Source organism: Dryas octopetala, chromosome 9 (assembly GCF_963921425.1).
Source record: "Dryas octopetala chromosome 9, drDryOcto1.1, whole genome shotgun sequence".
Lineage (NCBI taxonomy): Eukaryota > Viridiplantae > Streptophyta > Magnoliopsida > Rosales > Rosaceae > Dryas > Dryas octopetala.
Window position 1 is genome coordinate 9,551,348 of NC_141374.1, and position 142,286 is coordinate 9,693,633.

General features: G+C 37.0%; 13 protein-coding genes, 1 non-coding gene and 1 pseudogene across 18 annotated transcripts; 9 read left to right on the forward strand and 6 right to left on the reverse strand.

The window, feature by feature from the left end:
• The first annotated feature begins 15,768 nt into the window (after positions 1 to 15,768).
• Positions 15,769 to 17,066, forward strand: LOC147273815 (sulfated surface-like glycoprotein). The gene has a single exon (XM_086227409.1). The coding sequence runs from the start codon at positions 15,947 to 15,949 to the stop codon at positions 16,865 to 16,867; it is 921 nt and encodes a 306-aa protein (XP_086083535.1). The 5' UTR covers positions 15,769 to 15,946; the 3' UTR covers positions 16,868 to 17,066.
• Positions 17,067 to 20,039: 2,973 nt separating this feature from the next.
• Positions 20,040 to 25,083, reverse strand: APT3 (adenine phosphoribosyl transferase 3). The gene is made up of 6 exons (XM_086256368.1): positions 24,856 to 25,083; positions 24,483 to 24,593; positions 21,931 to 22,023; positions 20,985 to 21,134; positions 20,584 to 20,642; positions 20,040 to 20,450 (listed from the first exon to the last, which is right to left on the reverse strand). The coding sequence occupies exons 1-6, from the start codon at positions 24,935 to 24,937 to the stop codon at positions 20,397 to 20,399; spliced, it is 549 nt and encodes a 182-aa protein (XP_086112494.1). The 5' UTR covers positions 24,938 to 25,083; the 3' UTR covers positions 20,040 to 20,396.
• Positions 25,084 to 40,461: 15,378 nt separating this feature from the next.
• TRNAK-CUU (transfer RNA lysine (anticodon CUU)) lies at positions 40,462 to 40,534 on the reverse strand. The gene has a single exon. It is a non-coding gene; the product is annotated as a tRNA-Lys (tRNA).
• A 2,373-nt stretch (positions 40,535 to 42,907) lies between these two features.
• Positions 42,908 to 45,620, reverse strand: LOC147273818 (putative WRKY transcription factor 15). 2 transcript variants are annotated; one of them, XM_086227722.1, is made up of 3 exons: positions 44,537 to 45,620; positions 44,251 to 44,376; positions 42,908 to 43,165 (listed from the first exon to the last, which is right to left on the reverse strand). In XM_086227722.1, the coding sequence occupies exons 1-3, from the start codon at positions 45,277 to 45,279 to the stop codon at positions 43,036 to 43,038; spliced, it is 999 nt and encodes a 332-aa protein (XP_086083848.1). In that variant the 5' UTR covers positions 45,280 to 45,620; the 3' UTR covers positions 42,908 to 43,035. The 2 variants fall into 2 exon arrangements, with proteins under 2 accessions (XP_086083848.1, XP_086083847.1); XM_086227721.1 differs by having other exon boundaries at positions 42,908 to 43,186.
• A 3,208-nt stretch (positions 45,621 to 48,828) lies between these two features.
• On the reverse strand, positions 48,829 to 53,701 carry LOC147273819 (uncharacterized). The gene is made up of 6 exons (XM_086257046.1): positions 53,382 to 53,701; positions 52,082 to 52,202; positions 51,521 to 51,667; positions 51,059 to 51,152; positions 50,637 to 50,969; positions 48,829 to 50,527 (listed from the first exon to the last, which is right to left on the reverse strand). The coding sequence occupies exons 2-6, from the start codon at positions 52,190 to 52,192 to the stop codon at positions 49,206 to 49,208; spliced, it is 2,007 nt and encodes a 668-aa protein (XP_086113172.1). The 5' UTR covers positions 52,193 to 52,202; positions 53,382 to 53,701; the 3' UTR covers positions 48,829 to 49,205.
• Positions 53,702 to 56,571: 2,870 nt separating this feature from the next.
• Positions 56,572 to 59,286, forward strand: LOC147273820 (flavin-containing monooxygenase FMO GS-OX-like 3; annotated as a pseudogene).
• A 973-nt stretch (positions 59,287 to 60,259) lies between these two features.
• Positions 60,260 to 63,648, forward strand: LOC147273821 (flavin-containing monooxygenase FMO GS-OX-like 4). Of its 2 annotated transcripts, none has more exons than XM_086256343.1 (7): positions 60,260 to 60,896; positions 61,353 to 61,423; positions 61,718 to 61,870; positions 61,970 to 62,052; positions 62,182 to 62,317; positions 62,415 to 62,588; positions 63,179 to 63,648. In XM_086256343.1, exons 1-7 carry the CDS (start codon positions 60,350 to 60,352, stop codon positions 63,377 to 63,379), a joined length of 1,365 nt encoding a protein of 454 aa, XP_086112469.1. In that variant the 5' UTR covers positions 60,260 to 60,349; the 3' UTR covers positions 63,380 to 63,648. The 2 variants fall into 2 exon arrangements, with proteins under 2 accessions (XP_086112469.1, XP_086112470.1); XM_086256344.1 differs by having other exon boundaries at positions 62,445 to 62,588.
• Positions 63,649 to 64,519: 871 nt separating this feature from the next.
• On the forward strand, positions 64,520 to 67,962 carry LOC147273822 (flavin-containing monooxygenase FMO GS-OX-like 4). Of its 2 annotated transcripts, none has more exons than XM_086256798.1 (7): positions 64,520 to 65,190; positions 65,595 to 65,665; positions 65,857 to 66,009; positions 66,114 to 66,196; positions 66,316 to 66,451; positions 66,547 to 66,720; positions 67,531 to 67,962. In XM_086256798.1, exons 1-7 carry the CDS (start codon positions 64,641 to 64,643, stop codon positions 67,645 to 67,647), a joined length of 1,284 nt encoding a protein of 427 aa, XP_086112924.1. In that variant the 5' UTR covers positions 64,520 to 64,640; the 3' UTR covers positions 67,648 to 67,962. The 2 variants fall into 2 exon arrangements, with proteins under 2 accessions (XP_086112924.1, XP_086112923.1); XM_086256797.1 differs by having other exon boundaries at positions 64,532 to 65,190; positions 67,506 to 67,962.
• A 143-nt stretch (positions 67,963 to 68,105) lies between these two features.
• On the reverse strand, positions 68,106 to 72,063 carry LOC147273823 (PPR containing-like protein). 2 transcript variants are annotated; one of them, XM_086256800.1, is made up of 6 exons: positions 71,876 to 72,063; positions 70,885 to 71,004; positions 70,220 to 70,318; positions 69,450 to 69,593; positions 68,695 to 68,907; positions 68,106 to 68,543 (listed from the first exon to the last, which is right to left on the reverse strand). In XM_086256800.1, exons 1-6 carry the CDS (start codon positions 71,903 to 71,905, stop codon positions 68,319 to 68,321), a joined length of 831 nt encoding a protein of 276 aa, XP_086112926.1. In that variant the 5' UTR covers positions 71,906 to 72,063; the 3' UTR covers positions 68,106 to 68,318. The 2 variants fall into 2 exon arrangements, with proteins under 2 accessions (XP_086112926.1, XP_086112925.1); XM_086256799.1 differs by having other exon boundaries at positions 70,199 to 70,318.
• A 2,051-nt stretch (positions 72,064 to 74,114) lies between these two features.
• On the forward strand, positions 74,115 to 80,281 carry LOC147273824 (3-ketoacyl-acyl carrier protein synthase III). The gene is made up of 8 exons (XM_086256927.1): positions 74,115 to 74,743; positions 76,055 to 76,203; positions 76,842 to 76,978; positions 78,455 to 78,560; positions 78,644 to 78,762; positions 79,021 to 79,085; positions 79,240 to 79,462; positions 79,851 to 80,281. Exons 1-8 carry the CDS (start codon positions 74,565 to 74,567, stop codon positions 80,070 to 80,072), a joined length of 1,200 nt encoding a protein of 399 aa, XP_086113053.1. The 5' UTR covers positions 74,115 to 74,564; the 3' UTR covers positions 80,073 to 80,281.
• Positions 80,282 to 80,379: 98 nt separating this feature from the next.
• Positions 80,380 to 81,883, reverse strand: LOC147273825 (Exostosin family protein). Its single transcript, XM_086256925.1, has one exon. The coding sequence runs from the start codon at positions 81,859 to 81,861 to the stop codon at positions 80,509 to 80,511; it is 1,353 nt and encodes a 450-aa protein (XP_086113051.1). The 5' UTR covers positions 81,862 to 81,883; the 3' UTR covers positions 80,380 to 80,508.
• A 2,952-nt stretch (positions 81,884 to 84,835) lies between these two features.
• On the forward strand, positions 84,836 to 86,084 carry INP1 (transcription factor). The gene is made up of 3 exons (XM_086228150.1): positions 84,836 to 84,894; positions 85,004 to 85,874; positions 86,010 to 86,084. Exons 1-2 carry the CDS (start codon positions 84,879 to 84,881, stop codon positions 85,852 to 85,854), a joined length of 867 nt encoding a protein of 288 aa, XP_086084276.1. The 5' UTR covers positions 84,836 to 84,878; the 3' UTR covers positions 85,855 to 85,874; positions 86,010 to 86,084.
• Positions 86,085 to 122,706: 36,622 nt separating this feature from the next.
• On the forward strand, positions 122,707 to 128,661 carry TPPG (Haloacid dehalogenase-like hydrolase (HAD) superfamily protein). Its single transcript, XM_086255936.1, has 13 exons — positions 122,707 to 123,009; positions 125,842 to 125,967; positions 126,066 to 126,585; positions 126,693 to 126,833; positions 126,916 to 126,987; positions 127,116 to 127,238; positions 127,377 to 127,433; positions 127,533 to 127,634; positions 127,737 to 127,814; positions 127,915 to 127,984; positions 128,086 to 128,156; positions 128,271 to 128,363; positions 128,465 to 128,661. The coding sequence occupies exons 3-13, from the start codon at positions 126,286 to 126,288 to the stop codon at positions 128,519 to 128,521; spliced, it is 1,164 nt and encodes a 387-aa protein (XP_086112062.1). The 5' UTR covers positions 122,707 to 123,009; positions 125,842 to 125,967; positions 126,066 to 126,285; the 3' UTR covers positions 128,522 to 128,661.
• A 1,888-nt stretch (positions 128,662 to 130,549) lies between these two features.
• Positions 130,550 to 135,251, forward strand: LOC147273828 (Aldolase superfamily protein). Its single transcript, XM_086257480.1, has 13 exons — positions 130,550 to 130,676; positions 130,767 to 130,866; positions 130,967 to 131,045; positions 131,250 to 131,325; positions 131,472 to 131,555; positions 131,633 to 131,737; positions 132,218 to 132,298; positions 132,423 to 132,487; positions 132,801 to 132,870; positions 132,958 to 133,035; positions 133,363 to 133,460; positions 133,563 to 133,698; positions 134,923 to 135,251. The coding sequence occupies exons 1-13, from the start codon at positions 130,623 to 130,625 to the stop codon at positions 135,067 to 135,069; spliced, it is 1,173 nt and encodes a 390-aa protein (XP_086113606.1). The 5' UTR covers positions 130,550 to 130,622; the 3' UTR covers positions 135,070 to 135,251.
• Positions 135,252 to 138,852: 3,601 nt separating this feature from the next.
• LOC147273829 (Tetratricopeptide repeat (TPR)-like superfamily protein) lies at positions 138,853 to 141,258 on the forward strand. Its single transcript, XM_086257462.1, has one exon. It carries the CDS (start codon positions 138,972 to 138,974, stop codon positions 140,664 to 140,666), a length of 1,695 nt encoding a protein of 564 aa, XP_086113588.1. The 5' UTR covers positions 138,853 to 138,971; the 3' UTR covers positions 140,667 to 141,258.
• The last annotated feature ends 1,028 nt before the right edge of the window (positions 141,259 to 142,286 follow it).

Here is a 142,286-nt window from a genome sequence, read left to right on the forward strand (position 1 = left end):
ACATCCCTAGATGATATAGTACAAAAAAGCCTAAAAAAATAAAAAACATTTTTCCTATTTGAGAGCATTCAGATGCAGTGTTTATATTAAAAGTTCTTATACAATTTAAGAAAATGCTTCCCTTATTATACTTAATGTCAAATAATCACCTTTTTTTTTTATGAGAGAGAATCACTTATTTGATATATGACAATTATATTTTTTTGGTCAATATATGACAATTGTATTTAATCCAAAATTTTTAATACGACCATAAATTTTATAGAAAATTAGGATTAAATACTAAATATCAATATTTTTTTAATAAAGCAGTAAGACACTAATTTTTTTTAGTTTAGGTATTAACCTAGAGTAAAACATTTTGGATTAGGTCACAAATCAGTTTGTTATACAGTTGTGACTATTTAAAATTTATAAAAAATCAAAATTTTTAAGGATTTCATACTTTTGATTTATGTTTGGGGAATGAAGTCCTATAACCAAAAGACTAAATATTAAAGTTTAAGTCTTGCAAATATTGAAAAAACAGTAAATCAATAAAAAAGTTATGACTGTTAGACAGTTACAGTTCGATATAACCATGTTTTTAAAAGTTGGTACCTAAACTGAAATTTAGTACCTAAAGTGAAATAACATAAATGTTTTAGTAGTTGAAATGAAAAAACATTATAATTTGGTACCTAAAGTCAATGGACCTTAAATTTTATAGTACCCATTCGAGAAGCATGAAAAGTAAGAAAATTAAACGGCAACGTTAATACTTTTGCTTTCCTACGACACTCTTCTCCTCTCCAACACAAATAATATTGAGGAATGTTATTCACCTTCTTCAATCTACCTTCTCTATCGACCTTCTATTTTATTATTCTCATTCTGCAATGTAAATTTATAATTGGAACCGTTCATTTATTAGATCATTCTATGAATATCATCTCTACAAAAAAATCAATAAAATCGAACATCATTTGCTTATGTAACTATGATCAAATGAACAGACAGTTTTGATAACAGTTTGATTCACCGTTTGTTTATTGAATGACAATTATATGACCAAACGATTTCTGATTTAATTGTTTTTTTGCATGAATGATCTTTAATAAATGATCCAAAAAATAAACGGTTTCAATAATAAAAATATACTACGAAATAAAAATAATTAAAAAAAATCGGTGAAGAATGTAAATTAGAGAAAGTGAGTTACATTCCCCTATAATATTTGTCATTACAAATAACTTTATATTAATTGCAATGTACTTATTGCATTTTTTTTTTTTTTTTTTTCAAAAAATGTAATGTCGGGGCTATGTGACTCGATGTAATCAAGTCATGTAGGAAATGATAATAGTCCCACATCAAATGGAAGATATTATGATACTGTCAAATTTAGGTAATTAAGTATTGAAGTCATAGGCAATGTCGATGTCAATCGACATCAAAGTCTCTATAGAGAGTGCAAAATCACATTCTCAAAACCTAAAAAATTAGCACTAATTATAAAAACTTGAGCACGGCAATAGAATATCCCAAGTCAAAGGTCACAAATGAAACATTAAAAGTGATAGCTCCGAGTCAGTAAGCTGAGGCCCTTTTCAAGACTCACGGGCAAAGTCTAGACCATAGATCTTACAATCATCATAAAAATCCAACACCATTGCAATGGAGCAGATCAGAGGTGAAGATCAAAGAAGTTAAACCTCTCAACAGCAGGGCTGGCCTACCAGGACCACGAAATTCTGGGGTCCAACCTGCCCTCCTTTTAATTACAATGAATGCAATATGATCATGATCCATTGCATTCTCTATCAATCTCTTGCTTGCTCAATTGGGACAGTCCAAGCCAAGTGACAAGTGTTATATTTGTTTCATTCAATAATGATCCGAGAATCACTCTCCACCTGATTGATTATTGTGATCCTAAATCATCATTTGGCCCCACCCATTGTCCTCATTAGTCATTATTGTCCATCTTATTATTTTATTTTTATTTTGGATTCCAATAAACTTCTGGGTTTTTTTTTTTTTTATGCTAATTGCAATTATAACCTGCACCATAACACTATAAGGTCAAAAGTTTATGATTTAAGAGATGAGATGATTATGAATTTGTGAGTGGGATCGGTTCAATGCTAATGCTTTAAGGGTCTATTTAAATGGAATGATTTGAAATATTAGTTATATAAACGCTATGTATTCAAAATCATAAGACATATATATATAATGCGTGAATTTAAAATGTTTAAATACTATGAATTATTATTGTAAAATTTATGTTGTTCGAACGTAAAAGTACGTGTTATGGAAGTTAGAAAACTAATCCCTTATTTTTTTGAGTACATTTGAAGGTTGAGAGGCCTTATAAGTAAAGGATCTGTTTGTGGATAAATCCACATGGATTCAATGACCAAACACAGACCAACACGTGGCACACCAGGTCCCATTTTTGCTCAGACTCTTTGATGGTCAACTTGGTCAGACCCAGCCATCTGTGTCATCATCTTAGCTCAGCAAATGCCAACATGTACATCTGAGATCGGCTCTTACCTCCGGGTTACCCATATCCGATCCGAACCGACATTGGGATCCACTAGGAATTCGAGAGATCATCTTTTTCGGCACCATCAGTTCGGCTCGGATCTGGAGATCATTTTTCTCCAGTCACACCTCAACCATTGGTTCGGCTCGGCCCGGCCCAATGACCGATCACGATCAGACGTGCTTCGACAATCTTGTCACCACCTGATCATCTCAACCATTGGTTCGGCTCAGCCCGGCCCAATGACCGATCACGATCAGACGTGCTTCGACAATCTTGTCACCACCTGATCATCTCAACCATTGGTTCGGCTCGGCCCGGCCCAATGACCGATCACGATCAGACGTGCTTCGACAATCTTGTCACCACCTGATCATCTCAACCATTGGTTCGGCTCGGCCCGGACCAATGACCGATCACGATCAGACGTGCTTTGACAATCTTGTCACCCCCTGATCATCTCAACCATTGGTTCGGCTCGGCCCGGACCAATGACCGATCACGATCAGACATGGATCTCCACATCACCACATCAACTCAGTCCATTCCATTCCCAGTTCGGATCGGCTCAGCTTTGGTGATCATCATCTCAAATCCTAGTTGCGGCTGGATTTCACTTGAGGGGATCACTGCACTACCTACCTGATCGGCTTGGCCGACTTGTCTAAATCCGATCCGATCCGATCACACATGGGTTTCACGTCTACACGTGAGGACATGTGTTCGGATCGGCTCGGCCTCCCACCGCCATCCTAAAGAAGATCACGTTGGGACGAACCGCCATACTCAAGTGCACCTGACGTGACTCTCTGACAGATAAGACATTCCAGCTCACAGCCATGACTATTGGGGCATTCCACCTGATCTTCCATCCTTGCATTCAATGCAGCATTGAATGCAAATGAGGTGAGTAGCTGTGCATGCTACTAGTTATGACCGAACGCGTGGATCTCTCTCAGCCACTCAATCACATGCAGGTAACTTACTCTCCACACCTTCCCTTGTCTATATAAACCAACTTATATGCACAAAGGAAAGGGTTGGCAATTGGCTCACAGAAGTCCACACAAATACACCCAACTTGCTGAGAAAACCCAGAACATTTGCCTTGTTCTTCCCATTCTCCCAAGTTCATCCCCTGTTGTTCCTCACTTTTATTCAAACACCACCAAACACATATCACTGACTTCATCATCGGAGCGTGTTTGGCTGGTACCACACCGGTCCATCTCCTTTGATCTTGTGTTTGTCTACAGGAAGATCTCAATCGACATACACGTCATCATCCAGCAAGGCTTCGGATCAGCCAAGTCATCACCCCTAAGTTGTTGTAACTTTCTTACGGAAATTTGCATCAACAGATTGGCGCCGTCTGTGGGAACTGACTTCAGCCGTTGTGTTCATCACCGCAAGTGCTAAGCTCTTCCTTCACACGAGTCATCATGACTACCATCTTTCGGGACAGCAGTTCTTCTTCAGGGGCATCTCAGAATGATGAACAACATCAGCCTGAGACACCTGAGAAGAGGAGGGGAGCACAACTCCCCAGGACATCCAAGTCCAAAGGTCCCTCAAAAATCCGAGCTGCTCACAAGCTCCTTAAGGAAAGCCAACGGCACCTGGCCGCCGAGAATGCGCTTCTCAAGCAGAATAATGAGCTGCTTGCGAAACAGGCCGAGCTGGCCGGGGAACTTGCACGCCATCGTGCTCGGCTCGAGAACAGTGGAGGATCGGGCTTTCGATCGCGCCAGACCCGAGCCGAGCAGGAGGTCCTTTCGCAGTCTCCTTCTCGGCAAAGTACTCCTGCCGAGCCGAACGACCGGACCAATCGGCAGGATGCTGATTACGCCTTCCCGGGCTTCGAGGACATGCCCCCGGCCGAACAGGCCGAGTTCCTAAACGGCCACCGTCTCCTTCAGCAAAAGCAGGCGGTCTTCGGAAAACGTTTCCCCGGGAGTCCGAGGGGAGACCGTGCCGATCCGAATACAAATCAGCGACTGCCGGCCCAATCCAGGTTGGGGGTCAACAGTCCGGCCGATTCGGCCGAAACCAGGGTCCCGATTGGGGATAGGCTCGGCCCCATCGCCAGCCAAGATCCTTCCCCATCAGGAGCTCACTCAGGGAGACGATCTGTGAGCGATCGACTGGGATCTACTATGATCATGTCGGATCGACGACCGGTGAGCGAGAGGATCACTCGTCAGCCGGTGAGTGAGAGACTCGGTAACCGGGCCGAGTGCTCAGGGGAAAATGCGGCCGAGCCGACCCCGCCCAATGTGGAAAATCTTATCCGGACTTTGGTCCAGGACCAAATCCGGAGCGTCCACGATCGGCTCGGCCAAGTCGAGGTCTCCAGGGGGTACACCGGTAGAGCCGACCACGGAGAGGAACTCCCCCTTCCGTACACCAGCAGAATCATGGATGCTGAGGTCTCCCGCGACACCAAGCCCCCCAAGATGGATCAGTACGATGGGACCAAGGATCCCTACGACCATCTTGACAGCTTCAGATACGCCATGGAGGCCCGTCAGGCATCTGAAGCTACTAAATGCCGAATCTTCCCTTCAACCTTGAAGGGATCGGCTCGGGGTTGGTTCCGAACCCTCCAGCCCAACTCAATCGACTCCTTCTCCGACCTCCGAAGGGCCTTCCTGGCGAGATATCGGGTTGTATCCGAACGACTCTACAACTTGAACGATATGTCACTCATCAAACAGCAGGAAGGGGAGAGCCTTAAGACCTATCTGATCCGCTTCAACATCGAATACACGAAGTGTGATGATTGCGACGACAGATCGGCTAAGAACGCTCTTATGCAAGGTCTGCTCGCCGGGGGACTCCGCTCCCATCTGATGAGGAACCCTCCATCCACCTACGACGAGCTCTCCGCTGAAGCCACCAAATGGGCTCGAGCTGAAGAGTGGAATGCTCAAGTGGAAGCACTGAAAACCAACCAGTCAACTCCCAAGCGGAAGGAGGAAGAAACCTCATACCCTAATCGCCTGTCTCAGGGGAAGAAGACCAAAATTGCGGAGTCAAGCCAACTCCTAAGCGGGGAGCCTCGTTACGTCCAGTACCTTGAGTTCACCCCGTTGAACACAAGCTTGGAGGATATCTTTTCCAAAATCAAGGATCTGCTCCCGGTCCCTAAGGAGATTCGAGGTCCACCTCAGGACAAAATCAAGGAAGATATCTATTGTAAGTACCATTCCAACCATGGTCACGTCACGAACAACTGCTACTCTCTTCGCGACGCAATAGAGACTCTCGCCCGAGCTGGCAAGATTAATCAATTCCTGACCGGAGCCCCAAGGGTGAAGATCACTGACCCAAGGAGGACCACCAACACCGTTGAAACCAGAGATGCTCATATTGGTTGAGGGCTGAGACCTTCGACTTCGCCTCTGGCCCTTCAGATCGGGTTGGATCATCCCGGCGGATCCCCCACATCCAATCCGACCCGATCTGAGGATCTTCTAAGAATTGAGTGTTCATCTTTTCTTGGTTATCCTAGCTCGGCTTGGCTCGGCTTTGGTGATCATCATTTCAAATCCTAGTTGTGGCCGGATTTCACTTGAAAGGATTACTGCATTATCTGCCCGATCGGTTCGGCCTCTCCCTATTAGGGATTGGGAGGAAGTCCCGGTTTTTTCGAGGAGAAATCGGACCAACCTGTTCGGATCGGCTCAAGACTCAAATCAGCTCGGCTCAGTGCTCAAACGCACTTGCATACCTACGCACAAATACTGAAGTGTTCGCCTGGTTCTACAATGGTGTTCTAAACATTTCCTCTGACTTGATCAAGATCGGGGACTGTCCGATCTGATCTTCTTTCGACAAATATAGATGAACACATCTAGATCCACTTTGATTCTCAGATTTTGAAGCTAAAAACACCTGGTCCAAGCCGGAGCGACTGGCCACAGTCCCGGCGCCCAACAGGAAAAGACTCATCAGGTCTATAAAAACACCTGGTCTAAGCCGGAGCGACTGGCCACAGTCCCGGCGCCCAACAGGAAAAGACTCATCAGGTCTATAAAAACACCTGGTCCAAGCCGGAGCGACTGGTCACAGTCCCGGCGCCCAACAGGAAAAGACTCATCAGGTCTATAAAAACCTCTGTCCGAGCCGAAGTGACTTTCTACAGTCCTAACGTTCGACATGATATTTCCAAAAAGAAAAATATACCCTCAAACTCAAACTTTCATCGTACATACCGAGCCGATCTGAAAGTAAGTTTGAATATTTTTTCTCAAAAACAAAATTCCTAATATCTCAATGGACACATCAAACCCATCCGAGATCATCAGGGATTTATAGTTTCTTCTTATTTTCGTCATGCTCATCAGACTGATCCGAAAATAAATTGAGAATTATCATTGCATTTTATCATAATGGCCAAGTCAGGCCGAATGTCACTTCTTACAGGTCATCACCTTTTTTCAACTTCCAATCCATCACAAGTCTGCTCGGACCGGAAGTTGGGGGACTCCTGTTTGTGGATAAATCCACATGGATTCAATGACCAAACACAGACCAACACGTGGCACACCATGTCCCATTTTTGCTCAGACTCTTTGATGGTCAACTTGGTCAGACCCAGCCATCTGTGTCATCATCTTAGCTCAGCAAATGCCAACATGTACATCTGAGATCGGCTCTTACCTCCGGGTTACCCATATCCGATCCGAACCGACATTGGGATCCACTAGGAATTCGAGAGATCATCTTTTTCGGCACCATCAGTTCGGCTCGGATCTGGAGATCATTTTTCTCCAGTCACACCTCAACCATTGGTTCGGCTCGGCCCGGCCCAATGACCGATCACGATCAGACGTGCTTCGACAATCTTGTCACCACCTGATCATCTCAACCATTGGTTCGGCTCGGCCCGGCCCAATGACCGATCACGATCAGACGTGCTTCGACAATCTTGTCACCACCTGATCATCTCAACCATTGGTTCGGCTCGGACCGGACCAATGACCGATCACGATCAGACGTGCTTTGACAATCTTGTCACCCCCTGATCATCTCAACCATTGGTTCGGCTCGGCCCGGACCAATGACCGATCACGATCAGACATGGATCTCCACATCACCACATCAACTCAGTCCATTCCATTCCCAGTTCGGATCGGCTCGGCTTTGGTGATCATCATCTCAAATCCTAGTTGCGGCCGGATTTCACTTGAGGGGATCACTGCACTACCTACCTGATCAGCTTGGCCGACTTGTCTAAATCCGATCCGATCCGATCACACATGGGTTTCACGTCTACACGTGAGGACATGTGTTCGGATCGGCTCGGCCTCCCACCGCCATCCTAAAGAAGATCACGTTGGGACGAACCGCCATACTCAAGTGCACCTGACGTGACTCTCTGACAGATAAGACATTCCAGCTCACAGCCATAACTATTGGGGCATTCCACCTGATCTTCCATCCTTGCATTCAATGCAGCATTGAATGCAAAGGAGGTGAGTAGCTGTGCATGCTACTAGTTATGACCGAACGCGTGGATCTCTCTCAGCCACTCAATCACATGCAGGTAACTTACTCTCCACACCTTCCCTTGTCTATATAAACCAACTTATATGCACAAAGGAAAGGGTTGGCAATTGGCTCACAGAAGTCCACACAAATACACCCAACTTGCTGAGAAAACCCAGAACATTTGCCTTGTTCTTCCCATTCTCCCAAGTTCATCCCCTGTTCTTCCTCACTTTTATTCAAACACCACCAAACACATATCACTGACTTCATCATCGGAGCGTGTTTGGCTGGTACCACACCGGTCCATCTCCTTTGATCTTGTGTTTGTCTACAGGAAGATCTCAATCGACATACACGTCATCATCCAGCAAGGCTTCGGATCAGCCAAGTCATCACCCCTAAGTTGTTGTAACTTTCTTACGGAAATTTGCATCAACAGGACCCTTCTTTTATTTCTTCATGTACAAATACAAATTTTATGTGCTATTATCATTATATTTAAGTGATATGACTATAAATTTATATTAAAAGATCTAGATTCGAAACCTCACATTTCGAATGGAGCCTAAGATAATTTATCATGAGTAATGGATTTATACTACATATTTTATGGATGATGTACAAGCATGAATTCATCACAAGTGGAAATCTTGGTTAGGTCCTAGATAAAAGACAATCGAAAGTTAAATGGGACATCGGTGTAATGTCTATAAAAAAACTCTTTGTCATGAGCAAGGGTTTAAATTTCGAAGTTTTCGGCGAAATTTCGCCGAAAATTTCGTTTTTTAGGGGTTCCGAAATTTTAACACGGATTCGACTAAATTTCGGAAAATTTCGGCGAAATATTCGAAATTTCGCCGAAATTTCAAGCGAAATTTCGCCGAAATTTCAAGCGAAATTTCGAAACAACCAGAAACCCAGCCGCCACATCAATTAAGATCAAAACACAAACCGAAGATTCAAAGATCGCTAATTGGAAACGCAGCAAGCCAAATCTAAGAGATCAAATTCCCAACGAATCGAATCCAAAAGGGGATTGGTTGACTTACAACATTGCCGAGAGCGACAACGTTAAGGAAAGTGGAAGTCCTACGAGAGGAGCTTGAGTTTTCGTCAACATCTTCGTCTGCGAGAAGAGCCGAGCCTTGGAGCATCGATTCTGAAAGTTGCAGCAACTCCTCGATCGCCTCCATGGCAGCAGAGTATTGACGGTCAAAGATCTGAGGGAGAGATCGATGGATCTGATGTGATGGAAACCCTAGAGATTGGGAATTTGAAAATCAGAGATCTTTCTCTGTTGCTATCGAGAGGTAATTGGGGATTCAGAGAAATCAAGTGAAGACTGAAGAGAGAGAGAGAGAGAGAGAGAGAGAGAGAGAGAGAGAGAGAGAGAGAGAAAAGAAAAACAGTGGAAAAGTTGTGCTGGAGAGTGGAGCCTCGGGGGAAAGAAAGAAAAGGGAAGGAAGGAAAGAAAAGGGAGAAAAAAAAAAGAAAGGAAAAAAAGAAAAAAAGAAAAGAAAAAAAGAAAAGAAAAAAAGAAAAAGAAGAAGAAAAAAAGAAAAAGAAGAAGAAAAAAAGAGAAAAAAAAAAGTAAGAAAGAGAAAAAAAATTAAAAGGTTTAGGGTAGATTGGAGTTTGGGGCCTTTGGTCAATTATAAAGAAAATAAAATAGTTTGGGTTTTTATTTGGCTTTTTTGGAGTTTTATGTAGTTGTTTTTAAACCCTAAATTTGTAAACTCTAATATATTTTAATATAAAAAATAATTTAAAATACTCTAAAGAGCCTAAACCCTAATATCATATACCATATCCTAGTTTGAGGTTTTTGGGCAATTGAAAAAAAAAAATGATTTGAGATTTCGTTTGGCCGTGTTGAAGTTTCGTTTAATTGTTTTTAAACCCTAAACCAATAAACTCTAATACCTTTTTATATAAAAAATAATTAAAAATATCCTAAATGACCTAAACCCTAATATTCTATACGATATCTTAAATAATATAGAGTATAGATTATAAAGTATATAGAATTTAGTGTATATATTATAGAGTATAAATAATATATTAATTTTATTTATTCATTATACTAATTTTATTTTATAGTATTTGCCTCCAGCGCGCATTATATTCATCACATATCACATGAAACCTACCATATAATTTGGTTTTTTTCAATGTTTTTTATCAATGTAGTAGATAATATGTTAAATAAACATATTGTGAAGTTTCATTCAAAATTTCCGTATTTTGATAATAATTTCCATCGTTTCCGTCGAATTTTTGTCGAAATTTAAAAATCTTCGAAATTTCCGTCGAAATTTCTATCGAAATTTCCATCGAAATTTCCATCGAAATTTCCTCGAAACCCGAAATTTTATTCCTTGGTCATGAGTATGGTAGGAAATAAAGATATGCTACAGATGTATGGAATTAGAATGAGGTTGAAATGCTTATTAAATTTATGAAATCAAAATGAGAATGAAGGCCATTCCCATTAAAATGTGTTTATGAATTGGAAGTAAAACCAATCTATTACTAAAATACCATGATGCATGACAAGTTCCTATCAGGGAATGAATTAAATTAATCAAAAGAGTGAGGGTCATTTTGGTAAAAAGAAAATTGTTGATCCATGATTGCTTATTCTCTCATTCCCAAGTACCCTTTCAGAAATTTCATTCTGCCAAGGTCTCTCCATTTCTATTCCAGGTAAATAAACATGTCATGAGCTAAATGAAACTGTAATCCACAAGTTACCACTTACCAGAAAGTTTTTGGCAGTCAATGTATAATGCTTGAGAAATATGCTGCCAATTAATTGTGCAAGTCCCATTCCCAAGTTACATTGATGGCAGTTTTAAATTATGCTCAAGATCAAGGTGTATTTGAATTTGTGCATTATTAAATAAAGGCAGTAGAGATGCAGAAGAGTTGAATTCTTTATAGCCAACAACGCATTGATGTTTCCATGACCCAAAGTTGGTCAAAAGATATGCCATTAAACCCCTAAATTAGGGTAAGAGAAAGGCACATCTCCCTTTGAAAAGCCAAGCTCTTCTTTTTTATTTTCTTTTTCTCTCCTCATTGCTCCTTTTCCATAGAAGTTTCTTGCTTGCTCTTGACTCTCAATTAATTGTGTCACCTACCTCAGTACCTTTAGTTTGTGTATTGGAATTAAGAGCTTTTCTGTCTTTCTAAAGTACAAATTTGGTCCCTAAAAAAAATAAATAAAAATTGGTCCCTATAGTTTGCTAAAGTTTCTATTTTGTCCACATAATTCTAATTTTGGCAATAAATACTCACATACTTACCTGATATTACAATTCCAAGACCATTTTAGGGTTTCTTTTATTTTTTGGTTTTCTTGACTAGGGGTGGGCATCTTTATCCGACAAACCGGGAAACCAACCGAACTAGACTTACTGAATCGGTTTGGTGTGATTTTCTTTTTTATTTTTGCCTTTAGAAATCAACATGAATTAGCTTGAACCAGTCTGATTTTCAATTTAAAAATCCATAAATCATGGCAAACCAAACCAATCTACCTTATTTAAAAAAGAAAAAAACAAACATGACATGTCACTTACCAATTGGTTGGAACATATGCTTGCCGTGGTGCTCCCCACACTAAATCTTCTGTCTTGTAACCCTAAGGGTCTTTTACGTAATTCTAATTCTCTATACAAGGATCCTAACAAAGGCGTTTATTATATAATTCTCTATACAAGGATTACTTTTGCAATTTTTATAGATTGGAAACCATAGACAATTAACTGTGATTGAATAAATAGACGAATATAGTGATTTCAGTAAACAATTGAAATAATGACAATTTACTCAAATAGTTAAATGATTTCTGATTTGTTTAATTTTTTTAGGGATGAGTCTTTAATTGAGACTTAGAAAATAGACGACTTCAATCATTGAACTACAATGCAGAATGAGTCTCACAAGTAATACTTTATTATGCCTAAAATAAAGAATACATCAACGAAAGAACTATACCTAAAATTATCCTCGAATTGCTACACCAAGTAAGTGCAAAGGTATTTTTGTCAAAATTGAAACCATAAGGACGGAGGTTAAAACCCTAGCAAACTATAGGGGACCAAATTTTTCGATTGACCTATTGAATATACAATTGGACATGTTATGTTACCATGTCAATTCGAATAATAAGTAAAATGTACTCTTATTTGAATATATACTTATTTAGATTGATAATTTAAAAATTAAATATGTCAAATGTTTGATAAAAGAACTTTACCCAACAAACTCGTCCAAAGAAAAATGTGTAAATTTTAATTTGAAAATAAGAATCCGACCAAAAAAAAAAACAATTTGAAAATAAGAAGGGAAAGGAAGGAACAAAAGGTAGAAAGTTTGGATGTTCAAACCAAATATGTCACGCTTGGAATATAACGCAATTCCCGGGGATGGCTCCAATAGATTCTGCAGGCGTGAGAGCAAAGGCTGGCAAAACTCCACCGGCATCCCCAAACCCCCAAGTCCTCCATCCACCACATTAAATGTTGCTTTTTGCACTCCTAAACCATGCACTTCTTTTAACTAATACCATACAGAATCTCATAATCACCCTATTATAAAACCACATTAGGCATTGGTTTCATTTGAATTTTGGCCATTTTGCCATAATGGGTTGTCCTTGCCTTTCACAGTTTCACCAAATCTCAAGGTTTGGACCATTTGGTGGGTTTGGTATGCTATAGTATAATCATGTTTTGTTGATTAAGCTTTGATTATCTCAGTAAAATTGTCTCCTTGTGTAGCTACAAAACCCACTATCCCAATGACCACCAAACTCTGTGCAAAACCCACTAATTAATTAGTGCCTAAAATTGCCTGTGGGGTTTAGCAAGAGAACAAGAAGATAAAACTAGTAGAGGCCTTGTCGTTTTACTAGTTTAAATTTCAGAGCTTTTTTAGATGCATTCTCGATCTGCCAGTATCCATTGTCTCTTTCTTCTATTCTTCTATCCTTCTATTCTATTCCCACTCACTTCAAACTCCTATGAAAGATTCCACCTCATTCTATCCCCTTACTTTTAAGAATATGGAATTCAGAAAATATAAAATATAAAATACAATCTCTAAGTTGCATGAAAAATACACATTACTATGATATACAAATACATTTTTAACATTTAAGTTTTGACAAATTTATTTTCTCACACTACTTGTATTTGCATAGCATATGACATCCATAGATACCATAAATGAACTCTTTCAAATAGTAAAATTGAGGGCTAATTACAAAGTACCTCTCTCAAATTTGCTGTAATTACAAAGTACCCCTCCCAAATTTACTGGCTAATTACAAAATACCTCTCCCAAATAGCAGTATTTTCTATTATTCTACTCTGACCATTGGTGCATGCATGCAAAGGGTCTCATGTGCAAACCTCACTTGTGAGTATTGTACCAGCTATATGCAAACCATGATTGTCCTTAATCTTGCTAAACATTTAATTACAAAACATTTAACCATATATGGCATAAGTTTTTTTTTTTTTTTTGGCCATGGAAACTGTGTATGGCATAAGTTAAGCCTTCACTTAAGAGTCAAAAAGAAAGTGTACTAAATTTTCGAAAAGGAAATAAGAAAAATTGGGTTCAGAACTTCAGATGGTTTCCTGCTTCATTGAAACTTAGAGTTCACCAAGAAATGAAAGAGTTATTAATTGTTTCTTTGATGTCAAGATGCAACAAAGTCATAAAGAATTCAGGGTTAGATGTCAGAGGCAAGCCTTTATTTGAAAATGACTTGACTAGTTAGGCACTTACCGACTGATCATGTATACTTTCAAATGAATGCAAATAAAGGCCCTGTTTGGGGAGATCTCAGTTGATTCATCGATACTAATTAAGTAATTAAGTTGATTAATTGCTACTTCATTATCAGCCACTTTTATGGTGATTGAGACTTGAGAGCAATTAAAATTCAAATTTGAAGAGAGAAAAAAAAATTGGCATTCCCTTCAATATAAAAAAAAGGTTATTCAAACTAGAGCTGCCTAGATAATGGTATCCACATTTGACCTATATTTTGCTTTACATGAGGTTTTGAAGCTTTGAGTCTCAATTTCTATCCACATGCATCATTGTAGTCTAGCAGTGTAGACCGTGTAGTGGGCTGTATTTCAATTTTCAAAGTCATAAAGAGTCCATCAAAGGAGAGAAAAAAAAAAAAAAACCATAGAGAAGGCCAGAAAATGGGAAAAAAGAGAGGAACGAAGTTAACGAACACATTCCATCAGAAAATTAATATACACATAAAATAGAATAGTTTTGGATGTTTTTTCTTGACTTCTCATTTTCTACCCTTTTTATTTTTTTGTGGATCTGGGATTTTCTGGCATTTTAACTTTCTCTATGAATTTAAGTATCAATAGATTTTTGGCCCCAAAGAATCTTTTGTTTCTTTGTTGTTGTAGGGCTTTTCTATCATTCTATGAAAACAACACAGCAACACAAAGAAATCTTCCTTCAATTGTGTCAGGCTCATAACCTTACTGATACGGACCTTCACAAACCCGCACGCACCACACATGTTAATATTTCTCCAATTAAGCCACTTGCAGCACGAAACGGGTATAAAGTTTTAGCAAAAGGTTTAGACATTACGGTGCGTGGTCTAATTCTTTATATAACAATTAATGACTTTTCATTTTTTTAATGTTGAATTACGCCAATGCTTTAATCAACGTTTCTCCAATACTTACAAAATAAATCTAATATCAATAATGAGTTACCAAAATTATTTTCCAAATAATGTCTTGACAACATCTTACTTGTTAATAAGAAATGAAATTCAGAAGGAGTTTAGATTTAAACAAAATAAAATGATAATGCATTATTTGGTGAACATAATTTGATAAATAAATATTGGTGAATGTAATGTAACAGTGTGAAATTAGAAAGAAACAAGCATCGCATTGAATATTTTGAAACCGCAAATCAAATCTGTTAAATTAGCTCGTTCTTGTAATCGGGTAACGCATACTCTTACTAAACATATGCCATTGTTCTCGGAAATAACTTATCTATCACGGTTGTATATATTTTTTGTATCTACCTTTCTCATAATGTGATTTAGTACGTGATGAAAGAGATAAACACAATAGTGTATACATCTGTTACATGAAAGTCTTGCTCACTGTTTTGAGGTTTTCAGGTGTGGATTGAAGGACTCGGATTGGTTGTCTTCTGCATTATCTTTGAATGTATTGCAACTTTAATTACGTAAATAAAGCCTCTTTATTACATAAAAATTCCCTTAATTTGGTTTAAAACCTCCTCCTTCCACAATCATAATCAATAATGTTATTTGGCAAAAAAAAGAAAAAGAAATGATGGACAAAGTTATAAATCATGATTTCTTTTTTGGTCGATAAATCATGATAGAGAATCGAAATGATGAACAGATCTAACCCCAACAAAAAAACAAGCTAATCAATCATATACAACCAACTGCAACTTGTATCATATAAAATCCTACCAGAGTAACCAGACAATCTCTCTCTACCCCATTGTCCATTGACGAAATTTGTTTTCTTTGAGCAGCATGCTTCATGCTTCTCAACCATGAAGAGAAAGAAAGAGACAGATAAAAAAATCCACGTGGGTATTCCAAAATCTTCAGAAGGGCATTCCTGTAATTTCACCCCCTGACGTATAGGTTGAAAGTTGAAAAACCCATTTAATGAACGCGCCATATCTCTCTCCTCCAATTCATTCTGTCTTTTCTCCCAAGACTGAAACCAGAAGAGAGAAGAAGATGAGAGCTCGTCCGACCCAACAAACCCATTGAAAAAAAGCTTCAACCCAGAAAGAGAGAGAGTGAGAGAGAGAGAGAGAGAGAGAGAGAGAGGGGAAACGGTGTCGTTTTGAGGTCCTTTAATGGCGAGTGGGTGGGTCAAGTCGTTGCAATGCAAATCAAGAGCATTCGAAGACGTTTACCACCCGAACCCGAAAAACCTCATGCACAGTGTGAGTTGCAGAAAGAGCGTCCAAAACATCAATGACGTCATCGACACCACCAAACACAGCAACAAGCCCAGAAAACCCAAGCTGCCACCGCCGATTCCGCAGCCGTCTCCACCACCACGCAAACGATCCAACAACCCCAAATGCCTACGACCCGCCAAATCCGAACCCGCTTCGAGCCCCACCCAACGCTCCGGCATAACCTCTTCGATCCGACCCGCCCGAGCCCGCGACCCGTTTCTTCCGGCCTTGACCGAACTCCCCGAGGGACACCCTTCGCGCAACGTCGTCGAGATTATTTTTCACACCAGCTGGAGCCCGAAAGCGTTTTCGGGTCGGATCGAGATGATATTCAAGGTCCAGAACGGGTCGAAGACGGTGGCCCGGTTCGAGGAGTACCGCGAGGTCGTGAAGGCTCGAGCTCGGGCCGGGTCGGAGGGTCCGAAAGTGGGGTCCGAGTGCGAGGAGGAGGAGAATGCGCGGTGCGTCGCGGACGGAAACGAGGTCATGCGGTTCCACTGCCTGGGCCCACCATCCGGCAGTGGGGTCTACGACGCGTTTGGTGGCGCGTGGGGGCTCCACGGCGGCAAGAGCTCCGCGATATGCACGTTTTCGGGTAGCGGTGTGGCCCACGAGAATGCGGGTGGGGCCAGGGGGAGGAGGGCCATGTTGGTTTGTCGGGTCGTTGCGGGTCGGGTCTCGAAGCAACTGGAGCTCGAATCGTTGCTGGGTGGCCGGGTCGGGTTCGACTCGGTGAGTGGGGACAATGGCGAGTTGCTTGTGTTTGATCCACGTGCGGTGTTGCCTTGCTTTCTTATCATCTATAAACTGTAAAATACAATGTTCCTTTTTCTTTTTTAACTTTTGTCATTTTTATATTATATATGTTTGTGGGGGTTTGATCTTCTTCTTCTTCTTGCATTTATCAACTCAATTTTTTTTTTCTTGTTTTTTGGATTTTGATATTTTGTGTGATTATGGAAAAATTGAGTTGATAAATGCTTAATTAACGAATTTGCCGTTTTTATTCTTCTGTGATTAATGCTAATTAGTGTCATAATCACTGTTTGACCAATGTAATTAATGGGTTTTATTACATGGTTTTAATTTCTTTTATTTTGCTATAACTCAATTCATAGACTACTTTACCTCCAAGAGTCCTCACCCTCCCTTAAATTCAAAAAATTTGTTGTGTTATTCAAGATTTCATTGAACCTCCACATGTTGGTCACAAAGTCAATTATTTTGATAAGTTGATGTCGGTTATGGTGGCTCATGTTTTTCATGGGAACTATGATGCTAGTGCCTTGAAATAATTTTAATTGTTTTGGTGAGAAAGTTTGAAATCTAAGTAATCTACATGTCTTCTAACAGTCACCAAGAAACATAATGATGATAATTATGGTATGGAGAGTATTGTTTACACTCTTAGCAGCAGTGGAGGAGTTAACTGATAACAATATAAACATTTGAGTGAACTCATAACAATATAAGAAATGTCTAACCTATGGTCCTATGCAAAGGCTTCATGAAATATATATATATATATATATAAATTCAATTACAACTTCACAGCTAAATAATAATTCTGAGCAATTAAAATCGCATATACTATTTCAACCACTAAGTATTAATTCGACACCAAATTAATTCCATATATTAACACTTACAAATTAAGTATTGCTCAATAATGTTTCATTCCATATTTTTACAATCTTGTAGTGTAATATCTTTTTGGTTAATTTGGAGGGAACATCCTACTCTTAACTTATTATTCCACTCACCCTTACCACTTGAGCTAACTCAAAAAACTTGTTATAATGTAATATTCGAACTTAGAAGGAATGATAAATTTTTGTTATGCAACCAATGAAAATACCATCTGAAAAAGAGGGTGCAATTTATTCGTGAGGGCATGTTGTGTTATTAATGAGTTTGTGTCTATTAATGGTTAACCGAAACACAATGATTTCATATTGAATTATCGCGTCATATACAAATTGTCGCCCTAGTGTACTGTAGGGTTTCTATGATTACTGTGCTCCCTTCTTCAAGCAATAGGTTTTTATTCACATTTAGTGCTAGCTTCAAAGGATGGGGATGTAAGAAAGAGTACTGAGAAATCTAAAAGAATACATGAAAAAATGGTTGCACCTGGTTGGATATGGGCCATATGGCCTATGAGAGCTCTCAATCTCTCAGAAAAACAATAAAAATAACATAAAACACCAAACTGATTTATGCAAATTAGAAAGAGAGAAAGTACACATATATATGTTCATGGAGAAATTATTGTGTGTATGAGTGTATCACATGCTAATATGGTTTACGAATTCACTTAAATTATAACACGTGTACGATTATAAAAAAATAAAAGCTTACCAACTAATGATATTTCTCTCCCCAGTAACGAAAGAGGTTTCAAAATTGAATTCTTCCTCTCCAAATAAAAAAAGGTAAGAGTTCAGAATTTAAGTTTCGAACATAAAAATCCAAATAAACAACAGTAAATGACACTATCCAACATTAAATGACAGTATCCAGTTTGGCAGATTTGATTTAAAGGATTGAGAATGGAAAGACAAGCGAATGAAAAGCAAAGTTGTGCCTTTTCTACAAGTAGTAAGTGCTGTTGTTAGCTAGATTTTACAAATTCTGTTGTTGTTGAAGAGCCAAGAGAAATGCGATAAAAGAAATTTGGAATGGCTTGGGTCCAGACCAGTACCTCTCAATTGCTCAAAGCCTCAGGGGGAGGCCTTAATTGGTTAATTTGGCAAAGTACAGCGCAAGTCACGCAATTGCTGCCAAAACCTTTACTTGTCTTTGGAGAAAAATGAAAGACAGGAGATGGTGTATGGTCACAATCTTTGATGGAAACCTTATGCCCTATAAATTTAATCCTACTTACCAAAACTCTTACCATATCCACACATTACTTATATATAATACATATATCTATATGTTTTCAAAGCCAAGCAAAATAAAATATTCCATCTGCTAAAACATTCATTCTGCATGTGCCAAAAGAATTGAAAATTCTCCATGAAAGAAAAAAGAAAGTTTGTCTTCGTGGAATTGGATTTGGACCAGGACCAAGAAGAAAGAATAATGTGGCAGGCCCAATAAATGTCCAGTGGCATTGGGCCATGGTGACCACGCGTTTTAGAAGGCCCAAGAAGCAATGTGCTCAGCTCGGTCAGCTCCTCTCTCGTGAAAAAGTATATATATGATCATTGTGACTCTGCGCATAAACTAGTTATTGGTTTAGTAATATTTATCTCTGCAAGGTTGACTGCAAGTATTGTCCACATCGCCTCTCTCTCTCTCTCTTCTCCGTCACACTAGACGACCAGGGTAGCAACCAAGGTTGTCGGTTAAGATCGGTGATAAACAATTAAAAATTCTTTGTTAACATAAAATTTGAGATCCTAACAATACTCAAACCATAAACATAGTATTAATCTTACATGATCAACGTTCATAAACTATTGGGTGATAAGTGAGGAACATAGCTAAATAAGAAATACAATTTGGTTATGAATTTGGATTAGATTATGAGAAGATATACCATTCGCCTCACTTAAGAAACCTTTTTTTTTTTGGCCGGGGCCTCACTTAAGAAACTTAACATGTGAAACTTAACTTGTAAATTTATTTCAATGAATTATTTAATTTCACAAGTATGTTAAATCCAAACATTAAATAAGTTCTCTCACTTAATGCTCATGTTAAGTCCCTTAGATAAGCTGGATTGTAAGACATAGTATCAAAAGTATGACTCAGGCATGTCCAAATCAACATGAAGTTCTCCATACCCTCAACTCGAATTTGATTGAAATGAAAATTTCTCATCACAAGCTCAAACTCCCTCTTAACTTATCCATACATACACACACAAGATTGCATTCAACATGCACCGTGGTTAACTTCCATTGAGAAGACATAAATTTGCCATAAAACTGTGTAAGCAAAATTGCAAATAATCATCCTTGACTGTTGATACGGCTCTGAAGTCTGAACCCAAGGAAACAAAGATGCGTTGCATAAATTCAGTTCTCATAAAAAAAAAAAAAAAGAAAAAAAAAAAAAAGAGTCCCTACAGCATTTCTAAAATCAAGAGCTTCACATAATTCAATGCTCTATGCTGCTACTACTACTACTACTACTACTAGGTAAAATGAAGGGTCTCAATAACCAAAGTTGATCAAAATTCATTAATCATAGAAACAGGGGAAGGGGATGGATGGGGTGAATCAAATCGAATTCCAGAGATGAGAGTAGTCCATAATGTGCCTCTAATGTACATTTCTGTCATGCAGCATCGTTGTCGCTCCAGGTGATGAATCATATAGTCCTGCCGGGATCAGTGGTATTCCACTAGTACATACAATGGCTTCCCATTCAATCGCTCACGACCCTGCAACAGCCAGAAACATGAAGTCACTGACACTGGTGGCCCAAAACTTGACAATGCAAAAGGAGCCAAAGAGTGCTTTCTTTTGTTTTCTTAGTCATATGACTGAGAAATGCCAAGGTTCAAAACAACACACCTGTAAATCTGGCAATTCAATAACACATGCACATTCAACCACTTCTGCTCCCACGCGTTCTGAGAGAACACATTTAGTTTAAGAAAAGTGAAGAGCAAATCAGCACTGAGATCTTACTAGCATCCACAAACTTAAATTATGATGCAAAGGAGCAAAGCAAGCAAATCAGAAGTACACAGATTCTGCCACCAAGGTTAGCAGAACAATTAACTGATCAAGAAAATTTAGATGGTGCACCAATTCTAACTAAACAAATTATCAATCAACCAACAAATTCTAAACTGAAACATGAATCATGACACAGATCACCAATGGATGCACTAGTGACTAGTCCCATAGAGAAAATATATGTTGTTTCAATATTTAAACAACAGCTTGTTTAGAATATGAAAAGTGATTACCCAATAAATTCATTGCTGCACAGAGTGTGCCTCCTGTGGCTATTAAATCATCAACCACCAGAGCACGCTCACCACGTTCTACTGCTCCAACATGCATCTCAAGACGGTCCCTTCCATATTCCAAAGTGTACTCTTCAAAAATAACATCACCTGTCATCATGGCAAAGTTTTACAACAATCCCATAAAAATCTCAAGAGGAAAAAGAGATGCAAAAGTATACGTAAGACAGCCCTCCTAAATGTAGTTCCCAAGCTACATAACTGCATGTCAGATGCTCATATTAGAACATTGAAAATATATAAATTCATAATTATCAAGAACATCGTGAACCATCTAGGTGGTATACAACAAAAAAATAAGCTCTATAGTTCATTAGAGCAAGAATGCCTACATGATCCTTAACCTTTTAAGACAAATTAAGAGAAGCATTTTAGCTAAAACATTATATACATGGCACAATGGAAGACAGGCAAGGACTGAAGAGGACAGGAATACATATATTTTAATGCAAGAATTAGACAACAAAATTCGAATACAAGCATAAGTTATCAAGCATTCTGAGTTGCTCAATATCAGGGCAGCTCCAAGCATTTTCTTTATGCCATTACACATCAAAGGCCCAATTCATCGACATTATAGTTACATCCACTTATACACTCTGTAACAAAGGTTAAACTTGAAGAATCCAAAATATTCCCTTAAATGCAAATCTAAAATATGTCAACCAACCGTCTTGCACTTGATCACAAAACGCTAAGATCTATATATCAGTAAGTAGCATCTGAATGTCATACAAGATTGCTGTTTGAAGACAAGTTCTATCGCAGAGCATCAACAACCTTTGCTATACTTATCATATGAACATGCTATACATAATTGGACAAACAACATCATAGAGTCAATACCAAGAGATGTAGGCAAAATATCTAATAGGATAAAAATTACCAGGCAACTTCCTTGGTTTTCTCAGTGGGACAAATTTTGCTCCTATTGCTAATGCAATGGGAGGACCAAAAATAAAACCTCGAGCCTCAATTCCTGGAATAAGCAAGAAAGAAACCTCATATTTCAGAACACTACATAAAACTTGAGACTTCAAACAACACTAAGAAATAATTGATACATCATGCATGAAGAGCATTTAAAACCTGCCAAGCACCAACATAAATAAATCATGAAAGAACTTATAAATATAGATAGATGGAAGGGGGGGGGGGGGGGGGGGGGAAAGACATTGCTTGCCTGTTGTTACTAATAAATTTTGAATTTCCAAAAATTTGATAAAAAGAAAGACACTTGACCTATAAAGTCAACATCATCACTGAATGAATTTAGCACAGGGATAGCAAAGGCCAATTCAAAAAACCCATACCATGTGATAAACAGGTAAAAAGTAAAATTTCATACAAGGTAATCACTATAACTTATGAAAGGCCCCAGCAAGCACAATTTCTGTGTAAATCATAATTAGAGCAATAAAAGTGTGCTAGCACAAATAATTGAAGATGTACCATCCACCTACAGAATGCTGACAAGGGATGCGAACAACGGCACTTTTAACGTGCAAATGAGTTAAAATCCGTTTGACTGCATCTTTATTGTCAGGTTTTTAAGTTTTCACTGGGATAGAATGATCTCTAGACACTGGTCCAGCCATATTCAGGTCCCCATCAAAACAGAAACAGTAAAAGACAGGTTTTAAAGTTTCCACTAAAAAATGATCTCTAGTCCCTGGCTCAACACAAACAGTAAAAAACAGGTTAAGTTTCCACTAGGGTACAAATACTCTCTAGACAATGGTCCAACCATGTTCAGGTGAATCAGGTCCCTGGCTCAACAGAATGGCGTTGTGAGGGCGTAAAAAAGGAAAGAAAAGATTTTGCTAAACAATTTATTATAGAAACAAAAGAAATGTAAACTGAAAGAAAGGCATTTTGAACATAATTCTCAGTGCATAGACAAAATGGAATCAATTGTTCTGCTACAAAGTTACAAACACACAAATGGGAATGACAAAAAAAGTCAACAAAATAAAAGTTCTAATATGGCATAAGACTACTACAACTATGGCAAATCATAGTATTTTCATGTCAAATTTAAAAGTTTAATCTTCAAGGGCTAATATTTGGATTCCATGGTAATTGAGGACAACATAAAACTACGTACCAGTTCTAGTAGCAAAAATAAAGCACAGACAATAATCCGACTAGGTAACATCAATTAAAATGACAATAGATAAGAACATGCTAATCCTCATCTTTTCAAGAGGAAACACCACATGGCACATTTTATCCATTTCAGGGTATAATTTGCTGGAAGATTCCAAAATAGGTTTAAAGGTTAACACAAGAAGACAGCTTAAGTCCACAGATAAGCGCACAAACAGATAGATCCTAGTGTACACACATCAGGACAAAACATACATAAACAAATTTGAACCAACTCATTTGGGAAATGAATATAATAACTGGGAATCAAGGCCCATCAATAATGAGATCACATTAGATTATCAGCTCCGTGGGACCTATAGTAGTATATTTGGATACCTGCTATAATCTATGAATGCAATGCAAAGCAAGTGTATACATAATCAAATGTGACATTACAAGCTCTAGATTCCTTGATTCCACAATGTAATACTTCCAAAATTTATAGATGTCACAGACGAAGCACAACAATATAGTTTTCAATGGTTCTTTTTATCAACTTTGAAGAGTCAAACAAAAGGGGTCGGATAAAAGTAATCTACAGAAACAAGCCAAGACAGCGCATATTCAAAACCTTAGTTTAGTAAACTGATTTAAGTCATAATATTGAACTCCAACAGTGCACAGCAACTCAAGGAGACAAAGAAGGGCAGCATAGATAGATAGATATATATATGTAGAGAGAGAGAGAGAGAGAATAAACAAGGGTCATCTAACAGTAAAGTTGGAAACCCACATTATAATGAAGCCAAAAAATTCGGCCCAATTGAAAACGGGGTCCACTTTTAACAAGGTGGGCATCGATCACCAACCACCATATACGCAAATTGGATCCAAGCACATGCCCTCAAGAGAGAGGGAGAGGGAGAGAGAGAGAGAGAGAGAGAGAGAGAGAGAGAGAGCAAATGTGAGGTGCTGAAGGAAAAAAAAATAAAAAAGGAGAATAAAGAAAAGAACTTCACAGAGAGCTATCAGTGGCACAACCCACTAACAAAGCTTATAGTCAAACAAAAAATCACTCCCAAAACCCAGAGTGACTTCCATTTCCATGATGTCCCTTAGAAGCATTCAAAAGGACAACGAGAAGCTTATGCAATATAGAGCATTTCTGCATCACTCAGACCTACTTTTCTCGTAAGCATGGTCCCACCACCTTCAAGCTAATCACTGTTGTAAAAAGGTCTTTAAAAGCATTGGCTCAAATCTTTAACCCCCAGTTCTCTAACTCTTCTTCTACCCCCAAAACAAAACAAAAAAATAAAAAATCTTCCTTCTTTTTATCTTTTTTACCTGCAACCACTGAAATGTTTTTGCCTTTGTATCTCTCAACGAACAAATCGATTGTGTCCTTGAAAGCTTTTGGGTCCAGTAATAAAGTTGTGATATCCTGGAACATAATACCTGCACGGTATGGTAGTTGATGAACCAAAAATAAAAGAAGAAAATTTAGGCAAAGAAGAGCAGAACATACACAAACACAGCAAATACAGAAAGATGAACAACCCTTTTCTTTAGTATGCAAGAAAAGGGGAAAACAGAAATTGCAGAAACCAAAAATGAACTTTTTCAGCATAAAAACAGCACGTTGGGAAAAGAAAATAAATAAATACAAGCAAAAATTGGAAATAGAGAAAAAAAAAACAGATAGAAAAGAAGAACAAACCAGGTTTGGGGAAATTTGGGACGACCCGAATCTTGGTTTTGATACCATGGATGCGAGGGTCTTCGTCTTTGAAAGCCGACATTGTGTTGTGTATGCAAGAGACCCACTAGAACTCCCCTCTCAGTTTCTTCAGGTTTCCCTCACTTAAAAACCAGTTCCTTTTGTTTGTTTGTTTTTGTTTTGTGTACTGCAACAGTGACAAAACGAGAGAGAGAGAGAGAGAGAGAGAGAGAGAGAGAGAGAGAGAGAGGGGCAAAGGCACATAGACAAGAGAGAAGTAAGTATTTATAGAGAGAGAGAAGAGAGAGTGTGCAGCGTGTTTTCACTTTTCACTTTTCGAGAGAGAGTGTGTGCGCGCTTCGATAAGTAGGAAGACAGTAACAAGAGAGAGAGAGAGAGAAGGGATGACAGTTAAAGGATAAAAAGGTAACTAAGCATATATATATATATATATGGTTTCTGTTTTTCTTATCACGTGAGTGCTATACTGCTGCGTTTGAGAAATGCTAGTTGTCTTTTTTGTGCCTTTTATTTTCTTTATTTTTCTATCCATTGCACAGTATAATTTTATAATTGGAAATGTTCATTTTCTTAATCACCCTTTAACTAAATTAGCCAAATCAAAAAAGTCATTTAACTATTATTAAATCTATATATATAAAGCAAACTCTTCCCTTAGTGAAATTTTCATAAATTTCAAAAATACTCTTCTTCTAAAAAAAATGTTACAACAAGATAATTTAATAAATTAAGGGCCAAACAGATATCTCGTGTTCAGAATCGAGTAATATGCATCATTGTTAATATGTTTGATAGTATATATGTGAAGATTATAGCTAATTACATCTACCCTTTCACTCACCCTTTCTCTTACCAATTGGGCTAAAGCTCAAATCGTCTAAATGCAAACTGTGTAGCACTAGCCATGGAGAACTTGAATAAGCTAACTGCCAAATAAAATATATATATATATATATTTTTTTTGACAATCAATTGCATAAATGCTTTGAATTATTATTCAATATTTAATGATACTCAACGTCTATTTGATTGTTCATTATTCAAAAACAATATAATTAAATGATTAATGATGTGAGAAAAGAAGATAAGAATATTCTCATATTTATGGAGTTTAGATCGTTGTAGAAAGTGAGTGAGTAGAAAATGGTTGGGTAGAATAAATTTATTTATTTATTTTTTAGTTAAGTCCTTAAAGATCATTGTACAAAAGGATAAATTTGTCCTTATCATTTTCACAAGAATGTGAGTTGGGAAATAACACAAATGAGTGGAAATACAACCACTCAAAAACTGTTAAACCAATAATTTAAGTTAAAAGAATAAAATATAATTGTGACTTTGTGAGTTGGAGTTAACGTTAAACAAAAAAGTTACAATTTTACTGTATGCGCGTGTGAAGGCTAGTAAATAGACTATGAATCTTATCAAGCCATCTACTTATTAAATAATAATTAAATAACTAAATAATTTTTAATTTAATTTATTTTTTCAAAAAGTGATCTTGAAAAGAAATAATTTTAATCATAAAATTACACTACAAAATAAATAAAGAAAAGATAAGGTACATAAGAGAATTTTCTTAGTTAAGTTTTTCTCCCAAGTCCTAACCAATATAGAGATTTTTTATTATGGCCCGGTGAAAATCAATTGCATTAAACAAAAGCAACAATATAGAGAGTTAACTATTAGGCGCGGCTTGCTTCAGGCTGATTTCGCGCGCTATTTGAGTTACTGACTTACTGATTTGAGTGATTTCTATCATTCTATGGAAAGGACATCCAGCTCCTCTTCTTTTTTAATTCCCAGATTGTCCCTTTATTGCTTTGTATAGCCAAAAACCTTTATTTTTCATTATTTATATTTCTATCTCAACCATAAATAGAAAAATCTCTCTTGTTTTTATCACCTTAATACCTTATACAATCTTAATAACAATTTTCAAAATTAATGATAATATAGTAATTACTTATAGAGTAAATTTCACTTTGCACTTATGAGGTTTGCTCAGATTGTCAAGTTGCTCCCTTAGTTTTCAATTTTGACAATTTGAATTCAAAGACAATGTGGCTCCTCAATAAGTCTGGATAGTTAAACGTTAAATGCTTTAAATGTGACATATGTGGGACTCATATAATTAATTGTTGATGGTTAATTGCTTCAAATAAATTCAATTTTGCTTTTTATCACAAATTATCTCTCAATTTTCACCCAAATATAAATTTGGTCTTTAAAATGCATTTTCACTTAATGTGGTTCTCCATCTCTACTACCGTACATCAATATTGCCCTTCTTAAGTTGCAATAAAAGTTATTTGTTTTCTTTAAAAAAAAAAAAATTTAGGGAGAGAAATTTAAATTAGGGACATCTTTTTTTTAATCAATCAATTAATTAGGAACATATTTCAATAATATAGAGAAAAATACCACTACATCAATAACAAGTTGGTAAAGACATCCACTTTTGAAAAAAAATGATTATATAACTTCAATATATTTGTAATGTCACTACACCGTTACCTAATTTATCAATTCCTTTTCTTTTTTTTCTTTTCTTTTTTCCATATATATGCACAAGTACTCTAAGCAGCTTGATCAATCATATATGGCTACAAATCAATTCCTCACATTCCTTTTTAGAGAGGAGCCCCAATCCTCTACTGATTTTTGGTGTCATCTTTAGGAGGAATAGCTATCAAAGTTTTTCAGAGGTGAGCCAAAGAAAAAGATGTTTCTCAATATCATCAACCATAATTTTAATTTGATCGTCATAATTAGATACTACAATATCATTTAGTAATTGGGACCGTTTACTTAATTGGTCCAAATCGATCAGTCCATTTAATTGAATGTTATTTCAACATCCAACAATAATTCGCATTTGTTACAACCATAACTACAATGGCCAATTCGATCTGTCATAGCTATTATGGGGACAAACCTAGCTAGCCACTTGAAATCTAAGATACCGTATCGATAAGAACTGTAAAAAGAAGTAGATATATGTGTTAGCCAATAACAATCATCCACACTCTTAGTGGCATGTGAATATGTCTTTGAATTGTCCTCTGGAAGCTTTGAAGATATCATATATCAACTTAAAAAGAACACATATTCTATAAATACATAACCTCCTATTCATCTATGCTGCTAAGGGAAGCCTTTGACGATATGCTAAGGGAAGCTAGGTAGTTTGGTTCAACACGGTTTCTCCCTTGTTACTTTCCATTTGCCAAAGTAAATCCCAATAATTAAACTGAACTTCTTTTTCGTTTTAACTATAAACATATTTGGGGAAATTTTACTTAATTTAACTCGATTATCTATGGTAGACGGGGGAGGATTATAGTTTCAATATTATAATACACTCACATTTATTGGGTTTGTGTAACTCGATATACAAACCATGAGTATGGATGAAATGTCATCCCACATCAGAAGGTGGCTCAACAATATATATTGTACAATATATAAGTTGAGTAATCTACTATGTACTAATAATACCAAAGCCTTTTGAGATAAAACTCACATTTGTTGGTTGGGACCTCTCTCAAAGTTAGAGAGAGAAATATTACTAAACTATTAACTAGTTGATTCTTTTATCTTATTTAAATACCTTATATTTCTCACGATTCATGGGTATCACAACCTCCCTTAGCTTTATTTATAACTAAACTTCTGCATTCTTGCCAAAAAAAAAATCATACTTGTCCATTGCACGATCCTTTTTAATGTGGGACACAATCATTTACATGCCTAAAAATCGACATTACCTCGTAGCACAGGGTGGAAAGTTTGTGACTGTCTACCCTAATTAATTTGCAACAAGACTTTACATCTATTGATCTGATCCAAAAAAAAAAAAAAAAAAGCAAAACCCTATCTCTATTTATTCTTCAAATTGTTAAATTGGAGATAACGGTGCAAAATATAGGTAGGAAAGATGTAAACCCCAAATACATAGATGAGAGATTGACTTTAACTGTCTCCAAATTCAAGTACTGAAACTATGATACCACTTGGACAACATGTAAGTCCCCCTCAACCCCACCATGACACCATCGATCCCTTATAATATTCCCCCAAAAGAAATACTTTGTTCCATTGTACCAACCACCAAAAGATATGCAAAGGACATGGTTGATCGACCAAAATTACATCGTCTGATCAATGACCCTGTGGAGCTGGCATCCACAGTAGTACTTGCAAGTAATGTTGAAGTCAGAACAGAACCAAACCCTTTTCTAATTACAGCTCCCTGACAATATTTTTGCCCCATCTCTATCTCTGTGTATCAGGTACTGTTGCTTTCAAATCTGCTTACTAATATTTTGTGGCCACCTCTCAAGTCTCATCCCTTTCACATTAACCCAAATTTCTTTTTCTCACTGCATGCAAACATCAAATTAATAGCAGCTAGCACAGCACCTGCCTAGCTAACTGTAAACTTAATTGTAAAGCCGAGTCATACGTGACAAATAATAAGATACACTAGATTTTGGAACTTTAAGTACATACCTTCCTTGGCCAAAAAAAAAGTACATACCTTAAAAATTCAGGACAGTGACTTGGCTATTGTACCCAAATCGAATAAATTGGCTCATGCCAGAGCTTAACTTCTAACCCTAACCTTAAAGGGTACTGCTCAAAGCCCAAATCACATTCTCACAGATACTTTTCTGAGAAGATCTTACTTGGGGTTTGTAATTAAGGCAAAAATAATTAAGATTTCACAACCATGCATAATTATCGAATCTTGGGGATACTCTTTTAAGTTTTAACCGTTAAAAGTATTATATGCAGCCTGCAGAGAAGATTCTTTGTCAAATAGCATGGTACTTAAACTATTAATTTTTGTCTTATTACATTAAACAAAGTTAACGAACAGTCTTAATAATTTATTTAAAAAATTAAAGTTGGTATGCTAAATTGCTAATTAATATTAGTCAACTTTTAAGAGTATGATATTTGCACACCAATTTTTCTCTCACTACACACTTCTTTTTCTTTTTTTAATTTTTCAAAATACACCCCAAAAATATTTAAAATACTCTCATTTACACAAAAAAAAAAAAAAAAAAAAACTAAAACCTAGCCAGCCCACCCTCATCCCCACCCCCGACGCCGATCTCGGCGACTATTGCCGACGGTTGAACCCGCCGACCTCGCTGTCTTTCTCCTTCCCTCTTTCTCTCTTTCCCTCTCTTTCTCCTTCCATCTCTCTCATCTCTTTTTCTCTGTCTAGTTTCTCTCTCCTTTCTCCTCTATGTCTCTCTCCGGTTGGTTGTAGGGTAGCCAGCCTCAAGATCGGTGGTCGACATCCGCCGATCTGGAGGGAGACAAGGTCACCAGCCCCTGCAATCGACCAGAGAGAGATAGAGAGGAGAGAGAAGCTAGACAAAGAAAGGAAGAGAGGAGAGAGATGGAAGGAGAGAGAGAGAGAGAGAGAGAGAGAGAGAGAGAGAGAGAGAGAGAGATGGATGTTGGCGGGTTGAACCGCCGGTGACTGTGGCGGTGCGCGGCGGAGTCAAGGTCGGGTTGGGGTCTAGACTTAGGTGGCAGGGTTGAGGTGTGTGTCCTTTTTGGTAATTTAGGTTTGGGTTAAAATGATAATTTACTAAATAAATGGGGAGAGATGTGTAATGAGAGAAAATAGAATGTGCAAAGAGCAGCCCTCACTTTTAATCCCCTCAATTTTTCCCTCATACAGTAGCAGATATTTTGTATTTTGTATTTTTTTTTTTTTGCAACAGCAGATATTTTGTATCTTAACCATTGCAAAAGACCATCTTAGGAAACAGGTACACAAACAGAAAAATCTGCCTCAAAAAAAGGGTTTGGAAATCTCTATCAAAAGGAACGAAAAAGTAAAACAAACAGAGGTTCTTGTGACTTGTAAGTAAATAATACTGCAGAAAGCTGCACAGTGTCTGCCTTAAAAGCAAAAGGGTTTTAAGACAATGGACCCTAGACCAGTAGACCACACATAAATTCCCCTAGCTAGCCAATTATCCACAATTAGGTGTAAGTTGTTGGGTAACCACCATTTATATATCATCAACAAAGCGATATAATCACTTTATGGATAAAGTGGATAAAATGATTAAATTTTTGGGTTCCTATGATGATTGTTGCAAGCTATATATTTACATTTTATTTCTTCCAAAAAGCTAATCTTGCCCACTTAGCAAGGTTAGATTTGCTTGCTGTTAAAAATATATATTTTAAATTAAATTAGAGTTACGTGTATAACCCTACATACAATACCAATTAGTTATTGAATAAAAAATCTCACAAGTTATGGTAAAGAGTCATCCATTATATATAAGAATTAAATCATACCATAATGTCCAAGTCTTTTGACAAAATCTCATCCGTCTGTTGCCACGAAAATTTGTGTGAATCCGTGAAAGTGTGTAATCCAACACATCAATAGAAGGTCAACAAAATAAGACCAATATGAAATAAAATTATAGGAGATTTAAAGTTCAGTCTATTTTATGAGTTTTTTTTTAAATTAAAATCGGTAGTGATTTAGAATTTTTAATCAAGTCTTTTTATTTTTTTTCTTTGACGGCTTTATGTTAGATTTTAATTTTGAGATTTTGCCCAAAATTCTGGAGTTAAAACCTAACATGCAGCCTCTACAAAATCTACTTTATACCCTAAAAAGGGAAATACCCTTCAAATCAAAGGAGAGCTTTATTATAAATTAAAAGGATTTTTTAATAAATTAAAAGGACTTTATTATAAATTAAAATAATTTTTTTATAAATTAAAATGACTTTATTATGAATTAAAATGATTTTCTTATAAATTTTAAAATACCCCCGATCTAAAAACTGTTTTTCTAAAGAACTCAAGCTTAATTATCTCTAAAATCAATCACTACCTTTAAGGAAAAAATAATATTGACTATCAATTATTTTTGTTTATATTTAATTAGAGGAAATTATAAATTTGGTCTACTTATTTTATACCTAGTTTAATTTTGGTTTACGATATTTCTTAAGTTCAATTTTGGTCCACTTATTTTATACATTATTCAATTTCGGTCCACGATCTTTTTTAAGTTATAATTTTAAATCTTTTTTGTTGTATTTTTTTCAATTATAATTAAAATATAAGTTATATTTCATCATTTCTTAGTCATATGAACCAATTTGGAGTACTAGAATCAAAGAGAATTGAAGTTTGGTGAAATTTGAAAAATTTGAAAAGTTTTCTAGAAAAAATTGGTAATTTTGGGTACTCTGCTTTGGGGCCAATTATCTTGAGTTTTAGAACTCCGATTTGAATGATCTATATGGTTGTAAAGAGGAGATGCATAACTTTAAAATAAGTAATGTTTGATGAATTTGGCTAAGATTTGATAGGGTAAAAGGCGAGACACATTTAAGAAAACAAAGCTAGACCTTTATTGAACAAGTAGAACAATTAGTAGACCAAAACAAAACTTAAAAAAGATTGTGGACCAAAATTAAATTAGGTATAAAATAAGTGGACCAAATATGTAATTTTCTCATTTAATTAATTCAGTGATAATTGAAGTGTTTTAATCATATTAGCTATGTAAATAACTAATCCCCACAATGCTAAATAATTATTTTTCATTTTTTATTTCTTAATCATATACATTTCAAAAGAATGTTATAATTATGTTTTATGAGTCAAGCTAATATGGGGGACTAATTATGAGAGATTGTTTTATAAGAGCCCTTAGATTAATAAAATGACACTTGGTTTGTCGACGTTATATTAGGTTTTTATTATAGGATTCCAAAATCTCATAGTCAAAATCTAACATGCAGTCTTTACAAGCCTCATTTTACACTCTAGAAGGGTATAGAGTGAACTTGTCGGCAGATGAGGTAAAAAACGAGACAAGGAATAAAATGAGTTTGGGAAAAGGTTTTTTTTTGTTATTTTTTTTTTTTTGGTTAGTAATTTAAAACAGGTTATTGAGTAATAAAATAGATATGAGTGACGTTAAATATGTGTCATTAGATTAATTTAAGAGCTCTTATAAAACAGTCTCTCACAGTCCCTCATAATTAGTTCCGCATACTAGCCATTCTATATGTTTTATTAGAATCACTAAACTCATTCTTGTGCTAGTCGATATTTGTGCTTTCGCATACGTCTATGGAGTAATTATCTTGTATGACTGTAATACAGTCAAGTAGTGTAACCAATTCATGTGTTTTAATATGGATAAATATTATTAATACTATATCATATAAGCATAAACTCGCCGTCTACCACTATTATAACATATAGATTGTTACACCACATAACCATATTATAGTTATACATACTTTTTACGTTTCTATGCGAGTATCTACGAATAAGATCCCACGCACATGAAGAATGTGATAAGAAACATAAATGTTGAGCAATAATTCAATAGAAATTATAAGAATCACCACATTTAATAACCACACTATTAATTAATAGTGCATTTTATACAGTTAATAAGACTTGTTGATACATGTGGGGTTCATTGAGAGATCAGAGAGTAATGCTGTTGTACTACATTTTTTTACCATATGTATGGTCCAATGCCACATACCAAACCCTAGCCCTGTAAACCCAATACTACAAGTATCATATTATTAATAGTAAATTAGGATAAACTACCCGGAATATATTTTTTCGAGTTAATTACACTTACACCCCTTGAGGTTTATCGTTTTTTTACATACACCCCCTGAGATTTCAATAATTACATATACACCCCTTAAAGTTTAAAAACTATTGCATAGAACCCCCTATATGAGATGAAAAATGATAAGAAATTATGCAAAAAAATATGCTAAGCGGTGAAATGGCCTAATAAGATTACTCAAGGTGTAAGGTCCAACCTCAATACAAATATTTCTTTTTTTGTTTATTTAATTTTTTCTCTTGTAGGGGGTTATATGCAATAGTTTTTAAACCTCATGGGATGTATGCGTAATTTTTAAAACCTCAGGGGATATATATGAAAAGATGATAAACCTCAGGGGGTGTAAGTATAGTTAACTCATATTTTTTCCTAACTGTAATCCGGCCAACATAGTTTTTTTTTTTTGTGGAGGTTTAACCCTTTGACTAGTGTCCACATAAGCAACTTTCCTTATATTGTTGGATTAGTTAGCTTAATTTAAAACTAAAAGTTTGTTGTTTCCCTATTTAGATAATATTAGGAGTAGTTAATGCTATTTATCTCCAATAATTAATAATATTTCTATTTTTTTTTATTGAAATGATATTATTGTTACTAGTAATAACAATAATACGAAACTACCCAAAAAATAATATAAGATTAACTAAAATACTTGTTTTGTACACCTACTAGCTTTTCTTCGTGTTTATTCTGTGCACCTACTGATTTTTTCATGTTTATTTTGTGCACCTACTGGTTTTTTCCGTGTTTATTTTGTGCACCTATTATTTTTTTCGTGTTAATTTTATGCATCTACTGTTTTTTTTTTTTTGTGTAAATTTTATATACCTTCAATGATTTTATGTACATACATAATTTTTTTTATAAATCTTAGAAAACTTTAAATTATAAAAGAAGATACAAAAAGATAAATAAAATATTATGTTTCTTCGATCTTTAGAGTTCAGATCCACCATAACCACCATCCACCATTTCATCATAACTGTACGTTATCCACCATTTTTCCTCTTTCCCCACCATCACCATCACCATTCCTTCCTCAACTCACACCCAACTTCTTCCCTGTAAGCCCAACTTAAAGCAACCCCAAAACCGATGATGATCCTACTAATCTTTCTCAGTAGTATTTGTTTCGTACGTCTAAGAATGAATTAGAGAAACATAAAACATAGAGATTGGAATTGTTCAAGATATGTATTAATTCAACCTTCTTTGAAATTTTATATTTTTGGTCATTTTGTATTATCTGCAAGCTAGGTTGATTTTTTTTTATTTTTTATTTATGATCTGAACGTACTCCCATCATACCATTAGAACCATGTTGTTTATCTCTGCTAGCAATCATTTTCCAACAGCCAATATCACTTTGACAAGCCCATCGATCATATGGCTCAAAGGGCCTTGGTTGATAGAGTTAACGCAAGACATGATCACCAAAAGAGTATACAGAAAACCAGGGAATCAAAAATGGGGAAGCCACAGTATCCCTAGTAAGCTGTGATATGTGTTGTCCACTAAACTGGAATTCAGTAAGAAAAAATAAAAAAATAAAACAGGCTCTAGTTTGTCCTCAATATAATCTAAACTATCCTAGGCCTTTTGCCTCTGTCTTATTATTGCTGAATTTTAAGCACCAGAAAGGCAAATGTTGAAATTAATATTCAACACCCAAAACCAATCTCCAACAATCACACCTAAAACCCCAATTTCTCTCTCACTTCCTCACATTCTCCTTCGATTTCAACCCTTCATATGATTGAAAGAGGATATAAAAGAATATAAAATTTCAACCTTTTAGATATAAAATTTTACATTTATCATAAAAAAAATTAAAACCTAAAGAATTGAAAGAGGAGATGAAAGATGAATTAGGAATATAGGATTGGAAGGTCTTCGAGAAGAAATTGAATGAGAAAAATGGGTTAGATGAATTAGGGTTATTAGATTTCAGAGAATAAGATGGTCTTTTAATAAAAATTATTTCAATTTGATATTGTGATGTGTATAATTATCAAAAAATTAAATTGTGATGTGTACCAATTAATTTTGCCACATAGGATTGAGCACAAATTAAGGCACAAACATTGAAGCATCATTTGGAGGATGGAACATTATAAGACTAAGCAATTAAAAGGGAGAAGAGTCTATTGTCCTATTTGGTGAGCTTATTAAGAATTTGAGACTATATTTCTAAATAACTAAAGATTTTTATCCCTTACTCAAAAGGTGGTCCACGATTCCATGATAAGACTAGCTTCTCTCTCTCTCTCTTTCTCTCTCTCCTTTCTGGCTTCCCTTGTCTATAAGATATTGTCTTATCCCATGCAGTCCTACCTTATTCAAAGGTGGTCCACGATAAGACTAGCCTCTTTCTCTCTCCTTCCTGGCTTCTCATGTCTTGTCTAGGATATTGTCCTATCCTATACAGTCCTATTCTGCATCCCAAACAAGGCACGAGACCCCAAATCTTTTCCCTATCTGTCAACCTTGTACTTGTTACACTCATGAGTACGTCGTGACCCTATAGCCAGCTTCCCGTTACTAGAATTTAATATTTAATTAAACTGAAATATGGATAATGAGTTAATGACTCACAGTTTTGCAGTTAATTATATTTTAATCTAGAAGACATCATGTGTATTGCATGACTACTTGTTTGTTAGCAAAGTTCGATCTTGTCCAACAACTAATCAAGAGACATTCTCACACCACCAGTTTGCGTATAGATAATATATTGCTGGATTTCCGTTCCCATTAGGAAACAAAGACTGATCGATCTAGATCTTTTTCTTTCCTTAAAAAAAAAAAAAAAAAACACCTTGAATCGATCTTCTCATGTTTTGCATGAGTTAACTGAGGAGAATTAATGGCTAACAAAAAAAAACTGTGGAGAATTGTGTACAATTGCTTAACACGAAAGGAAAAACTCTCAAGAATTGAGGTTTTCTGGAAAATGAATGCATGGAATTATACATATAGGAAGTTCATATATAAAGAAAAACATTTTAAAGGATATATTGTTAGGAATCTTGCAAGGTGGTCCAAATATGATACAAGCCGCCTATATATATATATAATTTTTTTTTCTTCATATTTTTCATGCGTGCAAAACGTAAATGTTGAGAGTGTTAGTTCAATATTCAGTGTTGGCATACATGCATGCACATTTCTTGACAGGTCAACTTTTAGGATTGGTTGTCAAATATAGTTGTGGGAGGTCCTAAGTTAGAAACTTTTCAATTCTCGTTTCCTATTTTTTTATTAGTTGTCATTGGTCTAGTGGATATATGACACCTAGTCTTCATTTGTCGAAGTAGGTCTTGAGTTTGAAACTCATGGAAGCCGGCCAATTAATTAAAAAAAAAAAAAAAAACTTTCATCAAAGTCTTTTGATTTTACATTTTACAGACTAAAATTTTATGGCTTTAAATTCTAATTAAATTCCAATATTAATGGTCCATTAGACTTCTATCAAAGTCCTTTAATCATTCTACGTCACATAATATTGAGTCGATTTTTTTTATTTTTTTAGGCGTACTAGGCGTCGAGCACTCGGCGGCCATTGCCGAGTGTTCAGCAGTGCATTTTTGCTTCTTCCTCGAGCACTCGGTAATAGTTTGTCTGCTTTATGTTCTGTTTTAAATCTTGAATTTTGGACTCCACCCAAAATCTCAAAGTTAAAACCTAACATGCAACCTCCACAAACCTCATTCTACACCCTAGAAGGGTATAAGGTGAACCCGTACTTTATACTCTCAAAAAATAAAAAAATGATGACATATTTCTTATTGTTTAACGTGGCAGTGGTTAAAAGACTTCATTTAGAAAAAAACACAAATCCATAAAATTTCAGTCTAAAGAAGAAATGTAATAATGACTAAACTCTAATTTTCTGAGAAAAAAAAAAACTTATTTATTGGTTTGTAAGGCGTAGGGTAATCGATGCTATATGTTTTTCTCACTCGACATTTTTGTGACCCTCCATGTGATCGATGATAAGGGAGAGTATTAGCATGATATACATTATTATTGGCCTCTTATTTGATGTATAATACTTATTCGTGTTAATGAAAGTTTTGACTTGCGATAATAAGAATACGTGCTATGGTTGTATCAAGTATTTATATCCTCGTTATGTTAAATTTAGAAACTAAGAATAATATAATCTCATTCATGAAAAAAGAAAAAGTTATTTAAATGTAGTCTAGTATTGATTTTCTTGATTGAGTTTTTTTTTTTGACTTGGGGAGGAAATAATTGGATTTAGAACTCTCCAATATTGTGGAGAAAAATATCATTACAGCAATAGTTAGTTGGTTTGATTACAAGTGCATTTGATATCCTTTTGGGAAACTACTTTTGTTTTCATCTTTGATATAAATTTATAGATGAAATAAAGAATAAAATATTTGAAAACTGTTTTTGTCTAGTGAATTTTCTAATTTTGATTTTCCCTGGGTTTTATGAGTTTTAATGTTCCCCCTTTTAAGTAATCCATCTCTCACATTCTATCTTCTTACTTTAATTTCTATCACATTTTGCATGCTATCACATGCACGTACGTGATCCTTTTTAGCTAATAATAAAATCATGTTTTGTATCATAATTTTAGTTTGATTTGAAAGAATCTACTAGGTCCAGAAATTCCAAAAAAGAGAAAAAAAGGAAAAGAAGTAAAATGCTAGCAAAGAAAACTAGTTACTCAACTTAACAAAGGTCTGACTCAAAATTATTACTAACTTCATTTATTAATTTATTAATATTAACTATAATTAATATGTTAATACTATATTTGATTTCGTTTCATGCAAATATCATACTTTCAATAAGGAAGACATAGTCACTAAATCTATAAAAGAAAAGGACAAGAGTCAAAGTTTGTGAGGATAAATAATTTACAATTTTAAAGAACAATTAACTATAGGGCTAATTACAAATAAATCAATAAATCTTTTCACCATCCAAAATTAAGGAACATGTTGTTTACCCAACTATTTTTTTCCAGTATTAACTATTAACTTTAACCATACAATATTACACAAATCCTAAGCCTCATAGTGACCCAATGGGATAGGATAGAGAGGCATATATAGATTATAGAGGTTGTAGATGTTGGAAAACCACTTTTGCAAAAACGGTTTTCAAATGAATGACAAAATTGCTTTCAAAAGAGCATAATTGAAATATGTTTTTTGGTGTTAAATTGTTGCACTTTTTCCGATTATGACTTACAAATGTTTAAACTGAAAGAATGTGTCTGTTCGTTCAAATAGACACCACCTATAAGAAGATTGTCTATTCAAATAGACACTGCATTTCAATAGTATGTCTATTGCAAATTGACACTAGCCTTGCCTATAAATTGGATTTAAATTTGGCCAATTTGATTAATTCTAATCTTTCAAAAAAACATAAAACATACTTGCTCTCTTTCTGTTGAAGAAATTTTTTTATTTTAAGTTCGTCAAGACTTTATTTTTTTAAGTGCAGATTAACAAAGTGAAAGACTGTTGTATCTTGGGAGACTTATACCCATTCACTGTATGCACCAAAGCAAAGGTAGAAATATTGTCTTAAGAAAATTGCATCGGCAAGCCTGAATCTAATTTCCTTTCAAGTATTGTAAGTACATATTTAATTTTCATTGATTTATTTGAACAAATTTATTTTATATATCTTTATTGCAATTGTGAATTTATTTTTGAAATTATTTGAGTCCACACAATTATATCCAACTGTAGATGAGCATAGGGCAGTAGGGTGGGGAGGGGGTTGTAGGGTAGGGTTAACCTATAAGCCGAAAAGCAGTAAACAAGAGGGTTTGTGTTTGGTAGGTACATAAATGGGAGATCTGGTTGGAAGATAGCCCAAAGATCTTGTTGTCCCCACTTTCCCCATCTATTTCTCCCCACACACCCATCAATGCAAGTCCATGCGCAGCACCAGTTGTAACTTTTGGCAATGTTTTGGGGAAAAAAAAAACATGAGCAGATGCTGCCATGCAGCAGCATTGGCTGTTGTTGTTGTTGTACACTTGTACATTAAATTAAAATTGGACATAATACTGTGATATGTATCAAGATCCTTAGCCTAGGGCCACTTTAGATATACAATGTACACTACAAACTATACACTATATAAAAAGCTGGGGTTTCTGTTTCTCCCATTTGCATCAAATTAAGCAAATGCAACCCTGAACCCTGTTTTTTTTTTTTTTTAATCCCTGAACCCTGTTGAAAGGGCTAAAAACTCAGTCTCTTTGGCTGTATAGTGCAACAAGCTAAAATGTAAGTGGCCAATATTAGCATCAACATTACTACTCTTAAAAGAAAAAAAGAAAAAAGAAAAAAAAACTCAAAATCAACAACTGGTGAGATTTATATATGCATGTTTCTACATTTCATGCTGTGAAAGTCTTACAGTCGAACTTCAAATGGTTGACATATCTCTGCAATGCACTTGGAGCTAGCTATGCCATTTATTAGTTAGAGTTAATTACATTTTATCGTCTTTTCACATACACTCCTTAGGGTTTCAATAATTACACATACACTCTCTGAGATTTCAAAGCTGTTGCATATGGCCCTACGAGAGAAAAAAATAAATAAATAAAAAAGAAAATATTTGTATTGAGTTTGAATCTTACACCTTGAATAATCTTATTAGGTCATTGAACCTCTTAGCATGTTTTTTTTGCATAATTTCTCATCTTTTTTTGTCTCACTATAGGGTATAGAGTGTGTAAATGTAATTAACTCTTAGTTATGTATGTCCCACTGTTTCAATTTCTGTACTGAGTTACAATAATTGAAAGTGGTCCTGAGGATTGGAATGAGGGTAATTTTCAAAAGTCAGCGTGTAAAATTGAAATTGCATCATTAATGAGATAGTCTCTATGCACAAGGCATAAAAGACAATATCGCCCACCGTGGGGCTCGAACCCACGACCACAAGGTTAAGAGCCTTGCGCTCTACCAACTGAGCTAGACGGGCTGTTATTGTTAGTTTACCATAGGTCCATACCATTATATTTCTTCATATATTTTAACTCTAAACATGTAAAAGGAAAGTCTCTTGTGGATTAGTAAGTTTTCGTTTTCCTCCCTCTCTTTAATCTTAAATCTTTTTTTCCCAAATCATAGAGTTTATACATGTAAACATACACTTCCGATTTAATAAGTTGTTAGGTTAAATAACTAATTTAACTAATAACATGCCAACTTTTAAATAAAATATAGATAATCACATTGTAAATGAGTCTCTTTTTCAATCTTCCATATTGATTTGCAATAATGCTAATTGTCCCACATTTTTTTTTTCTCACATTTGTATCTCATATGATGTGTCACTACTTTACTGAAAATGTATTTTCTTTTTCTTTTTTAAGTTTTATTTTTTAATTTTTAGTGTCCAATGTATGAATGTCATGTAAGATGGTATGAAATTATGGTATAAAAATGTGATAAGTATAGCATTACTGATTGATTTGGCATATACACTGCATGAGAAACGAATCAATAAAGTATTTAATTTTCACCAACTACCTAGTGGTATTCTTTTCTCAATGTCGGAAGATATTGTAAGTTCAAATCTCCCCAGATAAAAAAAAGGTGTCTGTTTCCTGTTTTCATTATTACTCTTTGCAAATGAATGGTTTTTGATGGTTCAGTGTATGATGTAGTTGAAGTTATAACTTATGTCTCTTGTCTATGATATAGAGGTGAAAGGAACCGGATTGGCTATAAGGAGAAATAATTATGGTGGCAAATGTGCTTCCTTTTGGACAAAAACATTTGGGGGACATGATACTATTCAATTTTATAATTAAGGAAAAGTTTCCTACCAAAATGATGGAACATTGAACACAATGACCATAAAGACCCTTTTCATGTCTATTGAGAAATCATTATTTGTAGGAGGTAAGAACAGATATGGTTTAATTTTCTCATAAACAAATTAATGTAGGAGTAGTACTTGATCAAGACAATAAGGTTGACCCCATGACTCACTTTTACCTTTCTGCAAGACTGCAATAACCTGGAAATGTCTTTCTTTTCTCTTTCCATAAAACCATAATTGGAGCTTCATTCGGCCCAAATTATAATTCCATTATATGATATTGGGCCTACCATGAACCTTAGCAAGCATCACTAGTACTGGTTGAGAGTAAATAACGAAGGATGGTGCCCAACTTTACATTACACCTTCTACTGCTAGACTAGTGCTATTAGCCTATTACTCATCAGTCATCACCCACTCATGTATCCATCTCAATAGGCATTGGAGCACACTCCAACCAAATCATAGTTCTTAAAGGACCTTAATGATTCACTGTAGGATATGATGATGTATGAAAGGATCTTAAACAATACCAATGGAAGATTTAAATCATAGATTCTTGAAAAGAAGATGAAGAAGAAAAAAGGAGTATCCAATGTCTAGAAAGTGTAATTAATCAAATGCAACTTGTAGCAAAGAAAAAAGCCTGAATAAGAAAGGAGACTAATTAATTAAACACACTCTTCTCTAGTGGATTAATCCCAATTATCAACCCTTTTGGAGCCTTGAAAATTAAGAAGATGGGCAGCCCAATATTAAACTGATACAGATCAGGCCCAAATTATAATTAAATTTTGGTAATGATGGTTATGAACGTGTTTGGCCATAAGACAAGAGGACTGATACAGTACGTTATGGCATCAATAAAGTGAGAGTCTGAGGCATAATAAGGCCAGAGAGGGATAATTTCTTGAAAACATTGTGCCTCTCTTTCTTCATAAAACTTGGTTTCTTCACAACCTTTCATGCTTTATTTGTTTTTAATGTTAAACTTTTCAATGTTCATGTTAGTTTTAGAAAGGATAGAAGACTTATGTTAGTGGGAGAGGGGTTATAGAGGTGTTGGTTTAGAGATATAGGACACGCGTAGATAGTGTATTAAGTATATAGTAGCAGAGTATGACTTGAAAGAGTAGCTTATATTGATGAACAGAAGAAGATACAAGGTTTTAGTGGATGTCTAGGACACTAAGGACTTACTGATAGGTGTTTAGCTTGTATATGTGACATTGTAATAAGCCCATCAAGCCTATTTATAGAATGCCCAAACCAACATACATATTGGTATGGGCTTATCCTAGCCACATGTTTTAAGTACTCTAGAATATTTTTTTAATATTACATATTAGTACTTTCTAGGACAATCTTATAATAGCGTTCTAAAGCCTTTTCTTTTAACTAGAATTATTTAGACTTCCCTAGTATATTCGGATTAGAATTCTCTAGAATTTTCCACAATGTGCATTAACTTTTAACAGTACAAACAAGTAGCATAGTCCAGAACACAAACTAAAAAATCATTAGAGAGGAAGATTAGATCACTTACAAATTACAATTTTAACAGTTTTCAATATTGAGCAGCAGCCTTACAATGCAAAACCAGTTCAAGCTGTGAAATTGGACTATCATTTGGATTGATTCAACTGTTGGAGTACTTAAATTGCAATTGTGGGTGCTTGAAATGTAAGCCTGGGGTGTTGATGGTCTCCTTCATATGTCACAACCAGCATGGTAGGATCCTCCAAACATCGTTCCACATGTTTTCTTGCAGGACATCCCGTCACACTGCTGCATTTGTAATAACTTCTTTTGAAGACAGAGCAGGACAGATAGACTTATCAGCTAAACTGTTGGCAATGGCCAAACATAACATTGAGAAGGAGGACAGACAAAAGCTCATGGTCAATCATGCAATATATAATTGCAAATTATGTACTTCTTTATCTCTGTTTTTGCAATATATGACATACTTTTACTAACTGGACAATGACAAGTGTGTCCTCTATGGATTGAATCTCTTCATTATTAAATGTCCGAATTGTTGGACTAATTAACTTTATCTCTGCCATAAGTAATGGATTGTGTGTATGGATGATGCCAAAATATATGATTAACAAAAGATAACACATACATACATAAGAATACATGTAGAATTGTAACATATATATAGGGCTAATTACAAAGACCATCCCAAACTATCCCTTGTTTGACACTTTGTCCCGCAAACTAAAATTTTTGAAACTTTACCCCCATACTCACTTCCGTTAAACACTTTACCCCTAAACAGCTAAAAATCAATTTATCTATTAATTTGGCACATGTGGCGCCACCTTGGCACCAATGGCCTCTTGCCTGAGGCCCTTCTCGTTTCTCATTTTCAGCTTCAATTGGTGATTGACACAAAAATGCCAAAGCCACATCATGCAATACATCATTGCAAATTATATATGTACTTCTTTATCTCTGTTTTTGCAATACATAACAAAATCTATACTTCTACTAGCTGGACAATGAGAAGTGTATCTTCTTTGGATTGAACCTCTTCATTACTAAATGTCCAAATTGTTGGACTAATTAACTTTCATCTCTGCCATAACTAATGGACTTTGTATATGGATGATACCAAAATATATGACTAAAAGAAGAGAACATATACATACATAAGTATACATGTAGAATTGTAAACATACAGTCAACATATATGTACATAATGAGAAACATATACATAAATAAATATGGACCTTAAGATTTGGAACCCAGAACAAGTGCAGCTTATTGGTTATGAATTCTTCTGCAGCTTAGGAAATTTTAATTTTTTTTTTTTAATATCATGGAAAAGAGAAGAAAAAAAGGAATTAATATTGACATACCTAGGATATGGAGATCCTTTAATAGGCTTCTGCCCATACTTCCTCCAAGAATAGTCATCAGGAGGTATATCTGCTAGTTTATTGCTTACAGCCGGAACTCGGATTCTTCTCTTTATTCTCAGTTTCCTGTAAGGAAATGCACAAACACAAGAAATTATTAACCCTTTGCAGGCCACAAGAAAATAGCAAATCAGAAATATTCTGTAGAAAAAGAAACAATAAATGCAGTCACATAAAGTAACAAATGAGGTCTACTAAAACACTTTTTGATTAGGATTTTCAGTACCTTCTCTTTGAGCAATGACATCCACCAGTAGAGGCTACACAACTTGTACTGGCTTCTTCACTTTCCACCCCACTCTTCCTCTTGGAAGAAATTATAGAGGTACTACTATCTCGAGATGCCAAGACTTCGGACAACGAGTAGTGAATGATCTGTGTGTTAATGTTACTTCCATCCATGCTGATCAAAGAAGTGCTACTAGGCTTTTGTGAGAATTGGTTCAACTTCAACCCCATGATTAAATTATTAGGAAGAACCACACTGGCTTCAGATTTTGAGTGACCTTGCTGCAATGCCTGGTTCTGTTTCTCTCTGCCCATGCAGCTAAAGCTATTACTGTGGATCACATTAGCAGTTGCTTGTTGATGACTCTGAAGAGCACAAAGCTGTGTAACCAAGCAAGGCTGCTGAGCCCAGTTGTATGTTTTAGCTAGGGATGAAGAAGAAATATTAGGACTGTCCATCAGTTCAAGCTGGTTTATGTCATGGGATTTAGGCAGAGGACCCTTTCTGATCCTCCTCTGATTTGATGACATTGACCCATCAAGGAGAGTAAGAAGTTTTCTAAATCCTTTTACTGCATCTTGAGCAATCAGGCTTACTTCTTGAACACTTCTCTTTTGCTTACTGTCAGAGATACAAGTGAACAGTTGATGGGCATGTTTCAAACTAGTTTGAGCAACCTCATGGATTTTGAAATCCAGTCCAGGGTTCATGGAAACACAGCCACCTAAACCCTTTTCCATGATTCAATCTAAAATCTCTGCTACTGTTGAAGTGTTTATGCTTGCTTAAAGGCTTCAACTGCTGACCAAGAAACCCAAAGTGCCAAAAACCACCAATGAATCAAAACTGTGGTCCTTCAGTGGTTCAGTGGGCAAAATATTCATCACCCACTTCATGAAAGGCTTGCTATATTTTGAAATAAACAACTGGGTCTGTGTATCATATATTCATTTCTACCTAGCTTGCTTCCCAGATAGTCAACGGTGGCTTGAGTTTCAACCCACTAACCAATACAATGTCTGAAAAATCTTAAAGAGTTTCAGATGTGTATAGCATTGCTCTAATACAAGACTCCAGACCTACCAATAGGTAACCTCTAGATGATTGAAAAATAATATTTGGAATCTCCATATATAATGATGAAATTGATGAGAAATTTGTAATAATATTGCTGCCAAGGACAGTACGTGTACGACACCCGAAAGTGCACAACTTTGAGCTGTAGTCTATAAACTAAAAGCTTTATTACATATAAGCTAGCTCAACTTTAGTATCCGTCTCACTTTAGCATCTAAAAAATAAATTGTGCTAATTACCATATAAATTAAAAATTCTCTAGCTTATTTTGTTTAAACTTTTATTAAAAATAAAGGTATTTTGATCTTTTTAAATTAGTTTTCTATTGTGTCAAAACAGATAAAATATAAAAAAGTCCATTTTTTTTCTAACCATGAGAATTTGAAAAAGACCAAAATACTCTTATTTTTAACAAAAGTTTAGACAAAATGAGACATAGATAGTATATTGCAACAAATTTTTAATTGAAGTAGTAAATTAACACAATTTTTTTAGGTGATAAAGTGAGATTGACCCTAAAATTCAGGTGGGCAAAATGTAAAAAAACCAACTAAAAATTGAGGAAGACAATAAATGAATTAGAGAATTTAAATAAAAATTAATGTTAATAAATAAGTTTGTATGATGAAATTGATTTGTAACACTTTTTCATTACAATTGAAGAAATTTAGACATCTATCTCAAAACCAATTAATAATGGAAGGAGTAGTCCAACACCCTTATAAACTATTATGCAAAATTTCACATTTTCGAAGTGGGATCTTGCTTTCCACAGAATTCCTCCTCCCCCTTGACCTCCTTTGTAAAAAAAAAAAAAATAATAATAATAAATAAAAACCATTATACATGCCTTATGAACTATATATAACTTGTAAGTGCATGAGCACTCCTCGAATTAAAATGCATATGTATATAAAAAATAAAACAAAAAAGTCCTCTATACAAGGAGTTTATAATAGGTACATTAGAGTTGACAAAAAAAAAATTAAAATTAATAGGTACATTTGCTGATTAGCGTGTTAAAATAAAAGATATATCTATTTAGTGATTTATTGCAGAAATCTCTATGTGGGTTGTGATAATTACTATACTTCAATAATTCAATAATAAATTATTCATAAAACTAGTTTTTGAAAGATTTTTAACTGAAAATTTAGCCAAATAAAAAATTAAGTTTCAGTCCAATCTATTCATGTCCTCGGGCGGAGGCTGGGAAAATACACTCTCGAGCACTCTACATGGTACTGAGCGCTTGATGCTTGCAAATGGAGGAAGATTTGTTTGTTTGCTGATGCATCTTTTTTGCTTGCAGATGCATATTTTTTTACTTGCAAATGCATTTTTTTTTCTTGTAGATACATTTTTTTTGTTTGCAGATTCAGGATTTTGCTTGCAGATGTAGGGATTTACTTGCAGATGCAGGGTTTTTGCTAGCGCTGAGTGCTTGGCATATATTTTTATTAAGTGTTCGGTGGACAGTTTGGGCTATAACTTAATTTTTAGGTTGGACGGGAGTTTGGATTAAAAATCTTTCTCATTTTGAATTTCTAATTAAAGCACCCAAAATTTAATCCTCATTAAAGAAAGAGTATATGTATGACAGTATGAGTTGGTTTCAAATAAAATAAAATAAATCAAATGAGACATAGGGGAGAAACATTACAAACTTTTTCTCTTATTTTTTTATTTAAAAAAAAAAAAGAATATAATTCAATGCCATTATCTCATAATTATTAAGTCGATTGTGGAGCTTGAACGAGTAAAATATATAAGAAGAAGACACATAAAGATTGAAGGACTTAGGTGAAGACCGAAGAGTTTTTGGTTTTTTTAGCATTATTCCACTCGCCTATATATGAATCTAATCCACTAACCAGCCAACCAACCAACATCGATCGCTAGCAGTCTCTCTCACTCAGAGCCTTGCTTGGACCATTGCCACTTATCTTTCTGGGTTCATCATTGAAGCATGCTTGTTCCCAAAGGGTGGTTTTTAGTGCCTTTGCTTCCACTCATCACTTTCTTGCATTGTTTATTAATTTCCTGGTTTATCATGCTAACAATATAGTACGGATAACATAACAGTTGTTTCATAAATAATGAAATGGACAATCTAGACAGAGAATGATCTAATTTCATTGTTATTTTTATTTGAGTTGTGTGGCTCGGTTCAAGTTATTGAATGTGAAAATGATCTCTATCTCGAAAAAAGTAATATAGCAATTAACAATATATAATTAAATGGTCCAATACTAATACTATCGAGGCGTTTTGAGATATATAAACCCCATTCAGGTGCTTAAATTGGGGTAGTCGACAGTATGAATAGGATCATCATCCTTGTTGAACATATGGATCTGGAAATCTTTTTCATGTATAAAATAATGTGGAGAATCCCAATTGGGTTTTAGAAGTAGGTATTGCAGAAAAACAAAAGGCAGCACATTTTTAGTTATAGATCAGCTGATGGTTGGAAGAAGAATATAAAAGAATTTTCCTTGAATTATAAATTGCAAAAAAACAAAAGGCAGAAATTGATTTTATGCATTGCTTTCTTAAGCTGCCTCAGGCCCTCAGCAATTGAGGGAGAGCTAACCGTAGAAAAGAATCAATATTTCAAGATAATATAGTATTCATTCTCTCTTGATTTGATTTGTGTTTGAGATTTTGGAAGTTGGAAGTGAATTCAAGAAAGAAAAGACTACAATTAAGCATGAATTACATATCTTTTGAACATGTAAGTTTCATGTCTACCTACTCCCTGTCTAGTCAGGTTTAGCAAAAGACAGGCTTAGCATTCATATTATCACTTGTTAACTATACAGATCTAATGGAGTTTGGATAAGCCCAATAAACCTCTAAGTACATTGGTGATATTACTAGTTGATCACTCATCTTATATGTTATAGAGACATCAAACCTTAACATACTATCCTAAGATGTCAGAACATTTGTTTTAAAAAGCTCTGCACTATATATGTGTAGGATTGGACTAAGGAGACATGCAAACTACAAGTTTACCAACCTAGCCAGAAGGCCCAGAACCTAGGTATTTTACATTGATACAAGAAGAAGGTTCAGCACACTTCATCCTTAGAAGGTTATAATTAAGTGAACTCATCAGGCACAAAATCCTTTCTAATAATTGCATTCCAGATTGCAGGATCCTGACACTGCTCACAGTGTTATTGACAAAATAAACAAACTATGCATAAGAAAAAAGAAATGTTGAGTGTTATAATCTTGCATTGGATCTGACCTTAACAGGAAGAATTGGTATATATTTTGTTAACTCTTTACCACAGATAAAAGAAATTAAGGTGAACAATTCACATGATTCACCAGAAAAAGAAGAAGAAAAAACTTCTCATAGAGCTTAAAACCACAAAGAAACTCTAATGACATGCAAGCCCACCTTCTCAATCATCATTTTTGGATCCAATTAACAGTACTAATACTAAGATCAGAACGCGTCTCAGAAGGTAACTAAACGGTTCTAAAGCCAGAAAACTATCTTAAGGTTACATGCACTAAATGGTTGCAATGTAGATACTTGTTCTAATCCATGTCATTCCCAACCTAAAATTTCTCATAAAATACTTTTCCTTCTCCCAACATGATTGAGTCGAGAACGCTTGTTTCTGACAGGAGCACACCAGCTGTGACCACCAGCCATCCTGTTTAATTTTTTGTACTCTCTTGATCTTAAAACTCCTTCCAGAATGTTTATATCTTCACGAATTTCATGTCTGGAAAGAGATGCCAGACCAGGAAGTATGTCTTTCTGAAAATCTTTCATTCTTCTCCCCCTTCTCAACTTAAAACCAAAATCCTTATTCTCCGTGTAATTTAATTCAGAAGGCTTTGACGACAGAGAATGGTCATCCACACTGCTCTCTGTTAACTTTAGTGTCATTAACTCAAAAAAATCAGAGTACTGTGGTTGCTCACTCTCCTTCTCTTTCATCTTATTTGATCCCCCTACTTTGTAAGCACAATCTTGACGACAAGATGAGCTCTCCAACGAAATTCGGAAAAGTGCTTCAGCTGCCTCTCTGATCAAAATATCCATTTCATCTGATTCTTCCTCCTTGTTGAGGTATTTGTGTTTTGATTCACTGCTGTCCGAAAATCTTTGGTCCTGCACACCCATTAAGCTTTCTGAAACTTGGGACCCTACATGTGTTCCTGAAGCCTGATCGGAAGAAAAGGGATCTGAATTACTGAACTCAAACTCAGATTGCATCGTTTTTACACTGCTGGAATCATTATCACCAATACTGCAGGGCTTACATGCAGCAGAAGATATAGTGCCATGTGCATCTTGATCTGTTTTTTGACTATGGTCAGAATATGAAAACACAGGGTCTTCTACTCTGTTGTTCCCATGGTTTACTTGTTCAGCAGCTGCACCCAAATGAATTTGACTGTTTGGAAGTTCCAGGATGAACCCATCATTTCCATCACTGGGGTCACTATTGTGGCAGCCAACTGCTTCAGACACAGCCTCCAAACCTACATTGCCCATTTCACTTATACTCAATTCATCAACTTTGGAAATCCTAGCCAAATATTCTTTCCTCTCATTTGTTCTGTTGGAACTTCTGAAAACAAAATTTCCAGAATCATCTTTTTGACACATGTCAGAAGTTTCATTTGAGTAATTCTTGTTTTCCTCTTTCCCAGTTGCAAAACAAAGAATTCCCTCCTCTACCTTGCCAATTAATCCACAGAACGCATGTAATGAGCTGGCTGTTGAAGGATGGGCTACTGTAGGATCATTTGAGAGACAAGATGAATCATCATGCTGAATTTTGTTAAGGTCCAGAAACCCTACTTTATATGAACTGAATTGTTGCCTCCTGGTGGACAAATTGTCAATTGAGAAACTACCAGAACTTTTTTTTAATCCTGAAAAAGGGACCACCACAAAATCTAAGATGCACAAGACTAGAAGTTCAAAAATACAACTGATGCCCATCATGCTATACATAGTCTTTCACAGATAAATGAACAATACCTTGATTGAAAGGATTCCACTCACTGTCATCTGAAAAAGGGTTACTCTCTGCAGCACCAGACAATAGATTTTTCTTCACACTACTTGAGATGATCGGATCAAAAAGGACAGAAACTTCTGAATCATGCTTGCCTCTGAAGTTTGTTATTGGAGCACTGCTGAAAGAAGGTGACTGTTCCAAACCCTCATGTGACATCCTCTCAGTCAATTCTTCTAAATCAATCACATTTTGCGAGCAGGAATGAGCTTTTACATCAAACCAAGTTCGCTTAGTGCCTCCCTTTCTCCTATTGTCCTCTCGAATGCTCAAGGAAAGCGTCAGCTCCCCTGGATCTGTGACATTACAACAACAAAGAGAATTCCTGAGTTCCACATTTCCTCTCAGGTGATCCCCAGTATTTTATTCTTCAGGAGATTCTTACCAATATGGCTAACGCACTGGTCTGAGGGAAGTTGAAGATCAGGAGGGTTCGGCTGAATCTTATCGTATATACCCTTCCACCCTTCTAACAAGTCCTGGCAGTAGGTTGTGTTAAGACAACTTGAAACACAAGTTCATCATGTTAACACTATAAAATTACAAATTATTTGATTTAAAACTAGGTCAGCCATCAATAGAGGCTAGATATAACAGTTATATCTGCCTCAAACTACAACAAATGGAGATAGATCTTAAAATCAAATTAGTTGGTAGGTCAATTAAAATGACAAAACCCAATTTATCCAAATATGTCTAATTTCTTCATTAGACCTGCTGTTTACATCCCAAAAGACCTATTTTGGTAAAAAAACAGCCAAATGGGGGTAGGAAGAGTGGTCGCTTCCACCCTCCTTTATTAAAGAACCACTCTTCATAACATTTAGGAAGCTAATGCTTGACTAACCATAGGTTCATCTCTGGTAGAACTTGCGCAAGGTAACAGAGTTGATTGAGTACTTGCTTTCCTGAAGTTGTATTTACCAAACTCCTTCCAGCCAAGGTTCTGCATCAGTGTCTTCTGTATCCTATATAGATGATGGAGTTCATGAACCTGGTGGGCAATCAGTAGCAAGAAAATTAAGTAAAACCATATATAGAGAAGATAAGACATACTTTTTCTACATATGCATCCTAAACACGTGTATGGCTTAATGATTGACTGTACAGTAGAGCCAGTTTTTAGAGTAAAACCCAAAGTTTCCAGATATCTGCCCAATTTAAGCAGGCAGAAAAAGGCATGTGCAATTGATACAAATTCCGTCTTTCAAACCTTATATAACATCAATCAACATCAAGGATTTACATTTACCCAACACAAAGCTCATTTATATGATAACAAAATCATGCCTGACCAATAAAAAATAAAAACAAAAAACAAAATCATGCACATGAACACAATCTGTGGTCCTAAATTATGTCAGCTTATGACTCAAATTTTATCCTGTAATTTATAGTATCCAAATACCTGATTTTTAAATATAACCTCCTGGTTGAGCATAGTCTTCTTCAAAACTTCTTCCAGAGAACCAGTATATGCTTGCATTGCATTCAGATCAAGATCTCCTCGCACAAACATTTTATTTTTTCTGAAACCACATCAAATGCATCTTTAAACATAATAAAGTTTATAAAGGATTTCCACATGTACTTCATGCCCAGTCCCTGCAAAGCTCTCTTTAAGAATAGAAAGTAATGATTCAGTACTAACAACCAATTGATGAGAGGGATCAGTCTTTTGTCTGAAAAATAAGAAATGGTATCTACAGAAATCACTATATGGCAACTGTAAGCATTGAAACTGTTAATGCACATAACCTATACTGTTCTCTCACTATTTTCTTTTTGCTATGATCTTTCCCCCACTGTCTTACTTTTGCTTGTCATTATCTATTTTGCGACAGGTTCTTTTTATGGGGTTTTCATGCAATTTACTTCTATACCTGATGGCTGAAAATGCGTATTCAACCCATATAAAGCATGATATTAATCTTGGTTCTTCACTCTAACAGGGCTACATTGATTGAATTTGGCACAACCCAAATAAAGTTACCCTCATCCCTCCCTCTCCTCCATACTTTGACCAACAACTAAATTATTGCAATTAAGAATTAAAATGATGTGATAAACACAGAAGCAATTCTTCACGACTGCACCAATTAAAATTGAAGGTTGAAGTCAGTTGCATATAATGGATCAAAATAGGTAAAAAGAATGTATAGAAAAAGAAAGGCTTATGCACATCCATTGAACCAGAGTAACCAATGCAACCTCTATATCCTAGTTGCATTGTGCAATAAATGGCTACACTTGATATCCTAGTTGTAACACAAGTCGGAATTATTTCTTGATTTCTGCAACTTGGGGAAACCCAGCAAAAGGTGTTGTGGATAAACATGGCCCATGAAAATGGTTTTGTACAAAAATTAGTACTTCCAAGGTACAGGGTACTATTCCTATTACTGAATCAACTGTTGATTTCCATTCATCAAAACAAAAAAAGAAAGACAAAGAAAACAAGAAAAACTAAAAGAAGATTACTTGGTGGTAACAACTTAAAGAACAAAGAACCTGGTTCTCAGAAACTACACAATACATTCAACACCCAATTATTGTCTTATAAAAACCCAGAAAAACTTAAGTAGATTACAAATTTACAATCCAAATTCCGAAAACACTTCAGCGCTAAATCACACGTACACATATATAAATACATCTGTAAAATTTGGAAATGCAGAGAGAGAGAGAGAGAGAGAGAGAGAGAGTACCAATATGTGAAAAACCCAGAAGCAGAGAGTTTTAACATCAGAATATCTGCTGCTGCTTCATCTTCTTCTTGTTGCTCCACTCAATTCTCTTTCTCCACAACATATCAACTCGAAGAGAGAGAAAGAGAAAGAGAGAGAATCGGATCACACAGGGGCCATGAGATGACTGATGGAAAATATAATTGTGTCCAGAGATTGAAAGAGAGAGAGAGAGAGAGAGAGAGAGAGACAGACAGACAGAGACAGAGCAACAAGCGCAGGGGGTGCGCGTGTGGGACAACTTCCCACAACCCGAATCCTGCTGCCTTTCTCTTTCTGCCGATATATTTAATTTTCTGTCTCTTTCTCTCTTATCAGTCGTTAGGATTCCTTTTTTTTAATTTTAATTTTTAATTTTTCTCTTTCTGCACTTAGATTTCTGGTTTGAGGAGGACCAGTCAGAAGTGGCAGGGGTGCTGCTGCATGGTACAGGTTCAACTGCCAAAGTAATTAAATATGTGTTTGTTTACCAAATGACACTTTTCTCCTCATACCATGATATTTTAGATAATAATTTTTTTTTTTTGAGAAAGATATTTTAGATAATAATTAATGGATAAAAACTTCCATGGTATATTTTGGATAATAATTAATGGATAAAAACTTCCATGGTATATTGGTATACAATAATGCTAGTTGTCTTATATTTTTTCTCCCACATTTGTATCTTATTTGATGTGTCATTACTTTACTAGAAGGGTATTTTCTTTTTCTTTTTAGGTTGTATTTTTTAATTTTTAGTGTCCAATGTATGAATGCCATGTAAAATGTTATGAAATTGTGGTATAAAAATGTGGTAAGTGTAGCATTATTGATTAGTATATACACTTAGTTGTTTATAAAGTTTAAGCCATTTCATCAAGTAATTTTATTTTAGGAAGGATAGTATTTGGGTCACTACTTGGGTTACCCAAGGTCATCCATCTCCTCAAATTTTAATTTCGGCAATGTCGATACATGATCGAAACTGTTCATTTTTTAGATAACCTATTAAAGATTATTTTTGTAAAAAATCAAATCAATTGAAAATTGTTTGGCTATATAACTGTTGTCAATTAAGTATAAAAAATCGATGATTTTCAATAAAAAATCGATGATTTTCAATTAAAAAGTGATTTTTAAACCAAAATGTTGATTTTTTCTATTTAAACGACAACAGTTATATAACTAAACGATTTCCAATTGAGTTGATTTTTTTTTAGAGATGATCTATAATCAAGGAATAAAATTTCGAGTTTCGAGGAAATTTCAAAAATTTTTAAATTTCGACAAAAATTAGAAGGAAACGACGGAAATTGTTATCAAAATACGAAAATTTTGAATGAAACTTTACTATATGTTTATTTAACATATTTGTACTACATTGATAAAAGAACATTGAAAAAACCAAATTATATGGTAAATTTCATGTGATATGTGATAAATATAATGCACGATGCACTGTTAAAAAAATGTTTCGCTAATTAATAATTACATAATGAAATTACACGAATAAATCACCAATGTGGTAATAGAAACTAGCAAGCTTATTCAAAGGGACTTGGAAATGGTTTTCGATAGTCAAATTGAGCCGAATTGGGTTAAAGGAGAACCAAATCGGTGGCAGCAGCGGCAATAGCGGTTTACCTAAAATTTCAATTTCACAAATTCTCCAAATTGGAAAACCAAACATTAAGGGAATGAAACCCCATGGTGAGGGAATAAATTTTTTTTTTTCATAATTTATATTTACAACTAAACAAAACACCAAAATGGCCAAATCAAACCTCAAATAAAATTCCAAACTTTTATTTTTCTTTCCAATTGCCTAAAGACTCCAAATCCCAATCAACCCTAAAAAAAAAATTTTTCTTTTTTTTTCTCCTTTTTTTTTTTTTTTCTTTTCTTTCCTTTTCTCTTCTTTCTTTTTTCTTTCATTTTCCTCTTCTTCCCCCGTGACTTTGGTCTTTGTTTTCCAATGGCCAGTCTTCCTCATTTTTCTTTCCTTTTTCTTTTTTTCCCCCTTCACTTCCAGTTTTTATTCTCTTTGTTTATCTCTCCTAGTCCCTCACTCCCTCCTCCTTCCTAATCTCTCTCTTCCCTCTCCCACGCCCAATCTCTCTTCCTCATCTCCCCTCCCCGGATCTCTTCTCTCCCTCCAACGACGGCGCGCCGCTGCAGCTTCTTCTCTGATCTCATCTCCCCCTCTGGCGATGGTGCTCTGTCCCTGCCTCCCCTCTCCCTCCGGTCTCTACCTCCCCTCTCACCCTCCGGTCTCTGCATCGAAATTCGCCGAAATTTCGAGGATTTTGGAAAATTTCGGCGAAATTTTTTGAAATCCTTTTGATATGGTGTTAAAATTTTCTTACCTCTAAAAAACGAAATTTTCGACGAAATTTCGCCGAAAATTTTGAAATTTTACTCCTTGTCTATATAGATTATCTAAAAGGTGAACGGTTTCGATTATGCGCTGGTATTACCGAAATTGCAATTTTTGAAGGTGTGGTGACCTTGGGGTACCTCTAGGTGGTGACCCAAGTACTGTCCTTTTAGGAATTCCTCGTGGATTCATTCTATATTGTATTTCAACAATCTTATTCGTCTATTTTATAGGTCTCTATTATAATATTATCTATGCAAAAAATTAGATAAATTGAAAATCATTAAAACATCTAATTATGGTCAAATAAATAAACGAAAAGAATATTTTTAATAATCACTTGAAATGATGACCATTTAATCAACAATCAAATGGTTTTCGATTTATATATTTTTTGCAGAGATGATCCTTCAATGGAGACTGAGAAAATACATGGTTCCGATCATCAAAATAAAATGTGGAGTGAACCTCACAATAGATCCCTTAAATAATCTTATTTAAGAGATACCTTAATGGGAGTGGCCCGTTATAAAGTTAATCAAAAGGACAATTTGTGTGTGTTATATGCATCCATTAATGTAACTTAGACCGCCGAATGCTTTGCGGCTACATTTGCAGTTGAGTTGCATTTACATATGCTTCTACTGTCACCGCTCAATTTTCTTTCTTGATTTTTAACTTGAATTTTAATATTTGTGGAGTTGATTAGGTTATTTTTTAGTGTGTTTAAGTATGTTTTAGGAGATTTATTGGTTGAAGATTTAAACTTAGTGTTTTTATTGAGAATACATAATGTATAATGTTGTAATTGCAAATGCAAATGCCATTGATTATGTACTATTGGGTTTACAGTTTGCACAAAGTTTGTACCTTTTATATTGGTTTAACCTTTTAGGTAGCTGATTGATTATGTGTCTTGAGTATATCGCAAACCGGAATGTAAAGTCCTGCAGTATAATATATAATATCTTGTGCCCTCTTTATTCATTATTAATTAGTTTTAGGTTGCATTTCAATATATAATGCCTTGCATTAGTTTTAGGTTACATTCTGGGTGATTATATATGGTATTAATGGATGGAAGAAATTACTTTTGGTAGAGTGACATCTTCATGCAAAAGGAGCTTTTGAGAGAGAGAGAGAGCACTTCTAGGACTAATTTATGAAACTTACACTGGACGTTTGTTTTAATGCCGAGTCCAGGCTTATGTAATGCATTTCCAATTTTGCAGGATATAACAAAATAAAATTATGAATCATACCTTTTCTCCTTCCCCCTAATGCCATATGAATTCTTTTCAGGCATCAATACATGGAAAGGGAAGCAAATGCACAGCCATAATTATCGTACCCCTGAGCCATTTCGAGGTCAGGTCTGTATCACTTTCTGCATTTTTTTAGAAACTTCTTGTGTTCTCGGGGTTTGCCGATGTGATCATAGATGTGAAACAAAGCAATTTCTAGTGGAACTGTGGAAGTAGATCAAAATTAATATAGTAAATTATTTAGGAAATCCTAAAATACTTGGGTTTTTGGTTTCTTTCACCTCTATATAGTGTTTAGCTCCTCTTATCCATTTCCTGCTTTGCAAAGGTTGTAATTTTGATAGGGAGCGCTGCTAGTGCTGTTGATATTCCTCGGGACATAGCAGGAGTAGCCAAAGAAGTCCACATTGTATCTAGATCTATTACTGATGAAGCCATTGAAAAGCAGCCTGGCTATGACAACATGTGGCTTCATTCTATGGTAAAAGAGTTCACCCATGGTAAGAAGTGGGTGGCTATGATAAGTTCATCAAGGCAATTTTCATTATTTTTAGGGTTTATTTTATATTTAGTACCTAAATTTTGACTTTTGTTTTAATGTGATACATAAATTTTTATTTATTCCAATTGAGTACCTAAACTTTTATTTTGTGTCTAATTAAGTACTAAAATGAATTTCTGTTAAAATTGTCAACAAAAGTTAGGGGCAATATAAAATTGTCAAATAAAAGTTTAGGTACCACATTAAAACAATGATCAAAATTTAGGTACTAAATATGAAAAAAAAAACTCATTAAAGTCTGATGCTGGAAGATAGGTAGATCCAAAGTGTTGGAAATAATTGGGTTTAATTGCTATATTTATTTAATAATAAAATAGTACACATTAAATATAAAATTTAATGCAAACTTAAGACCACAATCGAAATAAAATAAAAGAAGAAAAAAGGTTAGAAGAACCTCCAAATCTAGTCGAGGCTAGTGTTTGACACTATGTCCTCAAGACGAATTACGCCCGCCCACTAATGCTCCAGTCAATCAGCGCTCGCCTCCCAGGATACAACGACCACGTTCTTGTGATAGTAGCACTTCAAATCACAAAACTCCAGCGAATCAAGATAGTGTTTGAACTCTCATTAGAAATTGACTCTATAATAAACATGAAAAGTGTACTAGAAACACTCTTAACATGGAGGAGGGTACAAGACTCAATATATAATGACAATGACCTTGTGGCCTTTATATAAAAGACAAAGTGTCACTTAAGAAAAGTTACACCTATTAAATTGTACCTTTTAAATTCAACAGACACAACATTTACAAACAATACATTTCTCATACATGTGGATTGGGTATGCAATGATATTTCTTCACCAAGTGATGCAATTGGCATCTTTTAGGTATGTTATTCAAAAGAAACATACCCTTTCCTTTGAAATGAGATCATTGCAATTTTCTTATTCATATTAAATTTCATATATTAATATAAAATTTCCAACACAAAGTTCCCATATAATTTAAACCAATGCAGATCAAAAGTGCCCATGAAGATGGTAGTGTTGTTTTCAAAGATGGGAGTGCTGTCCGTGCTGATGTCATTCTTCATTGCACAGGGTATACTTTCTTTGGCTTGTTTTAGGAATTGAAAATAATGGAAAGTGCAACAAAAGTGAAAGAGTGAATGGTAATCCACTGATTTTTTTTTTTCTTCAAGGTACAAATATCACTTCCCTTTTCTTGAAAGTAATGGCATTGTGACTGTGGATGACAACCGTGCGGGGCCACTGTACAAGCATGTCTTCCCACCAGTTTTGGCTCCTTCAGTTGCCTTTGTTGGGGTACCATGGAAGGTATTTCGGTACAATAATTTATAATTATATGCCATATTTTTGTTGGATCAATCTTTTGGTTCATTCTTTCGATGGTCAAAGTAAATCTTTAAGTATCATGGTGCCAGATTTTTCCTTTCCTCATGTTTGAATATCAAAGCAAGTGGATAGCAGGTGTTTTGTCTAATCGAATTGCACTTCCACCCCAAGAGGAGATGATGGAGGATGTCAAAGCTTTGTACTCTTTGCCTTGAAGCTTCTGGTGCACCCAGGCGATACACTCATAACATTGCTGATTACCAGGTAAATTTAGTCTCTTTGGTTGCCTGTCTATGTTGTAGTAGTCTCAACGCATATGATCTTTACCAGAAGTTCATTCATCTTCAGTGGTTGAGAGCACTGGCTTCAGAGTAATTTCTAAATGGGATCTTGTTTCTCAGACACTATTCAATACTCTTTTCCTTGTAATTTTACTACCCTCTATACTAAAAGTTTTGGATGTAAAACTGAATGAAATTCAGTGCTTTATCAACCCTAACTTATGTTGCAAGTAATCTCATCCAGGGTTTGGATGATGACACGTGTCAAGATCAGTTAACATGGGTGTTTCATTGGCAGTAATTCAGTAACTGGGTGGCTTTTTTCCTATACTGGTACGTATGAATAGAATAAATATTTCAGGTTTTTTTTTTTTTTTTTTTTTTGCAGCTTGGATTGCTCAGTGTGGGTGTCCAGTCTTTGAAGAATGGAGAAAGCAAATGTACTTTTCTGGTTTAGAGGACGTACGTGTCCGGCCAGAGACAGACCGGGATGAGTGTGAACACCACCATTTAGTATTGCAAGCTCATGAGGACTTCAGGAAATACACCTTAAATTGAGTTTGTAATGGATAAGTGATATCACATGATGTCTTGCTCAGATGAAAGACACTCTCATTTTCTTTCCTTTCCTCTCTTCAAAACTCAAATCTTACCCACTTCATTTAGACAAAATCCATCGTTTCATTTTTCCATTAACAAAAATAAGAAAGACTATGAATCATAATTGGGCTGTTTTTGTATCTACTTAACTTGAAAAAGTTTATTCTCGTATTTCAGTTCTTTGTTTGCCCATAAATGAGTTTTTTTTACCAAGCCCATAAATGAGTTCAATGGATGAGAAATGATAAAAAATAAAAAAAAATGAGAGGATCAAACTTTAGTTGGGATTATGCTTGCTAAAACCAAGTGTAGGTGTCACGTTGCAGTATAACTTGGAAGTTGAGTGTCAAATTCAAGAGAGTAATGAAAAAGTTCACAAAATTTATTAAGAGGATTACTTTCTTTTGTTAAGAGAATTATAGAAAGTGACAGAAAAATTAAACAAGTTTTGAGAGAGAGAGAGAGTTACTGTTCCACAGTTTTCGCAGCCTGCCGTGTTCTCGATCTCTAGCGACAGTGTTAACGCTGGTTGCTAGCTGAGCTCTGCAAATTCGACAATGCAACCCGCACTACACCACCTGGAATCCCGCCACGTGGCGGTGATCGGAGCCGGCGCCGGCGGCCTGGTTGCCGCACGTGAGCTCCAGCGAGAAGGTCACAAGGTGGTAGTCTTCGAGCGAGAAGAGCAAATCGGTGGCACCTGGGTCTACACTCCAAAGGTGGAGTCCGATCCACTTGGGCTGAACCCAAATAGAACCGCTGTCCACTCGAGCATGTACAAGTCCCTCAGGACCAACCTCCCAAGAGAGGCGATGGGGTTCCGGGACTACCCATTTGTGGCCAAGGAAGGAGATAAAGAGAGAGACCCAAGAAGGTTTCCGGGTCACAGAGAGGTGCTGATGTACTTGAAGGACTTTGCGAGCGAGTTTGGGATCTCTGAGATGGTGAGGTTCGAGACTGAGGTGGTGTTGGTGGGTTTGGTGGAGGGAGGCAAGTGGAAGGTGAAGTCCAAGAGTAAGAGAGGTGAGGTTGTGGATGAGATTTACGATGCTGTGGTTGTGTGTAATGGGCATTTTACTGAACCTCGTGTTGCCCAAATTCCAGGTATCAATACCATTTCTGATTATCATTTTTAGTTGATGAAGATTCATTTTGAGATTATTTGGTTTGTGTAGTTCACGTTTTGGATTTGAATATCTAAAGCTCTGAAATTTAAATCGGTTTTGAGATTTGTTCATGAGGAATCTGAATTGTATTGGGTTGGGGGTACTCCTTGATCTATGGAAGAGGAGGAGTTTTATTTTTTAATTTGCAGTGTTAACTCCTTGGAGGGAAATCGTGGAAAACTTGTAATAAGGTTAAGTTATACGGGAAGGAATACCATATATAATTCCTGCCCCGATAGGTGGAGGACTAATTTATGAAACTTATATGAGACTTTTTATCTAATGCTGAGTCCATGCTTATGTAATGCATTTGCAGGATCTAACAAAAATTAAATTTTGGTTCTTATTTCTTCTTCTTTCCCTTATGCTATATGACTATATACATTGTTTTCAGGCATCAATGCATGGAAAGGGAAGCAAATTCACAGCCACAATTATCGTACCCCTGAGCCATTTCAAGATCAGGTATGTGATCACTTTCTGCATCCTGTAGAAACAATGCAACTTCTAATGGAAACAGGTAAAGGGGTAATTATTTAGGAAATCATAAAAGACTTGTTTTTTTGTGCGCATGAGCCTTAATTCAAATAGCTTGGGATGAGTGGGGTGACCATTTATGCAAACAAAGCAACTTCTAGTAGGAGCAGTTCAAAGTTAATAGGGAGAATTATTTAGGAACTCGTAAAATACTTAGGTTTTTGTTTTCTTTCACCTCTATATAGTGATTTGCTTCTCTTATCCATTTCCTGCTTTGTAAAGGTTGTAATTTTGATAGGGAGCGCCTCTAGTGCTATTGACATTTCTCGGGACATAGCTGGAGTTGCCAAAGAAGTCCACATTGCATCTAGATCTGTTGCTAATGAAACCATTGAAAAGCAGCCTGGCTATGATAACATGTGGCTTCATTCTATGGTAAAGAACTCACCCATAGTAAGAATTGGGTGGCTTTGATGAGTGTGATACTGGAAGATAGGTAGATCCAAAATGCTGATATTATTTAAACCGATGCAGATCAAAAGAGTCCATGAAGATGGGAGTGTTGTTTTCCAGGATGGGAGTGTTGTCCTAGCTGACTTCATTCTTCACTGCACAGGGTATACTTGATTTGGCTTGTTTTAGGACCTCATGCCATTATTTAATTTTCCACAGTGAATGTGAAGTAATGGAAAGGGCAATGAAAATGGAACAGCAAATAGTAATATACTTTTTTTTTTTTTTTCAAGGTACAAATATCATTTCCCTTTTCTTGAAACCAATGGCATTGTGACTGTGGATGACAACTGCGTGGAGCCACTGTACAAGCATGTCTTCCCACCAGTCTTGGCTCCATCGCTTTCCTTTGTTGGCCTACCATGGAAGGTGTTTCTCTACTTGAAATTATATGCCATATTTTGGTTGGATATTTTGGTTTATTCCTTTTATGGTCCAAGTAAATCTTTGAATATTATGGTGACAGGTTACTCCTTTCATCATGTTTGAACTTCAGAGCAAGTGGATAGCAGGTCTTTTGTCTAATAGAATTGCATTTCCATCCCAAGAGGAGATGATGGAGGATGTCAAAGCTTTCTACTCTTTACTTGAAGCTTCTGGCACACCTAAGAGATACACTCATAACATTGCTGATTATCAGGTAAATTCAGTCTCTTTGGTTGCCTGTCTATGTTGTTAGTTAGTCTCAACCCATATGACCTACCCAAAATTCATTTATCATCAGTATTTGAGAGTGCCGGCTCCAGAGTATTTGCTAAATGAATTCTGGTTTAGATTGGCGTGACGGGATCAAAACACTGATGCAAATAAAATAACTTAAAGTATATCTATCTTGTCTAAACATCAAAATTTAGTTCCTTTAAGAACCAATTGATATGGTACTTGACCTTGGGCTGAATGCAGTTTCATAAAAAACCTAATGGGATATCTATGTTGCTGCCGGTTTCCTTTATGCTATTACCATTATCTACTTCCTCTCGTTAATCAAACATCAAGATGTTCATTGACACTTGTTTCCCAAATCATGAATTTTCTGTTGTTTAGTACGTCTCATACACATCCAATCTTGATTTTCCCTTATCAAACGACTGCTTTATGTGTTGTTACCCAAAGCTACTAGTCTTTCCCAGACACTATTCAATACTTTTTTTCCTTTAATTTTGACTGGTCTCTTCATGCGGTATCTTTATATCATGAACAGCATAAATATTTCCGTGTTGTTTTCTGCAGTTTGGATATGACGATTGGCTTGCAGCCCAGTGTGGGTATCCAGTCTCTGAAGAATGGAGAAATCAAATGTACTTTGCAGCTTTAGAGGACTATTATTCCCGACCAGACACATACCGGGATGAACGGGAAGATCACCATTTAGTATTGCAAGCTCATGAGGACTTCAGGAAATACACATTAAATGGAGTTGGGAATGGATAAGTGAGTGATATCAAATGATGTCTTGTTCAGATGAAGGTGAAATAAGCGACCACCTTAATTCTTTTTGAACTTTGGCATTAGTGTCCTATATAATCTTGATGTATATTGGGGTATACCCTAGTGGTTAGGAAATGAGGTTTCACCCCTAACAGGCCAGGGTTTGGATTCAAGTCACAAATGTTGTGTTATGAAATTTGGCAAGTTAGAAAAATAAAAAAGTGATGTGTTCGTTTTGTGAGATGTTGATTGATGAGTTAAAAATGGATGAATACAATGTAAGCTAATTTCTTTATTTGCTTTATGCAACACTTGGAGTTGAAATTTAACGAAACTTGGGTTACACAAAAGGGAGATTATATTCATAACTTGCACATTATATCCCATTTTTCAAACTTTCCCATTTCACCTCTATTCCAAAAATTCAAAAAACAAACATAAATTAAAAATAAAAACCAAAATCCCACCCCAATGGCAACCCCCCTCCCTGCACCATCGGCTTCACCGGCGGTCACCTCCCCTCTCTCTTTCTACCACCAGAACCCCTTCCCTCCCTCTCTTTCTATATCCTGACCACTCTTTTAATCTCGATCTCTTCCTCTCTTTTGGTTCTATACAAAATTCATAAATATTTTTTAGTATTGTTAAAAGTTGTCAAAACTTTTGAAACATTCACCATTTTCCTTTTTGCTGAAGATCTAATTTCTTTTTTGCACATGATGACTTATCTAAATCAAAACAATTCAACTTATTCTTTTGCATTACAAAAACTTGTCTATCACGTATATATATATTCTTAGAGAAGAACTTACCTGCAACGGGGGGTGCGCCAGCTGTTATCCCTCCCCCCCTTCTCTTTCTCTCATTTTCTTTCTCTCTCTCACTTTTTCTCTTCCTCTCTCTCTCTAATGGGGATAACACCTGTCCCTATTATAGGGACAGGTAAGTTATTTTCTATATTCTTATTATCTAATATTATCCACGTTACTACAACATAGGTTGAAAATAATAAAACCTAACAAAACAAAAACTTACAAACAAATTTTTTCCTCAAATTTCATGCATTGTCTTTCATTTGTTGTTTCACGTTTCACCTTTCTAATGGTTGATGGTTCATCTTTTTTATTCTTCCACATCTTTCTTTTCTATTTTTTTCTTTTAACTAAAAAAAGGTTACGGGCCCAAGATAACGCCGCTGTCACTCGCCTTGTCATTAACGCCAACGCGCCGTGCTCTGTCCAACTCTGTTATCCACAATTGGACAATGCTGCAACCCGCACTCCACCAACTCTCCTCCCGCCACGTGGCAGTCATCGGCGCAGGCTCCGGCGGCCTCATCGCCGCACGTGAGCTCTGTAGAGAAGGTCACAGGGCCGTGGTCTTCGAGCGAGGAGACGAAGTCGGCGGCACGTGGGTGTACACCCCGAGAGTGGAGTCCGACCCACTTGGGCTCGACCCGAATAGAGCCGCTGTCCACGCGAGCATGTACAAGTCCCTCAGGACCAACCTCCCAAGAGAGGTGATGGGGTTCCGGGACTACCCATTTGTGGCCAAAGAAGAAGATAAAGAGAGAGACCCAAGAAGGTTTCCGGGTCACAGAGAGGTGCTGATGTACTTGAAGGACTTCGCGAGCGAGTTTGGGGTCTGTGAGATGGTGAGGTTCGAGACTGAGGTGGTGTTGGTGGGTTTGGTGGAGGGTGGGAAGTGGAAGGTGAAGTCCAAGAGTAAGAGAGGTGAAGTTGTGGATGAGTTTTACGATGCTGTGGTTGTCTGTAATGGTCATTATACTGAGCCTCGGATTGCCCAAATTCCAGGTATCAATTAATATCAGTTCTATTGAGTATTAATTTTTGGTTGATGAAGATAATTGGATTTCGGGTATCTAAAGTTTTGAACTTTATATTGGCTTTGAGATTATTGTTCATGGGGAATTCGAATCGTATTGGGTTTGGGATCCTTGGGTTGTATGGAAGAGTGGTTTATTATAATTTGCACAAATTAAGTTTTACCTTTTCTATTGGTTTAGCCTGTTTAGGTACCTAAATGATTCTGCTTGTGTGAGTATAATTGTATTCTTTGAGGGAAAATAATTTACTTTTGGTAGAGTGAACTTCGAGAAGATCTTTATGAAAGGAACTTTTGAGGTTGCAAATATGAATTTCAGAGGAATGCTAGGTACCTTCTCCTTAATGCCATATACATTCTTTTCATTTTTCAGGCATCAATACATGGAAACGGAAGCAACTTCACAGCCATAATTATCGTACTCCTGAACCCTTTCGAGATCAGGTGTGTCACTTTCTGCATTCAGTAGAAACTTCTAAATTGTGTTATCCTGTGTTGCCAATGCGATCATATTTGTGAAACAAAGCAACTTCTAATGAAGCAGATCACAGTTAAATAGGGTAATTCTTGGGTTTTTTGTTTTCTTTCACCTCTACACAGTGATTAGCTTCTCTTACATTTGCTGCTTTTCTTAGGTTGTAATTTTGATTGGGAGCTCTGCTAGTGCTGTTGATATTTCTCGGGACATGGCTGGAGTTGCCAAGGAAGTCCACATTGCTTCTAGATCTGTTGCTGATGAAACCACTGAAAAGCTGCCTGGCTATGATAACATGTGGCTTCATTCTATGGTAAAAGAACTCACCCATGGTAAGAATGGGGTGGGTATGATGAGACTGATACTGGAAGATATATAGGTTGGTCCAAAGTTCTGATATTATTTAAACCAATGCAGATTAAAAGTGCCCATGAAGATGGTAGTGTTGTTTTTCAAGATGGGAATGTTGTCCTTGCTGACATCATTCTTCATTGCACAGGGTATATTGCTTTGGCTTGTTTTAGGACTTGATACTATTGTGTAATGTATTGAATGTGAAGCAGTGGAAAGGGCAACAAAAATCAAAGAGCAAATGGTAATCTACCTTTTTTTTTTCAAGGTACAAATATCATTTCCCATTTCTTGAAACCAATGGCATTGTGACTGTGGATGACAACTGTGTGGGGCCACTGTACAAGCATATCTTCCCGCCAATCTTGGCTCCGTCGCTCTCCTTTGTTGGCCTACCATGGAAGGTGTTTCTCTACTTTAAATTTGTGCCATATTTGGTTGGATCTATTGCTTCATTCTTTTGATGGTCGAAGTAAATCTTCAAATATCCTGGTGCTAGGTTGTTCCTTTCCCCATGTTTGAATATCAAAGCAAGTGGATAGCTGGTGTTTTGTCTAATCGAATTGCACTTCCATCCAAAGAGGAGATGACTGAGGATGTCAAAGCTTTCTACTCTTTACTTGAAGCTTCTGGCACACCTAAACGATACACTCATAACATCTCTAACTGTCAGGTAAATTCAGTCTCTTTGGTTTCCTGCCTATGTTGTTAGTCTCAACTCTCAACCCATATGACCTTACTAGAAGTTCATCCATCACCATTGGTTGAGAGCACTGGGTTTGGAATAATTGCTAAATGAAATCTTGTTTCCAACAGTATGATTCTAAAGGTGTAACACTCATTGAGTTGACTGGATCAACAGTCAACACATGATAGGCTTATGCAAATTAACTTGTTTAAGCGCATCATCTTGTCGATCTGAACATCATTCTTTGTCCTCTAAGAACCAATTAATGTGGTTCTTGGCCTTTGGCAGAATGCAGTTTCATGATCTTCATGATCATCTCCTCTACCTATTGGAGCCTTCAATTTTGTTGCACTATCTAAATCTGCATGTTATACTCACTAGTAAGATAAATGAAATAACAAATGGGGAAAACTATATAATCTGTGATGCCACTAGCTCCTTTCATGTTTATTATGATTATCTGCTTCCTCTCAGTATGGTTTCTTAATAAAACATATAGATGTTCATTGCCACTTTTTTCCAAAATTATATATCTTTCATTGTTTGGTATGCCTCATCTTTCACACTCAATCTTGACAATCTGAGGTTCTCTTTTGAAAATTGAAACGTCTGATTTATGTATGTTGTAGATGAACAATAACTTCTTAGCTAAAGCTACTAGTCTTTTCAGACACATTTCAATAATATTTCCCTTTAATTTTACTAGTTTCTGTACTGGCATCTTTATATATGTCATGAACAGAATAAATATTTCAGTGTTGTTCTTGCAGTTTGAATATGATGATTGGCTTGCAGCTCAGTGTGGATGTCCAGTCTCTGAAGAATGGAGAAAGCAAATGTACATGGAAGCTTCTAAGAATAGGCGTGCCCGACCAGAGACATACCGGGACATGTGGGAAGATGACCATTTAGTATTGCAAGCTCATGAGGACTTCAGGAAATATACCGTAAATGGAGTCAGTAATGGATAAGTGATATCAAATGGTGTCTTGCCCAGATCACCATTTTGGAATTTGGCACAAATATCTCATATGATCTAGACACCTTCTTAGGAAATTTGGGTTCAAGTAAATGTTGCGTTGTGTTCCTTTTTTATAAGATGCTGAATAATAGAGTCAGTGGATAAATAAAATTTGCTCTACAAGATACTTGGATATGAAATCCAATCCAGTGTATTTTGAATTGAATTTTATAAGATACCCAAAGATGATATCGATTAAGTGGAGACTTATAGTTCTAGTAGCTAAAAGCATTTATCCCTACGCTTGAGGTTCTGCACTCGAATCCCCTTCTCCCAATATCATTTGATAAAAGGAAAAAAAAAAAAATGGCGACAATGAAAAGGCAAGAACTGTACAAATCATATTGGTTTTCACAAAATTTCATATGAAGGCAAACTGGATACAATAAAAATGAGACCAAACGAACTAAAATTAGCTACATATACCAACAGAGGCTTAACCGCCTTAATTCCCAACAGAGCATTGCATTTAACAATCTATACAGATACAAGTTGTTTGCCTTTTCCATTCGATACTAAAACGCAGATACAGTAGTATTCATTTGTCATAGAGATTGACCAACTAGTTTAAATCATTAGTCATTTCTTGATCTAGTTCCTTCTTTTTCTTAGTTAAGGACTTTCTAGATTTCTTGAGTGATATATTTTTGGTGAAAAGATAGTTGTACTTCTGCAACACCCTCTCTTTTCCTTCAAGCCTGCCCAACATCTCATATGCATCTGCCGCTCTCTGGACAATTGATTTCTCTGGAGGTTTACGATCAAAAGCTTCCAGGCCCTCAAAAAGCTTTTGAATGCAAGCATGATTATGATAGGTTAGTCCAGTATAATCTATAAAGTGGTTCAAGCAAAAAAAAAAAATTGGAAACTGAAAGGGCCTAACATCAACCTATCATAGCAAACGGCATAACTAAAAGTTTGAACAACATAAAACATACCTTCACGAGATTCTCTAACATGTTGTTTCGATAGTATATAGCTATCATACTTTTGCATAACTGCCAAGGAACTGAATGCAGATCCATGCCAATCTTCTTCTCCCAAAACTTGTGTGCTTCTTCTGCTCTATGGTCCATATCTAAAGCTCGTATTAGTTGCCCATATGTTCCCATTGTGGTTCCCTGTCCCTTGCTTAGCATCCATTTAATTACCTGGAGGAAATAAAGAGAACCGCGTTTTACAAACCACAAAATAAAATGGACTGGCCTCACTCATTCTTTTCAGTGGCATGCAAAGTACAAATACTTGATGACGTACTAAAATTTTCCGAGTCCCTACAAATTTTGAAGGATTATTATGTTCTCAAATTTCTCCAGATGTGAAAAAGAAGTTTCCAGATATCCTTGTGCATGCACTCCAAAAATAATGCAAACACTGAGACAGGAGGTTCAGATATCCATGACTAAGAATAACAAGCTAGCCTTAATGCATTATGCTCTTCCCATAGTTGGTTCTGACCAACAATATCTTCTGTCCAAAATTTTGACATATGGTAAGAGAATCACCCAAAACAGAAATAAGTGGGCAAACTAAAGCTCCTCCAAGATTATTATATCGTATTCTTTTGCTTGAAATTAATTAATTGCTTTCTATTTTTTTTATTTTTTTTTAAAAAGCATTCCCAAATCGAATACTTACTTTATGAAGCATCCTCAAGTTGTCAAGCAATGGAGGAAGACAGAATTGATCATACCTGAACAATCCTATGCCACTGTTGTTCTTTCTCGAGAGCAATCAACGCCCTCCTAACTTTTCCAATAGGAAAGTATGGCTCCCATGCAATCCATCCATCAAGAGCACTGTAAACAGATTGCTTACTGTCATCGAGATCAAGAAGCTGCAAAAGTGGGGTTATTTAACAACTTTCCCTAGTAGGCCTTGAAAGAAGAATCCTCAAAAAAAGATAAAAAGAAACAGAATAGTCAACCTTTTGGACGACAAATAGAAAATTAAATTAGCATATCATTGTGCAAAAGTAGAGGATGGTTGGTAAATACCCATTGAGAAAGTTCCAATCCAAACCTAATGAACAAGCCACTAGAAACGTATAATTATAGAGATTATAATAGAATATTAATAATGCAGAGATTTATTGTATAAATAAGGCATTTTCTCATTATTTCTCCAGAGAACATCAATCACATCAGATGTATAATGACAAACTTATCACAGACAAAGGTGGTAGTTGTGTATAGAGATGCATGAAAATAAACAAAAATGATAATACACACGCAAACACATTTGCAGAGATGAACGTTACATATTTATAGGTTTTGAATAAGGACAAATATGGCCTGAGCTTTTAAGCTTTTAATTAAATTCATTATCATTATCAGTCTGCTACTACAGATAACATCCAAAACATTTTCACTCCATATATAAAATTCAATTAAGATATAAAATGTAAAAACAAAAAAGCAATCTTCAGATATGTATACTTACTGTTCTTACAAGAAAGTTGACCTTATCCTTTCTGGAAACATTCCAACCAATTTGGTTCCTTTTTTCACCTCCAGCATTTTCCTCTGGACAGTGACTGTTACCTTGGTTGTTGTGTTGATCCTTGATCATTGAAAACCAATTAGTTAATCAGTTAATGAAAATCGAAGCAATGTCCATGAAAAAAAAATAAAAAAAATAACTGAAACCCATCAAATGACTGCCCACAGGGGGAACTATGTGATCTCTACCGCAACTTGACAAATGTACAAGCAAGACACAACTCTGTCAGTATTTTTTTTCTTATATTCTAGGGATTATATTAAACAAAGTAGTAGTTTTTTTATTTGTTATGTGTAGGGATCAGCATAATAAGTTATAACTATACCAGCCCAGCCATTTTTTATTTGTCATCTCCATTTCTTTTAATCTTTCCTTCATCCTCTTTTACTCATACTGCAACAACAAAGACCAACCCATATTGGAAATAGAAGCAACATGCAGGATTTTCTTAAGTTTACCTAGGATGGTGCAGGAACTAAGAAGATCATAGTTGATTATTTCAATTTGTTTGGGAAACTCTCGCATCAAATTTAAAATACTTAAATTTAAGGCATGGAATGGCAAAAGGGTTATATGACATTATCAATTCATGTCCACAAGCAATTTGATAAATAACTCTAAGATACCTCCAATGACACCATAGCCTTTGCAGTTCTTTGGTTAGAAATTTGAGCTTGCACCATTGTACTGTAAGTAGAATTTACAATTTGGGCCCTAGTAACTCCAAGCTGAGTTAATCGGCCGACCTGGAGAAGATAACAGATTAGAGAAATCCGCAAATGTTTTTATAAGAGTTCAATTGCATCCATTCAATTAAAACCTTGATGATTTAAGTTACTGTTTTGTAAAACAGCTCAATTCAGTCATCTTAAATTTTTGTAGACAGGGAACAAAATTTATTTGATTAAGAAATAAAAGAGATAAGTGCTTCAAGCATTTAAACAGCTGCCAAACTGAAATCTTTAAGGTTACATCAAAATTATCCAACTTTTCAAGTAGTTTACTTTTGCATTTCTATTTTTTTTTTATATGTTTATTCATTTAGTTAAATTCCACATTACCCTACCTATCTTATCCCATTAATATTAAGGCATTTATTTGGACACACAGATTGAAATTCAAGAACATTCTTAGTTGTTTAATTCCCAAAGTAAACACCCCTTCACCAAATTAGCTCATTAAGTTCCCCACTAAACTAATGAACCCTTTTATATAGGCTAGCTGTCACCCATTTCAACTGGGGTTTTCTCCTTAAACAATTTATTGACCTCCTCATAAAAGTTAAAAGAAAGAAAATGATTTTCATATGAAAATGAAGTAAAATCTACAAAGGAGAGGAACTGCTTCAAAATCCAAACTTTTGATTGATTTCTTGAAGCGTAAACCAATAAACCACATAAAAATTAAAATGGCAGCTTCAAAATTAGGGGTGAAAAAAAATTTACCAAATTAAAATGTATAATAAACAAGTTCATCTCTGGGCTTCTGACAGTAACCAAAATAGCGTTTGACACAACAATGTAAGGCAAAACTAGTGCAGGGATATAATGAGATATGACCAGAACAATTAACAGAAACTAAACAAGAAGATAAAGAGAGAGAGAAGCAGAGACTTACGAGATAGGATATAGCAGGTGATTTCCACATGGGTACAAACTGAGTGCAACAATCTCAATGGTTAAATGTATAGGACATTAAAATTGCACAACTTTTCAATATCGTTTACTTGCTTTCCATAAGAGAAGCAAGCCAACCTGGGTTGTTGAAGTGAAGGCAAAGAAAGGTTCGTGTTTGAGACTGAAAACACTCTGTCGTAGTACTAAAATCACACATATACTGCGGCGATGGTGTGGACTGTGGAAGTAGTAAACTTTCTTTTATTTATTGGGCCAGAAATGAATCCAAAGAAAGAGGTTGATGATGAGGGAGCTGGGCTGGACCCTGTTATTGATGGGCTTGCCTTGTTTGGTGAAGTTGGGCTTTTTTTGTTTCTTAATATAAATGGCTAAATTTCATTTCTGTTATATGAAAAAATTATAGGGTATAACCGATATACTGTCACGTAGTATAACCAACCAACGTGTAAGGGTATTACTGGACGATATGTTTATATTAATAGGGTATAATATTAATAACATCCACTCATATTATAATAAATAGACTAGTTATATCACGTGTCAATATAGCAGTATACAGAATAATTTCTCCTGTAGTTTTTAAAAAATATGGCAGAACACTATGAAAACACGAGGCTAGCTCATCTATCTTGTCTGAACATCACACTTTATGTCCTCTGAGAACCAATTAATGTGGTTCTTGGCCTTTGGCAGAACGCAGTTTCATGATCATCTCCTCTACCTATTGGAGCCTTCAATTTTGTTGCACTATCTAAATCTGCAGGTTATACTAACTAGTAAGATAAATGAAATAACGAGTGGGAAAAATTATATAACCTGTGATGCCGCTAATTCCTTTTATGTTTATTATGATTATTTGCTTCCTCTCAGTATGTTTCTTAATAAAACATCCAGATGTTCATTGCCACTTTTTTCCCAAATTACATATCTTTCATTGTTTGGTATAAGTTCTATGGGGGTTTTAGGAGAGTTTCTAGATGGTGAGGAGTTTAGGCAAATCTTTTATGTAGTTGGGGGCTTAAAATTAAGCACTAAAAAAATAAAAGAATAGGTTTAACAAAGTTTTATGTTTTGAGGCCCCCAAACTTAAATTCTACCTCATTATTTTGGATGGAAGATGGGCTCTTGTCCAAGCTGATAGAGATACTTATTTGAGTATTAATTCTAAAATGAAACCTAAATTCTACCTCTACCATGTGTCTATACATCATCCTAGTTTACTTCAAAAGTCCTAACAATAAAAACCTACATGTATAGAGATTCTTTAGAGACCAAATTGACAATTGAAAATGATCAACCTACTAACACATAGTCAACAGCTCAGGTAGTAAGCGGCCTAATTGCATGGGCAAAAAAATGGTTTTCACAGGTCTTGGCCCCTTGGCCCCTTGGACTCTAGGACCATCTAACCTAAGATTCATCCAAAAACAAAATCACAGGTTGTCCACCAAATTGTAATTATACAAAATCATAATTGATGAATAATTGATATGATTAAATTATATTAATAATGTTTTATTTTTTTTTTCTCACAATGGTGATATGTAACACACCAATACTAGTCGCTGACTTTGTTGTTAGTTTAACCTTATTAAGATGCTATTGTAATTTACTGTATAAGGCCAAATTATGATTGTGTCCGATTGTTATTTTCTTTTTTTTTTAATCTAAAATATTTTATTTATTTTCTCACGTGTTTTTATACCCCTTGTGTATTTATTTTATTGAAAAAATTGTACTTTATAGAGCAAAGTCGAAAAATTTGACGAAATTAAGTGAATTAAAATATTAGTAAACTATAATACTAAAATTGAAACAATTAAAACTATAACGGCAAAAAAAAAAAATATTGTAAGTACTTTAATGGCAAAAAAAAAAAACTATAAGTACTTTAGTGAAACTTGCCAAAATTAAAAGTAACAAAACCATAGTTTAACCTTTACTACAAGAACAATATCAATGAACAAAGGTTATGTAAAATTGTAAACTAGTAGTGGCTAAGCATAGTAGTTTAACTTATGTTGTTGGGAGATACAAGTTGGGAGTTGGGACTTAAGGAGTTGGAACTTGGAAGAATCTGAAATTTACACATGAAAGTACAGATGAGGGTTTTGTGCACCAATTACATTGAGCCACATAACCAATGAAGAGAAGTCAAAGTTATAAATACTACACTTTCTTTGGTTGTATGATTTGCATCAAGCTCCCTCTTCAGTATTTCCCATTACCCATTAGATTTGTATACAAAACAAATCATCTTGGAAAGTGGGGAAGCGAAACATTGCATCACTGTCTCTCTCCCGGACCTGCTAATAACTTGTGAGAGAAAATAGAGAGAGAGAGAGAGAGAGAGAGAGAGAGAGAGAAAGATTGATAGCATTGGAGTTTTCTCAAATTGGGTTTGACGTAATCGCCCATATTTATTGGTTTATTTTTTAAATTTTTTTCTCCATCTTACTTTGGACCCTCCGAAGAAAGAAGGGTCTTCGAAGCCATTGTCTCTCTGTCTCCGCCTGACCTACTGATCTTTTCCTCTCATGGGTTTGGTTTACTCCACTCATTGCATGCTTCTGTTCTCATATATTAGCTGAAGATCTTGGCTTTCAATCTCTCTGGGTTTGCAGTTTGCATAGCTCTGCATCTTACTTGTTATAGAGCTGTAGGTGTAAATGGCCAATACATCTGGGTTCTTCACTACTCCGTCAGTTCCAAGCCTGAGGGGAAAGGTTCAGCCTTCAATAGGCATTTTTGGATCTGGGTTTCGCTCCCCTGAGGGAATCTCCAAGAGGGTATTCTGCTCCAGCAACATTGAAGGCGCAGTTTCCCCTTCCGTACCTAGAGCACCGAGGTGAGTTCAGTTCCAATTTTCTTTTGGTAATTTAGCCCCTTATTGAGTTATTGTTTCATATATTGGGTTATGGTTTATAGTTGTGTTTTTCTTTTTTGGAATGTTGTGAACCTTGTTTGAGGAATACTGGTTGAGTTTTGATTTATGATCTTTGTTTGGAAGACTTATGACAGCATTTAATCAAAATAATGTTTTCTGGATTTAAGTGCAAATTTTCATTATGTCCTTGTGGCTTTACTCGATTTTTTTTAATAATATGATTATTGTATCAGAGCTCATGGGTGACATGTCATTGCATAGGCACTTATGTTTGAAGGGATGGAGATTAGATTCTCAAATAGTTATCTTTTTAGTGTATGAACTTTGTACATTTCATTTATTTCTGACTTGTAAGCTTCTCATGATGCTTATGAGCTAAAATTCTCTGTTACCTGCTTTCCTGTATAGAGCTTTGTAAATACTTTTTGAGTTACGATGAGCAAGAGGTTATCTAAACTTTGACTTATGAAGAACTGAGTTCAATGCAAGATTACTTTACCTCATGCCCCAGTTTGTTGGATATTTTTAGTAGTCTTTTGCATGCAAGATTCAAGAACACATAATTTTGCAACAAACTTAAGAAGTACTGATTCTAGTTCTACTGAAGTAATTGCTAAGAGTCAGTAATGACCAAATATTCACATCTAATGAAACATAAGGTGTATCAGTTCCCTGGTTATTTAATCATTTGGAGTCCTGTGGCTGAAAAAAAAAAATCATTTGGAGTCCTATTTGAGGTACAACTAAGTTCAAGAGTCTTTCACTGATGTAAATCAGTTTGTGGCATGAGCTTCCTAGCTTATCCAGCATCTCTATTGATTTCTGCTAGAAGTGTTTAGAGTTAATTAAACTTAGTCCTTTTGCTCTCTAGCTATATTCTTTAATGGCTTGGAAAAGGGTCCTAAATGTAGAATATAACCAAATTACTTTACTTTCTTTATTAAATTCCTGATGCATTGGTTGAATTTTACCTGAATGAGTTGGTTATTTTATCTGTTTCGTTAAAAAAAAAAAATTGATTCCTATCAATGGCTTATGACGTAGGACGAGGCATTCAAAATTTTTCCTCTTGTGTCTAATGATATCTTTCTTGGTAAAAAATTAGGTCAGGTTGGAGTTTGGTCAAGACTCTGTGTTCTATGTAATAAACTGGCCATGGGCCACTGTTAATTGTATTGTGGTTTAATGGAGTAAGAGTTCAAGTTAGTAAATTAATCTGAATGATCTTAAATTTATTCACTGTTCCCATGCTCGAAAAATATATTTTTACAGGCTTGTCAGTAAAGGCTGTAAGTTAGTTGGATGTGGCTCGGCGGTACCCAGTCTTAAGATTTCGAATGATGATCTTGCAAAAGTAGTAGACACTAATGATGAATGGATATCTGTTCGCACTGGAATTCGTAATCGACGAGTGCTTTCAGGTCAGTTCATACTTACTTTGCATGATATTATCATAAATTTAGCTGTGAGCAGTTTTGGGTGGTTAGCATGCGGTGAGCCTCTTGATTAGAATGTGCATTGTAAAAGCTTAAACTTAGAGTACTTGCAGTGCAAGTGCACTGCATGATTGGTGATATGTTTGACAACAGTAAACTATCTGAGGCGGCATTGCTTGCTTGAAGGCTTGAAGCTGAGTCTCTTGATTATCATGCTTAAACTTATGGGAAGGCCGCTCAGCTTGATGAGTCTGAGATCACCTAGGATCAGCTTGGCTTAACTAGCTTCTTGTATGACCCTTTTTATCTGTCCCTGTTGAACAATATCTGTTATATTGTTATTTTGGCTTCACCAATGCTATTTAGACAACTAAAATGATAAAGGTTATGGTGGGATTTGACCTAGTTGATTTTGCTAGTGTAAGATGTGTAAGAGGGGTATTCTCATGGCGTTTGTGCTGGATTTTCAATGTTTTTACATTTCATATTCACATTATATTTTATACGACTCTATGTTTTTTCTGGTGATCATGTCTATGGCGTGCTGGATATTTTAAGTTACCTTTTCACTATGATGACATCCTCATAAATTGATAGGTTCTAATTTTCCATTTCTATTACAGGAAAAGAGAACCTTGCAGTGTTAGCAGCAGAGGCAGCAGTTAAAGCTCTTGAGATGGCAAAGGTTGATCCTGATGATGTGGACCTAATCTTGATGTGCACATCTACACCTGATGACCTTTTTGGTTGTGCTCCTCAGGTATATAGATCATTGGATGGTATATCCTATATCTGGATTGGTCAGGTGAAACATATGAAGGATAGTGCTTCTTAGTAGTGTGTAACTATAAGATACTTTTGTCAATTCTGGATTTATTTCTATTATTTTTGTTATCTATGATTTGTGGGCTGCATAAATATTTAGGTACTGAAGAAATTTTCCACTGTTTAGGGTTTAATTTATATATGTTATCTTCAAGTTGATATTGCTAAGATCATCTCTCATATATTAAAGAATAGAAAAAAAAAATCGAAAAGATCATTGCTTTACTTTCTTGGAAAGGGGTTCTACTGTGATAGATTTAGATTTCTTGCCTCCTTGTGGGCGTCTTTGTCTAAGCACTTCAGGAATACTCCCTTCAGTGATTCACCTTGACTGGACTGGAGTTTTGTACTAACTGTGGCATGCTTGTTTCGTTTTGTTTGCCTTTTTTTTTTTTTTTTTTTTTTTTTTTTTTTTTTTTTTTTCTGAGTGTGGCTTTGCTTGTTTTGTTTTAGTTGACTCTTATGGATGGACTTCTTGTCCATCCCCTTTTGTACTTTGTTTTCTCTCTTTCTATAGAATGCTCATTTTCTATAAAAGAAAAGGCTTCATGCACAAACTGAGTTATGGGTATGTGTTAGAAAAAAAATTATATGTATAAAGTTATTTGCATCTGAGATTCTGATGTTATGGATATTAAATCTTAATTGAGTTTTATGTTATCATACTTGGCACTTGGGAACTTCAGTTGAGTGATTTGCTCAAATAGTTATTATTTTTTCTGAAGTTTAAAATATTTACTTTGTTTCCTCATTTGACAAGTATATGACACGTAGACTCTCTTACCTCTAAGGCTATAACTTTGTCAAATCTCTAGTTTTTGCGTAGGCCTTGATTATCTAAGTCAAGCATTAGTATGGAGGCCTTGTTGCTTGAACTCAAGTATTGCTTCTAGCCTCAACTAGAGATTGACTACCCTCATTCAGGTCAATTTGTATAGGTTCTAGAAGCCTTCAGTGTAGCATAACTAGAAATCCTTAATTCTCAACTTGGTTCTTGATACCCTTTCTTTACCAGCCTACAACAATATCCCAAGAACCTCCCTAACTATTCTTCAATCTAATTGAGCTAGCTTGACATCTGTTCAAGAAAGTGAGCTTGTATTGCCTTGTTAATCTGATTATTGTGTAGGCTTTTAACTTCTTTAACCTTAGCAGTGCCTCTGGTATGTTCTACTTTAATAATTCTTCAAAGCTGGGATGACTTTTAAAAACTGTAGCATCTTTTATCTTTTTAGTTATTTTCTCTATTTCCCTGTAAGTTTTTATGTTGATTAAGCTATTTTATTAAGATAAGCTAAATATAAACAGTAGTTGAGCTTCACATTTTAATAAATGCACTAAAAATTTCCACTGCCTGAGTGCTTATGTTGATCTATTCAATAAAGTAACTGCTGTTATATTGTAATTTCAGGTTCAAAAAGCAATTGGCTGCAAAAGCAACCCTTTGTCTTACGATATTACAGCTGCCTGTAGTGGATTTGTGTTGGGTCTAGTATCAGCTGCTTGTCACATTAGAGGTAACAAATCGGTCTACTTTTCTGTAAGGAGGCCACTGTTACTTCCATGTTTAATTGATTAAACTGTAATGCGCAAACTACAGGAGGTGGATTCAAAAATGTTCTAGTTATTGGGGCTGATGCTCTTTCTCGATTTGTTGACTGGACCGATAGAGGAACCTGTATTCTCTTTGGGGATGCTGCTGGGGCTGTATTAGTACAGGTGTCCTTCTGTGCTTATTGAGTTTATGACATATCTAGCATGTACTAGTTTTCTAGATAAGGGTGGTGGGTTCCTCTCTCCTTTTGGCTTTGAACTTTGCATTATTTGGCCGCAAGCTCTGCCTCCTTCAATGTCAGAAATTCAGAATTGATAAGTTTAATTTATAGTGGACCTTCCATTGCCAGTCATGTTAGTAAATGAATTACCAGTAAGCAATAAATTTTGTTCCCCATATTTGACATTGCAATAATTTTGTAGGCCTGTGACACCGATGAGGATTTCTTACTTGGTTTTGATGTGAATAGTGATGGTGACGGCAACAGGTAAGTTTTTCCTGTATCTCTGTTTTATTTTTATCTTTACCTTCTTATCAAGTGCAATATTTTAAGGTTTTCATGCTGCTTGTGACTGGCCACTTCTCTTATTGCAATATTCTTTTCTCTCTGATACGTGATTGATCACTCTCTCTTATTGCAGACATCTAAATGCCACCTTCAAAGGAAGTGAAACAGATAATGAGTTGGGTTCTAATGGTTCAGTCTTAGGCTTCCCTCCAAGACACTCTTCATATTCTTGCATTCAAATGAATGGCAAAGAGGTCTTTCGCTTTGCTTGCCGATCTGTGCCACAGTCAATTGAGTCTTCCCTTGCAAAGGCTGGTCTCCCTGCATCTAGCATTGATTGGTTACTGCTCCATCAGGTATGACGAGTCCACCAGGGGCTTTTTCTGGTTGAATGATTTCTCTACTCTTCTGTCAATTATAATAACTGATATGTCATTCTAACTACTAGATTTTACCCACATTATGTCTAATTCAAGGAAATATTTTAAGGTGGAAAAATATACATATCTAATTCTTGATTTCCAAAACTTTACCGGCTGGTTGGTGAATTAAACTGGTACAAGTACAAGAGTAATGCTTAGTTTTTCTTTTTCTTCATCAATAATGGAAGTTCACCCAAAATAGTTATTTAAAGTAACTTCTTCGAAACCTAAGGTTTTTCAAGGTTAACAAGCATAACATTGTACCTAGTGTTCTGATAATGGTGATGGGTGATGGGTTATATAACCGAGATAACCAATGCAGGCAAACCAGAGGATCATTGATGCAGTTGCTACTCGCATGGAAATCCCATCAGAACAGGTCATTTCAAATTTGGCAAACTACGGTAACACAAGCGCTGCTTCCATTCCTTTGGCATTGGATGAATTTGTGAGAAGTGGGAAGGTGAAACCAGGCCATACCATAGCAGCTGCAGGCTTTGGAGCAGGTCTGACTTGGGGTTCTGCTATTTTAAGATGGGGTTGAAACCTCGTGTCTCTCCTGCCAAGATAGAGCATATCCTATGAAGAGCAGTTTTGCAATTCTTACTTCACATTGATGATGTATTAGAAAGTTGAGAACGTTTCAGTGGCATAATCTCCATGAGCTCCCTTTTGTTTGTTTGCCTTTGTTTACTTTTTAGCTTTTGACACCCTCAATAAAAATGTATTCTTTTTCCTCAGTCCAATAAACTATTTGTTTTGAGTCATACCAGCCACAGCTAAGATAACAATTCTGGTACTTCAATGTCTGAAATGAACATTTCTCTTACTTGGTCCAAAACTAGACAGTATGGAACAAAAGATAAATTTATCTTATATAGCTGTACTGCTGTCAAAATTAGGCATGCATAAACAATTACATATAAAGGCAAAACTCAAGTCATTGAAGAGAATTTGGATTTCTGACCCAAAAAAAAAGGTCATTGAACAGAAAGTTGAACTTTGGACTTGATCCTCTGCAAGACACCCTCAATTGCAATGTCAAAAGCATCTTTGGTGGCTCTTAAACCCATTGAACTTCCATGCTTCCTATACAGAATCCTTGGTATGAACTCCAACACTCTCTCCCTCATTCTCCTGACTTTAGCTCTTGGCATGTTCCTAAGCACATCCAAAATCCTTGTGTCCTTGAACACCACATCCTCCTTTTGTATGAACACCGAGAAGGCCCCGTACTGATCCTCCGGCAAGTGCCAGCCGTACTGTGCCTTGGCGCAAGAGTCCTCAAAGAAAACCGGAATGCAGCCGGCGAGAATGCTATCAAAGGTGGACCGCCGAGTCGGGGTGTCCCCTGGGGGCTGCAAGCAGAAGCTGGCCTGCAGCATTGGTTTCATGAAGCGAATTGGGTCATGCTCACATATCCCATTTGAGCAGTCCACAATGTGACACAACTTGTTGTAGCCACCAGCACTACCATAAAACCCATTCCCAAAATTGCGTGTTGCATTATTGTTGGTTACATTCTGACACTCATTCCTAATGCTCCGCCGTATGTTGGGAGCATTCCCCACCCCGCCGCCACCCGCAAACAACATTAGCGTGCTACGTTTGGACCTCCTCACCCTCTGCACCCAGCTGTCCAACAGAGCCAAATTAGGAGGGTGAAACGACGTCGGATAAGGCACGGCGTGCTCCTGCCAAGGCCAGGCACGTGACTCCACCGTCAAAGCAGTGAGATTATAGAACTGGGGCAGTTCCAGAAACGAAGTGCCCCACAAAGGTGGGTTGTTCCCCAACGGCTGAGAGAAATCCCAGGCGGGTCGGGCCATGACCAGGAAATGGTCGTGACCCATGACCCGATTCCACAACTCCGGCGCGTCCTGGGTCAAGAAATTGTACAGACTGAGGCCCTGATCGGCGCTGGAGTTGTAGTCCGGGCCGTAGAGGTAGCGGAGGGCGTCGATGCCGGCGTAGTAGGGAAGGTAGACGGCGTTGGCCTTTTGGGGATCTGAGGTCAGACATGGGTACTCGAGGATCCGACGGTGGAAGATGAGCTCCAGCATTAGCGGGTCGGTTCGGTACCAGCTGTGGGAGAGGTTGTGGGTCTTTTGGCCCAGCCCGTGGTTGGCCAAGTAGGGGCACAAGTCGTCCAACAGTGGGTACACCGAGCAGTTGGAGAGGAGATCCAGGTTGAACTGCGACGGCAGCCGTCGGATGTGGATCCAACGGCCCGTGCAGTCTGATGGGTTTGTGGTGTCGGATTCAGAAGTTGTTTTTGTCAATCCTATGAAAAACAAGAAGATTAGTAAAGTGGACTTGAACAAGGCCATCATGGATAGATAGATGGATGAGAGAGAGAGAAGAGAGAGAGAGAGAAGAGAGAGAAGAGAGAGAAGAAGAGAGATATGGGTTATTTATAAGAAATCATTGCTTTTGGCCTTTTAGGATTTGATTTCTATGGTGGCCACTCGGCTGCTGCTCCATGACATTATGTAATTTGGTATTTTTAACCTCCATTCACAGTTTCTCACACCATTGACAAAAGCAGCAGGAGTTGGTTTTTTTTGTTTTCACTGTTTTTTTTCTAGAAGAGAGAGAGAACTTTTTTTAACTGCATGAGTGCATGGGTGTGGGGTGTTTGACCCGACTTTGTCGGTGGGGTGGAGGTAACGACTCGGCTAATACGGCGACGTTTAATGTCCACTTTTATGATCATATGGGCCGAAGACCACTTTGTTTGTAATAAGAAGTGAACTACGTAAGAATTAACAAAGAGTTGAAGACTAGTTCAAATCAACCGCATAGATGGCCATTACAACTTTGTTTAATATACTCATTTAATTACCAAAAAAATAAATATTCATGTTAACAACTTAACCAAATGATGTCCGCACCTCAAATTTTAATAGATTTTAAAAATCCAACGAAATTTAGGTATTCTCAGTTAAAATTTTAATGAATTTCATAAAAATCTAGATGTCTCAACTTGGATTTTAATGGATTCCTTAGAAATCCAAGTATTTTAAAAAATTGATGTATTTCAATGGATTTGGATGAGATTCCTTAGAAATCCAGGTATCCTAAAAAACTGATGGTTTTGGATGGAATTTAATAGATTTTTTACACATAACAGATTCCATGCGAATTCCAGTTATTTCCTTCAAATTTTGATGAATTCTATGAATTTTAAAATTCATTAAAATCTGAGTAGGGAACACCTTTCCAAAATGTATTGAGCCCAATATATATGTGAAGGATGAAAATTCTACTGATATTTAAAACACACCCCCACTTATATTTTTTGTATTGATGTTTTGGGATTTGGGATTTGGGTTCAAAATTCAGTATTTAAGGTTTGTCTTGGAGATATATTCAAATAGGCACCTTCAACTACGTCATTTTAGATATAAACACAATACCATTAGTAGTGGTGGAGACAATATAAAGGTTTTCGGGGCGTCAATCCCTTAAATATTTATTGTTGTTTTTAAATTGTATTTTTGTTTTAGACTTTGTTTAGAATCGACTAGGAAATTGGTGTTGGATGTAAAAACTTAGGGAAGAAAATGATACAAACCAAAAGTGGTGATAACCAAGTTGTGTAGTGCAAGCATGTCAGATGATAGAGAAGTTGAAAGGTTGTTTGGAAGAATGAGAACTAAGAGATGGAGAGGCGCCATGAACAGAAGTTGGCAACCATGACAGTTTCATGGAGTTGTCAACAGTTTGATGGAGATAATGATAAATGAAGACAGGTGGCTATATGCCTATATGAAGGTTAAAGAATTGACACATCATGATCAATGAAATAAGCTGGAAATGTAAATTCTCTAATTGCAAATTAAATACAAGATAATTACTGGAACATGTACTATATCGATATTCGAAAATCGGTTCAAGCCACTAAACAAGGATAATCAAATAACAATTATACAAGACACACAATATACGTGATTCACTCACTATGGGTTATGTCCACAAAATTCTGTTTAGGGTTTCACAATAAACAAAGTGATTACAATTAACAATGTAAAAGAGAGAGCACATAAAATTGGTAAATGAGAGATCCCTCTCGTGAATTGAAGGACCTCATGTATAATAAAAGTGAGGTTCCTCCTCTTTCACATTTCCATCAATATGGAATATAAGGCAACTAAGACCTAATATAACACAAACATGTGAAAAAATGGGAAAAAAAATGAAGGAATATGATTCATGTGCTAAAGCGTTAATTAACGAGAGATTTTTCAATAGGACAGTCGTGTTAGTAAAATCTCCAATGATATATTGATATGTGTGCATATTGTAATAAGCTAATGAGGCGCTCTAATGAGAGCTGACGCAATGTAGGCTCCTGCTGGGGTGTTTGTGCCCTAGCACACTAGCTCGTCTCAATTTGAGAGAACGTAGCACTATACATTTTTTGTCTCCAAAAATAAATGAATATTTGATAGATTTTTTTTTTCTTTAGTCATCAAAAAATAAAATTATAAGCAAGGGATCCTAATTCATAACGAACATTAATTGTAATATATAAATGGTTTGGGTATATTAATAATCAAGTCGAGATTCCATTTTACCATAGCTGGAACTCAACAATTTAAGTATCAAATATTTAAAGAGTGAGGCTATGCAGACCATTTTTAGCTGCTGAGTTGACCACCCTAACATATTTTTTTCAATTTTTTTTTCCTATTTTACCCTTTATTGCAAAAACATGATGAAATCACCCAGATCCATTCGGTGGTCATCTACCGAAACATCCACCAATGTTCGGCAGATAAGTGTCGAATAAATACAAATATTTCGACAGATAACTATCGAATGCCTTTTTCATTTCCATTCGGTGGTTATCCACCGAATAATCCACCAATGTTCAGCAGATAACTGTCAAATAATCATAAATATTTCGGTAGATAACTGTCGAATGACCTGACGAACAAAATTGAAATTTTTTGTTTTAAGGGTAAAATTGAAATTTTGAAATAGGGTGGTCAACTCAGCAATTTAGGGTGGTCGAAATAGCACCGGCCATATTTAAATTGAATAGAAGAAAACCCTGATAAGCTTAAACTGGTAACTTTGGGCCGATAATAGATTTTACTTTTTTATGGGTTTATCAGATTTGGTTCAACTCACATGATCCTGAATTAACTGACCCAGTCCAAGAAAGAGCGGCCCAATAAGGTTTTGAGTTTTCTTACAGAATCCAAACCCCTTTAAATTCTCATCGTTCCTATTGCCGCCTTAAACGACGTCGCTCATCTCCTCTTCCTCCACACAACAAGAAGAAAGAAGAAACAGAAACCCAAGAACTCCCGCCAAGAATCTCCCACTTTCAGTCTCCAAGATGCTGAAAGCCGTAGGTAATTAACCCTCTCTCTCTCTCTCTCTCTCTCTCTCTCTCTCTCTCTCTCTCTCTCTCTCTGTTACAATCTCTTCAATCAAATCCAATCCGACCCGACCCATTCTCAGGTCTGTTTGGGCGCAAGAAGAGCAATCGTCCTTTCAAGGACTACTACACGGAGTGGTTCAATGCGATCAAGAACACGCTCCTTCCCCTGCTCCACCGCTCAATCTCCGACACGTGCTCCCTCGATCAGCTGTCGACCCACGTCGACAACCTCTACCGCCACTTCCAATCCTACTACGACGCGCTCGACCTCGCCGCCTCAAACGACGTCGTCGCCGTCGCTCAGCTCCTCCACCCCGACTGGCGCACTCCTCTCGAGAAGCCCTTCCTCTGGCTCGGCGACCTCCACCCCTACCTCTTCACCAACCTCCTCCGCTTTTTCCTCGACCAAAACGACACGTCGGACTCCGAAACCGACGACGACAGCGTCGTCGTCCAATTCGGCCGCGAAAGCCCAGACCTTTCTTCCGGCGACGCCGCGCTGCGGCACATTTCTTCGGCCTGGAGGAGCCCCCCGAATTCCTTGATGGCCAAGGTCGAGCAGATCGAGCGCGGGCTCAGGCTCATGGTCCCCGCGCTCGCGGCGCGTGTTCGCCACGCGCAGGCCGGGTTCTTGGACCGAGTGGCGGGGAATTGGGCTTTCTGCGACGGCGCGAAAAGGGTTGCGGCCCAAATGGTCGGTGAGGCGACGAAGGCCCAAATGGAGGAGATGGTGAGCGTTTTCGTGGATGCCAATCGGCTTCGAAGGAGTGTTCTTGCGGAGATCATTGGTGCCTTGAATGTCTGCCAGGCTGCTCTGTTTCTTGAAGGTCTGGCCCAATTTCTTGTTGGGTTCAGAAACCCTGAATTGCTTGCTCAATTTGAAGTCTCTAAATTGCCTCTCCATAACAAGCAACCTCGCTTGGCCATTTGATTGGTTGTATTCATCTTTTGGTAACGTCTTTCAACTGTTCCAGTTCAAGTTTCCTTTTTTAGTAAATATTTTGGTTCAATTTTGTTTTGGGGTTTTTTGTTTGTTTGGTATTATGTATTCTGTATTTATTCTGATTTTTGTGCTGGTAATGGCAGGGCAGGACCATGTTCATAATCTGCTATGCTTGTTAGAGAAGGCTTAAAGGTTGCAATACTTTGATGGGAGTGGACTAGTTTTAATGTTTTATGTCAAATTGTATCTAGTGAGTAAGAAAGTTCCCCTCTTTTGGATTTGTCGAACACTGTTGTATAATCTGATTTGCCCAAGATGTAATGATTGAAGCTTTGGTGATTGTTGTTGTTGCTTGAATGAGTGATTTTTTTAGTGTAGTTTTTACTATTAACAACAATATCATTCCAACAGTTACTATGGAAATCTTGAATAATATACTATGTCAGCCATGCAATTCACTAAGATAACTTGTCCATGTGTTTTATGGACTCAAGTCAAACTTAGGTAACAAAAGAAAAAAGGGAAAATTATTTGAGTGGCTACATTCTATGCTGAGTTTGGGGATCCAGAAAAGTATTTAAAGGGAAGTGATCACGGGAAATGCCATTAACAAGCAGAAGAGAGCAGTGCCATACTGCCATGTTAAGAAATAAATTCCACAATCTCTAAATCTGAAGCAAAACCTCACATTTTCACCTAATATTATTTGTGAGAGAGTGAAATTCTGGAGAATAGTTTTAACATGGTTATTGGTTGTTGTGTCTTGTATGATTGTATCATGCATTGCTACTCTTGGGAAGTAATTAGATCCCACTGGGCTGCAAGTCATTTCTTTGCCTGTAGTTTGAGGCCCAATTGATAAATTGGGGCTGATACCAAAATCATGCCTGTTCAGAGAATCATGTAACATTTATATACAGTCTGCATGTATTTATAAATAAATGGGCCAAGCCCATTTTAATACCTCCTTGGGGAAGACCAATCAGTCTAGTTTCAAGGCCATTTTAAATTCTTAACTGGCACTTTCATTTCTTTCAAATGCTATTGTTGGAGTCTTGGAGATGCTGATGTGTGCCCTGCAGCTGCAGATGAAAACTCAAATTAGACTTGAGCAAATTTCAAGTGTAGCATGCAATCTGCATGCATGAAAACTAAAAGAACAACAATACATGTGAAAGTTGTATGATGATGATGACAAGGATTACAATTAAAAATGGCAGTGACAACAGCAACATAAACAATATGTAGTTTCTGAGATTGGAAAGTGAGCTAGGACTATTGAATAGCAACTAATTAGACTATAGGAAGGTTGAGCCTGAACCAGATGGTACAAATATGGAAGGCACTCATGGCAAATATCTATATTTGGAAGGCACTCATGGCAAAAAAATATCTATATATGGAAGTCACTGGCCAATGTTGATCTGTTGCAACATATCAAGTGCCTTGTCTCCCGTTGGACCATGTGGTCCTCTTAAAGACAAGGATACAACTATATATATTACTCATTTAAATCCATCTCCTGAACTGCATGGAGACTAATATAGTCAATTTTATATGTATATAGCAGTAGCACTTGCCTGCTACTCTGGTAGAGAGAGCTAGGAATTAATTATAGTGCATATTATAATCAGTGTATGAAATAAACTGTATATAAAAATACTCATCTGAAAGTAAGTTTTCATTGTGTGTATTAACTAGAATAAGAAATCTAGCAGAAGTGCAGAACGCATCCAAATCCTGAATTATAATGTGCTTTCTTGATTGCCTTATCCATTTCAATTAATGTCAGCTCACAGCATGATCTTCTTAATTTACTCAAATTGTCGGTAAAATAGGAATAGAAAAATAATTCACCAACCACAAAACAAAATTAAACCGTTGAAACCAAAGTTAATTAAATAGGTACATACTAGATTCCTACAATAGCTTGCTAGCTGGGGGAGGGTTATTAGTTAATAGTTTAAAAAATGTGATTCTCAAGGGATGTATTTTGCCATCCATATCACTTATATTAGAGACATGTACATGGGGAAATTTTCTCTTGCCACATAGTCTGTCATAACACGTAGCGCTATGTCGAAGGCCAAATTGGGTTCATATTTATATGTACACTTTATTAGTACATGCACTTATGTAGAAAGTAATGTTAAGTTGTAATTTGGTTTTCTGAGAAGTTGAGGGACATGAAAATAGAGCCTTCAGGTGATACTGCATATAAACTAACATGTTATGTGTGGAGCTAGCTGTCCAAAGTCAAATTAAAAAAAAAAAAAAAATACATAAAAATTGAAAACCTGATTGCACGTTGTGATTGATTCCAAAAGGTTATATGTCGATCTTAACGTGAACTCCAACTCATTTTAATGAGATGCAGAGAGATGCATATATATTTTTTCATGAAACTAGTGATCTGACCAATTATATATCTGCGGCAAATAGAATCAGCAGGTCAACTTTGGTCTAGACAACCTCAAGCAACTTGGCCTTGAATTCATTTTTGTTTTTTGCTTTGGAAATTAGAAAATGCCACACAGACCATGTGTTTTGCTTCAATGTAACTCTCTCTGTTCTGCAAATGAAGAAAGGTTCAGAAGTTTGTCTTTTTTCAATATTGTTTTTAATATGTTTGCCTCCAGCCAAATTGATCATAATTATCCTTCCTCTCTCTCTCTCTCTCTCTCTCTCTCTCTCTCTCTCTCTAGTCTCTTCACACACATAGTCACATACACACACGCAAAAGACATGAGCCCTTACTGTTTTGCAATCAATCTGTTTTGAAGTATTTGTCCTTTTTTCTTTTTTAAATGTTATCCTCAGCCAAGTTCTTCATCTTATCTACATGTCATTTAAAGTTTTATCTATCTCAATCACTCTCAGGCTCTCAACTGACAACTGTACTACTGTTTAACATATCTGAGCTGCTCTGCTGCATGTTCTGCATAGCTCTGCATTACTTATATATTGTCTTGCATGCATAGACTGGAAAGTTGCATTGAGCTCATGCATGACCTGCATGCTCTGCGTGACCAGTGTTAAGTTGGTAATTTAATTTCAAATGTACAGATAATTAAAGTTGTGGATAATTATGCATGCAAATTGCAACCTAATTAATTCGATTGGCAGAGTTTAGAGCTAGCTGGAGCTAAATTTAATGTGAGCTTTTGACGTATTGGAGGACCCTCTAGGCTCTAGTTCTTTTTTCTTAAAAAAAAAAAAAATGAAGTTGGGCAATTCACGCACATGAGCATATGACATTCCATGTAGTGGCCGACACGATGAGATGTTCAAATAATTCATGGAATTTTGTCCATGGCAACCTACAAACAAATTAATTGCCAATTTCACAAAATCGTATCTTTCTGCTACTAGTCATTCACATTCATTACACATTATATATATGACTCATTAAATGATTAAGATGGTACATCTTTCTTGGAAGGTTGTTTCGGGATGGGAAATTGAATTCCAATTATCAAGAATTTGCCTAGATGCATGCATTAATGTACATGTTATAAATAACACATCACTAAGCTTAATTTTTGTATACAGCTAAGGACCCTATACTATATATACCCACTTCATTTTTGACGATTCAGGCTTGCTAACATGATAATTATTTGAGTCTTGTTATTAAACAAGACAATTGAGGCTTAGTTTCTTAGTTAGGATAAAGTGTTTGATGTCAAAAATTGGTTCAACGAGAAATAGAAAGTGTGAGACCATTAAATCCTGGAACATGAGATTTACATGATTCGGTCTTGAGATCTAGTAATGAAAGGAGATTACAAAAGAGTACTGAATCATAATTTAGAGATATATGTGAGTGTTTGTGGGAAAATCCACATCAATCCGAACAGCCAATCACGGCTCGACACGTGGCTGGTCAACATCCACCTCGGAGTTGACTCTCAGTGGTCAAACTTTGACCTCCACATCATCACTGATCAACATTTCCTCTACCAGCTCAGACCGGGTCTCCACACCGGGCCCTCCATGTTCAGTCCGAGCCGAACCGATGATCTTCTCAGGGATCGAGTGTCCATCTTCCCACGATCATCCCGGTCCGGCTCGGCTCGGCACAGGAGATGGTCTCCTTTTCGAGTTCTGGCGTCGACCAGTTAGGGCTCGGAAAGACCCCAATCTATGGGACCGGCTCGGCCTGAAATCCCATGTCCGATCCGACCACACATGGACTTCGTGTCTTCGCTTGAGGACATGTGTTCGTATCGGCTCGGCTCGGCTCTCCGCCGCCATTCCCAGGAAGATCACGTTGGGACGAACCGCCACATTTAAATGCACCTGACACATTCTTCTGACGGATAGAATATCAGGCTTGCATTTAAGACTACTGGTGGAGTTTGTCTGAACCTTCCAACCTTGCATTTAATGGGGTATTCAATGCAGCATTGAATGCTGAGGAAGCAAACAGCTGAGCATGCAACTAGGCCTGACCAGGTGCGTGGACCTTTGGCAACCACTCATTCACATGCAGGTAACTTGTTCATTAAGTCTTCCTTTTTCTATATAAAGCATCACATATGCACAAAATGAGGCATCTAGCAATCTACCAATACACACGCAAAAACACTTGTATTCCCATCCACAAAAGAGCCTACCCAACTTGCTGAGAATAACCCAGAACATTTGCCTTGTTCTTCCCATTCTCCCAAGTTCTTCCTTTGTTCTTCCTCACCCACCATCAAACACCATCACTGATTTCATCATCGGAGTGTGTTTGGCTGGTACCACACCGGTCCATCTCCTTTGATCTTGTTTTTGTCTGCAGGAAGATCTCAACCAGCATCCACTTCATCATCCAGCGAAGCACATGATCAGCCAGATCAGCTTATCTAAGTTGTTGCATCTGCCTTACGAGAATTTGCATCAACAGATTGGCGCCGTCTGTGGGAAGATCGACTTCAGCCGTTGTGCTCATCACTGCAAGCGCTAAAGCTCTTCCTTCAAACAAGTCATCATGACTACCGTCTATCGGGACAGCAGCTCTTCCTCAGGAGCATCTCAGAATGATGAACAACATCAGCCTGAGACTCCTGAGAAGACGAGGGGAGCACAACTCCCCAGGACATCAAAGTCCAAAGGTCCCTCAAAAATCCGAGCTGCTCACAAACTCCTTAAGGAGAGTCAGCGACACCTGGCCGCTGAAAATGCACTCCTGAAGCAGAATAATGAGCTGCTCGCAAAACAAGCCGAGCTGGCCGGGGAACTTGCACGCCATCGTGCTCAGCTCGAGAACAGTGGGGGATCGGGTTTCCGATCGCGCCGGACCCGAACCGAGCAGGAGGTCCTTTCACCGTCTCCTTCTCGGCAAAGCATTCCTGCCGAGCCGAGCGACCAGACCGATCGGCAGGACTCTGATTACGTCTTCCCGGGCTTCGAGGACATGCCCCCGGCCGAACAGGCCGAATGCCTAAACGCCCACCGTCTCCTTCGGCAGAAGCAGGCGGCCTTCGGAAAACGTCTCCCCGGGAATTCGGGGGGAGACCGGGTCGATCCGAATGCAAACCAGCGACCGCCGGTCCGAACCAGATTGGGGGCCAACAGTCCAACCGGCTCGGCCGAAACCAGGGGCCCGATTCGGAATAGACTCGGCCCTATCACCAGCCAGGATCCTTCCCCATCAGGAGCGCATTCGGGGAGACGATCAGTTAGCGACCGACTGGGATCTACCATGATCATGTCGGATCGACAACCGGCGAGCGAGAGACTCACTCGTCAGCCGGTGAGTGAGAGACTCGGCAACCAGGCCGAGTGCTCAGGGGAAAATGTGGCCGAGCCGCCCCCGCCCAATGTGGAAAATCTTGTTCGGACTTTGGTCCAGGACCAAATCCGAAGCGTCCACGACCGGCTCGGCCATGTCGAAATCTCCAGGGGATACACTGGTAGGGCCGACCACGGAGAGGAACTCCCCCTCCCGTACACCAGCAGAATCATGGATGCTGAGGTCTCCCGCGACACCAAGCCCCCCAAGATGGATCAGTATGACGGGACCAAGGACCCCTACGACCATCTTGACAGCTTCAGATACGCCATGGAGGCCCGCCAGGCATCTGAAGCCACGAAGTGCAGAATCTTCCCTTCGACCTTGAAGGGCTCGGCTCGGGGTTTGTTCCGAACCCTCCAACCGAACTCCATCGACTCTTTCCCCGACCTCCGGAGGGCCTTCCTGGCGAGATATCGGGTTGTATCCGAACGACTCTACAACTTGAACGATATGTCGCTCATCAAACAGCAGGAAGGGGAGAGCCTCAAGGCCTATCTAATCCGCTTCAACATCGAATATACGAAGTGCGACGATTGCGACGATAGGTCAGCTAAGAATGCCCTCATGCAGGGTCTGCACGCCGGGGGACTCCGCTCCCACCTAATGAGGAATCCTCCCTCCACTTACGATGAGCTTTCTGCCGAAGCCACTAAGTGGGCGCGGGCTGAGGAGTGGGATGCTCAGGTGGAGGCCCTGAATCCCAGGCCGACCTCGGCCAAGAGGAAAGAGGGAGAAGTTGCGAGTCCCAAACCCCAGGTCCAATCCAAAAAGACCAGGACCGAGGAGCCGCGCCAACTTCTGGGCAAGGGGCCCAAATTTGTCCAGTATACGGAGTACACTCCCCTCAACGCCGGTCTGGAGGCAATCTACTCCAAGGTCAAGGACCAACTCCCAGTTGCAAGGGAGATCAAGGGACCACCCCCGGACAAAATCAGGGAGGGCGTCTTCTGCAAGTACCACTCCAATCACGGCCATGTCACGGGTGATTGCTACGCCCTCCGCGACGGGATTGAGACTCTTGCCCGGGCGGGTAAGATCAATCAATTCCTGGCCGGTGGGCCTAGGGTACCCAAGGCCGCGCCGAAGAAGCCCACCAATACCATCGACGTCCGGGATGCTGCCATCGGATCGATCGGGGGGGGACCAACCTTCGTGGGGAGCTCGAACCGATCCCAGAAAGAGTATGTCAGACAGGCGGCTCAAGCTCACGAGTCCCTGTCCATCCAGGCAGGTCAACCCAGCACTTCCAAAAGACAGCGGAAGGACTGGGCACCGGTCACCTTTGGGCCAAACGAGGCAAACGAGATCATCTTCCCCCACTATGATCCGGTCGTCATAGTGGCTGAGGTGGCCGGGACAACCATCACGCGCTCCTTCGTCGATGGAGGGAGCTCAGTTAACATCCTCTACCACTCTGCGTTCGCGCAGATGGGCATCGGTGAGGACAAGCTGGAGACCGATACACCTGCCTTGGTCGGGTTCGGGGGAGAAGTGGTTCAGCCCCTCGGACACATCTACCTTCCCCTTTCGCTCGGGAAGGGGCCGATCAAGAAGACCTGCATGACGTATTTCATTGTCGTCAAGCGGCCGTCAGCCTACAACATCATTCTGGGCAGACCGGCTCTAGTCGACCTTGACTGCATCGTCCATTACGCCAACCTCCTCATCAAATGTCCGGTGGGCGACGACTGCATCGTCATTCAGGGAGACCAGTGCTCGGCTCGGTCATGCTACGCCGCTTCGATCAAGCAGAAGGGTCAGCTGCCAAACTCGCAGGAACTTGACTCCATCGCCGATTCGGGCAGGTGGCCGAGGGCGGAGACGTTCGACTTCACTTCCGAGCCGAGCTCAGATTCTCGGCCCCTCCCCGCCGAGGCTTGGGAGGAAGTGCCGATCTCAGCCGAGACACCGGATCGGCTCGTCCGAGTGGGGACTCAGATCAGCCCCGAGCAGCGCTCTGCCATAATTGACTTCCTCCGTGCCAACGCGGAAGTGTTCGCCTGGTCTTACGATGACATGCCAGGCATATCGTCTGACGTGATCACCCACAGGCTGAACACTGACCCGGGATGCAAACCGGTCCGTCAGAGGAGGAGGTCATACGATCCGGTCCGGTACGCCGCCATGGCCGAAGAGGTAACCAAGTTGCAAAACAACGGGTTCATCCGGGAAGTCAACTACCCCGACTGGCTTGCCAATGTGGTCATGGTGAAAAAGAACAACGGGAAATGGAGGATGTGCGTGGACTTCACCGATCTGAACAGGGCTTGTCCCAAGGATAGCTTTCCCTTGCCCAGAATAGATCAGCTCGTCGATGCAACAGCAGGACATCAGCTCCTCAGCTTCATGGACGCCTACTCTGGATACAACCAGATCCTGATGCACAAGTCCGACCAGGAAGGCACATCCTTCATAACGGATCGCGGCATGTACTGTTATAGGGTCATGCCCTTCGGCCTCAAGAACGCCGGAGCCACCTACCAAAGGCTGGTCAACCACATGTTCAGATCTTCCATCGGCAAATCCGTAGAGGTTTACGTGGATGACATGCTGGTCAAAAGCATCAGGGCGGACGATCACGTCAAGGACCTCTCAGACATGTTCGGAGTCCTGAAGGAGTATCAGATGCGGCTGAACCCAGCCAAATGTGTCTTTGGGGTTCGGTCAGGAAAGTTCCTAGGCTACCTGGTTAGCCAGCGGGGGATTGAAGCCAATCCGGAGAAGATCCAGGCTTTGATCAACATGAAGTCCCCAAGGACACGCAAGGAAATCCAGAGTCTGACTGGAAGAGTCGCCGCCCTGAACCGTTTCATCTCGAAGTCCACGGACCGGTGCCTCCCTTTCTTCAAAGCCTTAAGGGGAGCAGGGAAGAGCATAGAATGGACCCCCCAATGTGAACAGGCCTTTCAAGATCTGAAAAGGCACATGGGGGAACCTCCCATCTTATCCAAACCAAAGGAAGGTGAAGAACTTTTCCTCTACCTCTCTGTCTCTGACTCGGCTCTCAGCTCAGTGCTAGTGAGAGAGGTCGGCGGTGTACAACACCCCGTCTTCTATACGAGTCGAGCCCTCGCCGATGCCGAGACCAGGTATCCAAAATTCGAGAAGATGGCTCTCGCCCTGGTCAGCTCGGCTCGGAAACTGAGACCCTACTTCCAGGCTCATTCAATCGTTGTCTTGACGGATCAGCCGCTCAGACAAATCCTAGCAAAACCCGAGACTTCGGGTCGGCTCATCAAGTGGTCGGTCGAGCTCGGTGAGTTTGACATCATCTACCGTCCCAGGACGGCCATCAAAGGTCAGGCCATGTCAGACTTCATCTGTGAGTCGACCACCTCGACGGAGGACCCACCGCGTACCGACGCAATGCCAACGACGTCCGATCCGAACACAATCGGCGAGCACGGCCAGGCTGATCTCCTCACCTGGACCCTCTATGTGGACGGATCTTCCAACGCCATGGGAAGCGGAGCCGGGCTTGTTCTGATCTCCCCAGAACAAGTTATGATGGAGTATGCTCTTCGCTTCAGATTTCAAGCATCAAACAACGAAGCAGAGTATGAGGCACTCATCGCCGGACTCAGATTGGCAAAGGAGCTCGGCGCGACCAAACTAAACATCTTCAGCGACTCCCAGCTAATCGTCAATCAGATTTTGGGAGAGTATGAGACTCGGGAGCCCAGCATGACTGCCTATCTCGAGAAGACCCGTCTGCTACTCGGGAACTTCCGCGAATACAGAATATCCCAAATCCCGAGGGCAGAGAACTGCAGAGCCGACGCCTTGGCACGTCTGGCTTCGGCCACAGACACCGGATCCGCCAGGCATGTTCCAGTCGAAATTCTGGACAGACCTAGCACCGCCGAAACCGAGGCCGCAGTTATGCAAACCGAGGCCGAGCCGAACTGGATGACTCTGATCATCACTTACTTGGTCTCCGGGATCCTCCCCCCGGAGAGGGACAAAGCACGTCTCATCAAAACCAGATCGGCTCGGTTCAGCATGATCAATGGTCATCTTTACAAAAGGAGTTTCTCCCTACCCTACTTGCGGTGCGTCACCCCCCAAGAAGGTCAGGATGTGCTGAGAGAAATCCATGAGGGGATATGCGGAAACCACTCTGGAGGAAGAGCCCTCGCCTACAAGACGATCCGACAGGGTTACTTCTGGCCGACGCTGAACAAAGACGCAGATCATCTCTCTCGCGCTTGTGTCAAATGCCAACAATTTGCCGCGGTCCCCCATCAACCTCCCCAGTTGCTGACCTCCATATCCAGTCCCTGGCCGTTCGCGCAGTGGGGACTCGATCTGATCGGCCATATGCCGAAGGCGAAAGGGCAAGTCACCATGGCAGTGGTAGCAGTCGACTACTTCACCAAGTGGGCCGAGGCCGAGCCCCTAGCCACCACCACAGCCGAACGGATGGAGACCTTCGTCTGGAAGAACATCATTTGCCGGTTCGGCATGCCGCACACCATCATTGCGGACAATGGCAAGCAGTTCGACTGCAAGAAGTTCAGAAGTTTTTGTTCACGTCTGAACATCAACTTGCGCTTCACCGCGCCTTACCATCCACAGTCGAACGGACAGGTCGAGGCCATCAACAAGATCATCAAGAAGACCCTCAAGACTAAACTAGATAATGCTAAGGGAAACTGGCCTGAACTCTTGCCAGAAGTGCTTTGGTCTTACCGAACTTCCTATCGCAACTCAACGAAGGAAACACCCTATGCATTGGCGTTCGGAACTGACGCTGTCGTCCCGGTCGAAATGGGGACTCCTTCATTCTGGACCGGCACGTACAATCCCGAGACCAATGACACCGGACTTCGGCTCGGCCTAGACATGATCGAGGAGAGGCGAACCGACGCCAATCTCTGCCGAGCCGCTTACCAGCAGAGGGTAGCCAAATACTACAATCAAAGGGTCAAACCCAGGAGCTTCGGATTGGGCAATCTCGTCATGAAAAAGAATCCCCTTGCCATCAAGGAGAGCTCATTCGATCCGAACTGGACCGGACCATATAGAATCACGGGCATAGTCAAGCCCGGCACTTACAACTTGGCCACTCTGGCTGGTAAGCCTCTCAAGCATAGCTGGAACGCTGAACACTTGAAGACTTATTACCAGTAAAAATGTAGTTAGGATCGGGGACTGTCCGACCTAACACCCATTCCAATCAATGAAAAGATGAACACATTTCTGCTCATTTTTCTTCTTATTTTTCGAAGCAAACACTGGGGACTCTACTCCTATACACTTCCAACAAAGAGGAAAGATCTAAGTGTTTCCTTCGAAAAAATAGTAAACCCATGTGCCGAGCCGAAGTGCCATTTTCGGCCCGACGCTCGGTGCATTACAGACTCATCAGGTCTATAAACTCATGTGTCGAGCGGGCGCGCCATTTCCGGCCCGATGCTCGGCATATTACAGACTCATCAGGTCTATAAACTCATGTGTCGAGCGGGCGCGCCATTTCCGGCCCGATGCTCGGCATATTACAGACTCATCAGGTCTATAAACTCATGTGTCGAGCGGGCGCGCCATTTCCGGCCCGATGCTCGGCATATTACAAACTCATCAGGTCTATAAACTCATGTGTCGAGCGGGCGCGCCATTTCCGGCCCGATGCTCGGCATATTACAGACTCATCAGGTCTATAAACTCCCGTGCCGAGCTAGCAAGCCACTTTCGGCCCAATGCTCGGCATGGTACAGACTTATCAGGTCTATAAAAATCTCTGTCTGAGCCGAAGTGACTTCCTACAGTCCTAACGTTCAACAGGATATTTCTAAAAGAAAAATATACACTCCAACCAAAACTTTCATCGTGCATGCCGAGCCGATCTGAAAGTAGGTTTGAATATTTTTCTCAAAAAACTGCATTCCTAAATATCTCAATGGGTATGCCGAACCCATCCGAGATGACTAGGGTCTTTAAATTTTTACTTATCTTGGTTATGCTTATCAAGCTGATCCGAAGACAAGTTCTAATTTATCATTACCATTCATTTTCATCGCGATCGGCATGCCGAGCCGATCTCCAAATGCCTTGGTTTTTATTATGTTTTTCATTTTTATCATTTTCTTGTCCATGTGTTATTAGTTTTGTCTTTAGCTTAATTTCCGAGCCGAACTGACAGCAACTTGTATCATAAAAAGAAAATACTGATAAAATTAAACGAGATAAATCCAAAATACAATCTGTTCCAAAATTAGTCAAACCCGAGCCACACCTCGGCTCGGGGAGAAATATAAAAAACATAAACATTACAATTAAGCAAAATAAGCCATCATGCAGATCGCTCGGCAGGGCCTTCCTGGATCGGCTCAGTTGACTCCTCGGGCGTCTCCTCGCCGAGCTGCACCACCTCAACCCCGCCGATCTGCATCTCAGCGTTGAGATCGGATTCGGGGACCGGGGGGATCGGGGTCGGTTCGTACGCAGGCAGTGGAGGGTCTTCCGGAGTCGGCTCGGCTTCTGCGGGGACTTGGCGATCGAGAGGAGGAAGCTCATCCTGATGACTCCCCTGAGTATCTTCCCCCTCGTCGTCGGACTCGCCGAGGAATGAAACATCCCAGTCCGGCCTCTTCGTTTTGATCGCCTCCAAGAGCTCCTGATACCCATCAAAGTGGGCATTAGCCAGTGCCTGGACGCTTGGAAGCCCAGCTCGACGCCGAGACTCGGCCGCCCTTCGTTCAGCCTCATCAACATCCCGCTGGAGCTGGTCAGCAAGTTGCCCCAGGTCGGCCACCTTTTGCTCTGAAGAGGCAAGCTCCTTGCCGAGCCGAGCGACCTCCTCCTCCTTCCCGGCCAGCCTGGACCGCAGACCCTCCGACCGTTCACGCTCGGCGTTGACCGTCCGCTCGGCCTCGGCCAGCTTCTCTTTTAGCTCCAGGATTCGTGCCCGAAACCTCTCCAGTTTCGCCTCGGCATCGACGACGGCCTTGGCAGCTTCGAACTGCCTCATGGCGAGTTGCAAGAAAAAGAAAAAACAAATTCATTACTAATCCGAGCCGAGCGAATAGACGAAATCCGAAGTAAAAGAGACTTACCAACATGGCCTGGCGGGATGCGATCAGAGCCTGGTGGCTGAAGCCCGGCTCGCCATGATCGGCCCACAGCCCCTCCTGCACCCTCGCGGTCATCACGCGCTTAAGGCCCGTGACGAACGGCTCGAGGCCGGGGTCTACCTCCACCGCCTTGAGGGGCGCCGAACCAGACGCTCCGGCACCAGAACCGCCGGGCTCGGCCCGAGCCCTCTTCTCCGCCGGGGCCTCGGCCTGGGGAGCCTTCCTCTTCTCCGCTTGCCGAACCGGTCTCGGCGCAGGAGATCTAGGCTGAGCTGCCGCTGGGGCAGGAGCCTGGACCGGCTCGGTAGGGGGCCGCCCCGCTGCTTTCTTCTGGACGCTCCGAGCCGCCCTCCTCCTAAGGCGAGTTTCCAGTTCGGTGGGCGCCATTCCCCTTTCGGCTCTAGGATTCCACCTGGGCACAAACCAGGAGATCCCGCTCAGTCTGATCTGGGTTTCCCCGAGCAGAAACTTGGTTGACAGGTACTCTGCTGGTGAGTCCCTGATCTCGGCGATCTGGTCCTTGAGCTCGCCTCGGAGCTTGTACTTGCCCCAGCTGACTGCAAAGACGAAACCAAAAAGAGTTAGGAAAAATACAATTATTACAAGACATATGCAAATTGTCCTCGGACCGGCCCCAAACTCCCAATGCCCACCTGGAATTCTAAAGGCTCTGGGGACCCGAGCCGAGGTGATTCTGTTCGGATCGGCGAACTCCCAATCCCCAGAGACAAAGAAGTATCTTTTCTTCCATGTCTTCTGGGAGGAGGGATTCCCACCGAAGAGTGGTCCCGAGTACGCCTGGAGGTTGTAAAATCCGAGCTCGCTCTGCTTCGACCTCAGCGCGTAATTGCAGAACAGGATATCCTTGTGTGGCACACACTTGTGCACTTTGTGCCACAAGATGTGCATGGACAGGATGATCCTGTATACGTTTGGGTTCAGCTGGTGCGGCGCCGCGCCGATCGTCGCGAGCCAGTCCTGCAGGAAGGGATGCAGGGGAAGCCGGACTCCATTTTCAAACATCTCGGGGTACATTGTCACCCATCCAATTGGGGGTCGGCTCGGCTTCTCCCCCTCGCTCGGCAACCTCATCAGCACGGAGTCGGGGACTGAGTACCTATCCCTCAAATCCCTGAGATGATACTCTGTCATCTCATTGGGGATTTGATCGGCCTTCCACGCCAATTCTTCGTAGAAGTCCGGGTCGATCGGACTCCCCGTCACCCCCTGAGCCGAGGTCGACGCCTCGTGACCCCTGTCCCTTTCATCCGAGCCTGAAGTGAGTCTGCTCGGGATGGTGGCGATCGGCTCGACGTCGAGAGGCTCTTCGTCGCCCCCTTCGGCCGTTCCTTGTTCCCAGTCGGAACTCAGTATCTCGGGATTTTCTTGGTCCCCTCGGGCTCGGCGCTCTCCGCCTGGATTGCGATTCAGTGCCGAGCCGGCCTCGTCCAATTCTTCGGACAACCCGTCCCAACTCGCCTCACCCGCAGGTGGGCCTCGGCTCGGCTCGGCCTCACCCACCGATGGACTTCGGCTCATCTCGGCCTCACTGTCTCCTTCAAAGGCTTCTCCCGAGCCGAGCCGGCCACTCGAGTCAGTCTCAGACATTATAAACACTTTCTCACTTTTCTCTCTCTCGCTTTTTGGATCAAAAGGCAGTCTCTCTCAAGAACACCAAGAACACACACCCACAAACCCGAAAATACAAAAACTCAAAAGTGAGGAGAATCACTTACTGGTTTTCCTCCGCCCAAAGTCTCCACCCCTCACACACTCAGACCAACCTCGCCTACGGCCACGCTCGGTCGGAACTGCGGCCGGACTGCTGCACTGACGACGGAGATAGAAGAGGACTCGCGGTGGAGGAGAGGATTCGCAGAGAGAGAGAATGGAGATTTCTGGAAAAACTGGAAAGTGAACAGGAAGAGAGAGAGAGGGGCCTTTTATACCCCATGCAAATCAAATCTCAGCCCTTCATTTCTGGCGCTTCACATGCCAGATCTTGACACCTGTCAAGCATTCAAAAATACCCATAACGAGGTGACCCTTACGTTCCCCCATGCAGAAAACCAAACGTCCCTTCATATGTCCCTGAGATATTTTGGCCAATCACAAGTCGTCTTGTGTTCGGATCTTCGGGGATATGGGCTCGTAGGGTTCGGCTCGGATCAAGCAACATGCTATCTTTGGGGTAGCCCTTACACTTCAACTTCCAATCCACCACTGCCCGCTCGGATCGGAAGCTGGGGGACTCCTGTTTGTGGGAAAATCCACATCAATCCGAACAGCCAATCACGGCTCGACACGTGGCTGGTCAACATCCACCTCGGAGTTGACTCTCAGTGGTCAAACTTTGACCTCCACATCATCACTGATCAACATTTCCTCTACCAGCTCAGACCGGGTCTCCACACCGGGCCCTCCATGTTCAGTCCGAGCCGAACCGATGATCTTCTCAGGGATCGAGTGTCCATCTTCCCACGATCATCCCGGTCCGGCTCGGCTCGGCACAGGAGATGGTCTCCTTTTCGAGTTCTGGCGTCGACCAGTTAGGGCTCGGAAAGACCCCAATCTATGGGACCGGCTCGGCCTGAAATCCCATGTCCGATCCGACCACACATGGACTTTGTGTCTTCGCTTGAGGACATGTGTTCGTATCGGCTCGGCTCGGCTCTCCGCCGCCATTCCCAGGAAGATCACGTTGGGACGAACCGCCACATTTAAATGCACCTGACACATTCTTCTGACGGATAGAATATCAGGCTTGCATTTAAGACTACTGGTGGAGTTTGTCTGAACCTTCCAACCTTGCATTTAATGGGGTATTCAATGCAGCATTGAATGCTGAGGAAGCAAACAGCTGAGCATGCAACTAGGCCTGACCAGGTGCGTGGACCTCTGGCAACCACTCATTCACATGCAGGTAACTTGTTCATTAAGTCTTCCTTTTCCTATATAAAGCATCACATATGCACAAAATGAGGCATCTAGCAATCTACCAATACACACGCAAAAACACTTGTATTCCCATCCACAAAAGAGCCTACCCAACTTGCTGAGAATAACCCAGAACATTTGCCTTGTTCTTCCCATTCTCCCAAGTTCTTCCTTTGTTCTTCCTCACCCACCATCAAACACCATCACTGATTTCATCATCGGAGTGTGTTTGGCTGGTACCACACCGGTCCATCTCCTTTGATCTTGTTTTTGTCTGCAGGAAGATCTCAACCAGCATCCACTTCATCATCCAGCGAAGCACATGATCAGCCAGATCAGCTTATTTAAGTTGTTGCATCTGCCTTACGAGAATTTGCATCAACAGTGAGGTTTTTTTCCTTATAGCACTAAGATTCTTAATTATAGAAAATAAATGTGACATTTAGATAAAATCTGGCATTCATCAAATGACATATGCTAATTTCTTTATTACGCCATTTGGGTTCATAAACAAAGAAATTTGCAAATTCAGCGTAAAAAATAATTTAGAATTTGAAATTTTCAACTCTAAATTCCACTAAGACGGTCATTTTCAAGAATTCAAGATAACAAGAAATGTTGAGAAAAAAGTTTCAATCACCGGCCACCACCATCACCACTACCCGACCTCCTCCAGCACCACTTTGCCACCAGCACAAACGACCTTTAACACCACCACTACCATCACCCTCCACTCCTACTACCAATTTATCAAACTGATCATTTAGTTTTGGTCAATATTATATGGAAATGTCATAATCACCAATTAATATTGCATGCGCGCGGTCTATTGTTGAATGTTGAAAATTATTAGACAATTACATGGCTTGTTTGTAAGATTAAGTTGGACATTCCTTGTTCATTTAGGAATCAGCAAATCACCAACGCTTCTTCTTGTACAAGCAAGTCGACTGTTATCAGAAAACCTTTTCAGTATAGGACTAGGATACTTGAAGGACTTATACAATTATACAAGACAAAGGAATTAAGTAATTGATGCATATAGAGTTCCATGAGGATTGTAAATCCGAGAATCCTTTCATGGGAGGGACTTGGATTTCAGGGGACTCTATATAAGCATGGTCCCTGGTCACACAGCATGTAAGTAGTCTATGCATTCTGCCCCATTGCGTGAGAGACTCGAGCTGTGCTGATTGGAAGGCTGTTGCTGCGCACTTGTGTGCTTTAATCCAATTGCATAATGGCTTCACCAGGTCAGTAGAGTTGTTTTCTGGTATTGGCACTGGAATGACAATTGGTTAATATGATAAGGCTTGTGTTTTGTGTATTGTGTGGATGTAATCATACTTACATGTGGTATCAGAGCCACCATACACAATTTAAAGACCAAGATTCAGCATATATCGTTGTTCTCTGCTTTAATACCATATTACATGAATTTAGTTTCTTCACTAAAATTTTGGTTTTCTGGTTTATGGTTATTGTGATCTTTTAGGAATAACTCACATAAGTATATTTTTCTTGATCCTGTGAAATACATGTCTTTTTTATATCATGCACCAGGGGTATTTTAATTGCATGATGCTTTGATTGTATCTTAAGTTTTCATATCAATTTTTACATGTATTAAATTTATCTCTCAGTAATATGCATGTTTTATTTGTTTTGAATCATGTATATGTTTTTTTCCTTTATTCCGCTGTGCAATAATTCTTTTTGCTTAACTCATTAAAAGAATTTTGATCTGACTCTTGATCATAGTTCTCATGTTGTCAGAAATCAAAAATACTTCTGCAACATGGAAACTATACTCAAGATAACAATTTTTAGCACAGATCAAATAATAATAATTCTGCATTTTTTTAGACATCAGTTGGCATCATCTAAATTGGTATGCCATCTAATTACTGAAGGGCCAGAATCGATTATGTCATGAGCTATTTATAAGATCAAGTTATTCTTTTGACTGTTCTTACTGCTAGACAAATTGCAGCAATGAATACTTGAAACAAGTGATCTTATAACAAACTCATGACATAATAAAGACTATAAAAGATCCTTGCTGCATGAACAACAAATTTGAGTCATACATCAAGGATCTTATGCAGTGTGGGGCATTTACAATACAGTTTTGTGAATCAAATTTTAGTATGTTTTTTGATTGATTCAGTTTAAAATGCAGCATCTATGAGTTTTACTAGCATTGAACCCCTCAATGGTCACAATTTCAAGAAGTGGAGGCAGGACATCGAAATTGTACTGGGACTCAATGATTTGGATTTAGCACTTAGGGAAGACAAACCAGCTGCACTAACTGCAACCAGTACTCAAGAAGAAAAGGTCAAGTTTGAAAAATGGGAGAAGGCAAACAGAATGTCAATTTTGATCATGAAGAGGGCTATGGCTGATATAGTCAAGGGAGGTATTGAGGACAATGCGAGTGCAAAAGCTTATCTTGAGGCTATCACTGATAAGTACAAGGAATCCGAAAAAGCAGAGACAAGCAACTTGATGGCTGCACTGACCACTAAGAAATTCGATGGAAAAGGTAGTGTAAGGGAATTTATTATGTCTTTAATTGACATTGCAGCAAAACTAAAGGCTCTAAAGATACCTATAGTTGATGAATTTGTTGTTCATCAAGTACTGTGTTCACTACCAGATCAATATGAACATCTCATCACTATCTACAGTGCTCAAAAGGAGAAATGGACTCTTAATGAGCTGATAGGGATGTGTGTTCAGGAGGAAGAGAGATTTAAAAAGGGCAAGGCTGTAGCAGAAGTTAATTTCGTCCAACAAGGAACCAACAACTCTGGTAAGAAGGTTTACAAAAACAATAAGAAAAATTTTTCTAAATCAAAAGGAACACCAGACCAAGGCAGCAGCTCCAAAACCACTCCAGATAGCCTCAAGGCAGTGAAAACAAATAAGTTTAAATGTTTTCATTGCCATAAGGCTGGCCACTTTAAGAAAGAATGTGATAAGTGGAAGGCATGGATGATTAAGAAAGGTAATCCTTACTGTTTTTACTTGGAAGTTAATCTTGTTGATTCTCCTATAAATTCTTGGTGGATTGATACAGGCTCACCCATACATATTGCAAATTCCTTGCAGGGTATCACAAGAAGGAGGACACCAAGGAAGGATGAAATCAACATCGGAGTAGGAAATGGGATGCCAGTAGCAGTCAAAGCCATTGGAGCTGTCAGCATTAGATTAGCAATTGGTTTTCTTTTAGAATTAGAGGAAGTTTTTGTTATACCTTCATTAAGAAGGAACTTAGTTTCGGTTGTTCAGTTGGTTAGGAAAGATATTAATTTTGCTATTAATAAGAATGGTTTGCAATTATCTCAATTTTCATCTGTGATTGGTAATGCTACACTGATAAATGATCATTGGAAACTTGTTTGTTCAGAAAATAATAACATAACAGAGATTAACATGTTATCTGCAAACAAGAGATCTAGAACAAATGAATTTTCTTCTATGTTGTGGCATAAAAGACTTGCACACATATCCAAAGAAAGGATGCAAGTTTTAATAAAGGAAAATATTATTCCCAAGCTTGATTTTTCGGATTTTGGTGACTGCATTGAATGCATAAAGGGAAAGACCACTAGTACTAGAAAAGTGGGAGCAAACAGAAGCACAAAGTTACTCGAAATCATCCACACTGACATATGTGGTCCTTTTTCGTGTAGAACCATCTGCAAGAATGCTTATTTCATTCTTTTCATAGATGATTTCTCTCGTTTTTGCACCATGTACCTTATTTCAGAAAAGTCCCAAGCTCTTGAAGTTTTTAAGATTTTTAAGACTGAAGTTGAGAAGCAATTGGGAACACAAATTAAGATTGTCAGGTCTGATAGGGGAGGAGAATTTTATGGCAAATATAGTGAAGCTGGACAACACTTGGGCCCTTTTGCACAATACTTGCAGCAACATGGAATACAGGCGCAATACACTACTTCTGGCACACCTCAACAAAATGGTGTTGCTGAAAGGAGGAATAGAACACTTATGGAGATGGTGAGGAGTATGATGTGTACAGCTGGACTACCTAAATTCCTATGGAGAGAGGCTTTAAAGACAGCAAATTATGTCACGAACAGAGCTCCAAGCAAGGTTTTAAACAAGACCCCATTCGAATTGTGGACAGGAAGAAAACCAGGCTTAATGCATCTTCATGTATGGGGCTGCAAGGCAGAGGCAAAATTTTACAATCCAGACCAAAAGAAACTTGACTCTAGAACTACAAGTGCATTTTTCATAGGCTATCCTGAAAAATCAAAAGGTTTTCGGTTCTACTGTCCTTCTCACACCAACAGAATAATGGAGACCAACATAGCTAAATTTATTGATGAAGCAGTCTCATCAAATGAAGTGGCATTAAGTGACTTAGAGCTTTTGGAACTATCTGATAGAACACAAGTGCAAAATGAATATGTCGACTTGGCTTATTCCATACCAGACCAAATTATTCCTATGCCAGAGAATCCAGTCATTCAGCAGCCACAAGATGCAGCTCAGATTGACAATCCACAACCAGACATCAATCAGTTTGAACAACAGGTTGAAGATGCACCGAGAAGATTTTCTACAAGACAAAGAAAGTCAGCCTTGTCAGATGATTATGTGTTGTATTTGCAGGAAGTGGATTTCGACATTGGAGAAGAAAGTGACCCAAGGAACTTCACACAAGCAATTAATAATGCAAACTCTCAAAACTGGAATGAAGCAATGAAGGCAGAAATTGATTCAATGTATAAAAATGAGATATGGGAATTGACTGAAGTCCCACAAGGTTTCAAACCAATAGGCAGCAAATGGATTTTCAAAACTAAAAAGAACCCTGATGGCAGCATAGAAAGATTCAAAGCAAGGTTGGTTGCAAAAAGTTTCACTCAAAAAGAAGGGATTGATTTCAATGAGACGTTTTCACCAGTTTCAAGCAAGGATGCTTTTCGGGTTATTATGGCTTTGGTGGCACATTTTGATCTAAAGCTACACCAAATGGATGTCAAGACAGCTTTTCTTAATGGAGAGTTAGAGGAAGAAATTTACATGTTACAACCTGAAGGATTCATAAAGAATGGACAGGAACATTTAGCTTGCAGATTAAAGAAATCCATTTATGGATTAAAACAAGCATCTAGGCAATGGTACGTAAAATTTGATTCAGTAATCTCTTCTTATGGTTTTCTAGAAAACTCATCTGATGAGTGCATATACCTTAAAGTGTGTGGGAGTGATTTTATTTTCCTAGTGCTTTATGTGGATGACATTCTGCTAGCAAGTAGCAATAAAGTCTTGTTACATGAAACTAAAGCTTTTCTGTCCAATAAATTCGAAATGAAGGACCTTGGAGAAGCCTCATATGTTTTAGGAATTGAAATTAAGAGAGATAGAAAGAATTTTCTATTGGGACTCTCACAACAAGCATACATTATGAGGGTTCTAAAACGTTTTGACATGCTGAATTGCAAGCCAGGAGATTCACCAATGTCAAAGGGAGACAAGTTCAGCAAGAAACAATGTCCTACAAATGACCAAGAAAGATTGTTCATGAAAGACAAGCCATACGCTTCACTGGTTGGGTCTCTGATGTACGCCCAAACATGCACAAGACCTGATTTAGCTTTTGCAGTAGGAATGTTGGGAAGATATCAGGTGGATCCAGGCCAAGCTCATTGGATTGCAGGGAAGAAAGTGCTCAGGTATTTACAGAAAACAAAGGACTACATGTTGGTTTTCAGGAGAGTGAAAGAACTAGATTTAATAGGCTTTTCAGATTCAGACTTTGCAGGGTGTGTGGATAGTTTGAAATCAACTATAGGGTACATTTTCATGTTTGGAGGAGCAACAGTTTCATGGAAAAGTGTAAAGCAGACTTTGACAACTACTTCAACCATGCAGGCTGAATATGTTGCAGTTTATGAAACAGCAGTACATGCTATTTGGTTAAAGAGTTTTATGTTAGAGGCCAAAATGGTTGAGTCAGTATCAAATCCCATCAGAATATATTGTGATAATAGTGGGGCTGTTAGTTTTTCGAAGAATAGCAAGAGGACCTCGAAATCTAAACACATTGGCACAAAAATTTTAATGGTAAGAGAGAATGTAAAAGCTGGAGAATTTCAAATAGAGCATGTCAATACCCAAGATCAGCTGGCAGATTCTTTTACTAAAGCATTGGCAGTAAATGTTTTCAAACGACATGTTGCAAGCATGGGAGTTCTTGAGAGCTTAGATGCTGCACTTCAGTGAGAATTTTAGGAATAGTGGGAGACATTCATAAACTTTTTAATCAGTTCATTTTGTTCCTATATATATATAAGTTGGTTTACTGCAATTTTAGTTGAGATTGCAGAAACTAAGTGCTTGAAGTTTTCAAATTTTAGCGTTTTGAATTTAAGAATTACTTTTGGATATGTTGAATTGAAATAGACCAATCATGATTTTAGTTTTGTCTATTTAATTTTTCTTAACAAATTCTTATTTTAAGTTCAGTTTTGTATACATACATACATAAATGATATCAGCATGTATATCTATTTGGTTTTGACTAAGTCTTACAGTAAATGCAGTCAGTGACATAAGTCCACTGATTGATCATGCATACATGAATCTTGCCATTGAGTTTAATAATTTTTACATACAGGAATGTAGAATTTACAGAAAGGACCGAGTTTACAACATTCTTGTAAACTAAATTTTTTCTTTTTCATATCTTGTGAATGATTTTCGAGAGATGCATTGTAGATATTAATGATTATGAATGGTTTGAGCATATTTAATAGCTCTGTTACTGCTCATAGTCTGATATCCAACATTGCATCTCATGAGAATCGATCTAAATTTGGTTCTGTATAACAAGTCTAGTGCACCTACAGGTTGCTTAAAGTGCTAGGTGAATTTTGACAAGGAACAATGACTGTCCAAGTGGGAGAATGTAAGATTAAGTTGGACATTCCTTGTTCATTTAGAAATCAGCAAATCACCAACGCTTCTTCATGTACAAGCAAGTCGACTGTTATCAGAAAACCTTTTCAGTATAGGACTAGGATACTTGAAGGACTTATACAATTATACAAGACAAAGGAATTAAGTAATTGATGCATATAGAGTTCCATGAGGATTGTAAATCCGAGAATCCTTTCATGGGAGGGACTTGGATTTCAGGGGACTCTATATAAGCATGGTCCCTGGTCACACAGCATGTAAGTAGTCTATGCATTCTGCCCCATTGCGTGAGAGACTCGAGCTGTGCTGATTGGAAGGCTGTTGCTGCGCACTTGTGTGCTTTAATCCAATTGCATAATGGCTTCACTAGGTCAGTAGAGTTGTTTTCTGATATTGGCATTGGAATGACAATTGGTTAATATGATAAGGCTTGTGTTTTGTGTATTGTGTGGATGTAATCATACTTACATTGTTTGCATGTACCTCTACGTTGAAGTAGCAATCGATTATATTTTGGAAAGATTCTAGTTTAATACCTTTCTTAATTCTTACTCTTTTGGCTAAGAAGGGAATTTCCGTATACATCCAAAAATATGATTCTGGTCTACATGGTAAAAGTAAACGACTTACCCACGGCAATGTTTACCGAATTAATTATGTTTCGGAGATCACTAAAATTAATAATTAATGCATATATATTCCTAACATATATATTCTACTTTTCATGTAGTCAATTGATGGAGTTTAAAAAACTTGTAGACATGAAGATGACTTGCGGCAGTGGCATTAGACCACGTAAAATAAAATTAAAATGACTTGTTTGTTACTAATTAGTAATTAGTAATCACTTGGTCAAAAGGCAAAGCTGTTGTTTACTATAAATTAATCACAGCTATTAATCCCAATCGTTGTCACTGTTTGAATTTTTCTTTGTGCACTTGATCGAGTACTTGCGAAAATGCTGTTTAGTCCAATTTTTCTTGATTATTTAATCTCAATTTACATGATATTTTCACTTAAATTCTACTATATAATAAAGTTCATTCAAAGTCCACTCAGGTGGAAAGGTTTAAAATGAGATATTTGAATTTTTGTACTCATGTAGTGTATGTAAATTATAACTTATTTGACTTATAAAAGTTTCAATTATTCAGATTAATGAAATGTCATATGAATTTGATTATTTCACTCATTAAGAATGTACCTAACACACCCTGGCCTCTTATAAAACATGAATAATTAATATATTCAAAACAAAAAGAGGCTAAGCAACTTCATGGAAGCAGCTTTAATTAGTTTATAGGTTCCACGTCCCAAACTGCTGGAACTTTTTGTTGTTCACTGAGTCACCGCCTTTCTTTTTCATAAGTTCTGGGTCGGCTCAGTGGCCTCGTCAGCTCCGACTCAACCCCCGGCCCACCCTGCTACCGTGTCTCCGCCACGTCACCACCTCAACTTTCCTCGTAGTTCGCGTCGTCGTCGTCGTGGAGGCAGAGGGGCCCCACAAACGCAATGCCCGCCCTGGCCACGTCAGCACGAATGATTGGAAGCAATGTACTTGGCGGTGGGGGACCCACGTGCGGTTGTCGTTTAGGTGAGGACGAGGTTTCGCTTCGTGGATCCGAGGTGGATCTCTTGACGCTACGGTCACTAGTGCTTTTTAACTTTTAACATTTTGCTTTCGTAGGAATCATTTTCCCTTATTTTAAGTTTCTTTGTTTGTACTATGTGCGCCTAGCCTGCATATAATATTTTTACTGTACAAAGATTTTTTCTAACTTATTTACAGCAATGAACAATTATTAGATGCATCCACTGAAGATATTTTAATTTAATCGATAGTTGCCGATGACTATTTGGTCAAGTAAATAATACATTAATACTCAGCTCTTTCTTTGTCAAAAACAATTTGAGTTCAAATTATATATATATATTATTGGTGATTTCGATATTAGTCTATAAAATGCTTTTTTTTTAGAGTCTAATACCATTACTTTTCTTTTAATAGTTTAAGCCTATATTTAAAATCTTGCTCCACGTAGAATAATAATATTATATTAGATTTTTACTATTTACAAATTATGCCATTATGTAATTAATATTTGTTTTCAAATTGTGATACTCTTTAATTGCCATTAATTCTCCAATTTTTCTAAAAAAATAATAGAAAATTAGAATTAAATACCGAATTCTAATAATCTTTTAGAATAACATGAAAACCATATAATATTTCAATTGAACTACCAAATTCAAATATAGTTTTTTAAATTAGGTCACAAACATGTTGGCCTCTTTGTTTTGGGCCTTTTCATTTGACATTTTTGTCCTTGAGGCTTTTATACTGTCTTGGAAGTTGGCTAATGTAGTCTAATTATACTTGTGAACATAAAATTACAACGTTGCCCTTAATTTAGTTTAGAGTATAGAAATGTGATGTAGGGTATAGAAATGAGGTGCAGAGTATATAAATGAGGTTTAGGGTTTTGAATTGAGCTTATGGTTTAGGGTTTAGGTTTGTCCAAAACCCGAGAGCTAAACCTTAAGTCATTTTGCTGCGTAGCAGTCAAACACAAACTTAATATTTTTTTATTGATTTATTTTTAATTGACCATATTTTTTTATTGTAGTGTCATGTGATGTAATATTTGTGAATTATAGTACCTTTTACTATATTATTATGTTTAACTTTTCAACAAGTACCTAATTTAAAATGCTATTAAATTTTGATATCTAAACTAAAACACTATTGAAATTTGGCACCTAAAATTAACAGACCTAAAAATGAATCTCCTAAAATTCATTAAAACACTAAATTTAGGACGTGTGATATATATATATATATATATAATTGAGTCAAATATGGAACCTACAACTGAGAATTGTCTGTAGGTTCATAATAATGTAGGTGTTTTAATTCATATAGGTTTATTAATTGGCTTATTTACACCATTACCCCCTGTAAGATACACTTTTTTTCACTTTGCCCCTTGAAACTTAAATTCTCTCAGTTTGCCACCTGAACTTCACACAGTTATTGCAAAAGATCATATGCCGTCAACTCTGTCAATTTTTCCGTTAAAATAGCTGACGTGGCACCTATATGGCATGAGTGGGACCCTTTTTTAGCTATGTAAGATCCATGTGGACAAAATAATAAAAAAAAAATAATAAGATCCATGTCAATTTTTTATAATTTGTTTTGTCCACATGGATCTTACATAACTAGAAAAGAGTATCACCCATGCCATATAAGTGCCACGTCAGCTTTTTTAACAGAAAAATTGACAGAGTTAACGGCATAGGGTCTTTTGCAATAACTGTGTGAAGTTCAGGTGGCAAACTGAGAGGATTTAAGTTTCAGGGGGCAAAGTGAAAAAAAGTGTATCTTACAGGGGGTAATGGTATGAATAAGCCTTATTAATTTGTGTAGGTTATTATTACTAAAAAAAATTGTATGTAGGTTCATTAATTGTTGTAGGTAATTTATTTGTTAATGATTTAGTACATTAGAATTGTGTTCATTATATTTATTATTTATATAGAAAAAAAATTTAGGTTCATTATTTATTTATGAGAATTATTTGTATGGGCATTCATGATTGACATTTGAAAAAAATATCCAACAACGTAGCATTAGTATTTAAAGCACAAAAAATTGTAAAGAGTAAATATAGATGTTAACTAAGGAAAAAATGTCTTAAATATAATTGAGGGCATATAAGGAATTTACAAAGTTTAAATTTAAAAAATATTAATTAACAAAATCTAAAAATAGAAAGAATGGTGAGTTGGCAAGTGGTCAAAGGGATTAACACACGAAAAAAATAATATCATGGGTATTAGTGTAGAAAATATGAATTTGAAGAGGATTTTTCTAATTTACTAATATTTGAATTGATATTTACTTTCTTCCAAGGGAATATAACATATTGATTGTTTTCAACTTTTCTTATTTGATTAATTAGCTTAAGATCTCCACTAATAATTATATATTTTCATTTAGAATTTGAGATCTTCACTTAAAATTACCTTCACTCGACCTTGATAGTTCAAAGATTTGTAGATAGATGTCACATTGACACTTAAGAGGTTCACGTTTCATTTTGATTTTGGGTCACGAGGTTGATATATGGTTAATTAGCACATAATAGTCATTCAAGACACTCACGTACGTAATTATATGGTTTGCACATAAACAAATGATTGAGGACGCATATGTGTGGTCTACATGTGATGATCAATATTTACATATTACCTCACATTGAGAATATGAAGCTTTATATAAATATAAATATATACATATATAATGTTTAAGGCATCTTCACTTATTGCCAATTAATTTAATTTTGCGTTGGATACTAGCTCCAATTTCTTCATGTTGTTAGAGCACGCAATACACGTGTTAGGCCTGACGGCCACATGTGCTCGTACGCCATCTACAATTGTTCGCGTGTTTGGCTTAAGTGGTGCCACACTGCCACATGTGAGGGAGAGTTTTGAGAGTCCTCAAACTAGGAATGTATAGTCTTGCATAACTAAATATAAGACTTAATGTTTTTTCGCCTATTGTCATGCAATTAATTTATATTGAATACTTATATTTCTTCACAATCTGCATACATACGATATAAAATGGTTGAGTGAAAACTATAAAAAATATTTTAAAGTATTTTTTCAGTATGACCATAACACCTCCACATGGTGTTACTAATCTACTTATATTATAATATGTTTATATTTATTAAAATTAGTCGTTCACTCATATTATTACATGTAGATTAGTAACACCACAACGAGAAATTATTCTGTATAATCGATATATTGACATGTAGTATAATCAGTCTATGTGTTATAATATGAGTGGATGTTATTAATACTATACCCTACTAATATAAACACATTGTCCAATAATACCCTTAAATGTTGGATTGGTTATACCACATAATGGTATATCAGTTATACCCTATAATTTTTCCACCACAACATATTTTTTTCAATTTTTGACAGCAATAATATATTTTTTTTATCAGTTAGCTAGGGTTGAAATGCTAAATCTTGACCGGATTTGTTTTCAGAGTTTGAGACCGATATATACGATTAGCTTAATTTGGACAGCCGCCATATGCGCATGTGCATGTAAATGTGTGCAGTGTGCAAAATAGTTTTTTCTACAAATAGAAGAGAGAGATTAAACTTGATGCTTAATTTGGCTCTGAAGCTTAACTTGAGTTGTTTATTAATTTTAGTTGTTTACCCGCGCCAAACCCAAAGAAGACCAATTTTTATTTTTTCAGGACAAAATTTTATTGTTTGTAAATCTAGGATGCAAACATTCTCGCAAATTTAATGCCAGTCATGTGGGCAACAAGATCTAATCAGCACCCACCAAGTAATTTATTTGATATTATGGAAAATACTAATCTCTTCATATGCACTAGAAGAGAACGTATTAGCATAAAGAAATATCCACTTAATTAAATAAAATTAAAAAAGAAAGGCTAGCACATGTTGTGTTAGCTCAAGCATTGAAACATTGAAAGTACGTAGTTGTCCTTTTCCCTGCCAATAATTGGAGTCCAAATGTGGACACTTTCCCTGCTTTTCTCTGACAACGATGGCAAGCAAATGGTTTTTATTTTTTGGGTTCTTTGTTTTGCTAACAATTTCTTAAACCAATTAGGATTTGCAATACAGGTTGTATCCTAATTGCTTACACTTGTCGTACGTTCGGGTAGGTAAATTGATCTGTTATTGGTACGTCACCACATGAATGTTCGGTTGGCACAGCTAAATAGTCATGAAGTTCCGACCTTTACCTACCCTTTCTGTTTCTTTTAAATCGAGATGAAAATGACATAGCCTTAACTTTATACAAACGTACATGAGCTATGTACGTAATTATAAAATTATTGGGTGTGACACTAACATCATAATATTGTAAATTACCTATTTGGTGATTTGGTTTTTTTTTTTCCTATTTGCTCGGCCTAGGGGGTTGCCATCCCACATCTTCAGAGGTCGCCGGTGCTCCGTCCAGAGCTTGGTGGCTTCATGCTCCGCCATTTGGGGGGTTGCCCGACCCCCTACCCTATAATGTGCATCCATCCTTTGTTTACTACTTTAAAACTCAAACTTACTTAGGAAGTTTTCTCTTACTAAATAGTCTAATTAACATGTTATATTGGACGGAGAATATTTTTACACTCTACTTTTCTTCACATGCACTCTTTTATTTTTTATATATTTTTATTAGTTGAAGTCTCAAGTTTACCCTTACACTTTTTTTTTTTTCCTAAACGACTTTATCTTCTTCACAAAACTTTTTATTTCCGTCCTTTGCCTCTTTCTTTCTTCCAGATCCCAACGCAATTTACACCCAAATTTTACTCTACTGAGATAAACTCACCAAAGAACTTGGTAGTCATAAGTTCTTAAGCATACAAATACAAGCTAGCAAATGAATATTGTAATATGACAATTTTCATTGGGGGGTTTAATTGAATGAGATTATGAGACTCACAATAAAGGAAGCAAGGACCCACTAAAAGGAAAGTGAAAAAAATTGCTATTCACACTTATCTGAGCATCATTCAATGTTTTCTAAAGATCGATCTAAGAGGCTCTCACATCGTTTTGGCTTTGAGAATGTAAAACTAAAACCGGTCATCAACTAGCAACGGGTATCCATAAGAGCTTGACCTATTTGGAACATAGTGTGGGATATACAGCATAAGTACTGTTATGTAATATATGCTCCCACTTCAACTAATAAAATTGCGCAACAAGTTTGGTGGGAATGAATGAGATAATAGGATTAAATGGGAAGCTTTTGAGATGGTGCTTGCCCTAGTATCGAATCAATTAAGCATCGAGTGTGAATGGGTTGGGGATTTAGATGAGAGAAAGAGGTAGACAATGGAAACGAAATTGTTTTGTAAAGAAGATGTTGTTTAGGAAAAATGTATAAGGGTAAATTTGAGACTTCAATTAATAAAAATATGTAAAAATATATTAAAAAAAGAAGAGGAGTGTAGGTGGGAAAATTGGAGTGCGAAAATAGCCTCCTATATTGTAAATTGATATCAAACTTTTATTTGTCTCTCTCCGCCACAAAATCCAATTAGTTTTCACCTCAAAATCATCACTTTTATGCTCTTTGGACCAATCATTTTCCGAATCTGACTAGCGAGTCGTCGTTAGCAAGTCCCCACCTGATTCTCTTCCATCATAGCGAGTCGCCGCAGCACCTATTGTTGCACTAGACTGAAGATTGGAGATGAGATCGGAGAGGTGTGTACGCGAGAAGAAAGGAGATCGAAGAGAGAAGAGATGAGAAAGCATATCGAAGAGAGGAGAGAGCAAATTAGAGAGAGGAGAAAGCATATAAGAGAGAGGAGAGAGGAGAAGAAGATGAGGTCACTGTGAGGATTAAAGGAGAAAAGAGAGAAAACTCGAGAGAGAGAGAGAGAGAGAGAGAGAGAGAGAGAGAGAGGTCGGGTAGGCCTAGGGATGGAAAAATTCCCCACCCTCGAAAATCCCCGTGGGGACCCGCCCCGATTAAGCGGGTATGGTAATACCATCCCCGTCCTCGTCCCCCGTATACTCGTTTAATACAATATTATATTATACAATTATATTTTAATTTATTATCTTAATTTTTGTTGCATGTCTTTAAAATTTAATAGTGTTTTCTTTATGATTTAGTGTTATTGTAATATAATATGGTGAATTTTAATGTATTTCATCTATTATATTATATATTTATATTAATTTCATATGTTATTAATAAAAAAAAAATTAAAAATAATAGGGGCCCCGAATACCCCTGATGAGGACCCGATTATCTGGCGAGGCGGGTATGGTATTGGCAAACCCGCTCCGAACCCGCCCCGTTGCCATCCCTAGGTGGGCCATGTTGTTAATGGGCAGAAGAAGGCCCAAACCAAAACATACCTAACAAATTTTGGGCCCAACCGAGTATTTAGGTCAAACCCGATTCAATTTGAACCGCCGATTTGGCGTGCCGTTTGGGTTTGTGCCTAGCCCTATTAGAGGGTGGTGATTTTACATTGATTTAACAATAATGATGTGTCATTATTACACATGTTAGTGTTTTACATTTTTTAAAATAAATGAATAAATGACATTGATACATGATTTGGAACCCAAATTTGAGATATAAAATTTGGATACCTAGGATTGCTCTTAATTTAATAAAGTGGAAGGTGAAGATTTTCGATCAGACTTTAGTTTTGTATATTTACACTTAATTTTTCATTATTACATCATTACAGTAGTGCTAGACATCCCACATTTTTATATCATAATTTCGTACCACCTTATGTGGTAAATATAGCATTATTCTATACAAATTTAGTATCCCTTACAGCTAAGGCTCAATCTATTTTCCATATGAGATTTGAAATCTAATTTTAGTTAATTTTTCTAGTTAAATTGCTCAAATATAATACTAAAAATACACAAATTTGTATTTTTTATTATTAAAAAAATAAGTTTTATTATATATTCACTGTATGTAGTCAGTTCAAATTCAGAGCATTACATTGTATCTAGACACAAATCAATTCCAAAATACATGGCATATTCTAGTATTGTTATGATTCATCCACCTGGACGAATTTTGTAATTCCACCGGTAAAAATATTCTACATGATCGCATTTAGGCTATATATAAAGCAAAAAACCATTGAAAGCAACTCAATAGTTTTCTTTGTTACATCTATTAAAAAAGAAAATCTCACCCAATTTTATTTGGCTCTTGCCTTCTCAACAAGTTGAAAGGTTAACTTCGTGGAGGAACTCATTCTCAACAGTCAACACCGTGTACTTAGCCATGCAAGCATAAATATAAAATATTTTTAAATTTTTTGAGTTCAGCATTAATTAATGATACTACTAAATATCCAACATGTATTATGTAACATACTCCCATTTGCTATTTACTTTTTAAACATTGTCATTCTTTGCCTTTTTAAAGGTAGAGAAACCAATCTAACTAATTATTGGTTTAGTAGTATTTCTCTCTATCTTATTGGAGAGGTCTCAAGTTAATTAATTAAAATATTCCCAATTCAAATTAAAAAAAAAAAAAAAGCTAAAAAAATCATCCCATAGTTACATCATTTATAAATAGTGTTTCATTCTCCCTATGCCTTTTAAATCAACTTCACTAAATTGCCAGATCAAAATGTACATTTTGAAAAGAAAATAAAAACAAATGACCTTTGTTATGATTTAACAATTGGACTAGTTAAGGTTAAATACTAAATTCAAATTTTTTTCATTTTAATCATTAAATTATTATGTTAGTTAAAAAGTTTGGGTACAAGTAAAAAACTTTTTTGAACTTTGACCAAAACGTCATCGTGATTGGCACAAATTTTTTTTACAAATCCAATCACGATTGCGTGAAAATCACAGCTATTTTATTTATTGTTTGTTTAGTGTTTGGATTTTGGATTTTTGAAGGTTTAGATTTAGTGCATGTTTAATCTTTCAGCGTCTAAATCTAAAACCTTAAACCTTTAAAAAACTTAAACGTTTATAAACTTCAATTTCAATATGTGATAAAGAAAAATATTAGGGATATATTCATAGTACATGATAGAATTAGAGCATCTAACTTAAACCCAATTGGCAATGGGTGGAGAGACCCAAGACTTATAAGTACATATGCTAAGCTCTCCACCCATTGTCAATTGATTTTGGGTTAGATGCTCTAATTCTATCATGGTATTAGAGCCAGGTTATCCGTGTGTAAAGCCCAACGGCTACACGTGCTCCTACGTCACCCAATATAATTTGTTCACGTGTAAGGCTTAAAATCTCGCCACACGTGCGGGGGCGTGTTGAGAATAATGTGGAGCAATGTCCCACATAGGAAAACTAGAGCTTAGCATATGTGCTTATAAGTCTTGGGCCTCTCTACCTATTACCAATTGGTTTTGGATTGTATGCTCTAATTCTATCAGTATAGCATATCAATTTTCCGAAGAAAAAAAATTTATGCTTCATACATGATTTCAATTACTCTAGTGCCACACATATATTTAAAGGACTTGTGGGTAAAATATAGAACATACTTATAAATACACACAATGATCGACAACATATATTTATTCTAAGAGACTGTTAGTGTGGATGAAAATGAACTTGGGAGCAAAATCTATCAATCTCACTGGCTGCTTGACAATTAAATTGACACATTAATCACATCAAATGTATACATTTACAAATAACGACATTTTAGTACGTCACATATATTAACATATGCAGGTGAATACGATATATGGCATAATTAATGCATAAGTCGAGTCATTATCTATTCATTTCATTTGATATAATTAACTAAATAGGCTTGGTTAAGGTTAGCTAATACTCAAGCTACATATGATCAAAGACATAAACTTGATTTATTTCCCAATAGGTAAATGCGAGAGTTTTGTTAGGGGGAAGTGGAGTGTGTTATTTGGCGTTATCTTCTCATAGAAACTTCTTTCTAATAATTTACTTTAAAAAAAAAAAAAAAAAAGATAGAAACCATAAATGAAATAAAATTGAATTACAATTTACACAATTGTAGAATATTCCATCGTGATCGCCGAAAAAACGCATTTCGCTATTGGACATCAAAAATGAGAATCCCGATAGTACCCCGCAACCCCCACGGCCCCCATCCCTCCTTCACTTTAATATATATATATATATATATATATATATTTTTTTTTTTTTTTCTTTCTTTTCCCATTTTCAGCATTTTTGCCTAAAAAAGTAAAAAGCACAAAAGAAAAAAAAAAGTATCTTTGCAATTTAGGAGGGTCCCACTCTTTATAGACTCAGTCAGAGCAACAACGCAATTTGACAGGTCGGACCGTGGGCCACGTGACCCCTCGCACGAGCTTCGCGCGGGTCCTCCAGCTGTGAAAAAAGTGAGTCAGCTTTTTGGCGCAATTAGTTTCGGTGCAACGCCGCCCACTGGAGGAAAGAGCCAAGCCACTTTCTGAGTCCTTCTTCACGTGACACTCTCCCAACTCCTTCTCTCAACACGTGTACTTTTTTGTTTTTTTGTTCCTACTATATTTTTCACTTTTTTTACCAAATTTTTTCTTAGAAAATTAAGATTAAATATCAAATTTTAATAATTTTTTGGTATAGCATGAAAACCATATAATATTTCAATTGAATTAGTAAATTTAAATCTAGTTTTTAAAATTAGGTCACAAACATGTCCTTTTTTATTTGAACTTTTTTTATTTGACTTTTTTGTCCTTTGCCCCACATATGATGGATGTTAGTTAAAATTTATAAGGTTTTAACAAAATTGTCCTTGAGGCTTTTATATTATCTTTAAAATTTGCTAATGTAGTGATCAATTTCACATTTAGTTATGACTGTACGACACTCACAACTTCAAATTTAGTTGTGACTGAACGACAGTCACATCTAAGTTGTGAGACAATCATAATTAAGTTGTGACTTAATTAAATTTTTTTTAGAGAAATTATACTATAATATAGTATAAATAGAGGTCAAAACAATACTTTTACTCAAAATAATACATATTATATAAGTGGTGTAAGTTGTCTCTTTCAATTTACCAAGACAGTCACAGTTAAGTTGTGACTGGATTGATTTTTTTTTAATACAATATACTATAAATTAATGTAATATTTGTGATGTAATATTATTTTTATTTTTTTATTATAGTGGCATGTGATGTAATATTTGTAAATTCTAATACCTTTTATTTTATTATTTTGTTTGACTTTTCAACTAGTACTTAATCTAAAATGCTATTTAATTTTGGTACCTAAACTAAAAAGTTATTGAAATTTAGTAGTTAAAATTAATGAACCTATTTTTTCCAAATTTTATCACTAAATAATATTATTGAAAATAACCCCGACGATCACCATAAAAAAATAAATGTGAAGTTATATGAAAATTATAGCGAAGTGTGAGATATAAATTTTGAATCTTGAACGAATGAATAAATGCTCTTGGTCATTGAAACTACAAGCATTATAAATTTAACATGATTCAAGTATAAATTTTCTAATTAAAAATTGATGTTTTTAGCACTGCGTACCCTTTTCCCCTTGTAATTATATGTGAAATTTAAATTTCTGTTAATTTATTTGTGTTTATTTATTATTCATGGTATTGAATTTTTGTTTCTATATGTTATTAATTATAGTTAGAATTGCAACTTTAATTTAATTGATATGATCCAAGATTCATATTTTCATGTGATTAATTTTCTATTAAAGAAGAGCATCGGAATGTACGTTAAAAACAATGTGAGGGAACAACTATATATATAGCTTGCAGTTAAGTGATATTTCACTTCTCAATATTAAAAGAGGTCTTAAGTTCGATTCATCTTTTTTCTAAATAAAAAAAAATGAGGAAATTTGTATAGAGAGAATAAAATAAAATGTATATCTATATTTTCTTTGTTTCTAAGAATATATATTTTTATTGGGAAAATATATAGAAATTGCATAATGAAAAAGCTATAGGAAGAAAAGACAGTCTTTGGATAATGCTCTTTTACTTAGTGGAAAAGAAAAGGCAAATAAAGGAATAAAGGAATAGTAAATGATATGTATGACCACCATTGACATATATATATATATATGTTGCACGTAAATATGGTAGTAAATTATTGAATTACTTATAAAAGATATATTTTACATTAAAAAATAAATGCATGTTTCTAACAAAAATAAAAAGTTTTTAGGTGCTGAAATCTTATTAGGAAAAGAAATAATTAAAAAATAGAGACTTATTTAATTATTAATTAGGTATACCAGTAGCCCGAGCAATAAAATGATTGGCATTCAGGAACAGAAGTTAAGTTGGTTGAATGTGGTATCAGAAGTTGTGTGTACGTGCTAGTGTTTTTCTTAATAATAATTGTATAAATAATGTGTTTTTACAAAAGGTATTTTAATACTCATTTCGAGTTTTATATGTAACGTACACATATATACAGGGTAAATGTATGATTAAGAAAAAAAAAATTGTTTCAGGACAATTGTGATGTGCATTTATCAAGTTTGCCGCTCGCGTAACGGTTAAACTGACACATAACCAGTTCCTATATAGTGATATTTGGTAACTCAACATTAACTACTCATATGTATATGTTTCCAATTACCACATGCATTTTAGTTACTGTAATGTCATACATAAAATGGAAAGGACTTGTGGGTGAAATATATAACATTTATATAATTCACATGACCAACAGAAAAAATTTATTTCAGGAGATTGTCAGTGTGCTTGTAAAGAGATTCATTGATGAAATTAATCTATCAAACTCGCCGCTCACATGACAGTTAGCCCAACACGCGCGTAACCATGTCACATGTATGCGTTCACATAGTATAACAACATTGCGGTTACGTACCCTAGCGCGCACCACACATATTTGGGAGCACCTTTGAGTGAAATATGTAGCGTACGTACAAACACACTCGATCAACAAAACAAATTTACTTCAGAAGATTGTCGATGTGCATGAAAAGGGACTAGTGTGAGAAATCTAGCTATCAATCTCACCGATCGCCATACGGTTAGACTGACACGCAATCATGTCAGATGTATACATTTACAGGTAACGACATTTCGATATATCGCCATATGCATCACCTATATACGTTACTCCGTAACCATGCCTGATCCCGCCTACTCTAAAGTCACACATACACACATGAGTACGTTCCCCTTCCCACTCCTTCAAAGTTGAAACAAAACAAATAGGAATCACACACATATGCTCAACCGACTGTTTTTTTATTGATTGTGTAATTTTCAATTAATTAATTAATTAGTTACTTAAAGAAAAGCAAAAAGTATTATGGTAAATAATTTGGTGTGGTGTTTCCTAATTCAACAACCAAAAATATATAAAGTTTCCTTGTTAAACACGTCGTTGTCTATTCCCCCCCCCCTATGGACCTGTGGTTGTTGTTGATATGTTGGGCTCTGAAAAACGCTATAAATACCCAAACCTTCCGCCTTTGAGATTCTTCGTACCCATTCTCTCTCTTTTCTGTTACATATAGTCCGTATCTTTGCGTCTCCCTCCTCCGCCATTTTTAGGGTTTTCCAGCTACCTTTCTCTTCCCGAGGTGACCATTATTCTTCGTTCACCTCTCTCGCTCCTTCTCTCTTCGCTTTTTCACGTAAAATTCCCGTTCCGATTTTCATCTCTACGTTCAATGCTCTTGTTTATGTCGCTCTCTTGATTTCGCTTCCAGGTCTCACCGTACGTCGTCGTTCTCAATCGGCACTCTATAGATCGCTTTTCCCCTGTTTGGTTCGTAGGAAAAAACTGGAGTCCACGTTTCTCAGGTAAATTCAAATGCTGTTTGGATGAATTGAAATCACGAGAAAATCGATATTTTCCGGCAGTACGTCTTTCAAATTCTTTTGTCCCCAGATCTTTCAGAAAAAAGTTGCTCGATTTTTGCCATTTATGATTAAAAAGCGTTTCGCTTTATAATTGGTTTTACATATATGGCAATTCAGAGAGCTTTTCATGGCTTATGACGGAGCTTTTGATGTCAGTTTTGTTGCTGTTAAAATTCATGACATGTATGGGGTTGGTTTCGGGACCATTATATATATATATATATATTCATCTTGCCTGTCAACATTTTTTTTTGGCCCGTCAACATTTAGATACTTGGTTTTCGGACCATATTCATTTATATATACGAAAACCTTCAGGTGTGAACATTCATACGTTTCGTGCACTGGATGACCAGCATTCGAATACTCAACTTGAAGTCACTTGTATATATTATATATGGTGATGTATATGCAATTATGCACAATTTTCATGTTTTTTTTTCTTTGTTTTGAACAATAAGATTTCTTAGTGTGTGTATATATATTAAAGAAAATGACTTGACAGCCCATATGTGTATTTAACTTTAATTTAGTACGAATTTGTATTCTGTCGGTTGCTATGAACCTAAGGGAAGAAAGATGTTGATATTTCACAACGTGTGTCTTAATCACTTTCTTGATGCAGCATATAAATGAAAAGCCCCAGGGACTTTGAATGAGAGAGGCTCTATATTTGCTTTTTCTGGGTCCAATTTTTCAATGGGGTTCTTTTGCTTATTTATTTATTTATCTATTTTTTGTTTTTTTCATGTTTTTTCTGGGTCCAATTCACTGTTTCCTTGGCCTTTGTGATAGCTTCAGAAAGCTAATTTTTAATTTAATTTTATTATTATTATTTTTTTCTGGTGGGGGTTGAATTTTATGTTCGTTTTGGTAGTTGTGGTGTCTTGTCAGCACGGGAAATTATTTTATATTTGTTTATAAATTTGAGCTGTTTTGAAGGTGATGAGTTCTTAGATCTACTTGTAGGAGATCGATCTCTTTTTTCCTCTTCATTTCAAGCCTTTTCTTTTCATGAAATAACCCACAACAAAAAACCCATTTTTTTTTCTTCCAAAAATCAGAAAACTAACTCTTTTTGCACGGAGAAATATAATTATATGTTTTTCATTGTCGGTATAATGATATTTTTTTCGTGCAAAAAAGGTAAATCTTCAATTTTTGAAAAAAAAAAAATTATTATTTCATAATATTTTCACTTAGGTCACTAAATTGAGTGGCTATGAATAGTGATAAAGACACTCTAATTTTAATTTCATGCACTGCATCATGAACTATGAAGGTCCTACATTTTAATCACATCTTGGTCCATAATATGAGTTACACTTTATATAGATGAACTTTTGTTTATATGTATAGTGATAATGCTTCATTTAGTGCTTGGGCTATTGGACAAATTTGCGAGTCCAATTTATATTTGTTTCTATAAGGTAACTACTAGACAAAAATAAGAGAAATATGACACCACCGTGTGTCCTGTAGATAAGAAGATAATATCATATATCATAGATACATAAAATACACATATATGGTTAGAATTTAATAATCTATTGGTTATAAACATTTCAATTAAACTGCATATTTTATTGATTTATTTATCTATATATATATTTCTAGTATTTTAAGAGCTAGTTTTGATGTTCAAAATATATTGGTCTGTATTATGTCAATACCTGATTGCATATGATTCATTTTTAATGCTTTTTTTTTTTTTTTTTTCATTTTGTATTGTTTCAAAAGGAAGTGTAATTTGGTTGATTTTTCTCAATTGTTATTTTATAGATATTTCTACCAGAGTACAAGAGAAGATAAAACTTGGGTTCCTATATTACATGCTTTCCTATTCTATTTTTTTTTTTTTTTTCTATATCTATTAATTTTTGGGTGTCGATCTGCAGATTTTGAGAGATGATTCTGTTAGCTTTAGAAAATTGTTGGTCTTCATATATCTGACATTTTTTTTATATAAGTTTTAGCAAATTGAATTTCATTATTGAAAGAAATTAAATGCAGCAACCAGCACATGTAATGTCAGTGGGAGAATAAAATTTCGTTGTTAAAACTACAAATAATTTTAAAATACATATCAATATAATAGGGTAAGTTCAGAAAGATGCACGTAGAAGGTGGTGAGAGTGAATTAAACAGTTGTTACTTGTACTGTTGAAATATCAACTTCTATTCATTCAATTTTGTGCAATTTCATTGACAATATTGTTTACAACATGACTAGAATTCATTGGTGGGGTCTTTGAAAGATGGGCTAACACAGGCATTAATTATTGTCTTTGTCCAACATGATTTAAAACTCAAAATTTAGGCAGACTATACCTAAATCCTTGGTGACAATTTATTTAACTATGTCTAATTATATGAATGAAAGGAATCTATGTATTAATTAACTTGTCACTGTGTCCCCATATGTAAATTTCAATAGTTGTCAAATGATAGTTTGACTTTGTGTTTTCTGTCAATTTATATGGATCTAATAAGTCCTATAGGATTAGTCTTTTTACTACATTGCTTATAAATTATCTCCCCTTCTAACTCTTGTTCCTGCAATTCTTAGACACACAATAGTTTTTGAATGTTTGCTTTCTAAGAAATTAGTTTCAGGAGTGATTTGGGTGCTTATCAGTAAAGTAACTGCAAGTTATGTAGTTGAAACCAAAATGTCATGTGCATATGGAAATTTTTGTTATATATAAACACCTCCTAAACAAGCTCTAGTGCTGCATACACCAATATTTACCCACATTTCTTGTTCTGCAGGCAGAGTTTGGTACAACTTGCTGTTATTTGAAAGCCACATAATTAAACATCCTTTCTCAAAGATCCTTGTTACGAAGAATGTTCGGCTGCCTTCTATGAATACAGTGTTGTTCTGGATATGAGAAGGTGTGACTTTGAACACTTACTGTGTTGTGTTTGCACATTGTTGTTCTGAAGCTATTTGTATTTTATCTTTCCATTTGATGCTTTGATGTCATCAACAGTTTTGAGGAAGTCTTTGCTTAATGGACTGCTCACCCAACAGCAGTGACAAGAAAACGTTAAAGAGGTGGTTTTTCATAGACAAACGAGTCGGGTAGAGGTATCTTGGTTTAGGAGCATAGTCTGTTGTTTTTGACAGATAGAGTGCCTTTCATATCAAACACTACACTTTGATTTATATTTTTACAATCAAATACTTCCTTCACAATCAATCTGGATCCGATGGAGTTGAAGTCGAATCATCCTGCTCCTGTTCTCACTGATCCTGCACCCATAAGTAAGTCAAGACTAGGCATCCATTCTAGTTTGTTGCCATACTCACAGAATGGAGCACCATTATCTGGAAAGTATATTAAAATTCCAAGGAGAAAGCCAGGAAAGCTCGATGATGTTTGGTCCAATGGTTGGCTGGATGCCATGAAGTCCTCTTCACCTCCCCGAAAGAAGCTCAATAAGGAATTCAATGTCGAGGTTACTTCAGATGACGCTGATAATGCTGATAATGCTTACTGCTCCTGGATGGTATTTTTGCTTCTCCTTCAACTACTGTGCTCTATACTTATTTGTTTTTTTTGGAATTGGCCATATGTTCTGTTTGCTTTTCGAACTTAACTCTTTCTATGGTGCAGCTTAAGTATCCATCTGCACTCCATTCTTTTGAGCGCATTTCAAACTATGCCAGGAACAAGAAGATAGCAGTGTTTCTAGATTATGATGGGACTCTTTCGCCGATAGTTGATGACCCTGATTGTGCAATATTGTCTAGTGCTGTAAGAATCCTGTCCTATTGTATGCTTCAGAATTTCAATTTTGTTTTTCTTCTGGCTCTGAAATCAAAGAAATTGTTGTCAGATGCGTTCTGCTGTAAGTAATGTTGCAAAGTATTTTCCAACTGCAATCATTACTGGAAGAAGCCGTGATAAGGTAGCTAGAGCTTTTGGTTTTTTATTTTTTATTTGACTCAATGTTTCATTTCATCTTGTCCATTAGTTCCTTGAATCGTCGTCATTTGGATGCCATTAGAGTCTGATCAGTGAGTGCATTTGTTCCAGGTATATGATTTGGTAGGACTAACAGAACTTTATTATGCTGGTAGTCATGGAATGGACATAATGGGAACAGGTAATACAGTGTCCGATGGCCTTCCAAACTGTGTGAAATCTACTGACCAACAGGTAATATGACAAGAAAATTCTATAAGTACTTTACAAGTACTTTATACCCTTCTAAAATTTTGTTATTGAGATCTCAATTTCGTTGTTAGTCTTCTCTGCCAAACTCAACTGCTGATGTTCTCTATCTTGGCATGATAGGGTAAGGAGGCAAATCTCTTCCAGCCTGCTAGGGAGTTTTTGCCTATGATCGACGAGGTGACTAATTGTTTCGTGTTTGATAGATAATATATGATCCATAATAATAATGTTTAGAAGCTTCAGATCAGAAAATTAACTGTGAATCGTTTTATGCAGGTTTTTAGAACCCTCGTTGAAAATACTAAAGAAATCAAAGGCACAAAAGTTGAAAATCACAAGTTTTGTGCCTCTGTACACTACCGTAATGTAGATGAGAAGGTAAGAATTTAGTTGTTGGTTGTAGCATAAGTATCTTATATTATTATCTATAAGAGTTTGGCTTACCTGTTTGTTCATTTTTGGCCTCTCCTCTGACTTCAGAATTGGTCTACAATTGCACAATGTGTTCATGATATTCTAAAGGACTACCCTCGTTTACGATTAACTCATGGGCGGAAGGTGATTTTATTGACAATGATTTTAGTATTTGCACTCATATGTCAAAACTCTTTCATCTGATATAGAATTTTGGACTTGGTTTTGCTTGTGTGTATGTCAGGTTTTAGAGGTCCGCCCTGTTATTAACTGGAACAAGGGAAAAGCTGTTGAATTTCTGCTTGAATCTCTTGGTAGGGAATTACTCTCTCTCTCTCTCTCTCTCACTCAAATGGCACATACTCACTATATTGGTACAAGGTTTTGATCTCAAATAATTGTACAAATGTTGCAGGGCTAAATGGTAGGGCTGATGTCCTCCCAATTTATATTGGTGATGATAGGAGTGATGAAGATGCCTTCAAGGTGATATGAAATTCCATAACTACATTTTACTGCTAAAGATTTTGTAACATTCCTATAGTGTGTGGTACAAAAGACAGCTGAGTTATATGAAACTCCATGTATACATTCATTCAGGTCTTGAAGAAGAAGAAGCGAGGATATGGAATTCTTGTATCTCCAGTTCCAAAAGAAACCAGTGCCTTCTACTCTCTCAGGGACCCATCAGAGGTTTAATCTCACTCATTCATGCAGGGCATGAGTAATTATATTCATTTGATTTTGGCTACTATTGTGATATAACTGAAACGTACCATTGAAATTTTGTGCAGGTGATGGAGTTCCTCAAGTCCTTGGTGAGATGGAAGGAGCAGGAAGAAGAAAATTAAAAGGCTATCTATCTAAGAGAAGAGCACTTAGTGTTTTGCATATATAGGGGCATGTTTAGTTTTTAAGTTTTGTACTCTTCAATAACTCAAGGCTGTTAAATTAAAGAGGCTGGCATTATATTTACAAATCCTCAGTTCAGAAAGCTTCTCAGTTATCTTGTACTTTATTTCATGTCTTTTGGCTTATAAAATGTCCTTTTTTCCCAAGATGGATGGTCTCATTATGTTCTCCCAGTTCCTGTTGAGTTTATTAAATTATATATCCAGAAAGACATTGTTCAAATCTGTGAGAGAGAGAGAGAGAGAGAGAGAGAGAGAGAGAGAGAGAGAGAGAGATCTATTTGTTTACCTATGAACTTTGTAAACTTACAGGCTCCTCATCTTTGCTCTGAAAGTGAATATAATTCAGGCTTTATGGTTTTGCATCTCATCCATTGACCAGAATCAGATATAGAAGTTTGAGGTGGGTTGTAGGTGAGAATCGTGAGATATGCAAGTTGTTTACTTAGGTCCTTAATTATTAAATCCACAATAATTAAGTCCAAAATATAGAGCAATATTGTGTCAAAAAATAATTAACATATTATGTTACCAAACCTTCAATCATTGCTAATTAATTATGCAGCCAGTATTGAATATTGGGGCATAATTATATTACATCGATGATGTTCATTGACAATCTTAAATTAATGCTTCATTTGGACGAAACCATACTACAAAATTACAAAAACCATGAGTGTACCATTTGCACAAAGAGTTTGACTCTCATAAAGAAAGATTAATGGTGAAGTACCAATCTGAATGAATCTAGCAAAGGGAAAAAATGAAGATTAGCAGAAGAAGATAACTTTAGAACTAGGTTTAGCCAGAGGTTGGAGCCCTTGTTGGATTCCATTGTTAGCCTTTGGGCCTTGAACAGTTGAGGCCCAATACTAAAAGGACCAAGATCAACCCCTTGAAGCTTTCATGGGCCCACTGCACTTTTCGCATCTTCCTGCTAGGTAAAGGTCCTTTGTACTCAATGAAACAGGCTCACTGCCTCACAAAATTAGCTAGCGGAGAATCCAATACAACATGTCCCAATCCACTAGTCACCCTCAACCCCAAATGCATTAAACAATTCCACCTTGATATCTTCATGAGTAGTTCATCCATATCCATTATCCGACGTACTTCTCATGAAAACCTTTTTATATTGCCATCAAAAAAATTATAGATAATTAGATTTAAATTCTTTAGAAAAAATAATTTTTAGACAAAAATCGGAATGTTTTAAAATTTATAAAATTTTTTTTTAATTTATAATAATTTATAAAAAAATTATTTTAATTCATAATAAAGTCATTTCCCAATTTGAAAGATATTTCTCTCTATTTGAAGAATATTTCTCCTCCTAGTCCTAGAGTGTAGAGTAAACTTTATAGAGGATGCATGTTAGGTTTTAAAGTTTAAAATCTTGGAGTTAAAACCTAACATAAAGTCGTAAAAAAAAAAGAATTTAATTAAAAACCCTAAATTACTACCGACTTAATCTAAAAAAACTCATAAAATAGACTGAATTCTAAATCTCCAAAAAAATTATTAATAAAGTACAAAAATGGTAATTGGACTTCCATATCAAGAATGCAAAAACTACTTTTGGGATGTAAACCACAATTCCCTTTAGTAAAATCATATTGAAGAGAAATTCCTAAATAAGCATATATGTGAATTTGTGATTAAAAGTTGTACAAGAAACGTGGCACACACGACAGTTCTATTGAAAAATTTCTAATAGAGAAAAACTTAATATGAATTGATTTGACATTCGGAGAAATATATTATGCATTAAAATTGAAAAAAAGTATTATGTGATGAAGTATAAAAGTATAAGTATCATCATGTATGTTATTGGGTTGAGATATCAAATCAGTTATATCTATTGCAGGGAAGTTTCTCTCTTAGTATATTAAATCTAACATGGATAAATAAAAATATTTCTAAAAAAAACACTAACGTGGTTTAAAATGAAAATTGAGAGTGATGTATAAAACAAGTGTACCCTTGGTCCACCGAAATAAGCTGCAACAACTCCAACTGGTTTTCTGTGTGAAGCGAGAAAATGTCATCAGTCTCTTTGCAATCTCCGCCATCCTCAGCTGTGTCCTCTTTCCAGGTACACACACACCCTCACTCTCACTCTGACTCAGTTTTCTTACAAAGTGTAAACTATGATTTACACTTGGCATTCATTCATTCACCGCAGGGAAGAAGGCTCAGGTTCTCTAATGGATCCACACCTTCCAATTTACCCTTCAGCTTCCACCGATCCTTTCCTCTCATTCGCGCTTCCACTCTCGACACTGGTCACTCCTCAGTCCTCACTGCTCGCCGCTCACTGTTTTTATTTATTTTTTAATATTCTATATTTTTACACTCTATTTCTTCGATACATTGGATTTTCAGGTTCGACAACTGAATTGGACGCCGTCTCTAGCTTCAGTGAGATCGTTCCAGACACCGTCATTTTCGATGACTTCGAGAGGTGCATATATTTTTCATTCATTCGTTTATTTAACTCAGAAAAATGTGGAATTTGAAATTTGATAAATATGTTATATTTCTTCTTTTATACATTACTTATGAATCAGATTTTTTTTTTTTTGAAATGCTTGTCTTTGATAATTGATCAGATCAGATCAATCTATTTTTGATAATTGGTTCCCATGTTCTGATGATTTGTAAACAGATTTCCTCCAACTGCTGCTACAGTGAGCTCAGCTCTACTCTTAGGTATATGTGGTCTACCTGATACCATATTTAGAGTAAGCATTCAATCTCCTCTTGGGAAAATAAAAAATAAAAAATAAAATTTTGAAAATAAACAAAAAATAATATTCCTTTGGACTCTAAAGTTCAATACAGGACAGAAGACATGTAGTGTTTTCTAATTCGTTTTTCCTTGGTGTAGAATGCTGTGGATATGGCGTTGGCGGATTCAGAGTGTAATAAGCATGAAGACTCTGAATTGAGGTTGTCATGTTTCTCTAACAAGGTTTGTTTATTTGTATCTTAATCAGAAGAAATGGATATATTGATCATATGGTTCAGAATTAAGTTTTTGGTGTGTAGGCTTTAGTGAATGTTGGTGCTGATTTGGCAAAACTAGTCCCTGGACGAGTGTCTACTGAGGTAGATGCACGTCTTGCTTATGACACACATGGAATTATCACGAAGGTATTGGTTTCTTCTTTGTAGTTCTACTGCGTTAATTTGTTGGTTGCTATTTCATTTAGCTCATTCTTGGTTTTTTTTTTTTTTGGTAGCAGTTTTATGACGTTTGTAAATGATAATTTTGACAACTGTTGTCATTTTTTCATTTGATTGTGCTGTGCCTGTCATAACTGGTGTAATAGTTTTGCATTAAAGTTCCACAACTCCAATAATATGCATAAATTTGATATTATTAACTAGGTGACTTTGTCGACATTTCAGAACACTCTTTTGCTCAAATTGAGACTCTCCAAAAGTATTTAGATACATAAAATGCGCGAGAGAAAGAGATACTGAAATTTTGTTGCATTTTCTTATGGTTGTGTACTTCATTTTTTTAAGTGCCAAATTGTTTGCCTAAATATCCTTTGCACTCTGATGCCACTGGATTATTTGATCTTATTTTTTATTACATCCGATAAAATTGGTTTATCAAATATGCAGGTGCATGATTTGCTGAAGTTGTACAATGGAGTTGATGTTCCTACTGAGCGGTTGTTGTTCAAAATTCCTTCAACTTGGCAAGTAAGTGTCAGATAAAAGTATGTCTGTAGTGGTGATCCGAAAATTCTCTGTTCGAATTGATACAATAAGGTGCATTGATTGATCTCATCTTTTGTTGCCTACTACTTGTTGGTTTTCTATTCAGGGAATAGAGGCTTCAAGATTACTGGAATCTGAGGGCATACAGACACATTTGACATTCGTTTACAGGTAAGGTTCTTGTCATTAACTGGTGTAAGCACCAGTTTGAAAAATAACCTTATTGTATTATAAAAAATAAAAATAAAAAATAAAGAGAAAATCAAGTGATTTTGTTACTGATTCATGACTGAAAGCTTTTGTCCTCGATGCTATAGAAACTTCTATAACAGCATGATTGTATACAGTTCTAATGGAGGATACATTTTAAAGAAATCCCCTCCCCCCCTCCACTTTGTACTTATATGACTATATCTACATAATGCCCTTCTCAGACGAGTTCCATTTTAATTCTTTATTTGATGGTTTGGTCATTTTGCTTCAGCTTTGCTCAAGCTGCAGCTGCAGCCCAAGCTGGTGCTTCTGTTATACAGATTTTTGTTGGTCGTCTTAGGGTAATCTTCTATCCTAATTGTATAATGGAATTTTTTGAATTTAACTTCAATTAGTTCTAATTGTTAAAGGTCTTGCTTATCATTCAGGATTGGTCTCGCAACCATTCTGGTGACCCTGAGATTAAAGCTGCTCTCAGGAGAGGAGAGGACCCTGGGTTAGCCTTGGTAAGTTGGAGAGTTCTTATCTTGTGGTTTTGTGATTATGTGTTGCTGTTTGTTGTAGTCCTTGAAGGAAGCCACGCTCTATTTTGATATTGGCATGTAATGTATCTCAGTCATGAATACTTACCAAATATAAACTGGTTTGTACTTCATATTTTTCCAGTTATAGTTTCATATCCAAAATCTCACAACCATTAGCAATGAGCCTAAAGCATTTATTGTAACTTTTTTTTTTCCTGTCACTCATTGAAGTCTGCTAAGAATGCTTTAATGAAAGATGATAATGACTAGAAAACTGCTTCCATATGATGACATGTTTTGACATTGCAGATGACAAAGGCGTATAACTACATCCACAAATATGGACATAAATCAAAGTTGATGGCAGCAGCAGTTCGGAATAAGCAGGATTTATTCAGTCTCCTGGGGTAAATATATATGACTCAACTAAATCACGTGTAGCTGGAAGCTTTTACAAAAATCAACTTAGGCAATGACCTTCCTGCTCATGCTTTTTGGTACTTGTTCAGGGTTGACTATATCATTGCACCACTGAAGGTATTGCAATCACTCAAAGAATCGGTCACCACTCCTGAAGAGAAATACTCTTTTGTCAGGAGGCTATCTCCACAATCTGCTGCCACCTACAGTTTCAAGGAAGAAGAGGTCTGTTTTTATTCCTGTTGTCAGTCTCTTTTCTTCTGCATCAGGAGTTTCTCATTTTAACCTATTGGGGTAGTGGTGAATGGAAAAAAAAAAAAAAAAAAAAAAAAAAAAAGAACTTTAAACAATCACTAAATGCAATTTCAAAGTTCCTATAATTATACGGGAAGCAAAAAGATGACTCAGCTTAACATGTTCACCTGCACTTTATGTGTAATGCTGTTGGTAGTTGGTACTTGAATTTTGATCTTTTATTTCATGTGACAAGAATGAAAGGGAGCTATATGAGAAACCAAATAGTTGTAAAATTATGAGTGCCTCTATTTTTTTGAGGCACCATATAGCTTTAAAATTATGAGAAACCAAATAGTTTTTTTATTTTATAGGAAACATATTTTATTGAAACAAAAATAGAGATTACAAAATAGGGGACAAGGCATCCACTTAAATCTCTAACAAGCCGAACAAACAGAAAACATCAACATGCTACAATAAGATAGAAAAGGAACATCAAACTAAAGCAAAACAGCATTCCATTCCAAAAAAATAGCATTGAAAGAGCTATATCTAAACTCTGAAGAAACCGAAGCCCAAAGTGAAGCCAAATATCAAAGTCTGTCCCACAAGTGATCTACCTCCTCCCCCCTATCTCCCTCGAAAATCCTCCTATCTCGTTCCATCCACACCACCCAAAAGATTGCCAACACAGCACCTGTCCAGCACCTAATAGTTGTACCACCATAGACCTTTCAGTAGCACACTATAGTTATCATGCTGAAGAGAATATGTAATTGCATATGCATTCTTTGTAGTTTTATGTAGGAGGAAATTTTCTTCGATGCATTGTTGGATTGCATAGGCCTAGGCCATCCTATGCAGAAAATATGCTCTCTCCTTTGAGGAAAACTTTTCATTCCCCAATATTCTACCAAGCACTTATATTATAGCCTTTCTGAAAAAGTGAAATTGGTGAATAAGAAGCATTTCATACTTTCAAGAGTATTTTCTCAATGCTAAACCAAACAGTGATTGCCATTATTGGGGTTTAGGGGTAGTTTAAATCAGTTAGATTGCCAAACACAAAACAAAAAAAATCAGTTAGATGCCTGTCTAATTGTTACTGGTTCAAATTGATAGACCTCTTTGGTGGAAATCTATTTTGAACAGATTATGAAAGTGTTTTTAGTTCTACATTTATTAACTAATTAATTTTCTCCTGTTGCCCAGCTTGTTAAGTGGGACCAATTAACCTTTGCATCAGCCATGGGACCTGCAGCCGTGGAGCTTCTGGCCAGTGGACTCGATGGGTACGCTAGTCAAGCAAACCGTGTTCAGGAGTTATTTGGGAAACTTTGGCCACCTCCAAATGTATGAAGTGGTAGTGGTATGGTATCTTCTGTTGCTATGTTGACCTTGCCTTTCATGAAATAAGAGGGAAATACCAGTTTGTCTTTTGTTTGCCATTATTTTTTTGCTCTCTTGTAATGTTTTATTTCCAGCAACACCTGATCTCAGAAAAGCACTTTATATATTTCATCATAAAATCTTGCAGTTAATCAGAATTTTGTTAATCTGAGATGGCAGTGTCCGTGAAGTTATAGCATCCTGATTTTGCTCACCTCAGCCCCTTTTAAATTTAGCACAACAATATATAGTAAGCTATCAATCTCGCTCGCGTGTATCCCACCCAGTAGCGGATCCAGATATTTACTTTAGAGGGGGTTCTTTGAATAACATATATAAAAGACTTTTAGATCTTCAATATATTTGTAGGTAAATTAAAATATATATTAATATTATGAAGAACATAATATAATGTGTACAAAAACACTTGATCTTATTTGCTATCTTAAACGTTTTGTACAACAAAGAAATCTATGGTTACAACTTGAAATTTCAATTGTTAACATTCTAAGCAAGACAACATAGCCAGACAACCAGTTTTAGTCTTTATTATTTATAGTTTGATTAGAACCTTTTTAATGAATATCTTTTTTGAATAAAAATAAGGATTCATTAAAACCTAAATAAGCAAAGTTGAACTACAAAATTGTAGAATATTTTTTAAGGTCTATTGATTTTAACTACTAAATTTCAATAACTTTTTAGTTTAGGTACCAAAATTAAATAGCATTTTAGATTAGGTACTAGTTGAAAAGTCAAACAAATTAATAAAGTAAAAAGTATTAGAATTTACATATATTACATCACATGCCACTACAATAAAAAAATAAAAAGTAATATTACATCACAAATATTACATTAATTTATACTATATTGTATTTAAAAAAGAAAATCAATCCAGTCACAACTTAACTGTGACTGTCTTGGTAAATTGAAAGAGACAACTCACACCACACTATATTATATATTATTTTGAGTAAAAGTATTATTTTGACCTCTATTTATACTATATTGTAGTATAATTTCTCAAAAAAAAATTCAATTAAGTCATAACTTAACCGTGACTGTCTCATAACTTAGATGTGACTGTCGTTCAGTCACAACTAAATTTGAAGTTGTGAGTGTCGTACAGTCACAACTAAATGTGAAGTTGAGACTACATGCATTAGCAAATTTTAAAGATAATATAAAAGTCTCAAGGGCAATTTTGTCAAAACCTTATAAATTTTAACTAACACTCATCATATATAAGCCAAAGGATAAAAATGTCAAATGAAAAAGGCTCAAATCAAAAGGACCAACATATTTGTGACCTAATCTAAAAAACTACATTTAAATTTGGTAGTTCAATTGAAAAATTATATGGTCTTCATGCTATACCAAAAAATTATTGAGATTTGGTATTTAATCATAATTTTCTATATTTTTTACCGGTGGAATTACAAAATTCGTTCATCAACTTAGTTTGTACGTGGTGGATGAATCATAACAATACTAGAATATGCCATGTATTTTGGAATTGATTTGTGTCTAGATACAATGTAATGCTATGAATTTGAAATGACTACATACAATCAATATATCATAAAACTTATTTTTTTAATAATAAAAAATACAAATTTGTGTATTATTAGTATTATACTTCAGCAATTTAACTAGAAAAATTAACTAAAATTAGATTTCAAATTTCATATTGAAAATAGAGCCTTAACTGTAAGGGATACTAAATTTGTATATTGAATGATGTAATAATGAAAAATTAAGTGTATATATACAAAATTGGAGTGCGAAAATCTTCACCTTCACTTTATTAAATTAAGAGCAATGCAAGAAATCCCAATTTTATATCTCAAATTTGGGTCTCAAATGACGTATCAATGTGCTATTTAATTTATTTTACAACAAGTAAAACAATGAGTTAATTACACTTATACCATCTGAGGTTTATCGCTTTTTCACATATACCCCATGGGGTTTCAAAAATTACACATACACTCCCTGAGGTTTCAAAACTGTTGCATATAACTCCCTATAATGAGATGAAAAATGATGAGAAATTATGCAAAAAGGCATGCTAAGAGGTTAAATGGCGTAATAAGATTACTTAAGGTGTAAGGTCCAACGACTCCAACCTCAATACAAATATTTTTTTTTTTGTTTTTTTTTTTTCCTCTTGTAGGGGGTTATATGCAATAGTTTTGAAACCTCATGGGGTGTATGTGTAATTTTTAAAACCCCAGAGGGTGTCTGTGAAAAGACGATAAATTTCAGGGGGTATAAATGTAATTAACTCGTAAAACAATTGCATGTGTAATGACACAACAAAATCATGGCAACAAAACCATGGCAAGTACAAACCATATCATGGCAAGTATAATGTATGTTTATACCCTTCCAAAATGGGTCATGACCCACGTAAATAATTATTGGGTTCAAATTGGTGTTCTTATTACATTTTTCAGTTCATTCTTATCTCATAGACAACTGTATACTTACTTAAAAGTATAAGTCATCTTAGCAAAACATGTGGCTGCATCCTGTTAAAAACTTGAGAGCAAAGCAATTGGACTATTATAAAAAGAAGCTCACAAGGCAATTTCAAGGAGCTCTTTCTCCAAAAAGCACACACAACCCTAAAAACTCGTAACAATGTGAATCTCTCAGCAAGCTTTTTGCTCCCAAATCAGCCCAGTAACTTATATTTCTCAAAGCTCTCTTTATTTTAATTTGCAAAGCCTTTCAACCATCTTTTAATTGTATTTCCTTATTTTTATGCAATTTCTTTGTACTTTAAATTTTTTAAGAACACTTCTTGTTCTTTGAATTTATTTTAATGCTATTTTCATTAAGCTCTCTTTTAAATTTATATTGCTCTTTTAATTACATTTTGGTTGTTCATTTTCAAAGTATTAGTTGTTCTAGGCAAAAAAAAAAACCTAGATAGGTTTTTTCCGTTTATTTCTTAGCGTACAATCGTTTTTAGAAGTTATATTTTGATCTGGCACAACAAATTTGTTTTATTAAAATATTCATTAATTCATTTTTTTATTCGGTTTCTTAAAATCAAATAGTGGCGCGCCTGTGTAAGGTCATAAACCTCACGGCGAGACGTGTTTTGACTAGACGCTTGACCCTCCACGTGGCTGAGCATTTTTGTGTAGAAACAATCTTGATAATTCTCATCTTTGTTACAACATGAGCTTTGAAAAATCACATACTGAAAGTCTGCGATACTGAATGTCTATATATTCTCAGTTATAACTTATAATATTTTTATTTCTATTGAATGAGTGTTCGGTCGATCACTGAAATGAAAATTTAATTTTGGACGCACATAAATACATAATATAGGAGAAGGAGTTATGCACCTTGAGATATTAATCTGCCATCAATGCCATGGATAATAGCTTAATTTAAAAGACTGAAAACGAGAAGACAACTTGTAGAGGAGAGTTAGGGAGTAGACCAGATGGGTCATGGTTAAATTAATAAATTTCTGACCCAAAAAAAAAACTAGCTGTTAAATTGAAAAACAAGACGGCGTTTTTGATTGAGTAACTCTCTACTGATGTGGACTTGTTATAACCATTAGATTTCTTGAATGGTTCAAATCTATTCTTTCTTTTTTTGGCCAATGGGAAATTTCATTCCAAAAAGGCATACAACCCAAAACGACAGAAAAACAAATGAAACGACAAAGTAGAAAAACAAAGACCTAGGAAACGAAACAACTAGCGCAGCAGAAACCAAAATCGAAAATCCCCAAATTACAACAAAACCCTAACCAGACTCAAGGCAGAGGAACTTCACCCAAAAAAAACCGGACTGACTCTGTAACACACACAGAGAGCTCCCAATAGGTGGTGAGAGAGATGTGGAGGTCGACAGCAAGAGCTTGTCTTTCGGCACAGGCAGCAGCACGGAACTTGTGTGCAACCCAAAACCCTAAGGTACTTTCCTCTAAAACCCTGACCCTAGTTGGTCAACCTCTTCATTGCCCCACTAGATCCTCTCCCTGCCAAAACCCTAGTTTCTTCTCTCAGCTCTCAGCACAACAGTCATCAGATGGCTTTGGTGAAAATGGTGATACCCAGATGGACAATTTTCCCCCTGGGAATGGGGGGGTTGGTGTTTTAGAGAATGATTCAGACGGTGGTACTCAGATGGAAAACTTTGCCCCTGATGGTGGAGAGTTAGGGGAAGAGGAAGAGGTTCATGATATTGATTTGGAACAGTTAGAGAGTGTGTTGTCCCTTCTTCAGAGTAGTGCTGATGGGTCTCTTGAGTCTAGTTTTCACGGTTTAAATTTGACTCTACACGAAGAGTTTATGGTTAAAGTACTTGAAACCCCACTTGTTTTGGGTGAGAATTTGATTAGGCTTTTCAATTGGGCGTTGAAGGAGAAACCCGAGTTTAGAGTCACTACTCGTATCGTGGATGCACTTGTACGAGCAATATGTAGTGGCAGCCTTGTTAGGAAGAGAGATGCGTATTCTTTGTGGGATTTGATTAAGGAGACTGGTGAGAAGGAGAACAATGTGTTGAATGTGGATATTCTCAATGAACTGATAGCTTCATTTTCAAAATTGGGTAAAGGGAAAGCTGCTTTGGAGGTGTTCGACAAGTTTGGTGATTTTGGATGTGTCCCAAATGCAGATACATTTTACTTTACAATCGAAGCACTTTGTAGGCGTTCACTTTTTGATTGGGCTCAGTCTGTTTGTGAGAAGATGCTTGATGCAGGAAGCTTGCCTGATGCTGAGAAAGTTGGTAGGATCATGTCCTGGTTTTGCAAGGCTAGAAAGGCTAAAGACGCCCATTCGGTTTATTCATTGGCGGAGGTGAAGAAGCAGCACCTACCTCGCTCATCTGTTTATTTCTTGATAAATTCACTCTGTAGAGAGGATGAAACCGTCAAATTGGCTCTAGATATGCTAGATGGTTTTGCTGATGAAGCACGGAAATATGCAATTAAGCCCTTTTCAGCTGTTGTTCGAGGTTTATGTAGGATAAAAGATGTTGATGGGGCCAAAAAATTGCTTCTTGAGATGACAATGGAGGGCCCTCCTCCTGGAAATGCAGTTTTCAATCTGGTAATCAATGGCTATTCTAAGGCTGGAGATATGGGAGAGGCAATGGAGATGATGAAGATGATGGAGAGTAGGGGGTTGAAACCAGATGTATTTACTTACACTGTTATTATAAGTGGCTATGCAAAAGGAGGTCAGATGGAGGAGGCTTGTAAACTGTTATCTGAAGCCAAAAAGAAGCATCCTAAATTGAGTCATGTGACTTACCATACACTCATCTCTGGGTTTTGCAAACTGGAAGAGTTTGACAAGGCTTTAAAGTTGTTGGCTGAGATGAAAGATTTTGGGGTCCAACCTAAAGTTGATGAGTACAGTAAGTTGATCCAATCTCTTTGCCTTAAGGCTTTAGATTGGGAAACAGCAGAGAAACTGCTAGAAGAAATGAAAGATAAGGGATTGCATCTTAATGGGATTACAAGGGGTCTCATAAGAGCAGTCAAGGAACTTCAGGAGGAGAAAATAATTGCAGAAGCCTAAATGATTATCTGGTTTTGGGTTTGTGCATGATATGATGAATACTGGGGAAATAAAGTGAAACTTCGCAGCCTATTTTGTTCATGGTGTTTGTTATACACCTACACTCATCAACCACATAGAAATGGAGCTTTGACTTATTTGATCTTTTGTTGGCCTTTTTCACTTCCATTTTTATGCAATAAGCCGGAGGTATGTGCCATAAAATTGTTGACACCCGGCTCTGCTTGCAACATGCAATTTTGGAGGCTTTAATTCTTTTCTTTTGAGTTGTATCTATTTGCTCCATCTTGAGATAATATCAGTGGGTTTTTAACTGGAGCCTTTAGCATCTTTTGTTTTATGAGATTAATACATTCTATATTTTTCTTATTTTATTGGACTTGGATGTGATTTGCGTTTTCAAACGCTATATGAAGGTTATTGTTCCTCTTACAAAAAGAAGAAAGGGATTATTGTTCCTTTCTAAGATGCACTGCGATTGAAGTTCAGACACATTTAGGTTGGAGGAGCTTTAGTATTTGTCCTGAATGAGAAAAGTGTTCTTTTTATTTCAATTTTAATTGTCCTCATGTGGATTTCTATTATTCTATTGTGATTTGAATATACATGAGTAAGCGTGGTCTGCTTATTGACTTGATTTTGTGCACCAAGATCTTCAATCTACTACAGTGAGCTCCGCCCTACTCTTGGGTGTATATGTAGCCTACCTGATACCATATTTAGAGTAAGCATTCAATCTTCTTGTGGCAAAATAAAATTTAGAAAATAATAAAACATTATTGATTTCTAAATTTCAATATCGGACGGATGGCATGTAGTTTTTTTCTAATTAATTTATCCTTGGTGTAATAAGCATGAAGACTCTGAATTGAGGTTGTCATGTCCCTTTAACAAGGTTGGCTTACTTGTATCTTATTAATTAGAAATGTATGTGCCTTCTTAGATTGATCATGTGGTTAAGAATTAAGTTTTGGTGCAATTGATATCATGTGATTGATCATCTTTGCAATTATAGGAGCCACCTTGGGATTCACTTGATGCTTTGCTAGATTAGTTCTTCATTACTGCAGAATTATCAGCCAATTACAGTCAGGCATATATCAAACTCCGACATTTTACTAGCATTCTGAAAAAGAAAAATTTACCAAAAACCCAATACTGTGAATAGGATTTGTGCAAAAGAGCACAGACACGGATAGACCACATGTCGGATAACTGTGTCATACTTTTCATCTCTCATCCATTCTCGGCATGCCCATCTCTGGCATGTATTTTAATGAGAACATCAAGAGCTAGTTTATTGCATGACAGTCTTTCTAATTTTTTACTTTCTTTCCGCAAGTACAACTATACATTCTAGCATTTAGCTTTTAAAACCAAACTCCTAAATGAAAAGTTTGGAAAATTTGAATTTCACATTCAGTTTCATTTCAGAATGAACATCATTTTCAGTGTGACTTGGGCTCGGTCATCATGTATCCAAACAAAATAAGTTAGAGAAAAGAAAAACCAGGGGGCACAACCATAAAACAATAAGATCGCAACTAAGGAGAGCAACCAGATGAAAGAGTCAGACACTCAATCTCCAAACATATCAGAACTCAGAAGATATGAATTGCA

Excerpts from the sequence above, each read along its gene's own strand:
- LOC147273823 (XM_086256799.1), bottom strand. The coding sequence starts at position 71,905 with ATGTGGAAATCACCTGCTATATCCTATCTC. Across the intron at positions 71,005-71,875 it reads CACCTGCTATATCCTATCTC|GTCGGCCGATTAACTCAGCT; the intron begins GTAAGTCTCTGC and ends TATCTTCTCCAG. Across the intron at positions 68,908-69,449 it reads AGTGGCATAGGATTGTTCAG|GTAATTAAATGGATGCTAAG; the intron begins GTATGATCAATT and ends TATTTCCTCCAG.
- LOC147273824 (XM_086256927.1), top strand. The coding sequence starts at position 74,565 with ATGGCCAATACATCTGGGTTCTTCACTACTCCGTCAGTTCCAAGCCTG. Across the intron at positions 76,204-76,841 it reads TAATCGACGAGTGCTTTCAG|GAAAAGAGAACCTTGCAGTG; the intron begins GTCAGTTCATAC and ends TTTCTATTACAG. Across the intron at positions 79,463-79,850 it reads ATTGGTTACTGCTCCATCAG|GCAAACCAGAGGATCATTGA; the intron begins GTATGACGAGTC and ends TAACCAATGCAG.
- LOC147273818 (XM_086227721.1), bottom strand. The coding sequence starts at position 45,279 with ATGGAAAAGGGTTTAGGTGGCTGTGTTTCCATGAACCCTGGACTGGAT. Across the intron at positions 44,377-44,536 it reads TGTCATTGCTCAAAGAGAAG|GAAACTGAGAATAAAGAGAA; the intron begins GTACTGAAAATC and ends ATTTCCTTACAG. Across the intron at positions 43,187-44,250 it reads AAAGGATCTCCATATCCTAG|AAGTTATTACAAATGCAGCA; the intron begins GTATGTCAATAT and ends TGTCTTCAAAAG.
- LOC147273829 (XM_086257462.1), top strand. The coding sequence starts at position 138,972 with ATGTGGAGGTCGACAGCAAGAGCTTGTCTTTCGGCACAGGCAGCAGCA.
- LOC147273821 (XM_086256343.1), top strand. The coding sequence starts at position 60,350 with ATGCAACCCGCACTACACCACCTGGAATCCCGCCACGTGGCGGTGATC. Across the intron at positions 60,897-61,352 it reads TCGTGTTGCCCAAATTCCAG|GCATCAATGCATGGAAAGGG; the intron begins GTATCAATACCA and ends CATTGTTTTCAG. Across the intron at positions 62,053-62,181 it reads TTCATTCTTCACTGCACAGG|GTACAAATATCATTTCCCTT; the intron begins GTATACTTGATT and ends TTTTTTTTCAAG.
- TPPG (XM_086255936.1), top strand. The coding sequence starts at position 126,286 with ATGGAGTTGAAGTCGAATCATCCTGCTCCTGTTCTCACTGATCCTGCA. Across the intron at positions 126,586-126,692 it reads ATGCTTACTGCTCCTGGATG|CTTAAGTATCCATCTGCACT; the intron begins GTATTTTTGCTT and ends TCTATGGTGCAG. Across the intron at positions 127,985-128,085 it reads ATTTCTGCTTGAATCTCTTG|GGCTAAATGGTAGGGCTGAT; the intron begins GTAGGGAATTAC and ends CAAATGTTGCAG.
- LOC147273828 (XM_086257480.1), top strand. The coding sequence starts at position 130,623 with ATGTCATCAGTCTCTTTGCAATCTCCGCCATCCTCAGCTGTGTCCTCT. Across the intron at positions 131,046-131,249 it reads ATTTTCGATGACTTCGAGAG|ATTTCCTCCAACTGCTGCTA; the intron begins GTGCATATATTT and ends ATTTGTAAACAG. Across the intron at positions 131,326-131,471 it reads TACCTGATACCATATTTAGA|AATGCTGTGGATATGGCGTT; the intron begins GTAAGCATTCAA and ends TCCTTGGTGTAG.
- LOC147273822 (XM_086256797.1), top strand. The coding sequence starts at position 64,641 with ATGCTGCAACCCGCACTCCACCAACTCTCCTCCCGCCACGTGGCAGTC. Across the intron at positions 65,191-65,594 it reads TCGGATTGCCCAAATTCCAG|GCATCAATACATGGAAACGG; the intron begins GTATCAATTAAT and ends TTCATTTTTCAG. Across the intron at positions 66,010-66,113 it reads ACATGTGGCTTCATTCTATG|ATTAAAAGTGCCCATGAAGA; the intron begins GTAAAAGAACTC and ends AAACCAATGCAG.
- LOC147273819 (XM_086257046.1), bottom strand. The coding sequence starts at position 52,192 with ATGTTTGTGCGAGGAGATCTTGATCTGAATGCAATGCAAGCATATACT. Across the intron at positions 51,668-52,081 it reads AGGTTATATTTAAAAATCAG|GTTCATGAACTCCATCATCT; the intron begins GTATTTGGATAC and ends ATTGCCCACCAG. Across the intron at positions 50,528-50,636 it reads GTGGAATCCTTTCAATCAAG|GATTAAAAAAAAGTTCTGGT; the intron begins GTATTGTTCATT and ends TCCCTTTTTCAG.
- LOC147273825 (XM_086256925.1), bottom strand. The coding sequence starts at position 81,861 with ATGATGGCCTTGTTCAAGTCCACTTTACTAATCTTCTTGTTTTTCATA.
- LOC147273815 (XM_086227409.1), top strand. The coding sequence starts at position 15,947 with ATGGCGAGTGGGTGGGTCAAGTCGTTGCAATGCAAATCAAGAGCATTC.
- APT3 (XM_086256368.1), bottom strand. The coding sequence starts at position 24,937 with ATGTCGGCTTTCAAAGACGAAGACCCTCGCATCCATGGTATCAAAACC. Across the intron at positions 21,135-21,930 it reads AAAACCAAGGAAGTTGCCTG|GTGATGTTATTTTTGAAGAG; the intron begins GTAATTTTTATC and ends CCATGATGACAG. Across the intron at positions 20,451-20,583 it reads TTGAATTGCCAGATTTACAG|GGTCGTGAGCGATTGAATGG; the intron begins GTGTGTTGTTTT and ends TGGCTGTTGCAG.